Here is a 122,173-nt window from a genome sequence, read left to right as displayed (position 1 = left end):
GCTACGGATCCATTATGTGTCAATCTAGCCTTACTATGGGCATTCTATGCTAGTCCCATTAAAAGCAATATTTTATTTTTAACGATATTTAATACTTTAAGACTCTTATGATTGCACATGACAGGATCCAGTCCTATTTTTTACACTAATCAGCTTTTTACACAGGGCAACATGTGGCCAATAGCAATAATTTAAAAGGCTGCATAAAAGATCCAATCAGCCTACAAACTAGCTCATTTACACGGGTCGATTTTTAGGAATTCTCATTTCTCCAATGATCTTCCACTCTAAAGGGACCTTATGCCTTATAGACTGAAAATGTGCTTGTATACCAGCAGGGCCGGCCTTAGGGTAGATGGCGCCCTGTGCAAAACTTTCTTTCGGCGCCCCCCCCGATACCCCATAATAGTGACATAGACTAAATCCCACAGCCTCCCACCCCTCCAGACAACCCCCACAATCAAACCACAAATGTAGTGGGAGGCTGAAGGATTTAGATATGGTAGACTAAATCCTACTACAATGAGCGCCACCTCTAAAGCAAAGCCCTCTAAACCACCCGACCCCCAATAAAGGTACTTACCAGCACACATGAGGACAGGTGCCTCCGCGGCGGTCCATGGCTTTCCTGATTGGCGCTCCTGCAGACAATTGTACACAGGGGCGTAGCTAGTTTTTCAGTCTAGGGAGGGGCGAGCGAGTCTGAGTGGGCCCCCAACCGATTATGTTACCCATAGGGAACATAAGCAGGTTACCATGCCTATCTATCTATCTATCTATCTATCTATCTATCTAGTTGGGTGACCTCCATCATACTGACTACAAGATGCTGTGAAATCTGGGTGACCTCCATTATACTGAGTACAATATGCTGGGAAAGCTGGGTGACCTCCATCATACTGAGTACAAAATGCCAGGAAAGCTGGGTGACCACCATCATACTGACTACTATACAAGATGCTGGAAAGCTGGGTGACCGCCATTATACTGACTACTATACAAGATGCTGGGAAAGCTGAGTAACCCCATCATACTGACTACTATACAGGATGCTGGGAAAGCTGGGAGACCCCCCATATACTGACTACTATACAAGATGCTAGGAAAGCTGGGTGACCGCCGTTATACTGACTACTATACATGATGCTAGGAAAGCTGGGTGACCTCCATTATACTGACTACAAGATGCTGGGAAAGCTGTGTGACCTCCATTATACTGACATACAGGATGCTAGGAAAGCTGGGTGACCTCCATTACACTGACATACAGGATGCTAGGAAAGCTGGGTGACCTCCATTACACTGACATACAGGATGCTGGGAAAGCTGTGTGACCTCCATTATACTGACATACAGGATGCTGGGAAAGCTGGGTGACCTCCATTACACTGACATACAGGATGCTGGAAAAGCTGCGTGACTGCCATAATACTGACTACGATAAATCATTGCCAATCACAAATGCTATATAATTTTACTAGCCCAGGAAAGACTCCTTCCAGCGAGCAGCATATGGCAGTAGTATCAGTGCTGAGCAGTGGCGTAGCCACCGTGGTCGCGGGGGTCGCCGCCGCGACCGGGCCCGCCACAAGGGGGGCCCGCGGGGCCCCCCGATCAATCACTCTTGTGACCGCAAGCATTGTTTTGCTTGCGGTCACAAGAGTCTGGCTCCGTCTTTCCCCGACTGCTGCGCGGCTGCCGGGGGTGTCGCGTCTTACCCCCGGCAGCGCGCGCATCCCAGAACTCCCTGCGCGCATTGGGCCCTGACTTCCGGTTTCCGGCGCGCAGGGAGTTCTGGGATGCGCGCGCTGCCGGGGATAAAACGCGACACCCCCGGCAGCCGCGCAGCAGCCGGGGACAGACCAGGAGGAGTGAGAATCAACGTGGGAGCGCGATGTCAGGTGAGTTAAGTTTTGTTTTTTTTATCAGCCTGTACGGGTGGGGGGAAAGGAGGGGGCCATCTATGAGGGTGGGGGGAAAGGAGGGGGCCATCTATGAGGGTGGGGGGAAAGGAGGGGGCCATCTATGAGGGTGGGGGGAAAGGAGGGGGCCATCTATGAGGGAGGGGGGCATCTATGAGGGTGGGGGGAAAGAGGGGGCCATCTATGAGGGTGGGGGGAAAGGAGGGGGCCATCTATGAGGGTGGGGGGAAAGAGGGGGCCATCTATGAGGGTGGGGGGAAAGAGGGGGTCATCTATGAGGGTGGGGGGAAAGAGGGGGCCATTTATGAGGGTGGGGGGGGGAAAGAGGGGGCCATTTATGAGGGTGGGGGGGAAAGAGGGGGCCATCTATGAGGGTGGGGGGGAAAGAGGGGGCCATCTATGAGGGTGGGGGGGAAGGAGGGGGGCATCTATGAGGGTGGGGGGGAAGGAGGGGGGCATCTATGAGGGTGGGGGGGAAGGAGGGGGGCATCTATGAGGGTGGGGGGGAAGGAGGGGGGCATCTGAGGGTGGGGGGAAGAGGGGGCCATTTATGAGGGTGGGGGGAAAGAGGGGGGCCATCTATGAGGGTGGGGGGAAGGAGGGGGCCATCTATGAGGGTGGGGGGAAGGAGGGGGCCATCTATGAGGGTGGGTGGAAAGAGGAGCAATCTATGAGGGTGGGTGGAAAGAGGGGCCATCTATGAGGGTGGGGGGAAAGAGGGGGGCCATCTATGAGGGTGGGGGGGGGAGGGGACCATCTATAAGGGAGGGAGGAAGGGGACCATCTATAAAGGGGGGGAAAGGGGACCATCTATAAGGGAGGGGGGGGGGAAGGGGACCATCTATAAGGGAGGGGGGGAAGGGGACCATCTATAAGGGAGGGAGGAAGGGGACCATCTATAAAGGGGGGGAAAGGGGACCATCTATAAGGGAGGGGGGGAAAGGGGACCATCTATAAGGGAGGGGGGGAAGGGGACCATCTATAAGGGAGGGGGGGAAGGGGACCATCTATAAGGGAGGGGGGGGAAAGGGACCATCTATAAAGGGGGGGAAAGGGGACCATCTATAAGGGAGGGGGGGAAGGGGACCATCTATAAGGGAGGGGGGGAAGGGGACCATCTATAAGGGAGGGGGGGGGAAGGGGACCATCTATAAGGGAGGGGGGGGGAAGGGGACCATCTATAAGGGAGGGGGGGGGAAGGGGACCATCTATAAGGGAGGGTGGGGGGAGAGGGGGCCATCTATAAGGGAGGGTGGGGGGAGAGGGGACCATCCATAAGGGAGGGTGAGGAGAGAGGGGGCCATCTATAAGGGAGGGGGTAGAGGGGGCCATCTATAAGGGAGGGGGTAGAGGGGGCCATCTATAAGGGAGGGGGCCATCTATTTGGGGGGGCAACATAGGGGGAGAGGGAATACACAGAGGGGGGCATATATTATTAGGAGGTCACAGAGTCAGGGCTACCCACTAAATGAGGGTGTAAAGGGGACAGTACAGATGTGCAGTGTGTATATAGATGAGGATGGTGTCAGTGTGAGGAGCCTAATATGTCTGTCTGGCAGATTCTGTGGATTCGTGGCTCGGAGAAGTTCTCATAATGGCCCAGGACGGATGGAGAAGAAGATGAAAAGGAAATAACTCCGATCAGAAAAGACGTCTCCTGTGAGTCACCTGATATAACTGCACAGTAATGTATATGGTGTATAGAGCCTGTGTAGAGCTGGGGCCACCTCTATATGACTGGATGAGGTGATTTAGTATACTGGATTTGGTCAGTAACAATATGGTGGTGATGGTAGTGGTTGTGGTGTGGCGGTAATGTTTCCTCCCTATATACTGGTATTACTGGTAATATTGGTCTCAGTATACAGGATTTGGTCGGTAACAGTATGGCGGTAATAGGTAATATCTGTCTTGGTGTGTGTGTGTGTATATATATATATATATATATATATATATATATACATACATACAGTGGTACCTTGGTTTAAGAGTAACTTCGTTTAAGAGCGTTTTGGTTTAAGAGCTCACAGTTTTTCAAAATTGTGACTTGGTTTAAGAACATTGCTTTGGTTTAAGAACTTCCTGTATTGGGTGGGAGCGCGAGTGGAGAAGGGGCATGGCCTGCATAGCGGGGTCTACAGCACTGTACTCTAAACACCTTCCAAATCATAGCAGATCCCCTTCAGGCTGGGGCTTACATCAGGGGACAGGACTGTGGGGGGGGGGTAATCTCTCCATAGCTGTAACCCCTCTCTCCCCGGACAGAGAGTGCTGCATGTATGTGCCCACATCTGCCCTGCTCATTCCTTCATGCTCCCTGCAGTCTCTGTCAGCCCTTGTGTTTCCCATCCTCTCCATTACTGTACAGTACAGAATAATAAATATATTTGGGGTGCGGAACCAATTGTCTGCATTTACATGATTTCTTATAGGAAAATTTGCTTTGGTTTAAGAGTGGATTTGGATTACAAGCACGGTCCTGGAACGAATTATGCTCATAATCCAAGGCACCACTGTGTGTGTATATATATATATATACACACACACACAATAGCATCACTTGGTCGTGAAAGGAGGGGGGGGGGGGGCCCAAGTTGGCCTCTCGCACCAGGGCCCAGGAGACATTAGCTACGCCCCTGGTGCTGAGCACAGGCTGCTGCTGCTGGCTCTGGTTCATAGCATGGACATTGGTCTGTCCCAGCACACTGAGGGATGTGGCTGCTGCTGTCCCTAGGTTATTCTCACTTTAGGCCCACTCCCTCCTTTATCTCCCTCTCCTAACCTGATGCTTCTCAGCAGGATAATGAAGATTCTGCACCCAGTGTCCCACTCGCGGTCGGCGCCGGGGGCGGGGCTTGCATACAGGGGGCGGAGCTTACCGGACATACTAGGAACAGTAATTTACCGGGTCCCCAGTAAACTCGGTGGGCCGGAGCGCGTCCCTACTGGCTGCACATCTAACAGACATAGGAATCTCTAAGCTAGATGTGCTGAGTGCCTGCAGGAGAGCCCCAAAGCAACCAGCATGGGAGGAGGGGAGGTGGCCAGCTAGAGGGGGCGCTTCCGCAGACAGCACATGTAACTTAGAGATTCCCATGTCGAAGTTATATGTGCAGCTCTCTGTCTGCCAGAGCGCCCCCTAGCTGGCCAGGAGTGATGCGCCCTGTGCAATTGCACAGGTCGCACACCCCAAAGGCCGGCCCTGTATACCAGTTCACTTGGCACCAGATATACTGGCCAAGATTAAACTCACATTGTCTTGTTTTACCCACAGCAGCCAATCATTATACCAGTACTTGTTAGGGTGCGTTCACACCTACAGGATCTGCAGCAGATTTGATGCTGTGTTCAGTTATTTAAATGAAATCTGCTGCAGAAAATCAGCTGCAGATCCTGTAGGTGTGAACGCACCATACTGGGTTCACACACTGTATACTTCAGGCAGTATTTGGTCCTCAAGTCAGGTCCTCATAGCAACCAAAACCAGGAGTGGATTGAAAACACAGAAAGGCTCTGTTCACACAATGCTGAAATTGAGTGGATGGCCGTCATATAACGGTAAATAACTGCCATCATTTCAATATAACAGCCGTTGTTTTAAAATAACAGCAAAAATTTGCCATTAAATGACGGCCATCCACTCAATTACAACATTATGTGAACAGATCCTTTCTGTGTTTTCAATCCACTCCTGGTTTTGGTTGCTATACAGCCTCACAAATACAGCCTCAAATATACATAGTGTGAACCCAGCCTAAGGTATAAAGCCTGAGCTGTAATTGGTTGTTATTAGAAATGAGCGAACCTCGAGCATGCTCGAGTCGTTTCGAACCCAAACTTTTGGCATTTGATTAGCGGTGGCTGCTGAACTTGGATAAAGCCCTATGGCTATGTGGAAAACATGGATATAGTCATTGGCTGTATCTATGTTTTCCAGACAACCTTAGAGCTTTATCCATGTTCAGCAGCCCCAGCTAATCAAATGGCGAACGTTCGGGTTCGGATCGACTTGAACCCGAACCCAGTTCGCTCATCTCTAGTTGTTATGGTAAAAACCAGACAGTGTTAGTTTTATGCAACTTTGTAAATTTGGGCCAGTATCTCTCTTGGCTTTTCTTTATTCTGCAAAAGAAGAGCCCGTGGAGCCTCATTACAGAGTCTGGAAACACAGGACTAGCCAGATATCTCTTCAGTTAGGACCCCATCGTTTAGCATTTGATTAGCGGTGGCTGCTGAAGTTGGATAAAGCTCTAAGGTTGTCTGGAAAACATGGATACAGCCAATGACTATATCCATATTTTCCACATAGCCTTAGGGCTTTATCCAACTTCAGCAGCCACCGCTAATCAAATGCCGAAAGTTTGGGTTCGGATGGACTCGAGCATGCTCGAGGTTCGCTCATCTCTAGTTAGGACCCAGCCAAGGGAGGGATATCTGGCTAGTCCTGTGTTTCCAGACTCTTAAAGGGGTTATCAAGTGCTACAAAAACATGGCCACCTTCTTCCAGAGACAGCCCCACTCTTGTCTCCAGCTTGGGCAGGGTTTTGCTGCTTAATTCCATTGAAGTGAATGGAGCTTAATTGCAAACCGCACCTGAACTGGAGACAAGAGTCGTGTTGTCTCTGAAAGAAAGTGGCCATGTTTTTGTAGCACTGGATAACCCCTTTAAATGAGGCTCCACGGGCTCTTCTTTTGCATATTCATGTTTCCCAGGGAGCAATGCACCTAGGATTTCACTGCGCTTTAACCAGCAGCCGGCAGTGTTATCTTTGGCTGGTCTCCCTGAGATCAGTGATCTGTTTCTTTTTTAGCTTTTTTTTTATTCATAAGGAAAATCAGCAGATGACTTCAGCATAGTGAATGCAAACATTGCAATGCTGCTCCATTTCCATGAATAGAAAGTTTTAGGGTATATGCACACCACGTAAATGTCACGGATAACATTGCTCACCTCTGCTCAGGACATGTCAATTCTTTGGGCAGACAGCGGAATCCACCTTACCATAGAATGGAGTCTATGGGGTGGGCAAAGAGCCAAGCAGGAGGGCGAGGACAAGCGTCAGAATCAGCACGGAGTTATCCGCGACATTTACTCTGTGCATATACCTTTAGAAATTACAGCTTGTTGAGACTTGCTCCTCCGTTTAGTTCTCTTCAGCAGCTCTATAGGGAATAAACGGAGCAGCGGCATGCATGCGCAGCCTGTAGCGCTATTCAGCAGGGATTTTGGGATCCCTGCTCTCTATATCATGGTGGGCCTCCTGTGCATACTGTAGATAGACATAACTACCTCAGATGGGAATACCCCTTTAAAGAGGAAGGCCCAAGAAAATGAAAAACAGTAAACATGGGGTGTGGGAAAATGATAAACAAGTAAACTTACCCCTCCTCGTGCCTCCATTGCGCCGCTCCCGTGTCCCAAGGACGGCCGCCAGCTGTCATCTTCAGCTGAAAATCGGGTACTTGGGTCTTCCAGCTGCAGTGTCACGGCCCACCCCAGGCAATCACTCAGTCTGGTACACCAGTGGCTGTGAAGGGGACCCCGGAGCACCTCCTGCACCCCCAGCCGGTCTGTATTTTCACTTTCGTGGGACTTCCCCTTTAAGTCTCTGTAAGGGTCCATTTACACAGAAAGATTATCTGACAGATTATCTGCCAAAGATTTGAAGCCAAAGCCAGGAATGGATTTGAAAAGAGGAGAAATCTCAGGCTTTCCTTTATAACCTGTTCTCTGTTTATTGTCTGTTTCTGGTTTTGGCTTCAAATCTTTGTCAGATAATCTGTCAGATAATCTTTCTGTGTAAATGGACCCTAATGCTACGTTTACACAGAGCGATAATTCGCCCGATCGTACAAAACGATATATCGTACAGAAAATTTGTTTTGCGATCGCTTAAGCCTATCTCACACAAAGGTAAAATCAGTGAACGACTGTTTACACGGAACGAACGGCGAATTTTTTGCGAACGACGATTTAAGAACATGTTCAAAGATCAAAATGAACGATTTCTCGCTCGTCGTTCAATCGTAAGCTGCGTTTACACGTACGATTATCGTTTGAATTCGATCGTTATCGTGCAAATTTGCAGGATAATCGTTCCGTGTAAACATAGCTTTAGGCTGCATTCCCACGTTCCGTGATCCTGACGGATCACGGACATGGAATGCATGTACCGGAGTCCCCCCGCGCCCGGACAGCATCTGTAATTAGATGCTGGGAGTGGGGGAGACTGTATTCATAAGCGCCGCGCTGTATTAACAGCACCGAGCGGCTGATTCATTACAGCGTGGCGCTTATGAATACAGTCTCCCCCGCTCCCAGCATCTAATTACAGATGCTGTCCGGGCGCGGGGGGACTTTGGTACATGCATTCCACGTCCGTGATCCGTTAGGATCACGGAACGTGGGAATGCAGCCTTACACAGAGTGATTATGTGCCAAATTAGGCAGATATCTCCGGGTGTAATAGAAACATTGAATGCTCGACAGCAAACACTCGGCTGATTGCAGTCTTTTAACATGTCAAAAAATCATCAGGAAATGGCGCGGCAGATGGCTGTGAAGGCTAGATCCACACATACTGTATCCACAACGGATTTCATGCTTCGAGTTCACAGCGAAATCCGCTCTGGATACCTTCCCTGTCATTTTCAATGTGATCACATACTTGCAGCGGGATTGTCATCATGTTTTTTCTATGCTTCAATAAAATTATATATGTTTGTGACATTATAAAGGTGTGCTGATATAGTGCTTTCTTTTCTGTTTTCTTTGTATTAAGCTCAAGATTCTAGGCTTGTTTCACTCATGACTGAGAGTACTAGAATCAGCTCACAATAGTATCTATGACAGGGAAGGGCAGGGGGTGCGGCCAACATGCACAGGTGGAGCAGCACCTACGTAGTGCCTCGCCTCTATAGCCTGGAAGTATTCACAGATAAGGTATATGTCAGCAACAGGCCCACACCGGAGAGGATGCACTGTAACCAAGTCTACATGCTGTCCCCTCACAAGGCTTGACAGGTCAAGGAGGAGGGGAGCATGGACAGGGAGGGAAATCTCACAGCGAAGAGATATCATGAACCTGGGCTCTGGAACCTGGATTATCTAATCACCTGCTTCGCTGAGGAGAAGATCTGCGTGTCGTTCGGGCTCTGGCTGCTGTCCTCCTTGTTCTGGTTCGCCTCCTTCTCCCTGTAATGTCACCTGTTTTGTATTTGTTTACTTTGGCTGTTTCTCCTTCAGCCATTTGTTATATGATAACTTTTCAGGGTCAATAGAGTGAAATTTTGGGAAGAAAAGGGTTAAGTTATCTGCATAGTCTGGTGAATGAAGTCATTCTTGCTGCACATATTTGAGCAAACCCTTCTCCTTTGTGTGGTTGTATATATTTCCTCAGAAATGTTCCGTATGTATGTTCAATGAGAACTCTGCTGAAGGAAAAAGCATTTCCCAGCATAATGCACCTCTCATTTTTAAGGCCCTTTAGAACATGAAAGTAGCAATGTGACCTCCTTTTTTTTTTTTTTTTTTTTTTTTTTTTTTTTTTTTTTTTACTGTTTTGTGTTCCTCTATATTAGGCTGTGTTCACACATGTTGCATTTTTATTGCGTTACTTTTGCAATGTGTGAAAACAGCCTAAGAGCAATATGGTTGAGTCTCCAGGCATGGCCGTAGCTTTAGACCTGTTCCCAATTCAATCCAAAAAGTCTTTGTACAGCTTCTTGAATGTGCATTTTATAGTTTGTCTGACCATGAGCCATGCTGCGTTTATTCTGTGAAGCATGGTCCACATTTCACAGACTGAGAATTACAAGAGGAGAAGCTTAATAGTAATGGACTGCACATCAAAAGATAACATAAGTTCAAATAGATTTTATTTTGCATAACCACTTAAAGTGAATCTACCAGCAGGCCTGGGCTGAAGCAATGGAGACGGACCGACCCACCCCCATTGAGAGAAAACCCCCGCTCCTCTTTGATACAACTCCATTGTTTCTAATGGAGAAGCATCATAGCGGGACGGGGGGTTCCTCCCACTGAGGGTGGGTCGGCCCGCCTCCATTGCTTCAGGCCGGGCCTGATGGTACATTCCCTTTAATTTAAAAACACTAAAAGATATATAACATGCACAGAGCCTGATAAGGTTCAATGTGCACCACAAACCCCCAACAATACAGCTAAGAGCTACCCATGGATAGCCTACAACCAGAATAACAGTGCTTCTGCAATAATAAAGTGCCCTAGTGTTATAACAATATAAAGAAAATCATAGAAAAATGTATGTAATAATATGATCCTGAGACCCCTGTTAACATAGATTTTTCATTCGCTGCAAGTACCTAAGGCCCCTTCCCACTTACCCCAGGTAACAAGGTAATATATTACCTTACCATTCTCCTGCTTGCTTTCTCAGGCTGTCGGTGCGCTGCCCCTCTGGGCAGCTTTGAGATAAGTTGGAAGGGGCTTGAAATATTCGCACCAGAATGTAAAATCTGCTGCAAGTGAGTAAACCCATAGAAAATGACAGTACTGGGAATCGCTGTGGAATTTGCAGCGTGAAATCCGCTATGATCCGGTACGTGTGAAGGCACCCTTTATGTGCACCTGCTATTCTAGAGAACTGTATAAGACACCACTCCAGAATATACGTCTTTTAATGACTTTCATAAAAATGTGTATCCGGTGTTCATCGTGATGTAATAAAGTGGAAGGAAAGTACCTCTCTGTAGGTCAAGGTTTATGAGTTCTTTGGTTCATCCTTTGTCAGTTAATACATTTAGGGTAGCTTCACACGTACCATAGCACAGCAGATTTAATGGTGTAGAACTTCAGGAGGTATGATCTAAAACTCGAACTGCAAATTGTGCAAATTCACAGAGAGAAATCCGCTGCGGATACGTTGTGTGTGTTTGTACCCTTACGGTAACTTCACACATAGCGTATTGCAGTGGATTTGATGGTGCGGATCTGCAGCAGATTTGATCTAAATAACTTAACACAGCATCAAATCCGCAGCAGATCCTGTGCGTGTGAACGCACCCTTATGTTGGTTTCACACATGGCAGTTTTTTTATTTTTTAAACTTTTTGTGCCAGAACCAGAAGTGGATCCAACAGGAAAGAGAAGTACAAGTCCTCCCTTTATATTTCCCTTCCCATTTGAATCCACTTTTGCTTTGGCACAAAAACGACTATGGCAGTTTTCCTGAAAAACTGTCATGTGTAAAACCAGCATCATATCCACAAGTCAAAAATGGATATATCTCAAAAGACTGTTGAATATATCCTGATGGCTCTATAATAAGCAATGACTATGAAGAACCCCCTCTGACAAAAATACTTCCTCCTCTATTTATCAGGCATTTTCCCCTTGAACCCCTCAAAATCAGCTTAGCAACAATTTTTATTTTCTGGTTACAACTTGTAACTAGCTCAGAGATCAGATTGTAAGTCTATAAAGAGAGAAAAAGAAGATGGGAAGAGGAGCGTAATGTGAGAAACAATCTACAACCTTAGATGGAGCACATTTGACATATCTGTATAAAACTTTTCTCTTCTTCTTTCTGGGCTAAAATTAATTGGTGGCAAGTGTCGCCTAGGCAAGGCCTCGCAGCAGTTAGGCCTACTTCCCAGCCAGGAGATGTTTTTTTTTTCCCTTTGACAGTACATTACAGTGCTACTGTATTACTATCACACAGCTTTCCTACATCTTGTGTTTGGGCAGTTGTACTAGTACTAAGGAGGCAGACTTAGGGGCTTAAAGCGACTCTGAACCCACAATCTGCCCCCTCAAAACCGCTTGTACCATCGGATAGCTGCTTTTAATCCAAGATATGCCCTGGGGTCCGTTCGCCAGGTGATGCAGTTATTGTCCTAAAAAACAACTTTTAAACTTGCAGCCCTTTGTCAAATTGGCGTGGCCTACAGTGTCTATGCCCTAGGCTTGCACTGCCTCTCCTTCCCTCCTCCCCGCCCTCTTCACCATAAGGAATGCCCCAGGCAGGATTTCTCCTATTCACCAGTGTGAACACTGCAAATGTGTTGGATTGTTAAGGCACCTGTGCACTGTTCAGACAGGGGAAGAATAGGAGAAATGCTGCCCAGGGGCGTTTCTAATGGTGAAGAGGGTGGGGAGGAGGGACAGACAGGCGGTGCAAGCCTAGGGCATAGACACTCTAGGCCACGCCAATTTGACATGGGGCTGCAAGATTAAAAGTAGTTTTTTAGGACAATAACTGCATCACCTGCCGAACGGACCCCATGTCAAATCTTGGATTAAAAGCAGCTATCCAAAGGTACAAGCTGCTTGGAGGGGGGGGGACAGATTGTGGGTACAGGGTCGCTTTAAAGAAGAAGGTCCAGTGGGGTAAAAAAAATCGGTTTGTGCAGGGGATGTGTGTGTGTGTGTGTGTGTGTGTGGGAGATAATAAAGAACATATCTCATGCCCACGCAGTGCTCCAGAGCCTCCACTGGCATACTCCACATCTCCCTTCAACCTCATGATCTGGTTGATGAATGCCCCGCTCAGCCAGTCAGTGACTGAGGTTGGACACTGTTGTTCTTACTGATTGGCTGATCCATCAGGTATTCCCCCACCCTTGGGACTACATTGATACCCAAGGGAAAATGACTTCTGGTGGGGGTCCTGGAGCCTCTGTCACAGCACTTTGCAGGCTTGGAGAGAGGTAAGTAGTGATTGTTTATTATGTTCCCTCGCCAGACTTCTTTAAAGTAGGCTCCCAACTTGCATCTGGCACCCCGCAATCTTGTCAACTGTATAACCACCTAGATGCCAGCTGCAGACTTGATTCCTAATATTATTAAAACATTACAATAGAAGGTACATGAACTTAGCCCTTGCACATGAACTGAAAATAAAATTAGTATACATTATTGTGGTTTGTGAAATTATGAGAGCTGTGAAATCTCGTGCAGCAAGGAGACAGGTAATGTATACAGACAGCAGGAGGCGGCTGAATTACATACTTTCAGACTGCTGCGAGTATGTAGTAACAGGGGCCTACCAGGAACTTACCTCGTAGCAGATCTCGCTGCAAAACTCGCAGCGAGATTTCCGCTGCGAGTCGTCCTGTGTGAACGGCGCCTTAGAATAATAGGCCTGGGCTCTTTTCACATCTGTGTTAGTCTCTCTTGCAGATTTCATATTTCATTGGAAAAATAATATTGCATACAGTGGATGTTTTCACACAGAGCAAATTTAGGAAAATTCTGAAACTTTTGCATTTACCAGAGTGTGTCTCACTGAAATTAAAATGTGTTTTACAGAAACAACCTCATTCAGATAAATGAAACTTATCTATGAAGACATTACTGCAACTAATGTGCCACACGTGATTTCATCCACTGTGTTGCCTCCCAGATTTTTTTATTTATTGCGTTTTGTACAGTGAGAATATTTTCTCCTCTTTTTATTTCCAAAGCTCAGTACATGTGGCTACTGTAAGTACCCATTTCATTAATAATAACATTTTACAAATTAAATTTTTGTAGGCATTTCTATTTGAGGTGCAGGCATAAGTCAAGCTATGAAGGATCTGTATTCTGGAGCATATATGGGTTCTTTGGTTCTATGTGTAACACTATTGGTGCCCTGTTATCAAAACAGCTTACCATCCAGGTATGTATAACAATACATTTGCTGTACTGCGTGTAACAACAAACGTGTTCTGTTGTATAATAAATTTGTAAAAACAACCACAATCTAAATGAGCTAATAACATACAAATAGAGATGAGCGAACCGGGTTCGGGTTCGAGTTGATCCGAACCCGATCGTTCGGCATTTGATTAGCTGGTTCTGCTGAACTTGGATAAAGCTCTAAGGTTGTCTGGAAAACATGGATACAGCCAATGACTATATCAATGTTTTCCACATAGCCTTAGGGTTTTATCCAACTTCAGCAGCCACCGCTAATCAAATGCCGAACGATCGAGTTCGGATGGACTCGAGCATGCTCAAGGTTCGCTCATCTCTACATACAAACAGTTGTACTGTTCATGTATTTTACTGAGCACATTGACTTAATATCAACAGTCAGGGCCAGCTCCAGGTTTTTGTGGGCCCTTGGGCGACAGAGTCTTTGCGAGGCCCCTTTGAGGAGCAAATCATGTAGATATAGGCGAGTAAAGATTTGCAGCAGAAGAAACACGCGGCTGCATATCTATATTTTTCTCCTCCTGTATCTCCTGATCTCTGCGGATGTCAGCACTTTGGAGGTTAACTATCAACCAGAAGCCCCAGCTCTTCATGTTATATACACTTAGCAGGAGCTGTATACAGGAGAGAACTAGAAGCCCCAGCATGTTCTTGTTGTGTATATCCTAGCAGGAGCTGTATACAGAAGAACTAGAGGTATCAGCATGTTCATGTGTTATATATCACTGCAGGAGCTGTATTCAGAAAATAACTAGAAGACCCAGCACATACAGAGCACTATTAATTTCCAGAGCCTACCGTTGTGCCCTCCATCAGGTATCTGACCACATGACTAGTCAGGGCCGGACTGGGACTTAAAATCAGCCCTGGCACTCAAACCTCAGCAGCCCACATACCATATTCCCCAATATATTATAGATAGCAGTGTACTATACATGCTGTAGCGAATTCTGCTTTAATTCTCCATGTTTCTAACTACTTACTTAAATGTGAACCCCATCATCAACGCATAAAAATAAAACATAATCTGCTGTGGATTTAATGTTGCATATTTATGTATTTCAGCAGCATCAAATCTGCAATGGATTATGTATGAACATGCCCTTAAAGGGAATCTGTGAGGTCCATACCAAGTACAGAAAGGTGTGGGGGAGATACAGTATAAGTGACAGGACCTTTCGTCCAGTGTAAACTTTTATAATTCTCCATTTCATTACCAGAGAGAGTGACAGAGGCGGAGCCGAGCCACAGCTGCACCTCTGACTGACATACATGGCTGGGCTGCGGCTGTCACTGTGACACTTCAGCTGGTAATAAAAAGAAGGATTATAAATAGGGATGGTCCGAACCCGAACCCTCGGTAATGATTCCCGCTGTCTGCCCGCTCCGTGCAGCGGGCGGATCCAGCGGGAGGAACGCCTGGAAAAATAGGATACAGCCATATCCATAGGCTGTATCCCGTTTTTCCAGGCGGTCTTCCCGCTGGATCCGCCCGCTGCACGGAGCGGGCAGACAGCGGGAATCCGATGCCGAGCGTTCGGGTTCATCCGAACCCAAACCTCGGAGGGTTCGGACCATCCCTAATTATAAATAAAGTAATTAGAGTGCAATTACATCCACCTATTCACAGGAGGCGTCCTCTCTGCATGAATTGCAAGTGATGTTTTTGCTGAAGTTGGTTACTTTTCTTGCTCAGCTATCATGAAGACTTCTCTGGCCGTGACTCCTCTCAGCAGGATCTACCGGCCAAACATTTTAGGTTCCCCGCTCCAGCATCATCCACATCTATATACAAACTCCCCAAGAGTATTGTTTTACACAGTAATCTTGCTCCCTCTGTGCATCCATATAAGTAGTTAGGCCCAGTTTGTGCCATTAAATAGGAGTCCCCACTTTGTAACATCCCCATATAAAATTACCCCCCCCACACACTTTGTAACATCCCCATACAAAGGCCCCCCTTGTACCATCCCTGTATTAAAACGACTCTATACCCACAATCTGTCCCCCCCAAACCGCTTGCACCGTTAGCTGCTTGTAATCCAAGATCTGTCCTGCGGTCCGTTCGGCAGGTGATGCAGTTACTGTCCTAAAAAACAACTTTTAAACTTGCAGCCCTGTGCCCAACGGCTGTGGCTTGGAGTATCTGTGCCCTACCTTTGCACCACTCCTCCGTCCCTCCTCCCCACCCTCTTCATCATTAGCAATGCCCCTATAACATTTTCTCCTGTCTGAACATTGCACAGCTGCCTTAACGATCCAGACCATGTGCCGTGCTGACACAGGTAATGAATAGGAGAATACCTGCCTGAAGAATTCCTAATGATGAGGGGGGGAGGATGGACAGGGAGGTTGTGCCAGCCTTATGCATTTATAATCTAGGCCACAGCCGTTGGACACAGGGCTGCAAGTTTAAAAGTTGTTTTTTAGAACAATAACTGCATCACCTGCCGAACGGACCCCAGGGCAGATCTTGGATTAAAAGCAACTATCTAACAGTACAAGTGGTTTGGGGGCAGGGGGGCTCAGATTGTGGGTACAGAGTCGCTTTAAGGTCCACCTGTAACATCCCCATATAAAATAGTCCCCCCTTTGTAACACCCCCACATAGAATAGTTCCTCCCTTTGTAATAGCCTGATATAAAATAGCTCCCCCTGCCTTGTAAAATTCCCATATAAAAAAAGTCCCCCCATTTTGTAATATGACCATATAGAATAGCCCCCCCCCCCCCCCATATAGAATAGCCTCCCTTCCATATAGAATAGTCTAGCCCTACTGCCAGTTGCAGAACATCAAGTTTCACTGCAGACTATTGAGCAGCGATATTGCAGCACCTGAATCTTTACACAGAGAGAGTGATGTAGGCTGGAGGGGCTGCTCAGAGATTCAGCCAATCCTCCTGTGACAGGATGATGCATTGTCATGGAAGAGAGGGAGTAGCAGCCTGGTTGCTGATAATTCTGTTATAACACAAAAACTTTTTACCACTCATGGTTAGTGATTGGGTGAAGCCATTTATTGTCAAACTACTGTGTTTTCTCTTTTTAAATCATAATGACAACCAAAAGCATCCAAATGACCCTGATCAAAGTTTACATACCCCAATTCCTAATACCGTGTATTGCCACCTCTAATATTAGTGATAGCTTGGAGTCTTTTGTCGTAGTTGTGGATGACAAAGTGGACGATGTTACAGTTCCTGTAAATTCCTGGACTGTCCTGTATGAACTACAAGTAATGCAAAGTTCAGTTCGGCACGCCGGATGTATGCCGGTGGTGCCCGTAGATGGGAAAAAGTCCCACGAAATGAAAATCAATTTTCTCGGCACTCACCAATATGCTGAATAAGTCGTGTTTATTGTATCTTCATAACACAAATTTGGTACAGGACGCGTTTCTGCGTAATGCCTTTATCAACTGTCTTAACATAGTCCATACTAACTGATATATAATGTGAAGACGCCTTGCTGTTTCTATCTTACATATATATCAGTTAGTATGGACTATGTTAGACAGTTGATAAAGGCATTACGCCGAAACGCGCCCTGTACCGAATTTGTGTTATGAAGATACAATAAACATGACTTATTCAGCATATTGGTGAGTGCCGAGAATATTGATTTTCATTTTGTATGAACTACAGGCTTGAAATTTCCTCAGAGTGGCTCAATGATATTGAGGTCAGGAGACTGAGATGGCCACTCCAGAACCTTTACTTTGTTCTGCTATCGCGAAGGCCAGGTAAACTTGTGTTTTGGATTGTTATGTTGGAATGTCTAAGTACATCCCATGCGCACCTTACAGGCTGATGAGTGCAAATTTCCCTTCAGTATTTGCTGATAATGTGCTGCATTCATCTTTCCTTCAACTTTGATCAATTTTCCTGTGCCATTGTAGCTCACACATCCCCCAAAACACCAGTGATCCACCTCCGTGCTTTCCAGTAGGAATGATGTTCTTTCATTAGAGGCCTTGTTGACACCTCTCCAAATTACCTTGTTCCAGAAATGTTGAGGCTTTTCTCTGTTTTTGGTTGTCATTATGATTTAAAAAGAGAATAAACAGTAGTATGACAATAAATAACTTCACCCAACCACTAACCATGAGTGGGAAAAAAGTTGTTGTGTTATTATTCATATTCTATGAAAAAAGGACAAGAAAGCAAAAATTTTGGTGGGGTGTGTAAACTTTTAAAGAGCATGTACCATCAGGTACATCATCTTTAATCTGACCCAGGGATAGAACGGCGCTGTACACGGGAACCGGGCCACGGTTCAAAAAACGGACCTCGGCACCGGCTTCCCCATGACAGCGCCGTTCTATCCCTGGGTCAGATTAAAGAGGATGTACCTGATGGTACATCCTCTTTAAGCACAACTGTATAATATCAGTGCATTTGACTCCCATGTTATACCTGCTATAGCGCAAAAACATTGAGGAGTCCTGTGGGCCCATCCTTCCTTGTGATTTACTTGATGACTGCTGTTTTGCCAAACACTGACCACCATAACAAACTGTGATTGTTATCCAAACCTTCACTGTTATATGACACTGTGCAAATGAGGTAGTCAATCTATTATCTCTGTTCATTGTCTGATAGAAAAACACTAAAGAATAGTTTATTGAAAATTATGGAGGTTGCAACTGTCCAAAAATACAATGTAACCTGTCTTAGGTTTGACCAAGACCACCTGTATGTTTCACAGTGCTAGAAAGAAAAGAAAACTGCACATGAAAAAAATATATATATCCCAACTATGAAGTATGGTTAAGGGTGCAATTTTGCTGCCTTAGGGCTTAGGTACCTTTTAGACTGGAAACACACATGGCAGTTTTTTGGGGGAAAACTGCCATTGCAGTTTTTGTGCCAAAGCCAGAGGTAGATTCAAATGGGATGGAATGGTCCAAAATTGCTCCTTAACTTTGTACAGATCTTATTTATAGGGGATGAACAGCTTATGAATTGTAAGGGTTCACTGACTTTTTCTTTTTGCACCTTTATTTATGGCAGTGTGTGTTGTGATATGGATAGCAATGAGACCACATTTTATTAGTAATCAATGCATACAAGTCAAGGTAATTTAAATTTTTGCAACTGTATGTTTACTTGTCAAAAATACATAACTAAGCAACAAAAAGTGAATAATAATAACCTGCAACTAGCAAAATAAATTACCTGTTTGATTTCTAGACATCAGTTCTAGTAGATTGATTAGGTATGTCTGTCTCCCTTGATCTACGGTATTAATGCAGGTACCAGTAGGTGGTGACTGCATTGATTTTCTTGTCTGTTAATGTACAATGACTGTGGATTGGATATTTTAGACAAGATAACCATATACACCAGGAGCCCTCAACTGGCGGACCACAGAGGCCAGCTGCCCGGACCCCTGCTGTGCTCTGCGCAGTAACTATGAGCGCTCGTAACCAGTGCTCATAGTTACTGTGCAGCAGTGCTGACAGCCATTGGCTCCCTCCCTGTCAGTAACTTTTGGCTGCAGCGGTCACAAGAGGCCGCTCTCTCTCTGGTGCCCGAGTGATGTCACTGGAGCGCCTGCTCCAGGACAAGGGGAGAGCGGCCTCTTGTGACCGCTGCAGTGCGTCCACAAGAGTGGAAGAAAACAGGAGATGCCCGGACCCACGTAAGTATAAGTGTTTTTTTTTTATGTTATATGCTATATGAGAGGGGGAGCACAGGGGGGCTATATACTACTACTGGGGAGCACAAAGTGGGGGTCTATATACTACTGGGGGAGCGCACAGGGGGGCTATATGGGAGGGGGAGCATACAGGGGGTCTATATACTACTGGGGAGCGCACAGGAGGGCTATATGCTACTGGGGGAGCGCACTGGGGGGGCTATATGCTACTGCGGAGAGCGCACGGGGGGCTATATGCTACTGCGGAGAGCGCACGGGGGGCCATATACTACTGGGGGAGCGCACAGGGGGGCCATATACTACTGGGGGAGCGCACAGGGGGGCTATATACTACTGGGGGAGCGCACAGGGGGGCTATATACTACTGGGGGAGCGCACAGGGGGGCTATATACTACTGGGGGAGCGCACAGGGGGGCTATATACTACTGGGGGAGCGCACAGGGGGGCTATATACTACTGGGGGAGCGCACAGGGGGGCTATATACTACTGGGGGAGCGCACAGGGGGGCTATATACTACTGGGGGAGCGCACAGGGGGGCTATATACTACTGGGGGAGCGCACAGGGGGGCTATATACTACTGGGGGAGCGCACAGGGGGGCTATATACTACTGGGGGAGCGCACAGGGGGGCTATATACTACTGGGGGAGCGCACAGGGGGGCTATATACTACTGGGGGAGCGCACAGGGGGACTGTATAAGGGCTCGTGACAGAGAAAAAATGACAGTTTCCCCACTAATAAGCATCAATTCTGTATGTAAATAGTTTAACAACATTTGTTAAAAGTTAAGAAAACAACTCGTTTACTACTGATGTTCAGCTCGGACCTTCACCTGACAATCGACCCCGGTAAGTGGACCATCACTTAAAGTTGTTGAGTACCCCTGATATACACTAATATAAGAAATAACCTGTTGATTAAAAGGAGAATACTTCATCATTAGTGTCCCTTTAAGAGCACAGCAACTAGTTGAGTACAAACAGTTTAGAGTGTGGAGCCAAATACCGGATTCAGACATGTCTGTACTTAGATGTATTTTTGAAACAACCTATCATCTGATGGTAAAACCCTATGTATTATAAATGTATTTATAGGTTTTGTTGTTACGCAGTTACAGCAAGTTGTGATGTGTTTTCTTTTCTCCCTTTTATAACAGATCATCACTGGTGCATATATGGCATTGTCTGATGTTACACATTTTGTGTTGACTTTATTCCCAGCATGTAACTCCAGCTACAGAATACGACTAAGTAAGTAATATTTAAACATTTTTCAAGGCTTCATCCAATTTTGGGTACAGCATTACATTTTTTTTTCCTTAAAAATTTAGAGAACAACACACAATTTCCTAAATGCCAAGGTCATTGTGTAGTAATATTAAATATAAAATATTTACATATAAATAATCATTTGAATTTATCATTTAAATTACTGCAAAGAGAGCTAGTGTTATCATACAATATAATTTTTAATGATTAGTGTAAAATCTGGCTAAATCGCCTAAAAACTCTCAACTATGCCAATCCACATACGGGTGTAAGATGGTTACTTACAGTATAAAGTCTTCAGGATATAGGCAGCGCTCCACCAGACACACAGGAGCTATGGGGAGAAAATAATCCCACAATGATTACTCACTTTACCTCAAAAACTAAAAGGCACTTGATTCAGAGGAGCAAAAATTGCTTTATCCCTCTCCCCAACACAAGGCCTGATAAACAGAAATAGCTGACTGACTGTGGTGTTAGGGATCAATGTAGATTACATTATTTCTGAAATAATCTAGCATTCATACGTTGTTCTCTTACTTTAATCAGCAGTGTATATTTGACTTTTGCTGTCATCACCAAAGCCAGCACAGAAAATAAAGCATGTTCGTTGTGAATAGTATAGGAGAAATGTATCTGCATGCATAAACCTTCAGTTGTACAGATTGTAATATATGTAGCATTCAGTCTTAAAGGCAACCTGATGCTGAATAATTGAGTATCTACATTTTACATTTTTGGCCTGACAGAAACCACAATAGGTTTCCATATCAGTGTAGACCAGTGATTTTCAACCTTTTTTGAGCCGCGGCACACTTTTTATACTTAAAAAATCCCGGGGCACACCACCAACCAAAATGGCACAAAATGACACTAAAACAGTACATATTATACATATAGTTAATAATATAGATTCTAAATGTATTTATACTCACTCAGTGTGAAACCTGGGCCTGTTTTCTTCTCCCCCTGTGCTTCTCTCCTGTGCTTCTCTCCACCATACTTCTCCCCCCTACTTCTCTCCACCATACTTCCCGCCCCCCCCTACTTCTCTCCTGTGCTTCTCTCCACCATACTTCTCCCCCCTGCTTCTCTCCTGTGCTTCTCTCCCCCATGCTTCTCTCCTGTGCTTCTCACCCCTGCTTCTCTCCACCATACTTCTCCCCTCTGCTTCTCTCCTGTGCTACTCTCCTCCATACTTCTCCCCCCTGCTTCTCTCCTGTACTTCTCTCCCCCCTGCTTCTCTCCTGTACTTCTCTCCCCCCTGCTTCTCTCCTGTACTTCTCTCCCCCCTGCTTCTCTCCTGTACTTCTCTCCCCCCTGCTTCTCTCCTGTACTTCTCTCCCCCCTGCTTCTCTCCTGTGCTTCACTCCCCCATGCTTCTCTCCTGTGCTTCTCTCCCCCATGCTTCTCTCCTGTACTTCTCTCCCCCATGCTTCTCTCCTGTACTTCTCTCCCCCCTGCTTCTCTCCTGTACTTCTCTCCCCCCTGCTTCTCTCCTGTGCTTCTCTCCCCCTTGCTTCTCTCCTGTGCTTCTCTCCCCCCTGCTTCTCTCCTGTGCTTCTCTCCCCCCTGCTTCTCTCCTGTGCTTCTCTCCCCCATGCTTCTCTCCTGTACTTCTCACCCCTGCTTCTCTCCACCATACTTCTCCCCTCTGCTTCTCCCCCCTGCTTCTCTCCTGTACTTCTCTCCCCCCTGCTTCTCTCCTGTACTTCTCTCCCCCCTGCTTCTCTCCTGTACTTCTCTCCCCCCTGCTTCTCTCCTGTGCTTCTCTCCCCCCTGCTTCTCTCCTGTGCTTCTCTCCCCCCTGCTTCTCTCCTGTGCTTCTCTCCCCCATGCTTCTCTCCTGTACTTCTCTCCTGTACTTCTCTCCCCCATGCTTCTCTCCTGTACTTCTCTCCCCCATGCTTCTCTCCTGTGCTTCTCTCCCCCATGCTTCTCTCCTGTGCTTCTCTCCCCCATGCTTCTCTCCTGTGCTTCTCTCCCCCATGCTTCTCTCCTGTGCTTCTCTCCCCCATGCTTCTCTCCTGTGCTTCTCTCCACCATGCTTCTCTCCTGTGCTTCTCTCCCCCTGCTTCTCTCCTGTGCTTCTCTCCCCCTTGCTTCTCTCCTGTGCTTCTCTCCCCCCTGCTTCTCTCCTGTGCTTCTCTCCCCCCTGCTTCTCTCCTGTGCTTCTCTCCCCCCTGCTTCTCTCCTGTGCTTCTCTCCCCCCTGCTTCTCTCCTGTGCTTCTCTCCCCCCTGCTTCTCTCCTGTGCTTCTCTCCCCCCTGCTTCTCTCCTGTGCTTCTCTCCCCCCTGCTTCTCTCCTGTGCTTCTCTCCCCCCTGCTTCTCTCCTGTGCTTCTCTCCCCCCTGCTTCTCTCCTGTGCTTCTCTCCCCCCTGCTTCTCTCCTGTGCTTCTCTCCTGTACTTCTCTCCCCCCTGCTTCTCTCCTGTGCTTCTCTCCCCCTTGCTTCTCTCCTGTGCTTCTCTCCTGTGCTTCTGTCCTGTGCTTCTCTCCCCTGTGCTTCTCTCCCCCGTGCTTCTCTCCTGTGCTTCTCTCCCCCCTGCTTCTCTCCCCCCTGCTTCTCTCCCCCCTGCTTCTCTCCTGTGCTTCTCTCCCCCCTGCTTCTCTCCTGTGCTTCTCTCCCCCTTGCTTCTCTCCTGTGCTTCTCTCCCCCTTGCTTCTCTCCTGTGCTTCTCTCCCCCCTGCTTCTCTCCTGTGCTTCTCTCCACCATACTTTTCTACTTCTCCCCCCTGCTTCTCTCCAGTGCTTCTCTCCCCCATGCTTCTCTTCCCCCCCCCCCCCCCCTTCCTCCTCACCTCCTCCGAGATGGTCGCCGCTGCTGTCTGCCTCACCTACTGGCCTCCCGTAAGGCCCGGACGTGCTCCTCCAATCAGCGGAGACCGAGAGCGTGGTGGGCTGCGGCGGGCTGTGATTGGATGCGTGCATCGCGGCCCCCCGCAGCGCACCACGCAACCACCCACATTATAATCCGCCACTGATCGCTGCGCATTGCCGGGGAACAAAACACAGGAGCACCATAGTTTGGGGAACTTTCCCCGCGGCACACCCGAACATATGTTGCGGCACACTGGTTGAAAATCACTGGTGTAGACTATCCCCAGTGAGCAGCTACATCACATGTCAAGATGCCCAATGATTCATGAGTGAGGAATCTGCTCAGTGATATCATTTTACTGTCAGGGAAACCTGTAGATTATACAATCAGGCCATACACGCTCTGTGCAGAGATTCAATTACTCAACCTCATACCATTTAGACTTTAAAGCGGACAATTGTGCTGATACACCCGCTAGCAGTGGATAATAGATTAGTTGAAATGCTTCCCTTCCATTTGTTCATATGCGTGTCCTGCAACTTTACGTGCTGTAAATTCATTGTTTATTCCAGCACACAAGGCAGAGAGAGAGCTGTAAATTGGGCATGGGGTCTCTCTGCCTGTCAGCATGCTCGGTGGGGGTGTATGACAGGCAAAGAGGCTTTTAATGGTAGGAAAGCATTTAAACTGATCTATTATGTGCCGCTAGTTGGTTTATCAGCATGATCCTGCTGATTGTATAGCTTTATTTTCTGTGGATCACTCCACCCCTTTACCATATCTTAGCCACAGCCCTTCACTAAAATTATAGGCATAGGCTCTGTATAGGTGCAATGATCAGTGGTCCAAGATATTCATAATCAGCCCCTCCCCCTGCCCACTGCCCCTTTTTGATTGATAGCTTTCTGCCGAATGTTTGCATAGGTAGTAGACTGTAAATCAGCTCTGCAGCAGTGCATATGGCTCTAGCCTTAAAGGAAACCTGTCACCCCCCATGCCGGGGTGACAGGCTCCCGACCCCCCGTTAGAGCCCCCTATACTTACCTCACAGGAGAGTCCGATGCCCATAGAGAATGACGGAGCATCGGACTCCCCATTCATTCTCTATGAGCATCTGACTCTCCTGTGAGCGCGCGCGCCAAGCTTATGGAGCTGAAATCTCAGTCACCCGACCGACTCAGGAAGCTGGACCCGGCGCGATGAGGTAAGTATAGGGGGCTCTAACAGGGGGGTCGGGAGCCTGTCACTTTGGCACGGGGGGTGACAGGTCCTCTTTAAGTAACAGTTCAGGAATTGCTGTACCTCTGTGGTGTGAGCTCCCGGTGATGTTGTGTTGGAGGCTTTGCCAGTCACTTTCTAGATGGTACTGTGTGATGCCACTAGCGTGGTGGTTGGCCGAGGTACAACCCGACCTTGAGGTGTTATCTCGTGACGCCTGTGCCGGGTAGGCACACAGGTGTGTTTGCACTACTGCTTTTATTCTAGAAGGCTGGTTGTATCTTTTTCCCCTGTGGTCAGTGTCCTGCCGGGCTGCTACTGGGTTCCTTGGGATAGTGTAGTCACGGATGGCCAGAGCAGTGTAGTGTCCCTTCCAGACTATCGGAACCGCCACCCACAGAAAGGGGAAGTGTCCCAAGTTTGCGGTGTATGCTGTGTCAGTGTAGGATGAAGAATCACAGAGTCTCTTTACCATAAATAAACTTGTTTTTACTTGAAAGGTACTTGTGTGTAGCAAGTTATACAGTTTTGCTTTGACAGTATACATTTCCCTTGATAAAGCACTTGAAAATACTCTTGACAATACTTGAAGACAAACACTTGACAATATAGCAACCAGATCTGCAATAGGAATTTAGTGGCAGGTGTTGATGGATACAAAGAATCAAGAGTAGCAGAGAAAAGGATGCCGTGAGAGTCTCAACCCAAGTAGTACTGTGCTCTGCCGGGATGTTGGAAGATGAGATAGAAGAATACTTAGAAGAAGAAGAGAATACCTGTGCCCGTGTATTGACCTTTGGGTCTTCGCACCACCTTATGCCCACTGGATTTGGCCAAACCATCCTAGAGGGTGACACAGGCCCCAGACCTTGTTACCTGGGATGAGCGGAATGCTGAGGGTTTTCTGCTGAAAACCACGCTGCGAGATAGAGTTCATAGGCCTTAGCAACTTTGCTCTATCTGGATAAGTTCCTAGCTTACTGCTGTCTTTGGATACTGTCCTGCTCTGTGCCTCTTCTAGTCCACGGTGTGGATTGAGGTTGTTTCTAAATTGTGCATAGTGTTGTGTAGCATTACTGAATAGAAACTGTTAGCTGTAGAGAGCTGTCGAGCTTGCGTCCTTTCTCTACAATGTACAACACAAAAGAGCTATGCACCTCCTCTACCCATGTGACTTCCTTCCTCAGCGTGTCTAAAGTGCGCTGTGAGTGGGTGAAGAGTTCAACAGAAAAAGTAAAGAGAGAGATGATAGGAGAAAAGAGATGAGTGAATAGTATTCGATCGAATAGCCATTCGATCGAATACTGCAGTATTCGAAAGATTCGAGTTTGATCGAATATGTGATTGAGTATTCGAATCTAAATTAACTTTATTAAAACAGCCAAACAATTATTTAGCTGTTTTAATAAAGTTTACTGCTCCCTGGGAAAGCAGGGAAGCAATATTACAGGGATAGGTGTTGCCAGGGTTAGCGATCCCCGGCAATAATGTCGATTCCTGTAATAGTTAACTTAAAAAAAAGTTTTGTTTTAAAGTTATTTTCATTGTTCAATAGCTTAATTAAACAAATCCATGCTTTTGCAATTAAATATACTGTTATTAAAAATTAAAAAAAAAAAAAAAAAAAAATTATATATATATATATATATATATATATATATATATATATATATATAAATTTTTATTTTTTTTTTTACAGTATTTTTAATTGCAAAAGTATGTATTTGTTTTAATTATTAATTAAAACAACTTTATTAGCACGAAAATGTGTTTTATTAATTAAATATTAACTACTACAGGAAGCTCTATTGCCGGCAAAACCTATTGCCAGTAATACAGCTGACTGTAATCATTAATTCTTTACTTTAATTAAAACAGCAAATGTTTCTTCTAATGATGCAATTTTTTTTTTATCACAATAGCAACATTACAAGAAGCATTTAGATTTATATATCCGCTCAGCTGGAGAGTGAGAAGAAAGCTCCCCTCCGCCCTGCACTACACCATCCCAGCAAGAAAGGGGGTCACTTAACCCCTTCCTTGCTGGTATGGGTGCAGTCTGACATTAGTCTGGCCCCCAAGGGGTTAAGTGGGGACCCTTACTTAACCCCCTGGGGGCCAGATTGTTCAGCATGGCACCCAAAGGGTTAAGGGGGATGCAATGCATCCTCCTTTAACCCCTTCGGTGCCACACTGTAAGCAGCGATCTTTAAAGATGCTGCATACTGTAAGGTGCACAACACCGCTCACAATGATGGGTGTTGTGCTCCTGTTTGTGTGTTTTTTGTGTGTTTCTCCCTTTTTGTTTTTCAGATATCGGTATCCTGTGGATTACAGCAGATTCGATGGACTACGTCGATGACCAACGGTTGTTGGGAGTTTTTTTTTTTTTAAATAAAATGGTCAACAAGGGGTCTGTTTTTTTTTTTTTTATTTGAATAAAAAATATATTTTTCACTTGTGTCTTGTTTTTTTTTTTTTCTTTACTATATAGACTTAGTAGTGGAAGCCGTCTAGACAAAATCCATTACTAAGTGAGGGCTTAGTGTTAGCCGCTATAAAATGGTTAACACTAACCCCCCCCACCAGGGGTATTGGGAAGAGCCGGGTACCAGTGGTCCTGGACGGAGCGTCAAAATTGGCGCTCCTGGACTGGGCGGCAGCAGGCTGGTAATATTAAGGCTGGGGAGGGCCAAAAACAATGGCCCTTCCCACCCTGGTGTTACAAGGTTGCTGTTGCTTGGTTTTTAACCCGGCTAGTTATGAAAATAGGGGGAACCCTATGAGGTTTTTTTAAATTATTATTTATTTATTTAAAAAAAAACGTGTAGGGTTCCCCCTATTTTCATAACCAGCCGGATTAAAAACCAAGCAACAGCAGCCTAGTAACTCCAGGGTGGGAAGGGCCATTGTTTTTGGCCCTCCCCAGCCTTAATATTACCAGCCTGCTGCCGCCCAGTCCAGGAGCGCCAATTTTGACTTTCTGGGACCACTGGCACCCGGCTCTTCCCAGTACCCCTGGTGGCATTGGGTACTTGGGTAATAATGGGGGGGTGGGTTAGTGTTAGCCATTTTATACCGGCTACCACTAAGCCCTGAATTAGAAATGGATTCCGTCTATTAGACGGCTTCCACTACTAAGTCTATAGAGTACAGAAATAAAGACACGACACAGTGAAAAATATTTTTTATTCAAATAAAAACATCCCCAGCTCCCTTGTTGACCATTTAATTTATTTTTAAAAAATCCCAACAACCGCTGATCGACGTAGTCCATCGAATCCGCCGTAATCCACAAGATACCGATATCTGAAAAACATAAAGGTACAAACACACAAAAAAACACACAAACAGGAGCACAACACCCTTTATTGTGAGCGGTGTTGTGCACCTTACAGTAAGCAGCATCTTTACAGATCGCTGCTTACATTGTGGCACCCAAGGGGTTAAAGGAGGATGCATTGCATCCCCCTTAACCCTTTGGGTGCCATACTGAACAATCTGGCCCCCAGGGGGTTAAGTAAGGGTCCCCACTTAACCCCTTGGGGCCAGACTGATGTCAGACTGCACCCATACCAGCAAGGAAGGGGTTAGGTGACCCCTCCTTCCTTGCTGGGATAGTGTAGTGCAGGGGGGGGAGCTTTCTTCTCACCATCCGATGTCTTCTATCTTCTCTCTATCTTCTCTCTTCTTCATTCCTTCTATCTTCTCTCTTCGCCGGTCCACGGCACACTGAGCTTAGTGTGACGGGACCGGCTCTGGCTGAGCAAACATATAAAATCAGCTGAGCGGACATATAAATCTATATGTTTCTTCTAATGTTGCTATTGTGATAAAAAAAAATAGCATCATTAGAAGAAACATTTGCTGTTTTAATTAACCCCTTAGTGACCGCCGCACATATTTTAATGGCGGTTACTAATGGGCTTTATTTCGATGCGTACGCCTTTTAACAGCGGACGCATCGGAATAAATTACCGCCTGGCGGCAGCAGCAGTACTGGTGGTCAGTGGTCAGGTGCACCAAACACAACACAGCCCCCCCCCCCAATAATAAAAATGCATTACATTCCCCATACACTATAAAAAATTACTTAAAAGTGATCAAAAACACAAATCCTATACATATTTGGTATGGTTACGTCCGTAACGACACAATATATAAAACTATATCAATAATTATACCGCACGGCACACGCTGTAAAAAAAATAAAATAAAAAAAACATACCAGAATAGCTGTATTTTATCAATCCACTTTAGAAAATACGTTGTTAAAGAGATCAAAAAGTCATATACATATAAAACTTGGTATCAATAGAAACTACAGATCTTCCCGCAAAAAAACGCCCAAAACCAGTGCTGTCACGCAAAAGATAAGAACGCTATGGATCTTGCAATGTGGCAACAGTTTTTTGGGTTTTTGCTAGGAAGATAGTTTCTATTGCGCCAAAGCGGTAATAGTTAAAAAAAACCTATACAAATGTAGTATTGGTGTAACCGTAGTGACCCAGAGAATACATGTATTATGTTATTAGTGACCGCCGATATGGATTTTTACGGCGATCACTAATGGGCTCTATTCTGCTGCCATCAGCTCTTTATGGCGATGGCACAGAATAGTGCAGCAGCGCCGGTAATGCCCGCAGCCCCTTCCTTTCAGCTACCGGAGGTAGCTGAGGGGTTGGGGCAGAGTGTGGGCTCAGTCCCGGCCAGTCCCCTCACCGGCGATCGCCGTTATTACCAGTATAACGGCTGCCACCGGTAATGGACATCGCCAGCGCATCTGAACGCTTTCATCTCTTCTCACCGTCAATCCACGGTGAGAGGAGATGAAAACATGTCTCCCCCCGTCCCCAGAATTAACCCTAGTGACCTGGTCACTGACCCTCCCTAAGCGGCCATCTGATCCAAGATGGCCACCGCCATCACTGTCAACAGACTGTTCACAGTGATGGATTCCTAAAAATGATCAAAGCTCCATTCTCTCCACCACCGGAGGTGGCAGAGAGCATGGGGCAATGATTTATACCGCTGATCGCTTGTTCCGAATGGTGGCGGCACCCGGATTACCTGTAACCCCCCCAGACAGCCCGTACCCATCGCAGACTGCCCGTAACCCCCCCCCCAGACTGCCCGCAACCATCGCAGACTGCCCGCAACCATCGCAGACTGCCACAGATTGCCCGTAGCCACCCCAGATTGGCACAGACTGCTTGTAACCACCCCAGATTGCCCATAACCAAACCAGATTGCCTGTCGCAACCTCAGATAGCCAGTAAACACCCACATATTGCCTGTAACTAAAATGACACTCCTTCTCTTCTGAGCTCTGTTGTGTGCGCATACAGTAGTTTATGCCCACATATGGGGTACCATTGTACTCAGGAGAAGCTCCGTTGCAAATGTTTGGGTGTCTTTTCTCCCCTGTTCCTAGTGAAATTGAAAAATTTCAAACTAAACAAACTTGTTATTGGAAAAATTAATTTTTTTTCTTTTTTACGGTCTAGTTTTGAATACTTTCCTCCAATACCTGTGGGGTCAAAATGCTCACCACACCCAAAGATAAATTCTTTGAGGGGTGCACTTTCCTAAATGGGGTGACTTTTGCGGGGGTTCTATTCTGCAGACATTACAGGGGCACTGCGAACGCACCTGGCGCTCAGAAACTTCTTCAGAAAAATCATGCACTGAAAATGCTAATTGGCGCTCCCTTCTTTCTGAGGCCTGCTGTGTGCCCATACAGTGGTTTACGCCCACATATGGAGTACCGTTGTACTCAGGAGAACCTGCGTTACAAAACTTGGGATGCATTTTCTCTCATGCCTATTATGAAAGTGAGATACTTTAATCTTAACAAATATATTATTGGAAAATTTCTATTTTCCATTTTTTTTCTGGCCTAATTGTGAATACTTTCCTCCAGCCCCTGTAGGGTTAAAATGCTCATTATACCCCTAGATTAAGTCTTTAAGGTGTCTAGTTTCCAAAATGGGGTCACTTATGGGGGTTTCCAGTATACAAGCCTCCTAAATCAACTTAAGGGTACAAACCCACTTGACGTATTTGCTGCGTGAATCAGTCTTAAAAATAAGCAGGCAAAACGCAGGTTGGCTTTATACAATTGTTCTGTGTTAAAATACGCAATTGCGTATTTTTGAAGCATGAAGCTACATGCGTTTTTCGCACAGGTTGTTAACAACTGATGCTTTGCTAACAACAAGCTTCATGCTTCAAAAATACGCAATTGCGCATTTTAACGCAGAACAATCGCCTGCTTATTTTTAAGACTGATTCACGCAGCAAATACGTCAAGTGGGTTTGTACCCTAAAGGGGTTATCCAGCGCTACAAAAACATGGCCACTTTTCCCCCTACTGTTGTCTCCAGTTCAGGTGTGGTTTGCAATTAAGCTCCATTTACTTCAATGGAAATGAGTTTCAAAACCCCACCCAAACTGGAGACAACAGTAGGGGGAAAATGGCCATGTTTTTGTAGCACTGGATAACCCCTTTAAAAAAAAGAACTGGTCCCTAAAAAAAAATCAGTTTTGGAAATTTCATTAAAATTTGATGATTTGCTGATACATTTCTAAGCCCCGTAACACCCTAAAAAAGTGAAATATGTTTACGAAATGAAGCCAGAATAAAGAGGACATATTGATAATGTGACTTAAGAACTAATTTTTGTCATGTGATTTTCTTTTTTTAGGAGCAAAGAATTTCAAAGTTCGAAAAGTGCAAATTTTTTCACATTTTTCATGATATTTTGATGTTTTTTTACAAAAAACACACAAGACAGTGACCAAATTTTGCCACTAACATAAAGTACCATATGTTACAAAAAAAACAATCTCAGAATCGCTAGCATATGTTAAAGCATCACTGAGCTATAAGAGCATAAAGTCAGATTTTGAAAAATGAGCCTGGTCATTAAGGCTCAAATAGGCGTGGTCCCTAAGGGGTTAAAGTATTATTACATTCAGCTGTATTATCGGCAATAGGTTTTGCCGGCAATAGAGCTTCCTGTAGTAGTTAATATTTAATTAATAAAACACATTTTCGTTCTAGTAAAGTTATTTTCATTGTTCAATAGCTTAATTAAAATGAATACATACTTTTGCACGTAAATATACTATAAATAAATATACAATATTATTACATTTTTTATTAACATATTTAATTGTAAAAGCATGAATTTGTTTTAATTAAGCTATTGAACAACGAAAATAACTTTTTTAGAACAAAACTTTGTTTTATTAATTAAATATTAACTATTACAGAATTTAGCATTATTGCCGGGGATTGCTAACCCCGGTAATACAGTGCCCTGTAATGCTGATTCCCTGCTTTCCCATAATACAGCAACATCTAGTGGCGAAACTCTATCATTACCTTAATCACCACCTTTACACTGTAACTACAGGCTTTTTCAAAGGGTGTAACCAATAGCAACACCCGTGGTGGAACACCACACCTCCATCGGTCCAGTAGAGAATAAATGGAGCAGTAGCATGGCATGTTTGATTGACTGTAGTTTTAGTCACATGGGGGAGACAAGGGACTCCTTGTGATCAGTGGGCCTAATACGGTGTACTGGTAATAAGTTTAAATCTTGAAAATAAACCGTTTTGCGGATAAACTGCTGTTTAGCCAGGAGACCATTCTACCATTATCGGCTTTGGCTGCATTATGGCTGCATTATTACTGCAGTGTATGAGAACAGGTTTTTGGTGCTTGGCACAACTGGAGATTTTCTTTATCACCTTTTTTGTTTGTTTGTTTTTGTTATGCAGGAAAACAGAGCTCCAGAAGAAAATACAAGCCTTTCATGTCTGCTCTGTCACTCTCAATGCTTTTAAGTTTGGGCTATTATTATTCCTTAGTAGAAAATGACCTTCCTTCTTTTGAAATGCCTCATGCTTCACGTAGAAGGTTACTTGGGACAATGTTACAGGTAACTGGTAATCCTATTTTAGGTTGTATACATCAAAAATGAAATCTACAGAGCTAAAGAAAAGGCTAATAAAGACACGTCACTGCGCTGCTTCATTACAGTGCAGCACAGATTTAAAGACTTTCCCTGCTGGGAAAAGAGTCCACTACAGGGGTTCCATGTCATACGGAATATGGGAATAGGCCTTTTGGCTTCATTCACACGTCAGTATACTATATTTTGTGTACGCATTTCTGCGTCCACAATCTGCTAAAAACCATCTACAGTGCACATCCATAGCGTCTGTGCGTTCTTTTTTTTTGTTTGTTTGTTTGTTTGTTTTTGCACATCACCAGAAATTGTACTATGTGTTTAGTTAGTAAAGTTAAACTAATTGTATTGTAATCCGAATTTGTTTGCAGATTTGCAGGCGTTTTGTGGCTCGCAGAAACTCTTACAGAGTTCTATAAGGGGAAACGTGTTGCAAAACATGCCGGAAAGTGCCGCAATTGCGGTCCATTCTACAACCTGTCTTAAATTAGGCCTAATTGCAAAAACCAAGGTCATTTTATAGCCTCTGTTTCCATTATGCATGTAGACCCCTAAGGTAGCACTGCTCTTCATCAGTATTTGATAAGAATAATTATAGGCTGTATGCACAAACTGTCCTGATGCCAGCAATGTTTTTGTGTGTTTCTCCTTTTTCCATGATAGCTCTGGGTACAGCTTAGATGATAAAATATATTTTTGAAGTAGTGTTTCTTATTGCGATGTTCCTCATTTGCACTTTGTACAAAACGTCCCCAGCTGTGTCAAATAGAACTAGCAAGTCATGTTATTCCAGCAAACCATTTACACCTTTATACTGCCTATGGAAATGTCAGATGGGTTAAAAACTAACTGCAAGACACTAAGTGCTAATGTCAGCATTTCAGAGTCCGTTATTTAACCCTCATAGTGTAGTTTTAGTTTTTTATCTTGTGTGTGCGATCAAGCAGAAAATAAAACAGCACAACTTTACTCAAATAGCCCATTCTCGTAGCTGGGACTTTAGTAGCATAATATCATATTAGAATTAAAATTATATATATATAGCGTTTTTCATTTCTTAATTAAATCATGCCGTGTGAATCAGCACAGAGGTCTGCCATAATTTAACCAGCAAACCAACAAAAACAAATTGCATGGAGGCCAGGGTGACCACGAGTCCTCAGAACTAGAGTGAGGATATTTTGTTTTTTATGTTTATACCAACCTTGGAGGGGGGCACTTGCAGAGACTGTGTTTTCATGGCTTATATGACTGGCTCTAATGTTATTGATCACATGCCTTTGCTAGTGTTTTATACTCTATAGCAGCTGTAACAATATGATTGACGCCACTTTGCCCTCACACCCCTGTACATCTAACAATTAGTGATAAGGGAACACTTTAGTTCAGCCAAACACAATAATAATAATAATAATAATAATAATAATAGTGAATAAATTTCAAGGCCTTGTACTGAATTATTTGTTGTCATGTTCTAGGAGAATACAGATGTTGTGGGCTTCACACTTGGAATTATTGCTGTTCTTGTCTCCTGGACAGTAAGAGTGCCTACCATCTCGAAAGTGGTAAGTTGCCTGCAGGAAATGTGACCACCTGTTAGATGCCAGTTGATGGGTATAGGGCACAAATTTCTGTTTTGACATTATTCCTTTTTTTTAAATGTAGTATTTACTTTTAATCAATGACTTATTTACCTTAAAAGCAGTCTTTCTACATTTACAGTACATGATCTCAGTTTTATCCTGGAAATAGTTTGTCTGAAAATGTCACTGTATCAAATCCTGAACATCATGTAATTGAGTACTCTACACTGTGGTGTACATACATCACAGTTCATATTACATACCCATCTTCCCTTCCTTTAGGGTAGGTTTAGTTGATATTCAGGTTTTTCCAGGAAGCATTTGGGTAAAAGCCACAGTATGTATGTATGTATGTATGTATGTATGTATGTAAAACATTTCTGCTCTAGGGTATGCATGGACATTTCCATGTATTTCCATCTGGTGCAGTGCTGGCATATGTTATGTGTATCCAGAACCTAGAATGGATACTGAGGAGAGGTTAAGGAAGGACAAAGGAGTCCAATGTAAAAGAAATACTTGAGTTAGTTTTTATGCCCATAGAATGCAAACTAGCCAACACTATTACTGCAGTGCTATCTATTTAATTTTAGCTCTGCCGCATCAATAAGTTTAATTACTGTAGCTGGGTCATTGACCACCACTCAGACCACCAGAAAATTGCCCCCTTGTGTCTCCATATAGTATATGAGGTCTTCTCTTTGCATCCAAGTAGTTATGACCCTCTGTACCTCAATATAGTAGTTGGGTCCTCTCTGTGCATCCATGTAGGTAGCCTCCCCCAGTTAGTAGCTTACCCAATATAGCTATCCCTCACATAGGTAACCCACCTAGTAATTAGCCCCCGTCCCAGTAAATTGTATTCCACATGTAGGTAGACCCCATCCTCTGTATGTGATTCCCCCCTTCCTCCATACATAATCGCCACTCTTACCCTGTAGGTAAGCCCTCTCCCCGCCCTTAGGCAGCCCCTCCATTGTAAATGTGCTTCTCCTTGCTTGTTTTCTCAATGCATTTGTGCCTTTGGCTTCATAAATAAACTTCACTAAGAATTTCTATGATTGTATGCTGTTGGATTACTTCTTTGCTGATGTCTCAATGCCTCTACTTAGGATTAAGGCCAGACTGACTACATCTGTACACTAACTACAGCAACTTGAACTATATGTATTTTCTTTTCTTTTTCAAATCGTCCAATCAAGACAGCGCCAAAAGGAGACTGGACACTTGATCCTAATGAGAACAGGGAGCAAAGAAAGGTTAAATGTAATAGTTTAGAGCTAGATTCCTGTTTGATTAGGAAGAAACTAAACTCTGGTCTGAGGCTCCAAAAATAGATGCCTTGCTTTTCGAGGATGACTTACAGTTAAAAGGTCCGATGGATGGGAAAATGGAAGGACTTTTGAGGAAAACTTGGGATGCTACAGCGGCCTCTCTTAACCCTAACATTGCTGCCACAGATATAGCTATGACTCTCTTTTTATGGCTAAAACAACTTGAGAGGTATTTGGAAAATAAAACTTCCATGGAAGAAATTTTAGATCTATTCCTATGTTAAAGGACAAGTGCCATGAAAATTTTTTTTCCCAGTAATTGAAGCACATTACAAAGTTATATAACTGTGTAATGTGCTTCAATCACCTATCTGCCTCCCTTCCCTGTCTTTTCCCCCCTCCACCCCCCACCAGGAAGTGCACTAAACTCACACAGACCTGATTATTGTCGTCACCGTCACCAAGCTTTTCTCTTAGCTCCTTCTCCTGTCACACTAGCCTCCCCCCTCCCCTGCCTTGTCAGGTGACAGGCTTGCTCAGCTCCCATTGGCTGAACAACTGCAAGCCATCACTTGTCACATCTCACTTGCTTATCTTCCCTCAGACTGACTTCAGCACATAGGCAGCTCCCCCCTCCCCTCATACCCTCTCTCCTGCTGCCGTGGACTCAGTGAAGGAGTCTTGTCACTAGAGAAGATAAGCTGAGCAAGCAGAGTCACCTGAGGGGAGGGGGAGGCTGGTGTAACAGGACCTAGAGCAGCCCTCCTGCTGATGACTCATAAGAAGGAGTTGCCTAGTGATGGTGACGACAGTAATCAGGTCTGTGTGAGTCAGGACACTTCCTGCTGGGGGGTGGAGGGGGGAAAAGACAGGGAAGGGAGGCAGATAGGTGATTGAAGCATATTACAGAGTTATATACCTTTTGTAATGTGCTTCAATTACTGGGAAAAAGCTTTTCATGGCACTTGTCCTTTAAAATGGCTACTGCTTTCTTAGTAGATGTTTCTGCTGAATCTTCAGTAAGAAGAGCCCTTTGGTTAAAAAAACTGGCAGGGTGATACAGTATGTAAGAATAAACTGTATTCTATTCCTCTTCAAGGCAACCTCATCTTTGGTTCTGTCTCAGATACAATTCTGAAGCAAGCTGCAGACAAGAAAGAGATTTCCAGAGAAGAATATCAAAGGTAAAAAGATTTTTCGTCCCTTCGAGGCCTAGAGGGTATAAGGGTAAAGGCGAGTTGGGTAGATCAAGCTATCCCAAGGGAGGAAAAGGGGGAAAGTTCTTACTCAATCCCTATTCCTCAGACAAAAAAAACAATGACACCATTATGGTGGGAAGGAGGTTGACCCATTTTTACCATCTTTGAGCAGCTATCACCAAAAATCCCTTTATTTTAAACACCCTAAAAAGGCTGGTGAAAGTTCTGGGGACGTCTCTGGACACAGATAACCTTCCTTCCCCAAGAGAATATATCATTGTTCAGAAAATTTTACCAAAAGAAGACACCATCCATACGAGAGGCAATGTCAGTGTTGGGATCCATGACTGCCTGCATTCTAGCCATATCCTGGTCCCAGAGTCATTCATGCACCCTTTAAACCAGGATTTTGAAGATCCGGGATCACTCACAGCTGTCCCTAGACAAGAAGATGTCTCTTTCTTGGCAGGTGAAAGAAACTTTGAGTTGGTAGATGAAAGAAAAACACCTGAACAAAGGCATTCACTGTTACCCACCGCAGGTTGTCATCCTCACTACAGATGCCAGTTTCTAGGGGTGGGGCACCCTCTACGGCAGTGCTTCTCAAACGTTTTCTGCTGGAGCCTCACCCAACAGATTAAGGCAATGCCTGGGCCTCACCAGACTAACCAAGAGGGTTCCTGGGCCTCACTATCTGTGATGAAAATGCATTTAAAAGCTGGAAATAATGCTAGTGCTACATTTCACCCATCTCCCAAGCTCTATATACTAATGAAGCAAGTACAAAATAAATGAATAATGTTGCTAATGGTGATTTTTGCAAATAGCAAAATGACTGTGCAGATCATAGTTACATTTGTGAAAACTGGCTCCCCAGCTGGGCCTCACCAACAACTAGGGGACACCTCACTGGTGAGGCCTGCCACACAGGTTGAGAAGCACTGCTTTACAGCAACCAGTATCTACAAGGATTATTCAAATTTGCGAGAGTTAAATGCAGTTTTCGAAGCTTTGAATACAGCAGCTTTAAACACCAATTTCCCCAGCTTTGAATGCAGCAGGAACCTACTTTCATCAAAACAAGTAAAGATCCATTCAGACAATGCAACAACAGTGGCCTTTATCAATCATCAAGGAGGAATCTTCTACAGTGTCTGGCAGCAAAAACATTCTTGAGGGCAGAGGAAAATCTGGAGTCACCTGAGAAGTGTGGACAACGTGGTAGCAGACGATCTGACTTGTTTAGACTTGAGCTGATGATCAATCCACCCTGGGATCTAGATCCTGGAGTCTAGGGTCTAGATTCAGATGTATTCCTGGAACTAGCAGAAAGATGGGTACAGGTGGATCTCTTTGCCAGCAAAAAAAACAAACAAAAAAAAAACAGTAAGGTAACCCAGTTTTTCTTGATGGATCCTAGGGACAGACCAGATGAGATACACATCACAATCTATCATATGCACTTCTTCCACCATTTCTTATAGTGAAAGCCCTCCAGAAGGTCCAGACACTGTGCATCTTAAACACCTATGTATAGGAGGATCAGTTCTTCTGCCTCAGAAGAACAATCTTCTTACTCAGGGTCCTCTGAATTGCCCAGATCAACAACAGCTCCATCTAGCTGCATGGCTTCTGAGAAGTCTTACCTACTGTAAAAAAAAAGCATCTCACCTCAGGTAATTGACACTATGTTACAGAGTAAAAAAGAAAGATGTCACTGCCTCAATCCACCTGAAATATTTTAAAAAGTATTTTAATTGGTGCAAGGATAGTCCTCCAGACCCTTTAAACTCCAATAATCCACAGATATTGGACTTCTTGCAAAAAAGACTGGATAAGGGTCTGGACCTTAGTACCCTAAAGGTTCAAACTGGGGCATTATGGTGTTTCTTTGATTCACTGATTGCAGAGCATAGATGGGTGAGGAGGTTCTTCAAAGTGGTTGCTAGAATGAAGGCTAACATAGCGGTTGCTAGAATGAAACCTAACATATACAATATCACCCCACCATGGGACTTAAACCTTATGCTCTTAGCTCTGATAGAAGTTCTGTTTGAACCTTTGGATGAATTATCAATGAAATTTCTTGCTCTCAAAACAACATTTCTGATCACAGTTACCACTGCAAGACAAGTTTGTGAACTTCAGGCTCTATTAATTGAGGAACCATACCTGGCTGTCTTGAAAGACTATGTCTTGAAAGGCTATGTGCACACTGAGCAATTCTAGCGGAATTCTGCCCGTGTAAATGCAACATTGCTCTCTCCATAGAGAACAATGGGATTTCCGACTGCCCGTGCACACAGAGTAAATTTCCGTCTGGAATTCCGTGCAGAATCCGCATTCCGCCCAAAGAATGTACATGTCAATTCTTTGGGCGGATTCCGCTAGAGGAATCCTATAGAAGTCAATGGGGTTTGAATTCTGCTGGTAATTCCGCTTGCATTCCGCTTGATTTCCGCTCAAATTCCGCTCAAATTCTGCCAGAGCAGAATAGGCGAGGAATTTCAAGCAGAAATCTTTCAGCTACAATTCCTCGAGAATTGCTCAGTGTGCACATACCCTAAGGTAGCATCCAACTTCCATAGGTCACAAGATTGTGCTCCCAACATTTTACATCAATTCTAGGAACAAGAAGAAACCCTTTTCCATATGCTAAATGTTCGCAGAAAAGTGCTGACTTCTGCATTCCTTGGTCACTTGTAGGTAAGATACCAACCTGTTACTTCAGTTTCAGAGACAAAATAAGGGCAAAAAAAGCTTTTAAATCTTCCATGGCTACGTGGGTAAAATTTGCCATCAGTCTAAGCTATAAAGCTTCAGGTAAAGTCCCCAAAGGTCTTAAAGCCCACCCAACTAGACCCATGTCTGTCTTCTGGGTGGAAAAGTCTTTGGCCTCTTTAGAGCAGATCTGTAAAGCAGCCACCTGGATGCCACTGAACATGACATCCTCTTAGGATCCGGCATTCTGGTGGAAAGTGCTACAAGCTGTTGTCCCTCCATAAAATGAATAATCTAGTATGTTTCCAGGTGGTGCTGTCATAATTGGATGATTTGAAAAGTCAGAATTATGACTTACCAATAATTCGGTTTTCATGAGTCCATCATGACAGCACCCAGGGGCTGCTGGGAGGGGCCACTTTTTAACCTGTCTGTGCTTCCTGTTCCCATAAGGATCAAGGGTTCAATCTCCAAGTGGTGCTGTCATGATGGACTTTTTGGTATTGTTGAACCTTTTTGATATTATGTTCCTGTGACATGACAAACGTTTGACAGGGCAGCTTAAGGTTTTGTTTAAAAAAGGAAAAAAAAATAAAGTTTTGCCAAGTTGCTCACATCTTGCATCTTGCAGTGATGTGATCCGGATGTGTTTATAACATTTAGGTATGTATAATCTGGTTTCTAACCTAAATTTTTTCTCTGAAAAATTCCACTTTTAACCCCTTAAGGTCAAAGCCTATTTTCGTTTTTGCGCTTTTGCTTATTCCATTTTAAGTTTAAAAGTCCATAGCGCTTGCATTTTTTCACCTAGAGACGTATATGAGCGCTTATTTTTTGCGAAACCAATTGTACTTTGCAATGACAGGCATTATTTTTCCATAACATATGCTGCGAAACCGGAAAAAAATCATTTGCGCTGTCAAATTGAAAAAAAAACGAATTTGTTTTGATTTCGGGGACTTTTGCATTTACGCCGTCCGTCCTATGGTAAAACTGACTTGTTATGCATGTTCCTCAAGTCGTTAAGATTACTATGATATGTAACATGTATAACTTATATTGTATCGGATGGCCTGTAAAAAATTCAAACCATTGTTAACAAATATACGTTCCTTAAAATCGCTCCATTCCCAGGCTTATAGCGCTTTTATCCTTTGGTCTATGGGGCTGTGTGAGGTGTCAGTTTTTGCACCATGATGTGTTCTTTCTATCGGTACCTTGATTGCGCATATACGACTTTTTGATCATTTTTTATTAAATTTTTTTCTGGATTTGATGCGACCAAAAATGCGCAATTATGCACTTTGGAATTTTTTTGCGCTGACGCCGTTTACCGTGCGAGATCAGGAATGTGATTAATTAATAGCTCGGGCGATTACGCGCGCGGCGATACTAAATATGTTTATTTATTAATTTATATTTATAAAATGGGAAAAGGGGGGTGATTTGGACTTTTATTAGGGGAGGGGATTTTTTTATTAATAAAAACACTTTTTTACTTTTTTTTTTTACTGTAACTAGAAGTCCCCCTGGGGGACTTGTATATAGACAGCACTGATCTCTCATAGAGATCAATGCTGTGTATATACACAGCAAAGATCGATTAGATCGGTCATAGATTACTATGGCCTGCTGCAGGCCATAGCAATCTATTGCCGAGCCGGGATCAGCGTCATTCCGACGCTGAGGCCCGGCACGGGCAGAAGAACGGATCCGTCCCACTAGACACCAGGGACGTGAGGTCTGAAGCCTCTAATTGCAGCTGTCAGGTTTGACAGCTGCACTTAGAGGCTTAATTAGCGGGCGCGGCAACGGGACCCGCGCCGGCTAATAGAGGCACTGCCCGGCTGCACGTGTCAGCCGGGATCAGCGCCGTTCAGAGCGGGGTCCCGGCGGGACCCCGCTCTGAACACCCTGAGCGGCACCATGACGTATCAGATACTACATGGGTCGCTAAGGGGTTAAAGCGACTCTGTACCCACAATCTGCCCCCCCCCCCAAACCGATTGTACCTTCGGATAGCTGCTTTTAATCCAAGATCTGTCCTGTGGTCCGTTTGGCAGGTGATGCAGTTGTTATAGAAAACAACTTTTATACTGGCAGCCCGTGCCCTTCAGGAGTGGCCTGGATTGTGTATGCATTAGGCTGGAACAACCTCTCTGTCCCTCCTCCCCACCCTCCTCATCATTAGGAATGCTCCAGGCAGATTGCCTCCTATTTCCCACCTGTGGCAGCCCGGCACATGGGCTGGATTGTTAAGACACCTGCGCAAATGTTCAGGATGGAGAAAATGTTCCAGTGGCATTCCTAATGATAAAGAGGGTGGGAAGGAGGGACGGAGGGGTGGTGCAAAGTTAGGGCACAGATATTATAAGCCACGCCCGTAGGGCACGGGGCTGTAGGTTTAAAAGTTGTTTTTTAAGACAATAACTGCATCACCTGCCAAACGGACCACAGGACAGATCTAGAATTAAAAGCAGCTATCCGAAGGTACAAGTGGTTTTAGGAAGGTCAGATTGTGGGTACAGAGTCGTTTAAACATAATAATGTTTGCACAGATTATATAACATACTAAGCCTGCCTGTACTCTGTATATTATATTCATGTTTTGTCTGCAGTGCAAGGGGCTGATGTTCCCAGACCTTTATGTATGGGCTTTGCTGTCCTCTGCCTTGGCCAGTTTGATGTATGCAGCTGCCATCATGTCACATGATCACCGTCCAGAATATTTTATCAGAGCAATCCCGTGGTTCCTTATATCAATGGGCTCTGCTGCCCTGGATATTACTGTATCCTTTACACTGGCCTGAATGTGATACTAAATTTGGAAGATGTTGTTAAGCTTTTAGAGTGTTGATGGTTCATATAAAGCACACCAATGGAGGTTGGTTTTTAGCTGCATGCAGCAATTCTAAACTTTTATATATCATACATCTCAGAGTCGACTGAACCCACCTAGTATAGACTGTATGTCAGCCTTAGAGCAAGCGCTTCATCTAGGAGTCCAGTAAAAACCGCACACCTGTACTGACCTTGACACTGTAATATCTGCAGTTAATATTTCTTTGTGTAATAAAAAATAAACTAGTTCAACAGATGGGGATTGTATTGGATACAACACTGGATGAAGAAAGCTGTGAGCTACTGGCAGGAGAGGAACACCGGGCACAAGAGGCGCATTTTATTCACACTTTTACTGCTGATGTACAGGTTGGTTATTAATGAAAAGTATTTTAGTGGAAAGTTATTGTAGTGACCCAGTACAGGACCCTAAGTCCTGTCTCATATGAATAAGGTAACTCTCTTGGGCTCACACAAGTGGGATGAGATGTCCGCTGTAACTAGTGTTTTTCCTACTAGTTATTGCTACTGTGTTTCTGTGTAACTTATTCTATGCACGGCTGAAGTCTTCTAGGGGTCCCTGTTATGCGTCATGTGTTGCCTTTTGGACCTCTCACAAATGCAGATGCTTTCCCTCCTCCCTGTTATGCGTCATGTGTTGCCTTTTGGACCTCTCACAAATGCAGGTGCTTTCCCTCCTTTCTGTAGCTTATCTCCTTCACTTTCTTTTTGGCACACACACATAGCCCCACCAATCACAGACAGGGTTCCGTAGACCCCTGTAGTTAGGACTTAGTTCCTGGTGGGAGGAGTTAGTCTTTAGTTTGTACTCAAAACAGACAAGTCTCTCAAACCACAGTATCTTCTTATGAGCTTTTCCAAAGGGAGAGAAGCCAAACAAGGAACACCTTACCCACGCTGTGAACCTCTCTTAAAAATGCAGAGCAGTTAACTTCAGCATCATAGGAACTGACCACAGTGGAACAAAGGTACTAAGAAAAGTCTATGTATTTTACTGCGCAGCGCAAGACAACTGGGAAGGCTTGGGAGTCTGCTCAACCCAGATAAGGCCTGGGGCTTGCATTACCTACCTAGGATGGCTATCTCGCAACTAGGGGACATAAGATGGTCAAGACTAGAGTACTATCCTTGAATAGGAGTATTCTCTTCTTCTACCTCTACTGTTCCAGCAGAGTACACTTCTACCTTGGGCAGGGCCCCTCTGGCAACTCCTCTACTCAAGCACCTGGTCTCTACCTAAACTACTAGCACCTGAGTTATTACAAGACTGTAACTACTGTATTGCACTGGCCTATATGGTTGCTTCCAGTATTCTTTTGTATTGCACTACGGTTATCTGTAAACCGTAGTTTGTTACAGTAAACTGTTCTACTTTCCTAAAGCACTGGACTCTGGCTTATCTCTTCCACACCCGCACAAACATCTCTACACTTGGGTTAACTCTCTTTTTTTGTGCTGGTGAGGTGCTAAACTGTCTGGGGTGGGTCCTATACCACTACTGTGACCAGTGCCCAAGTGACCCTAGACCCACTCAGCTACCACACCAAAACCAATACTCCCTGTGCCTCACCGCTTTATGACCAATCAAAATTGTTCAGAAATTCTAAATATTAGATTCAAATTGTTGGCTATTACTACTATCCCTACACAACTGCACATCACCTGCTTGGTCCAGCATTTTTCCTATTGTGCTGGTTTTGATGCAGCTACTACTACCCGTACTGCTGCTATTACTCTACAGCCATCTATCTGTTGTGCCCATCATGTCACATATTCTACTAGTGGATAGAAACCAAGGAGACCTCAGCGAATCATACCTGACTTTTCAGGGCAAACAAGACACTGTCATAGTTGCCAACAGTCCTGGTTTTGACAGTCCCGGCAAAACCATGTGCAAGTGTGGGAGCAGGAGCAACCAGGACCCTCTCTGTAACTTCACAGGAAGGCTGGGCAGCTTCATGAGATGACAGCAGGCACAATGAGCAGGTGAGGAGCAAACACAGTATCTCTACTTGCTTTCATCTCATGCTGCCCAGCTGTTTGTATCATTACAGCAATGCTCTCCATCCCAGGGTATATTAGAGAATCCCTTCCCCCAAAACTGTAGGGATGCCCCCCCCCCCAGCGCATCAGAGATATTTCTCTCCCCCAGTATTGTATATACAGTACTGTATATGCCCCTGCCCTCCAGCATTGTATAAACTCCTTCCCTGTTGCATTATATACATTCCCAGCACTGTAGACATCCTTTCTTTCCTCCTTATTATGTACCTACAGTTAATAAAGTAAAAAATGTTAATGCCCCCAGTCTAATGAAACTGCCATACTGTCACTCCACACTCTAGTGTAACTGCCATGCACTGTCACATGAATACTTAGTACACGCATATAATATACAGTAACCCTAAACTGTTCTGTGGTATACCACTGTGAGGTAGATGTTATCAGTGGTATTATACAGCTCAGCCAAAGGTGGTAGTGTCATGATGCCAGTGCTAGTCCAGCACACAGGTGTGATGGTGATACCTGCTTTGTAGAGGATGGCTGGCTCTATCCCTCTAAAATGATTGGTGACCTGCCAGGCTGTGATGGGTCCCTTGGGCTCCTGTCACGGTAGTCCTAATTGGCAATTGACCCACCTGGACTATCGGTACCGCCACCCACAAAAAGGGGAAAAAATGACCCAAGGAGTGTAGCGGGTGTGCATAGGTGCTGGTGCAATGGAAGCGAAGTGAGCGACTGAGCCTTAGTGAAATAAATAGAACAACTTTACTGGATAGTCTCTGGACAATATAAACATTTTGACAGTTGATAGACAATCTTGATACAGACTTTAGTGCTTCAGTAGATCTGTGCTGGGAGATACTTGTAAATGCTGAATATAGTGGAAGTAGATATAGCGGTGTTTGTAGAGCTTTAGAGTAGAGCGGAGCAACGTAGATGAGAGCAGTATGTCAAGGGAGTCCCAACCCAAAGTAGTACTATGCTCTGCCGGAACTTGAGAGACGAATACTTAAGAGATACTTGAGAGGGAGAAGTTTACTTGTGCCTGTGTTTAGACTGCCACCTGACCACCTTCTGCCCTACAGTGTTGAGCTACCCGTCCCAATAGGGGGACACAAGCCCTAGTCATGGTTACCTGAACGAAGCTAAGTGTCTGCGGTTCTCCAGTGTCACCTGCACTGTGAGATAGGATACGTAGACCCTCTTGTTGCTTTGTCCTATCCAGGCTAGTTCCTCTGTAGATACAATATACTTTGTAGAGTGGTTCTCAGTGTGGGCTGAGATGATCCCCGACTTTTCTCCCTCTATAGTGTATAGCACTGCATGGTAGATAAAGGTAGGCTGAGTGTCTTTGGCTGTCTCATACACGTGTGTGTCTCTTACAAACTCACTAGACCACACTGCACTGACTTTCTGTCTACATGGGGTTAACTAGCTATAGGAGAGAGTATCTCCTATAGGTCAGCACAGACCACATGGTACAATAGCAACAGTAACCCTTTGCTTACTACAGCTGTGCAATGCATAAAAAAAGCTTAAAAGCAACACTGACACCTAGTGGTGAAACTATAGAAGGCTACCTTCATCACAACTGAACTGAAGAGAGAACTTTACGACAGGAGCCTAGGGCACTTAACAGTGGGATACCGCACCACTCCTCTACAAAAGATGAGGCTCTGCAGCTGCTGCAGAACATCATCATCATACACCTCAGCTGCTGTAGAACAACCTAATAGACCTCAGCTGCTGCAGAACCTCATAATACAGCAAATTCTCCTCTGTGTGTGCAGTGGATCCAGCTAGTCTCAAGCCTCCATGTCAGAACTAATATTCACCATACACAAAGGAGAACTGCTAGCAATGCAGCCTTAGGGCTTTATCCAAGTTCAGCAGCCACCACTAATCAAATGCTGAACGCTCGGGTTCGGATGGACTCGAGCATGCTCGAGGTTCGCTCATCTCTAGTTAAGATATAGGCCCAGATTTATCAGCTCTCTTTCAGTGTCTGCGCTCTTGTATCATTGTGGCCCTTCAGGAACTACTTGCTCAGCCAGTCAGTGACTGTAGCTGTGTCCTGCCTAACTCACTGATTGGCTGAGCAGGCATTTTGGACTGTGACATCACAGAATCGGGAGCCAGGTCAAGGGACCATGAGCTGTGACGCAGCACTATGGGGGCAGGTAAATAGGACTTCTTTATTATGATCCCACCATGCCCTGTCCTTCCTGGATTTTTCACTGTTGCTTAGAATACTCCTTTAATTTCTGCGTCTCTCTCTAATATACACACAGCCTGCTGCAACCATAGCATGCACACACAGCCTGCTGCAGCCATAGCATACACACACAGCTTGCTGCAACCATAGCATGCACACACAAATAGTATTTGGTCCCTTTGTGCAACATTATAGTCCCCCATAGCAGATAAACCCCTCCCATGCAGTCCTCCCAGAATATGACCCCTCCCCCATGCAGTAACCCACAGTAGATGGCCCCCCTGCGCAGTCCCCAATAGTAGATTTCCCCATATGCAGTCCCCCATAGTAGATGTCCCCCATAGTAGATACCCCCATATGTAGTCCCCCATAGCAGATGCCTCCCATATGCAGTCCCCCATAGCAGATGCCCCCCATATGCAGTCCCCCATAGTAGATTTCCCCCACAGTAGATGACCCCCACAAATGTCTCCCATAGTAGATTTCCCCCATAGATGTCGCCCATAGATGTCGCCCACAGCAGATGTACCCAATAGATGTCCCCCGACCCCCATAGTGCATAACGCCCCCCGCCTGCCCGCCCCGGCTCTAAAAAGAAAACTCACCTGCCACTCTGCTCTCTCTTCCGGCACAGGCAGCGTCTGTGACAGACGCTGCCTACGTCGGAAGTTCCGGACCCTGCGCCCGATCGTGTGTGTTTTAAAGAGGCCGGCCCCTTGTGAGTCGACGGGTAAGGAGGAGCAAGGGATTGGCCCCGGGAGGTCACTGGCCTTTATGGCATTTGCCAGAAGTGCCCTATGGCCAGTCCTGCCCTGACTGCAACTATAGCATTCGCGCACACACACAGCCTGCTGCAGCCATAATACACTGAAAAAAAACCAGACACGATCTTCTCTCAGAGAGAAAACACCACATTGACTGCAGTATATTACTGCTACACTGCATATGTCTTCTCCTCCTTCTCTATATTACAAAGGATATCGTCATTTACACAGCTGCTCATATACAATCATCCAGCATCCAGGAAGGGAACAGCACAGATCTCCCCCCACACAATGGACTCTTCCAGCTCAGAAACAAACTGCCAAATAGTAATTGACAAAATTTCCCGACCAGGTTATCTAGTAGAGCCAGTGTTTTGTTACTAGTATATATGGAGGAAAGGTCCTTAGATTGATAGAACATAAAATATATTGATGAGTAAAATTTATAAAATTCCTTTGAAAACAATTATAAAATTGTACAAGATTTTTTTTTTATTTTTAGAGCTGGAGTCTGAGTTGCCTTATGTCAACAGTGTAACCTGTTTTCACCTAGAACCCAAGCTGGACCCCGCTGAATGTGGTTCCTAATAGATGGATAAACAGCAAGGCATCACTTGGACGTTATGTGAGGCTCAGTGTAGAGAAAGTGCAAGAGGTAATCACTTTTTTTTTTTGTAGCAAACATTATTTACAGTAGCCATTAATGTTTCCTGAACAACTTCTGAAGGACAAAAATTCTCTTCAACATTCAGAATGACATTGGAGCAGTGAGACTACCTGGGGATGGACAGACTAACCCTGGGCACAATAACCATAAGGAACCACCCTGTTATCTTGACCTGTCTGTGTATCCTCCTCCTCATATCACACACTACACAAGTTCCCCTTCTGGCTCTTCTGATGCATCTTCTAATGCTACAGACCTGGAGGTATGTGGTGTATTTTCTTTATTCATGACATTTTCAGTCGCATGCAGGAAATAACATGGCTTTCTTCTATGCTTTTGTGAAGGTTTGCACAAATAATTTTTAGTTTTATGAACCAAAATGTGTTCTGCCACAACCGCATTTTATTGTGGTCAATGGATTTATGCTTTGTTGCTGAATTATTGTGCACATTTTTTCACATAAGTCTGTTCTCTTACTTTATGACTTTTTAGGTGGGGTGTAATAGTTTGTGCTTTTTGATTTAGGGTTCCTTCACACCTACCGTAAATCCGCAGCAGATTTAACTAAGTGAATGAACACAGCATTAAATACGCACTGTCAAATCCGCTGCGGATCCGCAGCAGATTTGTAAGTGCGGATTTGATGCTGTGTTCATTCATTTAGTTAAATCTGCTGCGATACGGTAGGTGTGAAGGCACCCTTAAAGGGGTTATCCAGTGCTACAAAAACATGGTCACTTTTCCCCCTCTCTTGTTTCCAGTTCAGATGTGGATTGCAATTAAGCTCCATTTACTTCAATGGAACTGAGTTCCAAACCCCACCCAATCTGGAGACAAGAGAGGAGGAAAAGTGGCCATGTTTTTGTAGCGCTGGATAACCCCTTTAATGAATTCTACTAAAGGTAATCTACCACTAGATAGGCCCTTTTTATTAGAGGTGTACGTAGATGCCAAAGCCAGAAACAGACTATAAACAGAGAACAGGTCATAAAGAAAAGACTGAGATTTCTCCTCTTTTCAAATCCATTCCTGGCTTCAAAAATCTGACAGATTACTCTCTCTGTGTAAAGGCATAGGGCATAACTGTACTACATATCACAGCAGATTTCGCTGCAAGATTTGCAGCGTGAAATCTGCTGCAAATGCAGTACATGTGAACAGGGCCGTCTTTCCCATTGGGCAGGGTAGGCGGCTGCCCGGAGGCCTATGGCTCATGGGGGCCCCAGTGGCAGTCGCCTACCCTGCAGAAAGGGAAAGACCAGGGGCGGGCTGGGCGGGGGGGGGGGGCGTGTGCCCCCTGGGCCGGTCTTCCTCACCATTGAGTGGGCCGCGACCCGCGGCCGACCCTTTGCAGTAGTTGAGACTGAGAGAATAGCGCGGCCGTCCGCCGCGCTATTCCCTCAGTCTCTTCTGAGCCGCCTAATCCCCCCCAGGAGCCGCAGATGTGCAGAGCGCAGGCACGTCTGCAGGCACCTACATCAGGTCCCCAGCGGCTGACGTCATTTCCCTGACGCGCCGCTGAGGACCTGAGAGCGGAGAGAGAAGCCGCCGAGCAGGGAGAAGCTGCTGCAGACTGAAGATCCGGCCCAAGGAGAGGTGAGTTGCATTTTTTTATTTTTATTTTTAAAACCCCTTCACATGTGGCCACGCGGGGGGGGGGGCAGTCGGGGCGGGGGTTTGAGATGCACACGGAGGGCTATTTTATATTTTTATATGGGATGATGCACAGGGGGTGGGGTATTCTTTAAGGGAGGATGCACACGGGGGGCTATTCGATAAGGGGGGAATGCACAGAGGGGGCTATTCTATAAGGGGGGATGCACAGGGGGGGCTATTCTATAAGGGGGGATGCACAGGGGGGCTATTTTACATAGGGGGATGCACAGGGGGGCTATTCTATAAGGGGAGATATTCAGGGGGGCTATATTATATAGGGGGTGCATGGGGGGGGCTATTCTATAAGGGGGGTATACTATATGGGGGGATGCACGGGGGGGCTATTCTATAAGGGGTGGATGCACAGGGGGGGCTATTCTACATAGGGGGATGCACAGGGGGGCTATTCTACATAGGGGGATGCACAGGGGGGGCTATTCTATAAGGGGGGATGCACAGGGGGGGCTATTCTACATAGGGGGATGCACAGGGGGGGCTATTCTATATGGGGGGATGCACAGGGGGGCTATTCTATAAGGGGGGATGCACGGGGGGGCTATTCTACATAGGGGGATGCACAGGGGGGCTATTTTATAAGGGGAGATATACAGGGGGGGCTATTCTACAAAGGGGGGTGCATGGGGGCTATTCTATAAGGGGAGTATTCTATATGGGGGGGATGCACAGGGGGGCTATTCTATAAAGGGGGATGAACAGGGGGGGCTATTCTATAAGGGGAGATATACAGGGGGGCTATTCTACATAGGGGGTACATAGGGGGCTATTCTATAAGGGGGTATTCTATATAAGGGGGATGCACAGGGGGGCTATTCTACATAGGGGGTGCATGGGGGGGCTATTCTACATAGGGGGATGCACAGGGGGGGCTATTCTATAAGAGGAGGATGCACAGGGGGGGCTATTCTTCATAGAGGGAAGCACAGGGGGGGCTATGCTATATGGTGGGATGCAGGGGGGTATTCTATTTCTTTTTCCCCACATGGGGCTGCACAGCACAAGGTTAGGGGGGAGGGATGTGGGGACTTGATCTTGGGTGGGGGGGCCCAGTCCACAGCTGTGCCCAGGGGCCCATAGTTTTGTTAAGACGGCCCTGCATGTGAATGCAACCTAATGTGGCTGCTATTGTACCTGGTGAATGATGAGTGTGTGGAGAAGTCCAGTTCTGCAGCTACTGTATATGGTCGATCATGTTTTTGTGTATGCCAAATAAAACATTCATTTCAACCCTGTGAACATCCCCTCATGATTCTAACGTTTAAAACGATCTTTATTTTAGAGAATCTTCTTTTTTCTAAGTAGCCCCCTGGTTTTCACACTTAAGACACCTAAACAGTGGGGATCCCGCTGCTGAGACCCCACTGATTGAAGCACATGCCTAAATGATGTGTCCCTGATTGAAAACATAGAAAGGCTATGTTCACACACTGTTGAAATTGAGTGGATGGCAAAAATTTGCCCTTATTTTAAAACAATGGCCGTTATGTGCTATTAAATGGTGGCCATTGACTCAATTTCAACAGTGTGTGAACATATCACTCAAAAAAGAAAAATTAACCACTCAATCATAATTATGCCTCATAATATTATAGGCGTATACCTTTCTTAGTTTGGGTTCCCAGGAGCTTGTGGAGTGTGAATAGGCAAATGCAAAAATAAAGTTCTTGTCTTGAAGCACTCAATCCCATAAAATCGCAATCAAGTAAAAATACAGTCCACATATAGAGCATGTAAATACAGAGCTTTATAAATAAATAATAATAATAAAACTGTACAGATGTACACACATGATGCTCTATATGTGGACTGTATTTGTCGTGGATTAATAAAGGATTGTGATTTTATGGGAGTGAGTGCTTCAAGCAGTAGCGAAAATAGGTGGGGGCAGGGGGGCAGTCGCTCCCGGGCCCACACTGGCAGGGGCCCACTGAGGTCTCAGACGCTTAATGCTGTCTGCAAAAGCTATTTCTTTTTCAGACAGCCTTATCACCTGTGTAATGGGCCCTTAAGACGGTAACAGCACCTGGCAATAGGGGGCCCCCTCAGCCGTCAGATGCCGTGCCCAGCCAGGGCTGGATCTTCTCCCTGTTCTCTTCCTTCTCCACGCTGCTTCCTGCTCTGATGCTGGCCCTCCCCCTCCTCTCCCTCACAGTCCTACAGAGCGTGTTATGAAGGGGAGGGAGGACAGCAACTGGAGGGATCCTGTCGTCTATGGCTGGCAAGGACTGATAAGAAGTCCAGCAGCAGCTCTGACACTGTAAGTGATCATAATCTGTGTCTGTTATGGTGCCGGGAGTTGTCAGGTACAAGGACTGTGTGAGAGGACACACACACAAGCTGTATAAAATATATATATATATATATATATATATATATATATATATATATATATATATATGAGCTCCTCCTAGTCATTTGGACACTGCTGTGTGTGTGTGTGTGTGTGTGTGTGTATGTATGCGTGTGTGTGTGTATGTATGTGTATATATATATATATATATATATATATATATATATATATATATACACACACTCACTCACCGGCCACTTTATTAGGTACACCTGTCCAACTGCACGTTACCACTTAATTTCTAACCAGCCAATCACATGGCGGCATATATATATATATATATATATATATATATATATATATATATATACACACACACACACGTGGTTTCTCCTGGTCAATTGATCACTGCCATGTATATGTGTGTGTGTGTATGTGTATATGTATATATATATATATATATATATATATATATAATGTTGTTGTGGGCAGGAACCGGGGCAGCTGCTAGCTAGATGGTTGTCACGGTTTAGGCACGAGGGGTCACAGCTGGAAACCGGGCTCCTGACCGAGCGGAGACTAGGCATGTGATTCTTCGTTGTCCTTAGTCAGGGCACCAATAATTACACCAATACCAAGGTTCAGAAACAGTAGTTGCATATTTATTGTAACGGTGGTAACTAGTAGTAACAGTCTCTCTGGATGCAACTGGGTATAAGGCAGACTTGAATAAGGCAATGGGTAATGGGTGATGCTGCAATAGGCTGTGATGATAGTGTACTGACTGATGGGAGTAGTAGTGATACTGAGGATAAGATGCTGGGCGGAATGGAAGTGAGATGAATACTTGCTGTTGATGATTAGAGAAGATGATGAGAGGAATGACTGAAGAATGGCACCCAGATCTTGAGAATAGATGAGAATCTTGAGAACTTGAGAATAGAACACAGCCAGGTACACTTCTGGTAATGCTGCAGCAGATACCGCAGGGTTGCGGCCTTGTGACACAGGAACGATCAGAAATTAGTCAGATGGCGCTAATATAAATGGGCTGTACCTCCCCAGATCAAACACAAAGGAAGCACAAACAGTTCAATCGGGATCGATTGGATTTTAAAGAGAATCGTGCTTACAGCTTCCTATCTAAACCGGCACCGAGGGAAACAGAAGGAGAATACACCTCCACTGAGACAGAGGCATCAGACTCAGAAAGCAGAGGACGAGGGGAAAGAGGCAGGGGGAGAGGCATAGGGAGGAAACCATATAGAGGTAGAAGAGGGAGAGGTGGCAATCCCAATTCAGAGCAACCTTTTTTAGACAGACCCTATGTCCCCTACCCCCTCAGGAATCGCCTGAATTAGTACCCTTGAGCCAGGACCTCCAGATTGTCAATCTCTCTACAAAGGTCCTATCGGCGGAGGAGATGTGTGTCCTTAGCAAAGGATTGGGATTTGTCCCTACGAATACCTTTCGGGAATTCCAATGGGTTAAGGACCTGCATCTCTTTGTCCGCAAGCTAAGATGGCATAAATTCCATGCACTTCAGGCTAAAAGAAAGAGCATGGAATTAGGGATTCCTAGAGACATTATGGAGGGGGCCAATATTTTGGTTGAACTGATGGATGATGATGGCATTGAGTCAGGCATGGGACCATTTACTAATCTCAAGTGTAAGAGTGACCGGATGCCACCTTTAGGTGATATCTCTTGCATAGATGTGTTCCTAGACTTGGTCCTGAAAGATATGGAAGCCATTAAATCAAACCATCACATGAATTACACCAAAAACGAAATGAAGGCCATTTGCGGACTAGAAAGGGATACATCCATTGTGATTAAACAGTCTGATAAGGGCGGAAACGTGGTCGTGATGGGGTGTGAGCAGTATAAAGAGATGTGCCTTAGCCTGTTGAAAGAGGAAACCAACTACAAGTGTCTCAATGCATGTCCTATGACCGACTATAGGCGTGAGTTGTACTCACTTGTACAAGAAGCATTAGCAGATGGCATTATCAGTAAAAGTGAAGCAGAATTTTTGATACCCAAACACCCTGTCATGGCCACGTTTTACGCCTTACCTAAAATCCATAAAGGATTAACTCCCCTGAAAGGGAGACCAATTGTCTCGGGAGTAAACAGTCTGACCCAAAATATTGGAGTGTATATCGACAAAATATTGCAACCGTTTGTAATGTCCCTGCCGTCATACACGAGGGATACAACTGACCTCCTCAAGAGATTGGAGGGAGTGTCGCTGGACGAACAGTCTTATCTCGCCAGCATAGATGTGGAGGCGTTGTATACCTCGATAGACCATGACCTGGGCATTGCAGCGATCGAGTTTTTCCTACGGAGTAGGGGACGCCAATTTGAACGTCACAATAAATTCATTGTTGATCTTTTGCGATTTACTCTTACTAGGAATATCTTCACCTTTAATCGGCGCTTCTTCCACCAGCTCAGGGGAGTGGCCATGGGGAGCCCTTGTGCCCCCACGGTCGCAAATCTCTTCCTGGGTTGGTGGGAGGAGGCCAAGGTGTTTGTTGAGGACAATGTCGACTACACGGAGAAGGTGGGCCTCTGGTCCAGATTCATTGATGACGTTTTCGTCATATGGAATGGACCAGAGGCCCTGTTTGTGGACTTTATCAAGAGTCTTAATAACAACAGTGTGGGTTTACACTTTACACACGAAATACATAGGGATCGTCTGCCTTTCCTAGATGTCCTTATTTCGCGTGATAGTGATGGCAATTTGATGACCACAGTATATCGGAAGCCTACGTCCACGAACTCACTCCTCCATTGGCAGAGTAGCCATCCGAGACCCCTGAAATTGGGAATACCAAAGGGGCAATATTTACGCATGAGGCGGAACTGCTCCACGGAGGAGGAGTTTGAGGCCCAGGCTAGAGACCTACGGGTTAGGTTCCTATCGAGGGGCTACCCAGATGATGTCCTAAAAAAAGCGTACCGTGATGCCAAAAATAAGGCAAGAGCAGCCTTGTTAGTACCCCAGCAAAAACAAGGGGACACCATGACCACTCGGGTCTTAGGGACATATGATTCGGGTGCGACTCAGATACGTGAGATCCTCAATAAGCACTGGGACATCCTGCGGATGGACCCAGATTTACAAGGTAAAATAGGTGAAAGACCAGAAATCACATTCAGGAGAGGGAGAAGTTTAAGAGATCGACTAATTAAAAGTCACTTTATGCCCCCCGTGAACAGAACCTGGCTTGATCGACCCCTAGTGGGCTGTTTTCGATGTAGCGGCTGCGTGGCATGCAGCCACATAGAAACAGGTAGAGAATTTAGGAGCAACATAACAGGTACGAAATATGACATCAGGAGCTTCATTACCTGTAGAAGCAAAGGGGTGATATATAAAGCGACATGTAGCTGCGGTAAGGAGTACGTGGGTAAAACGATCCGCGAATTCCGTCGCAGGATCGGAGAACATCTATGTGATATAAGACGTGAGATGGACAAACCCTTGGCGAGGCACATCAATACTGAGCATGGGGGAGATGTGAGTGGCCTTAAATTCATGGGCATAGATTTGGTGCAACCCCCAGTACGGGGGGGTAACTGGGACAAGAGAGTCCTTCAGCGAGAAACTGAATGGATATTCAGGTTAAAAACCACAGCACCGAATGGGATGAATGAACAGCTCAGCTTCTCATGTTTTTTGTAAATATAATGCCTGCCACTGTCATTCAAATCGGTAGTTTCTTTTACGGATAATTTCCTGTTTGCACTTTATGTTTGGATAGCCTTTGGCTTCTATCTTACCTCTAGATGGGGCGTTTTGCATATCCTTAAGTAATTTTGCATGATGTAAAGATAATGTATAGATCTCCGCATTTCTGTAGCCAGTTCTGAGATACCCTGCTGTAAACCCAAAGGGCTTATACGGTTCACCAGACGGCGCTTGATTTGTTTACAGAGGTCGTCTAGGTGACGCCGCAGCGCACCGTGAGAAATACGTGATGACGTCATGACGGGCAATGACGCATCACGTCGGACGGTCCGGCAGCGCGGTTTGAAGTTATTTAATCCCTGTGTATCGGCGCAGGAACAGGTAGCCACTGCTTCCAGAGTATCCTGGCTTGATATTTCGCCAGGAAGGGGGTCGCCTGCCACTGCAGGGACCAACCACACGCATCCCGATAGGCCCGGACACCATACCGGAGCCTAATTGTCAGTTCATTATATTTTGTTATTTAGATTTATTTTTTGGTTTTCCCTGTGTGCCTCGCTTCCTTGATAACCCCAGTACACCTGGCAGAAACGCGTCGGAAGGTGGGGGACCTGCACGCTAGGAAGGGAAAATTAGGGTCTTCTTGACAAAGGGGTAGCTCGGGGTAGGGGTCGCCCTTTTTAGGGCGAGTGCCCCGCTATTCCCTGTGCGAGCAGGGATAGTACGGCCTATATTTCATCCAGGGCATAGTAGGGCCAGTGGGTCTCCAACACCTGTACGCTGGACTCTCTCTACCTCCGCAAGCTACGTAACAGTAACAACGCTTGATTAAGACATCAGATGGGTGAGACAATACCATTTACTATTTATTTATTAAACCCCTGATGATTGTTGTTTTGTGACTATTTGCAGTGACGTTACCAGTTAGGGTGGAATTTAGGCCACCATTTGTACATTATCTGTTTGTGTTGTGTCATGTGGGGATCAAGTTTTAATAGAAATCAGTAAAGGTTATTTTTTAAGTGTATACCCCTTCTAGTTTTGTGCTTGTGACACAGGAGCAGCAGCATCACACAACCTATCCCCCTGAAGGTGGGAGACAAGAGACCAGGCAGAAAGGAAGTCACATGGTATTCCCCAGCCAAAGCTCGATGGCCATTGGAGTTACCATGGAAGCAGGGGCAGTCACGTGACATTTAGCCATTGCATCATCACACCATTAGGCATATAGGACTAAATATACATGAGAAGTACCATACTTGAACACTGGGGGGGCGACATAATACCCCTAGGCACTGATAACTGAATATGCCTACAAGAAATGAATGGAATAGCAGACCTGAATACTGAGAGGGGTGACACAATGCACACAGCTTGCAGTGCACCATAGCTTTCCAGAACAGAACTGGCTATGATAAAGGTACAGAGACAAAGTGACATAGATACTCTGTTCTGGGACACTGCACATATATATACACACATATACTCACCGGCCACTTTATTAGGTACACCTGTCCAACTGCACGTTACCACTTAATTTCTAGTCAGCCAATCACATGGCGGCAACTCAGTGCATTTAGGCATGTAGACATGGTCAAGACAATCTCCTGCAGTTGAAACAGAGCATCAGTATGGGGAAGAAAGGTGATTTGAGTGCCTTTGAATGTGGCATGGTTGTTGGTGCCAGAAGGGCTGGTCTGAGTATTTCAGAAACTGCTGATCTACTGGGATTTTCACGCACAACCATCTCTAGGGTTTACAGAGAATGGTCCGAAAAAGAAAAAACATCCAGTGAGCGGCAGTTCTGTGGGCGGAAATGCCTTGTTGATGCCAGAGGTCAGAGGAGAATGGGCAGACTGGTTCGAGCTGATAGAAAGGCAACAGAGACTCAAATAGCCAACCGTTACAACCAAGGTAGGCAGAAGAGCATCTCTGAACGCACAGTACGGCCAACTTTGAGGCATATGGGCTACAGCAGCAGAAGACCACACCAGGTGCCACTCCATTCAGCTAAGAACAGGAAACTGAGGCTACAATTTGCACAAGCTCATCGAAATTGGACAGAAGATTGGCAAAACGTTGCCTGGTCTGATGAGTCTCGATTTCTGCTGCGACATTCGGATGGTAGGGTCAGAATTTGGCGTCAACAACATGAAAGCATGGATCCATCCTGCCTTGTATCAACGGTTCAGGCTGGTGGTGGTGGGGTCATGGTGTGGGGAATATTTTCTTGGCACTCTTTGGGCCCCTTAGTACCAATTGAGCATCGTTGCAACGCCACAGCCTACCTGAGTATTGTTGCTGACCATGTCCATCCCTTTATGACCACAATGTACCCAACATCTGATGGCTACTTTCAGCAGGATAATGCGCCATGTAATAAAGCTAGAATCCTCTCAGACTGGTTTCTTGAACATGACAATGAGTTCACTGTACTCAAATGGCCTCCACAGTCACCACATCTCAATCCAATAGAGCATCTTTGGGATGTGGTGGAACGGGAGATTCGCATCATGGATGTGCAGCCGACAAATCTGTGGCAACTGTGTGATGCCATCATGTCAATATGGACCAAAATCTCTGAGGAATGCTTCCAGCACCTTGTTGTATCTATGCCACGAAGAATTGAGGCAGTTCTGAAGGCAAAAGGGGGTCCAACCCGTTACTAGCATGGTGTACCTAATAAAGTGGCCGGTGAGTGTATGTGTGTGTGTGTATATATATAATATATATATATATATATATATATATATATATATATATATATATATATATACACATATACATTACATACATTTATACATACAGCAGTGTCCAGCAGGAGCCATATATATGTATATACACTAGTGTCCAAGTGACCAGCAGGAGCTACATATTGTATATACAGCAGTGACCAGCGGAAGCCATTTATATGTATACACTGTATATATACAGCAGTGTGACACCCTTGCCGTAGTCAGTATAATGGAGGTCAACCAGCTTTCTGGCATCCTGTAGTCAGTATGATGGAGGTCACCCAGCTTTCTGGCATCCTGTAGTCAGTATGATGGAGGTCACCCAGCTTTCTGGCATCCTGTAGTCAGTATGATGGCGGTCACCCAGCTTTCTGGCATCCTGTAGTCAGTATGATGGAGGTCACCCAGCTTTCCCAGCATCCTTTAGTCAGTATAATGGAGGTCACCCAGCTTTCTGGCATCCTTTAGTCAGTATAATGGAGGTGACCCAGCTTTCTGGCATCCTGTAGTCAGTATAATGGCGGTCACCCAGCTTTCTGGCATCCTGTAGTCAGTATAATGGAGGTCACCCAGCTTTCCCAGCATCTAGTACTTAGTATAATGGAGGTCACTCAGCTTTCCCAGCATCTAGTACTTAGTATAATGGAGGTCACCCAGCTTTCCCACCATCTAGTACTTAGTATAATGGAGGTCACCCAGCTTTCCCACCATCTAGTATTCAGTATGATGTGCGTGTGTGTGTGCGTGTGCTATATTGCACATGGGTCTGTACTAAACAGAGGAGGGGGGCAGGGGGACAGATAAGATAGATAGATAGGAAATGGATGTCTAGCAGCTCATCAAATATCTTGGATTGTACATACATGTATGATCACAACCAACTCACCCATTTTAATGTCTAAAAGCGTATTACCTATACCACTATTATTTAGGCAAAGATAATCTGGTTAAAAGGGTTCTCCAGAATTAATTAAAAAAAAAATAGTTGCTTTCTTCCAAAACAGCGCCACCCCTGCTCTTAGGTTGTGTGTTGTATTACAACTTGGCTCTATTCACTTCAGTCGAATACAACACACAAACTGAGGACAAGAGTGGTGCTGTCTGTGGAAGAAAGCAGCTATATTTTTCTAATCTTAAGCACTTTTAATTTTTTTGTGCTTCTATATGTGAAATGTAGAAGCCTCTTACACTGCTCTTTATCCTTATTCACTATGGGTAATGTTGAAGAATATAGCCTTTATTTTAAAATCCTTGTCACCTGCTGAGGTTCCCTATGGGTAAGGTTGGTTGGGGGGCCACTCAGACTCACTTACCCCCCCTAGGCTGAACCCCTGGCTTCAAGACAAGAACTTTTTGGGTTTTAGTGTGTGTAAACATAGCTTTTCTGTGTTTTCAATCCACTCCTGGGTTTGTTTACAAATTCCTAAAAAAACGGCTACTGATGTTTAATCAATGTAAATCTCTTTATTATCAAAAATATCAATAAAATCACAACATGGAGTAAAAATCATGCACACAAGAGGTACTGTCTAAACAGATGATAAGATGGATACAACAATGTATCCCTAAATGTAAAGGTATCCACTACTGTGTGAATCCTGCCTACAGCATGATATTGGCTTTGATGCTCTGTATTGCACTAGACTGTCCATTGCTATTGCACTAAACCCAGGTGAAAGGAAGTATGTAAACAGTAATGAGAAAGTTCTCCAACAATAAATACACTGACTGGGACAAAAAAACAGTACCTGATATAACTGTGTGCTGCCACCTCTAACGCACGTTTCGCGTACCGCTTGTTCACAGAGGAGTTGTTGGCATGCTGTAGGCAGGATTCACACAGTAGTGGATACCTTTACATTTAGGGATACATTGTTGTATCCATCTTATCATCTGTTTAGACAGTACCTCTTGTGTGCATGATTTTTACTCCATGTTGTGATTTTATTGATATTTTTGATAATAAAGAGATTTACATTGATTAAACATCAGTAGCCGTTTTTTTAGGAATTTGTTGATAGAGACCCAGGCAGGTCTGGTGGTCGTTGTAGGATATCCTGGTTTTGTTTGCAAAATACTGAGCAAAAATACTGTGTGGGAACATAGCCTTGGAGCATAAGGATCTTAACAACTTTGACCATGATACAATTGTGATGGCTAGACATCTGGGTAAGAGAACCTACCAAAGTGCAAGGATTGTGGGATGTTCCCATTATTCAGTGGTAAATACATTTTAAAAGTGGTACAAACAAAAAACAAAGTAATTGTACCTGTTCCTCGAATATACTATATAGATTGTGCAATAGACTGTTGAAAAAGCCCTACACTATGGCTGTATAACCAGTACTAACCTCCGGATACACGTTCTATCCAGGTTGAGGTTTGTCAGGTAATCCACTGCCTGTATCCCCTCTGGGATAGTGTAAAAAGAAGCTAGCAATCCTCACTCCAGATGGTTGTGTGGTGATTGTTGAAGAGAGTTGCAGTCTGTTTGCTCCAAATGAAATATCCTCTTCACAAGGGACGCACTCCAGCCGGTCTTTTGCTGGGTAGTGTGACGTCACAAACTACTGAAGCTGATGGGAGACAAAACACCTCGACATGTTTCGGAGGATCCGCCCTCCTTTCTCAAGAGTATCTGCCTCCTGGTATCCTTGCTCTTAAGTAGGCTTGCCCAAGCATAGAGATTTACATAAATGCAAATAATTCAATTTCGCCATTCAGACCAGCTGGTTAAATTGTGTTTAGGTTGAAAATATATTTGTTTTCTGCTCTAGACATTTGTTTGATGTAGTCTCCTCCCCTCCAGTTTTTTCTTATTATTTCTATACCACATTTTAAAAGTGGTCATAGGAAAGAAATATGGTGAATTGGCAACAGGGTCATCATGGGTGGTAAATGGCAGGTGGCTGAACAATAATCCCATGCCTAGCGTATGTTAGCAAAGAGGCACAAATTTTGGGGTAAACCAGCTTAAGAACTAGTGTGGATTTCAGAGACTGCCATATGGCAGCCTCAGTTTCGCTCAGCAGGGATTTAAAGAAGTATTCCATTCATTTTTTAATATGTTGCTGCCCTGGTAGAGAACATAACAAACATGCTATTATTACCTCTGTGCTCCCCAGTGTCCTCCCATGGTATGTTGTGGTCCCACCCCTTCTTCCAAGACAGACTCATCTTGGCAGTCACTGGCCACAGCACTGTCCTATTTCCAGTCAGTGATTGGCTGAGCAGGCTGCCACTGCCAAGAGTCCATCTCTAAAGTGGAGTGGGATCTTTTAGCTCGGGACCTGAACATGCCATAAGAGGACAGTGGGGTAGCACGGAGAGGTAAGAATAGCATGTCCGGGCAAAATTTTTATTAAAGTGTTTTTTTCAGAGACTTTCTTTGTTGGTACAGGGCAGGGCTTAGTCACGTGGCACAATTCTTACATGCTGATACACACAATATCCTCTCCCTGTCAGACCTTATAACCAATTCCCATACATAAACATAACCTCCTTCCCTTACCTACAAGCTCACAGCTATATATCTAAAATACTAACGGAGATACACCCTACAGAATGGTCCATGTATGTTAAGAGAGCTATAACACACCCTCCCACTATGCGGAGTCACACCTCCTTCTATTATAAATTCATACACACCCCTTTAGATTATGCTAAGTCCTCAGCCGCCCTGACCAAATGGTCACATGATATCCCGGAACTGACAACCCCCGTCCTTCTTAATGCACACATAAGGGGCACTAGGTATCTGCCTTCCAGCCGATACTTGGAAATGCAACTGCAAATTTTCCATAGGTCCTACTTGTCACCAATTAGGGGACACAAAATGGGTATCTATCCATCGGACAACTGCTTTAGATGCCGGGAGGGAGGGGTGGGCATACTTCATTGTTTGTGGGAATGCCCTGTGATTCGCTCATTTTTTAACCCAGTTCAGACATTCGCCACTACTCATTTGGTCAATTATATCCCAATGGGCCCAATATGGGCGATATTTGATTACATAGGCAACCATGACTTTCCTTGCTCTGTGGGCGGCCGAAAACTCTTATATATGCTCTCTGCTGCAGGCGTGAAAACTATATTGCACTCTTGGAATCACCCGTCTGCCCCCCCCCCCCCCCCATTTAAACTGTTTCTAGAGAAACTTTCCTTTTTTTATGGCAATTGACTGGGTGCAGGCTTCGAAGAGGAAGGAAACTCGTGTAGAACGCTTTTTTGACTGTTGGGAGAATTATATTGCCCTATTACCTTTGCCGATACAACGTTCCATTAAGGAATGCTTTTGCCTAACCACTTGGTATCAGAAGAGGTTATTGCCCGGGGACCCTCCTATTGACTCGGGAGTATCCCATGCACCTGACCTGGAGGTCGGATCTGGACTTCCTATGAGAGCTTCAGTTGTTCTGTTTGTTAGGTTTGTGTATGTGTTTTAAATACACACTTTATCTCTTCATTTACTTGTATATTAACAGGTATCCTCTCACGTCCTAGATGACGCACAATGTACTGATTGTATTTTATATACCTGTATACGCCAACCGAGAACGTTACTCGTTTGCTGTTACTTGTTCCTCGTGTTTTTATAAAATTAATAAAAACATTTAAATATAAAGTATTGTTTTGCCCCCCAAAAGTTATACAAATCCTCAATATACACTTATTATGGGAAATGCACATATAGGGGGACATATATGAAAAGGCGTAAATCCCTTTTTAGGCGCAGATGGGGAAGATCGGCGTAAAAATATTCTCAAATGGTATTTTTTAAAATATTTTTTTCCGCATCTGCACCACCTTCACCAGTGGGGCGGAGAGGGGGCGTTACGGGGGTGGGCAGCACACAGAGGGGGCGCGGCCACTGCGTGCACCGCATTTATCAATTTTTCCGTGGAAAAATTATACTGAAACCTACGCCAGACGGGCTCTGTGCAATCTGGATTTATGTAGAGGTAATGCGCCTCTACATAAATCGTCTGAGCTCCGGAACTGTGGGGACATTTGTAAGCCTGGCGTAAAAGAAACGCCGGACTTCATAAATGTCCCCCATAGTGTTTTCTCCCTGCACTTACTACTGCATCAAGGCTTCACTTTCTGGATAAAATGGTGATGTCACAACCCAACTCCCAGAGCTGTGCAGGCTGTGGCTGCTGGAGAGGATGATGGCAGGGGGATGCTCAGTGTCCCCCCCCCCCCCCCAGTGCCCAGTGTCCCTCAGTGTTCCCCTGCCATCATCCTCTTCAGCAGCCACAGCCCGCACAGCTCTGGGACCGGTCGTGACATCACCATTTTATCCAGGAAGTGAAGCCTTGATGCAGTAGTAAGTGCAGGATAAAAAAGCACTTTAAAAGCATTTCATGTAATAAGTGTATATTGGTGATTTGGTAAAAATGTTCGTCTGATGAAAATATCCCTTTTAGTAAGACCAGTGTGCCGATACACCGGTCTTAATAAATCCCAAGTTGCAGCTTGTGTATGGGGCTATATTGGCACAGACTGGTCTGAGTGCCCATAATGAATCCTTTCCACCTCTGAAAAACCCTACAGTGGTATTTGTGCATCAGAATGGGACCACAAAGCAATGGAAAGAGATGGCTTGATTTGTTGAAGGTTTTCTTTTACGCCATGTGTATGGGGGAGGGATGGCAACAGGATGACTTATGGGAACAAGAAAAGCCAGCAGAGGCAGTATACTACTCTGGGCAATGTCCTGAGTCCAAGCATTCATGTGGATGTTTTTCTGACCTGTAACACCAACCTAAATATTGTACAGACGCAGTACACCTCTTTATTATCTAATGGCAGTGGTTCTTTTCAGCAGGAACATGTGCCCAGAACACTAACAGATCACTTGCTGCCTAAATTATCCTATCTCCTGACAATTGCCATCCCTAATGTTATGGCTAATGTGTGTGTATGTGTGTGTGTGTGTGTGTAATATCCATACATACCACTAGAGTTCACCATTTAATCTACATTTTATCTTTTTCAAAATCTTAGAATTGCATTTGAAAGCGTTAGACCCTATTCACATGTCTGCAATTGCTGACAGAAAATAGGATTAATGTATTTCAATGGCCCCATTCACACATCCATAGTTTTGTACAGGACTGTGGTCCGTACCGCAAAAAAAAAAAAAAAAAAAAAAGACTGGCCCTAGCACTAACTGAAACTCGTTTATTGACACCAATACAACGCTTCATTCTGCAAATTACTAGATTCTGCAGTGACCACGCTTTTTCATTTTTGTGGATCAGCAAAAAATACAGATGCAATACGGATTCAATACAGATGGAAATTTGTGGATTGCTAATGAAAAATAGCAGACTCAAATTTGCGGAGCGAAAAATATACTGACACAGTAGCACTCTTCTCTCCCTGGCTATCAATTAGCTTTCTCTTTTGCCTCATTATAGTCTGGGGGATTCATTAGCCGGCTAGAGAGTGGAGTGCATCTTTAACTTAAAGATAATAGGGGATCTGACTGCTGGGGTTCCCTGCAGTCTTGATAAGAGACCCTGAGATCCCAGATGAATAGAGTGGGCTGCTCGTGCATGCAACACCTCTGTTCATTCTCTATGGAGCTACATAAAAGAAACAAATGCAGCCCTTTTCAGCAGGGATTTTGGGGTTCTCAAGACTGCAAAAGACCCCAACCCCCCCCCCTCCCCCCGACATAGTTAGGCCCTATTTAGATAGGGCTCTTGGGAATAGCCCTTTTAGTTGGGTTTTAGTGAAAGAACCTGGTTATTACATCTTGAGATTTTTTTTTGTTACAGGCAGGACGTCGCTCATAATTATTTTATGGTGTTAATAACCATAACCATTAATTTGTATGGTCCATAGCACTGCATGGTTTGAGGAGAATGTAAGCCATTCACAATTCTTAAAAAGGTTTCCCTCACTGAAGTGAAGTCATATTAGCCTCCAGTGGATTTTTCCAGCAATTTTTTTATGCTTATTACATACCTTCTTTGTCAGCCATTTTTTTGTAACTAGCTTATTGCTGATGATCAACAAATTAAGCTTAAAGAGCGAGACAGTTCTTATCGGTGCAGATGTCCATTAGAAACCCTAATAAACATATATAACACCATGGTGACGGCACTCCGCTGTCTTTTTTCTGCACCCAGAGGGTGCAGAAGTGCTGTCACCATGTGCACCTCTGATAGGGGGAAAGGAACACAGAGAAGTTCACTCTGCAAGCTATGCTGTTTATGTATTTCCAGAAGCTATGTGAATAGCACAGCTCACAGGGCTACGCCTTTTGAGCAACTCGCATTAAAAGGAGGACTCCAGGCACAATACTTTTTTTCAATATGGCCAGGGAGGGGTTGGATAAAAACTAAAACATCCACTTACCTCTCTGGCTCCAGCGCTGATGCCAAAGTCCGCTGCTCCTGTCCCTGGCTGCTTCCCGGAGTTGAGAAGAGTCCTAGGAAGTGATGTGGCAGTCCTGCTCAGCCATTTAGTGGCTGCAGTGGTGTTCCACCTCTGCTGCTGAATGACCGAGCCTGCCTGACAAAAGTGTCCTGCCCGGAGTTCTCCTTAAAATTCAATGGGTCTTATACAAATTGCGTATATCCCCACCTTCTGCTGTTTTCAGCTTCATGACCCCCTTCAGCAGCTGTAAACAGGCCAGAGAGGGCCAGGAAACCATCTGTAACTGCAAGGGCATTCGGTGGATGCTCTTATAGTTGAATAAGGTCCTTTTAGAAGGGGCACTTCTGACAACTAGCCTGATAGACGCCCACCTGGCTCCCTCCGCAGCCTGTAGGTGGTCTGTTTTATGGAGTAGCTGAAGATTGTAGGTGGTGGAGCCAGGACCGTGGGACGTGAACTATAAAATATAACTTTTATTCATACATTAAAAGCGATGCTCCATGATAGGACCTACGCATTTCACGCCAATGTGCTTAATCATGGTCTAATGGACAAAATTAAAATCAACGAATAAAAGCAGGAGACCAACCAATAGATGTGTGACACGTCCCATCTCGCGAGAATGGAGCAAAACACAGCGGTGCAATTTAACCCTGTAATAGGAGTGCTAAATGTAGAGCGATAAGGCGCTTTGCACACTGGAGTATGATCCAAAAAACGCAAACAGAATTACCAAAATGTGTGTAACCATGGTTATAATGAAAACAATAATTAAATAGTGTTACAAGAAGCTAACTATTACTCTGCACCAATAGGCTTAGGAAATCAGGAAAAAGAAAAAAGAAGAAAAAACACACTCTAATCATAAATTATGAATAATGAAAAAGCAAATCATTTTTAAAGTTAAGACCTTTGGGATATCTTGTATCTAAACAATAAATCATCTCTGCTTCCTTATGCAATGTAGGATAAAATAGAAAAAACAACAGAAGCGCTCAGAGACTGATATTATAGAATACAGTGGGATCTTTGCAAAGAGCGGTATATTCCACTTACTTCACCGTGGGGGAAAGATCCGGACCATTGATCTGACCCCCTCCAGGACGCCTGTCAGTATGCGTGCATCAATGGGCAGGTAGCCGTCATGGGTTCCAAAATAGTTTAATTACAGAAATGGATGGCAACGCGTTTCGGTGGGTATAAGATCCACCTTTTTCAAGCCAACAGAATCTACCACAAATCTATTATTTATAGCAACCATAATTACTTACATACATGATCAAACAGGAGCTGTGTGGATCTCGCGCCGGACCGGAAGCGACGCGACGCACGGCAAAACCGGAAACGCCATGCGTTCCACGATGCGCTCCACGTCAGATGACGAGACCGGAAGTGTCCTGCGGTCTCGTCATCTGACGTGGAGCGCATCGTGGAACGCATGGCGTTTCCGGTTTTGCCGTGCGTCGCGTCGCTTCCGGTCCGGCGCGAGATCCACACAGCTCCTGTTTGATCATGTATGTAAGTAATTATGGTTGCTATAAATAATAGATTTGTGGTAGATTCTGTTGGCTTGAAAAAGGTGGATCTTATACCCACCGAAACGCGTTGCCATCCATTTCTGTAATTAAACTATTTTGGAACCCATGACGGCTACCTGCCCATTGATGCACGCATACTGACAGGCGTCCTGGAGGGGGTCAGATCAATGGTCCGGATCTTTCCCCCACGGTGAAGTAAGTGGAATATACCGCTCTTTGCAAAGATCCCACTGTATTCTATAATATCAGTCTCTGAGCGCTTCTGTTGTTTTTTCTATTTTATCCTACCTTGTTATACCGGAGTGGCATCACCCCGGGCTTTTAACGTAGCGCCCTCCATATTTGGATGTTTCGGTTGAGACGGAGATTGATACCTTTTAACGCACGATCTTGGATTTTGGTGGAGTGGGTAGGGATTATTCCATACCCACATACACCGGGTGAGTGCTATTGTGATTGTTGAACCCTTTATATTGGATGAGCGCTATCCACTACCACTATACTCCTTATGCAATGTGTACTTTGGCCAATCCCCTCCTCTAGATGGTCTGTGGACCTTGACAATACCATATACATTAAAACTGCTGGTATTGCCATCGTGGACTTCTATAAAGTGTCTCGCTGCACCAGAGGCTCTTACCCCATGTTTTCTGCGTATACTCGATAAGTGCTCGCTGATTCGTTGTTTGAATTTTCTAATTGTACAACCCACGTATGTGTCGCCGGGGAGATAGCATGGGTATATAACATGCTCGGGGATAAGATGTCGCCTAGAGTTCTCCCTCTGCGTGGGACGCATCTATAGCCTTGGTCAAGTACCTCGGCCAGTATGCTGTCCTGTCTTAGTATGGGTAAATTTTTATGAAGGATCTGGACAATCTTGTCATATTCCAGAGAGAAGGCAGTGGAAAAAGTTATAGGATTTGAAGGTGCCGTTTGGCAATTATTATTGTCTGCCAAGCCGACCAACAGAGAATCACGATTCGGTTAGCCTGCGGGCTCTGTTGATGGTGTGTTTGGTATAATTTTTTTCCCCCTTTTTATAAAATTTAAATATTATTTGATAAGCACATTTTTTCTTTTTTTCTTCTTTTTTGGACCTTCCTGCTAAATTGCCTATGCAAAATGAGCCAAACCTCACAACCTAGTGAATCGCTTACACCACCACCAAACATTCAGTCCGATCCTGGTGATTTCAATCTCAATGATGAAGTGAAGGAGCGCAAACGCAAATTGCAACAAGTATTTGACCTTACAAACACTCTCAACCCCGAATGCAAGGACTTATTTACACAATGGAAAAAATTGCGCTCCCAGGAATTGCGCTTGTGGTGGGATTCAACCACCCTTAAAACCTATGTGGAGCAACAAATGATACCGAGGGGTTTACGTATCTATAAAAATCCCACCACTAACCTCTCGGATGATTTTCAAACAGAATGGACAGAGGCTATCACAAATTTTTCATTCAAATTGATCGGAATAATTACAAAACATGAAGCTTTGAAACTGGATGAATTAAAAACTGAATTGAGTACTACCAAACAAAAATTGTCAACCTATGCGGGAACAGCAGAATACGAGACTTTAAATAAACAAACTTTACAGAAAATACAGTCTCTAGAAGAGTATATTATCAGTACAAAAAAGAGAAAGTTCCAACGTGACAATGATGATTACAGTCTCAATCAAGTGTACACCTGGAAACAAAATAGACGTGCACTAACTAAATCTATACTTAAAAAATCTAGCAATGAATCGCATCAAAATAATACGCATGTCAGTTTCTCTTCAGGTGAATTTGACTCCACTGATTAATCAGATAATGAGTCTGGAATGGACAATATGAGGGACCCCAATCGATCCACACAAAGTAAACTTAATGAACCAACTCGTGATAACACCAAAACCAACCAACACAGTAATTATCAACAGGGTGCACGAGGAGGTGGTGGAGGTAGACCAAAAAAACACTCAACATAATACAAATAACAAACAGTCAAAAAACGCATATGACGTGCGGGGCGAAAACACAAACGTCACTCAACGTTACCCCGCACGGGACAGACGAAAGAGGGTGTATTAGGCAATAACGAGGACCCCAACATTGACACTAACGAACAATCGGCCACAGAAATTGCCTCAATCCCAGAAGACACTTCCAAGACTTCCACCTCAGAGAGTCAAGCACCACATAGTCCATCCAATCTTGTGACTCACAAAACCCAGTCTGAATTTGCTTCTAACAACATAATCAACCTGTCAACCTTTCCTCTAAATAAGGATCATATTAGTATCCTCACAAAAGGCTTGACATTCGTGCCATCCAGTCACTTTGACATGTTTAAAACAATAATGGACATTACCCGATTTGCTAGGTTGTTAACCCTTAAAAGACATTTTTACAACTCCTGTAATGACTCCTCTATTATTTTACAAAACGAACCGGAATCCAGGACTAATGAATTTGTGAATCTTTTTTATTCCAGGATCAAGTTGATCTATTACAACTTATGGATCTAAATCTTGAAAGCAGAACGGAACAGCCAGAAATTATACATAGCGTATCTGCCAATACTACTAATCCACTGTTTTATCCTCACAAGTCCAGAGTGGAAGCATTGGATAATTTCCAATATGCTATGGAGAGGGATCTCAAGAAACTCCTAAAGGAACAAAGTACTGTCTCTACACACAATAATACAACACGACAAGAAAGGTTTGCCATAAAATCATTGCAATCCAATAAGGAATTAATTATAAAGATGGCCGACAAAGGCGGAAAAATCATTATCATGGATCGAACCATGTATTGTAACAGTGCTTATGCTATCTTAAATGATAGCCTAACATACCGCAGATTATTGTCCGATCCTACGGACGCCTTCAGATCCAGCTTATCTGATGTGGTTAAAGAAGGTATCACCTTGGGGATAATAGAGGAAAAACATTTGTCATACTTTGTACCCCAGTACCCAACCATTTCTTTTATGGCCTTCCAAAAATTCATAAGGGAGTAAGCCCCCCACCACTTGCGTCCTATCATATCGGGGGTTGGCTCCCTTAATGAAAGGATCTGTGAATGGCTAGACAGACTTCTTCAGCCTTTGGTCACCAGGGTGCCTGGGTACCTTAAGGACTCAGGAACTGTACTTAACGCATTTAGAGATTTTGAATGGTCCCCCTCTTTTTCTTGGCTTAGCTGTGATGTTGCGGCCTTGTACCCGTCTATTCCTCATGATCTTGCTATTACAGCATTAGCCCACCATCTTTATAGGTATAGTGATTATAGTAACGAACTACGTGAATATATTATTGATCTAACTAAATATCTTTTGACCCATAATTACTTTACCTTTAACAATGAATTCTTTTTACAGATAGGAGGAGCTCCGATGGGGGCTAGATTCTCTCCCACCTTGGCAGGATTATACATGGCATGGTGGGAGGAATCTGTCATCTTTACCCCCACTAATCCCTACCTCAAATGCGTACAATGGTACGGTCGTTTCATAGACTTGCTTCTGGTATGGTCTGGCAGTGAAGGGCAAGCAAATGAATTTGTGCAATATATTAATAACAATAACTGTAATCTTGCTTTCACTTACCAGTTCAACAACACGAGTATTTCATTTCTGGACATCAATTTGGTTGTGTCCATCTCCACTAAAACTGTCACTACATCTGTTTATCGCAAGGACACGGCTGGCAATACCACCTTACACGCGTCCAGCGAACATCCCCTGCATACTATACGCTCCATTCCGGTGGGGGAATTTACACGCATTAAGCGCATATGCTCAGATAATACACAGTGTGCAGAAGCAACTAAGAGGTTAACACAGAGGGGTTATACCAAACACACCATCAACAGAGCCCGCAGGCTAACCGATAGGAAAAATCGTGATTCTCTGTGGGTCGGCTCGGCAGACAATAATAATTGCCAAACGGTACCTTCAAATCCTATAACTTTTTCCACTGCCTTCTCTCTGGAATATGACAAGATTGTCCAGATCCTTAATAAAAAATTTACCCATACTAAGACAGGACAGCATACTGGCCGAGGTACTTGACCAAGGCTATAGACGCGTCCCACGCAGAGGGAGAACTCTAGGCGACATCTTATCCCCGAGTATGTTATATACCCATGCTATCTCCCCTGCGACACATACTGTGGGCTGTTTCAAATGTGGCATGAACCGATGCCCCATCTGTAAATTCGTAACACAGAAAAAAGAATTTACAAACAGCACACTAGACAAAAGTTAACAAATTCTTGACTTTATCAATTGCAATAGTACTACATTGTCTATGTCAGAGAGTGCGTCTCATGCAACCTCAAATACGTGGGTTGTACGATTAGAAAATTCAAACAACGAATCAGCGAGCACTTATCGAGTATACGCAGAAAATATGGGGTAAGAGCCTCGGGCATAGCGAGACACTTTATAGAAGTCCACGATGGCAATACCAGCAGTTTTAATGTATATGGTATTGTCAAGGTCCACAGATCATCTAGAGGAGGGGATTGGCCAAAGTACACATTGCATAAGGAAGCAGAGATGATTTATTGTTTAGATACAATATATCCCAAAGGTCTTAACTTTAAAAATGATTTGCTTTTTCATTATTCATAATTTATGATTAGAGTGTGTTTTTTCTTCTTTTTTCTTTTTCCTGATTTCCTAAGCCTATTGTGTGCAGAATAATAGCTTCTTGTAACACTAATTATTGTTTTCATTATAACCATGGTTACACACATTTTGGTAATTCTGTTTGCGTTTTTTGGATCATACTCCAGTGTGCAAAGCGCCTTATCGCTCTACATTTAGCACTCCTATTACAGGGTTAAATTGCACCGCTGTGTTTTGCTCCATTCTCGCGAGATGGGACGTGTCACACATCTATTGGTTGGTCTCCTGCTTTTATTCGTTGATTTTAATTTTGTCCATTAGACCATGATTAAGCACATTGGCGTGAAATGCGTAGGTCCTATCATGGAGCATCGCTTTTAATGTATGAATAAAAGTTATATTTTATAGTTCACGTCCCACGGTGCTGGCTCCACCACCTACAATCTTCAGCTACTCCTTGCATCGAGGCGCCTAGCCCACGCCCAGGAGCTTGTGCACCTTTATCAACCATTTGACTGCTGCAGTGAAAACACAACCCAGGGTGAGCTGTATTTCTCTCTTTTGTATTATCTTTTTGCGGTCTGTTTCATGGTTGGTTCTTAGAAGCAACCATGTGTCCACTTCGACAGTCACTGGTTATACTATATAATGTGAAAAGTCATCATAGTAAGGATTATTTCCCTTTAGATTCCGATAAGATTGGAATATGCACCATTCATTGCTGAAGAGGGAGAAGAGCATAAAGTATCCAAGTGAAACATTTGTCTATATAATTCATGTGTTAGCCCTTTATTATGCAAAGCCAAAAATACCCTATTAATTGTGTCTGTATTACTTCTTTCTTTTTAGTGGGATTTTGAAGATTTAGATCAAAATTGGAGTAAGGATTCTGACCTTCTGAGTATCCAACCTAATGATAGCTCCGTTTTGAAAGCCATCAGCGTCAGTCCTGAACAACGGTTCCCATCCACCATCAAATTTTGAAAGCCTTGAGTTCACTACAACCTCTAAGAACACACAATCCCCTAACCTGAGGAAATAGAACGGAGGTGAAAAACAGAAAATTGTTTGTTGACATTGTATATCGGAAAAAGAATATTTGACTCCAGTCACACAATCAGTTTTTTACTTTTTGATCTTTGCATCAGGTGCATTAGCATAATGTTCCAAATTCTCATTGTTACATAAAGTTTTTTTCATAAGAAAGCAATCACATTTATATATTTTTTTCTCTGAGCAGTTTTCAAAATTTTGGCAGTTTCCATTCAATTATCTTAATTTTGGACTGTAAATCCTATTAATATAAGATGTTGCTTTATCGGAGTCTGATGTCTTCAGTTTCTTCTGTTTCGGTCTATTAATTAAAAATGAACCCAGTCTCTCAATGGGTTCTATATGTGGTCTATCACCCTGTATTATAGGACAACCCACTCAGCCAGTTCATCAGCTGGGTTGGCCATTTCCCCCCGAGTCGTGACGTCATCACAACTCAGGGGAAAAGTACTTCCGGCAGGGGTCCCGAGGCTGGTCCCGCCATTAACTGTGGGCACTGGGAGAGGAAAGTGGGTACTCGTTATCACATTTCTCCCTGCTGGATTTTTAAAAAGGCCAAACTTCTCCTTTAACCCCTTCTAACTGCAGCTAGTTTGGGTCTTAATGACCAGGCTAATTTTTCAAAATCTGACCTGTCTCACTTTATGTTCTTATAGCTCAGTAATGCTTTAACGTATGCTAGCGATTCTGAGATGGATTTAGATGGATTTTTTAAATGGATTTAGAAGTCTGGTATCCTGAAAAGCCCCATAATGAGCATTTTAACCCTACAGGCGCTGAAGGAAAGTATTCACAATTAGGCAGTAAAAAAATGGAAAATTAAAATTTTCCAATAATATATACGTTTAGATTAAAGTTTCTTATTTTCAAAAGGAACATGAGAGAAAAAGCACCCCAAAATTTGTAACGCAGGTTCTCTTGAGTACAACGGTACCCCATATGTGGGCGTAAACCACTGTATGGGCACACAGCCGGGCTCAGAAGGAAGGGAGGGCCAATTAGCTTTTCCAATGCAGATTTTGCTGAAGAAGTTTCTGAGCGCCAGGTGCGTTTGCAGTGCCCCTGTAGTGTCAGCAGAGAGAAAAAACCCCATAAGTCACCCCATTTTGGAAAGTGCACCCCTCGAAGAATTCATTTTGGTGTGTGGTGACCATTTTGACCACACAGGAATTACAAAAAGTATTCAAAAGAAGACAGTAAAAATGAAAAACTCGAATTCTTCCAATAATATGTTCGTTTAGTTTGAAATTTCTCAATTTCACGAAGGAAAAGAGAAAAAAAGTACCACAAAATTTGTAACGCAGGTTCTCCTGAGTGAAAAGGTACCTCATATGTGGGCATAGACCACTGCATGGGCACACAGGAGGGCTCAGAAGGAAAGGAGCGCCAATTAGCTTTTTCAATGCAGATTTTGCTGCAGAAGTTTCCGAGCGCCAGGTGCGTTTGCAGTGCCCCTGTAGTGCCAGCAGAGTATAATCTCCCAATAAGTCACTCCATTTTGGAAAGTACACCCCTCAGAGAATTTATTTTGGGGTGTGGTGAGCATTTGGACCCCACAGGTATTAGAGGAAAGTATTCAAAAGTAGACAGTAAAAATGAAAAACTCGAATTTTTCCAATAATATGTTCTTTTAGTTTGAAATTTCTCAATTTCACGAGGAACAGGAGAGAAATGTCACCCCAATATATGTAACGCAGGTTCTCCTGAGTAGAACGGTACCCTATATGTGGGCATAAACCACTGCATGGGCACACAGCCGGGCTCAGAAGGGAAGGAGCGCCAATTAGCATTTTCAGTGCAGATTTTTCTGAAGAAGTTTCTGAGCGCCAGGTGTGTTTGCAGTGCCCCTGTAGTGTCAGCAGAATAGATTCTCCCCAAAAGTCACCCCATTTTGGAAAGTGCACCCCTCAAAGAATTCATCTTTGGGTATGGTGACCATTTTTACCCCACAGGTATTAGAGGAAAGTATTCAAAATTGGCCAGTAAAAATGAAAAACTCGAATTTTTCCAATAATATGTTGGTTTAGTTTGAAATTTCTCAATTTGACAAGGAACAGGAGAGAAAACATACCCCTTAATCTGTAAGGCAGGTTCTTTTGAGTAAAACGGTACCTCATATGTGGGCATAAACCACTGTATGGGCACACAGCAGGGCTCAGAAGGGAAGGAGTGCCAATTTACTGGAGCAAAACCGCAGCTGGTAATGGTTATTAGAATAGCGCAGTTACTAAAATAAAATTTAAAAAAATGAGATTACAGGTAATGTGGGGTGGTTACGGACAGTCTGGGGTGGTTATGGGCAACCTGAGGTGGTTACAGGTAATCTGGGGTGGTTACGGACAACATGCGGTGGTCACGGGCAACCTGCTGTGGTTACGGCAACCTGGGGTGGTTACAGGCAACGTGGGGTGGTTACGGGCAACGTGGGGTGGTTACGGGCAATGTGGGGTGGTTACGGATAAACTGAAGTGCTTATAGGTAATCTCGGGTGGGTACCTGTAATCTGGCATGGTTACCGCAATCTGGAGGGGGTCATTGGCAATTTGGGGTGGTCAGAGGCAAAGTGCGGTGGTGAGAGGCGACGTGGCGTGGTCAGAGGCGACGTGGCGTGGTCAGAGGCAAAGTGCGGTGGTCACTGGCAACCTGCTGTGGTTACGGCAACTTAAGGGGGTTACAGGCAACGTGGGGTGGTTACGGGCAATGTGGGCTGGTTACGGGCAACCTGCTGTGCTTACAGACAATCTGGGGTGGTTATGGGCAATGTGGGGTGGTTACGGGCAACCTGCAGTGCTTACAGACAATCTGGGGTGGATACGGACAACGTGGGGTGTTTACGGGCAACCTGCAGTGCTTACAGACAATCTGGGGTGGTTACATATAAACTGAAGTTCTTATAGGCAATCTGGGGTGGGTACCTGTAATCTAGAGCAAATCGGTGATGCACTCCTCTCGCTAGTAGGTGCTCAGTGGGTTGTGGTTCTTCAACCATGTATCCAACAAATAGTAGAAATCCACGGCACTCAATGTTATGCAGAAGTGAAAAAGTTTATTTTACAGTGAAAAAAGAATAATGTATACTCCGACCAATATGAGATACTATGCAATAGAGATCATAATAGTGAGGCAAGCTTTCGGCCCTTCCCGGACCTTCTTCAGGCTAAAGGATCTCGTGTGCAGTGTGTAGCTGGGATCTGGCTGGGATCCCAGCTACACACTGCACACGAGATCCTTTAGCCTGAAGAAGGTCCGGGAAGGGCCGAAAGCTTGCCTCACTATTATGATCTCTATTGCATAGTATCTCATATTGGTCGGAGTATACATTATTCTTTTTTCACTGTAAAATAAACTTTTTCACTTCTGCATAACATTGAGTGCCGTGGATTTCTACTATTTGTTGGGTACCTGTAATCTGGCATGGGCACCGCAATCTGGAGGGGGTTATTGGCAATTTAGGGTGGTCAGAGGCGACATGGCGTGGTCAGAGGAGACGTGGCGTGGTTAGAAGCGACGTGTGGTGGTCAGAGGCAACGTGCGGTGGTCAGAGGCATCGTGGCGTGGTCAGAGGCAACGTGCGGTGGTTACGTGCAATCTGGGGGGTTCCATGTAATCTGGCGTGATTACGGGCAACCTGGGGGGGTTATGTGCAACCTGGAAGGGTTACAGACAATCTGGGGTTGTAAATGATAAACTGAAGTGCTTATAGGTAATCTGGGGTGGGTACATGTAATTTAGGGTGGTTACGGGCAATCTGGAGGGGGTCACTGGCAATTTGGGGTGGTTACGGGCAACGTGCGGTGGTTACGGGCAACGTGCGGTTGTTACAGGCAACGTGCAGTGGTTACGGGTAATCTGGGAGAGGTTAGGGGTAATTTGGGAGTAAACTGCAATTATTACTATAATGAAAAGTGTGTTTTATTTTTTTGTATGTTTGTCACTTTTTGTACTTTATACATTCATTTTCACTGTATTACTGATTACTGTGATATTTTCTATCACAGTAATCATAGTTCAGTGATAGAGACCAAATTGGTCTCTGTCACTTTAAATTTTCAGAGTTGGCTGGTTGTGGAGCGCATGCGCATTTCATAACCAGCCAGGACGCCGAGGAGGAAGGAGCTCCAGGATCAGGTAACGTATATGGGGAAGGGGGGCTGACTGAGGGACGGGGGGTGACTGGGGGGGGTGGGGGGCGACTTTGGGAGGACGGACACATCACTTTTTATCCCCTGTCACCAATCATTTATGGTGACAGGGGATAAAAAGTGCCGGGATGCACGTGGCACAAGCGATCAGCGGTATATAGTATATACCGCTGATCGCTTGTACCGGGACCCCACAGGGGGGTCCCCGATCACTGCCCCATGCTCTCCGCTACCTCCGGTGGCGGAGAGCATGGGGCTTTCATTCATTTTAACTTTTCCATCGCTGTGAACAGACATTAGTCTGTTCACAGCAATGGCGGCGGCCATCTTGGAAATGATGGCCGCCGGGGGAGGGGGGTTAGTGATCGCCCTACTAGGGGGGGCTGATCTGAGGTCTGGGGGACACTTATTTCATCTCCCCCCACCGTGGATTCACGGCGGGGCGAGATGAAAGGCGGCGGCACCGGTAATCCCTTTTACCGACGGCCGCCGCTATAACGTTAATAGCGGCGATCGTCGTATGGGGGGGCAGGACGGACCCCACACACTGCCCCAACCCCTCAGCTACCTCCGGTAGCTGGGGGGGATGGGGTGGGGGCCGTCCCGGCCCCGCTATCCTAGTCTCTGCCATCGCCGTAAAAAGCTAATGGCAGCAGAATAAGGACCCTTAGTGACCGCCGTAAAAAGCCGTATCGGCGTTCACTAAGGGGTTAAGTTTAGAGGGGTTGACTGTGGTTGTTCAGTGCTTTTGGTCAGTATTTTGCAATCAAAACCAGGAGTGGATGAAAAACACAGAAAGGCTATGTTCACACATTGTTGAAATTTAGTGGATGGCCCTCTAATGGCAAATAACAGCCATTATTTCAAAACAACAGCCGGTGTTATAAAATAACAGCAATTATTTGTCACTAAATGGGGGCCATCCACTCAATTTCAACAACGTGAATTTGGCTTTTCTGTGTTTTCAATCCACTCCTGGTTTTGGTTGCAAAATACTGAGCAAAAATACTGTGTGGGAACATAACCTAAAAGATTATTTGAAGAAGTGGGCTTTCATGTTGATTTTGAAAGCCTAGATAGTAGAGTTTAAATGCTCAATAACATAAAGATATGGGTTACACATTGGGATAATTGTGGAAAATTGTGTATCACATAAATGATGAAACAGCCAAGAGGAGAGCAGAACAGAGGGTTTATAAATGTGTCTGACCAGAAATGTGTGGGATAATATTACGACATTAGGACAGAACTGTATGGAAAATAGAGGACTGCCTTGTATGTCATTGTCAGAATTTTTGAATTCACTGGGAAATGGGCATAGAGCGAAGGGACTGGCAGAAAGGAGTGGTGGTGAAGAAACAACTTAGTATAACTGGGAAGCTGGTTTTAGAAAGGAGTATTGTGAAAAAAAGTTATGCGTTATTGTATGTAGTTTTGTGCACAAATATTTTCAATTTATCTGAATATGTGTAGAATTCATCAAAGTTTAATGTTATAATATGTGATTAGGTGCTTTTGTTACAGAGCTCTAGATCTCCAGCGTTCATGGCCGGATTAAAGGGGGGGCACAAGGGGCACGTGCCCCTGGGCCTCCACCACTAGGGGGCCCCCACCAGCTGAAACCCGGAAGGGGAGTTCCGGAGCTATTTTATTTTTTTTTAAACCCCTCCGCCGCCCCAGCGCCAACGTCCACACCCGGGCGGTTTGGGGGGGCGATGGGTCGTCCGGGGGATCAGGCAGGTACAGAGGCAGGCTGAAAAGGTCTCCCCCATGCAGGGCCGGCGTGAGCTTCCGGTACAGACAGGCCGGAAGCTCACAGTGCAGCCCCGCGATGCCCGAACCTCTCTCCTGTTTGGCAGCGGCGTGATGACGTCACACGCACGCTGCTGAGCAGGCAAGAAGTTCGGGCATCGCAGGGCTGCACTGTAAGCTTCTGGCCTGTCTGTACCGGGAGCTCACGCCGGCCCTGCATGGGGGAGACCTTTCCAGCCTGCCTCTGTACCTGCCTGATCCCCCGGCTGGTCCCCCTGCCAGCCGGCTAATCCCCCGGACCCCTGGCTGGTCCCCCTGCCACCCAGCTGATCCCTCAGCTCCCCGACCGCTCCCTCTTCCCTCCCTGCCTGTCACCTCAGCTGCCCCCACCCATCCTCTCCCCCTGCCACCCCAGCTTACCCCGATCTTCTCCCCCAGCCCCCCGATCTTCTGCCCCTGCAACCCCAGCCGCCCTCCCATCTTCTCCCCCTGCAACCCCAGCCGCCCCCCATCTTCTCCCCCTGCAACCCCAGCCGCCCTCCCATCTTCTCCTCCTGCAACCCCAGCCGCCCTCCCATCTTCTCCCCCTGCAACCCCAGCCGCCCTCCTATCTTCTCCCCCTGCAACCCCAGCCGCCCCCCATCTTCTCCCCCTGCAACCCCAGCCGCCCCCCATCTTCACCCCCCTCCTCCCCTCTGACCTCACTGAGGAGAGGATAGCGCGCCGACAGGACCTCAAGTGGTAGGAAACCTGATTTCTCCAGCTGCAGCAGGGAGGTGACGTCACAGAGCCTGCTGGACGATCTGTCACAGCGGCTGCCAGGCTAAAGGAACCAGGAGAGAAGAGAGAAGACCCATCCCCCGCCCAGATCAGGTGAGTGTAAGTGAATGGGGTATATTTACTATGGAGGACATTACAGCAGGGGTATATACTATGGAGGGCATTACAGCAGGGGTATATATACCATGGGGGACATTACAGCAGGGGTATATACTATGGAAGACATTACAGCAGGGGTATATATACTATGGAGGACATTACAGCATGGGGTATATACTATGTATGGGGACATTACAGCAGGGGGCATATACTGTACTATGTATGGGGTCACATATCAGAGCAGGGGGCATATACTATGGGGGCACATTCGAGAAGGTGGTATATACTATGGGGGCACATTCGAGAAGGTGGTATATACTATGGGGGCACATTAGAGCAGGGGGTATATACTATGTATGGGGAAACATCAGAGCAGGGGGCATATACTATGTAAGGGGACATTACAGCAGGGGGCATATACTATGGGGGCACATATCAGAGCAGGGGGTATATACTATGTATGGAGACACATATCAGAACAGGGGTATATACTATGTATGGGGACACATATCAGAGCATGGGCCATATACTATGGAGGCACATTAGAGCAGGGGGTATATACTATGGGGGCACATTACAGCAGGGGGCACAGCAGGGCTGGACATTATTACTATATGGTGGCACAGCAGGGGGCAATATTACTATAGGTGGGCACAACATGAGGACTTTATTACTATATGGAGGCACAACAGGAGATATTATTACTATATGTGGGCACAGGGGACATTGTTACTATATGGGAGCACAGCAGAGGATCCTACATACAGTCATACCTACATTCAGTGAGTCACTGAATTACATGTTTTTTCTTTGTTTTTTTGTAGAAAACTATTTGGTAGGGAACCCTGAAGTGAAAAGGGAAATATTGCTCTTTGCCATAATACACACGCTGCTTTTTAATAGCAGAGTTTTACTGTATCAGCTGAAATTGTGGCAAAACTGCATGAGATAATAATTCTGTAGTCTGTGTGCAGCATATGGTATATACTGTATATAGTCTGTGTGCAGTGTATGATATATAGCCTGTGTGCAGTGTATGGTATATACTGTATATAGTCTGTGTGCAGCATATAGTATATACTGTATATAGTCTGTGTGCAGCATATGGTATATACTGTATATAGTCTGTGTGCAGCATATGGTATATACTGTATACAGTCTGTGTGCAGCATGTGGTATATACTGTATATAGTCTGTGTGCAGCATGTGGTATGTACTGTATATAGCCTGTGTGCAACATATGGTATATACTGTATATAGTCTGTGTGCAGCATATGGTATGTACTGTATATAGTCTGTGTGCAGCATATGGTATATACTGTATATAGTCTGTGTGCAGCATATGGTATATACTGTATATAGCCTGCGTGCAGCATATAGTATATACTGTATATAGCCTATGTGCAGCATATGGTATATACTGTATATAGTCTGTGTGCAGCATGTGGTATATACTGTATATAGCCTGTGTGCAGCATGTGGTATATACTGTATATAGCCTGTGTGCAGCATATGGTATATACTGTATATAGTCTGTGTGCAGCATATGGTATATACTGTATATAGTCTGTGTGCAGCATATGGTATATACTGTATATAGTCTGTGTGCAGCATATAGTATATACTGTATATAGTTTGTGTGCAGCATATAGTATGTACTGTATATAGTCTGTGTGCAACATGTGGTATAAACTGTATATAGTCTGTGTGCAGCATGTGGTATATACTGTATATAGTCTGTGTGCAGCATGTGGTATATACTGTATATAGCCTGTGTGCAGCATATGGTATATACTGTATATAGCCTGTGTGCAGCATATGGTATATACTGTATATAGCCTGTGTGCAGCATATGGTATGTACTGTATATAGTCTGTGTGCAGCATATAGTATATACTGTATATAGTTTGTGTGCAGCATGTGGTATGTACTGTATATAGCCTGTGTGCAGCATATGGTATATACTGTATATAGTCTGTGTGCAGCATATGGTATGTACTGTATATAGTCTGTGTGCAGCATATGGTATATACTGTATATAGTCTGTGTGCAGCATATGGTATGTACTGTATATAGTCTGTGTGCAGCATATGGTATATACTGTATATAGTCTGTGTGCAGCATGTGGTATATACTGTATATAGTCTGTGCAGCATGTGGTATATACTGTATATAGTCTGTGTGCAGCATATGACATATAGCCTGTGTGCAGCATATGGTATATACTGTATATAGTCTGTGTGCAGCATATGATATACAGTATAGCCTGAGAGCAGTGGATGATATATAGCCTGTGTGCAGCATATAATATATAGCCTGAGAGCAGTGTATGGTATATAGCCTGTGTGCAGCATATGGTGTATATCTTATGTATGTCATATGCTGCACACAGGCTATATATGCCATATCATGGGCTGCACACAGCTGTGTATTTTAATCCTTAGGGTACGTTCACATGTACCATATCCGCTATATATTCTACACAGCCTTTAAGTACTTTCTGGTTGCTCCTTACTGCTTCAGCTAGTGTACATGGTTGGGAACTGCAGATGGAACTTAGACTTGCAAGTCCAGGTTCCTTCAGCGATTCACATCTGCATATGCTGCTGTGGGGGCTAACACAGGGGGCAAGAGAGCACAGAAAGTACTGAAGTGCTGTGTTCTTGCATTGCATTATTACCATAAACACAAAGTGGGAACACACCCCGAGTGGGAATACACCCCTCCCCATCCTGTCTCTAGGGCCTGGCATCTTCCTCTGGACTGCAGCCTCTAGTGACCATCACATGCAAAACAGAGGAGGATGCTGAGCCACACAGCCAGGAGTGAGGAGGGGTAAGTGCTAAGTCTGCTACAGTAAGTAGCCACCTGTATAGATCGCTGTATGGGATATATTTGGAAAAAAAAATGGGGGGGGCCCCCAACTAAATTTTTGCCCAGGGCCTCCACCAACCTTAATCCGGCCCTGCCAGTGTTACTTGCGTTTACTCATGTAAGTGACCCTGTGTAATCAGGGAGTATTGTAGTTATCCATTCTGTTCTTACTGCCAGGATCCAGGTAACCTCTGAACAATGTGACCTAACTGTGTTTTCCTTTAAGGTATGCAAGCATCATAGCCTTATTCAAGAACCTTTGTAACGGCTTCTTTATAATCTGCTTACCAAGAACCTCTCTGCCAATGATCAACTGCATTCTTTATCACCTGGCATCACAGTCTTCTGAAATCCTGCTCATAAAAGTTGCAAATAATTTACCCAAGTGCATCCAAGGCCATTTGCTTCACGTTCATGCTTTTCTGTTTTAGTGTGATTTCTTACAGACATGACATACGTATTGATGGTTTTAGCTATATTCCATTATCGACTTAACACCATAGATTGCCAGTTTGACAAATGATGGGGCTTTAAAACCATTAAGCTCATGCATTCTGTTGCTAACCGTATATTGTTGCTAATAACAATAACTGGTAGGCAAATATCTGTTAGATACACAAGCCTGTCCATTTTATTCATGTCTGTAAGTTATTGAATGTGTGTGTGTTTATATATATGTGTGTGTGTGTGTGTGTGTATATATATATATATATATATATATATATATATATATATATATATATGTGTATGTATGTGTGTGTGTGTGTGTATATATATATATATATATATATATATATATATATATATATATATATATATATAATATTGTTGTTGTTTTTTTATGTAAAAACAGATTGCTGTCTGCTCACTAACCATCCCACAGTGGTTAGGTGTCCACTGCTCTACACTGCTTGGTCTTTGTCCCCAAAGAACCCCTCCCCCAAAATAACAATTGAACATACACAGCTGCTCTCTGGACAACCCTGATGTATCACAGAGCAATAAAATACCTAAATGTTAGACCAGGAAATCCATCAAGCAAGATGCATCAATAATTTATTTGACAAAACCATGTCACACCCCTAATGATTAAAAATTTATCACAAACTCCCATACTGCACTATTAAATAAGACAAGAACTAATATAATAGACATAATGTCCTACTGCAAATTTCCTTCTGAAGACAGATACAGAACATGAGGTCCTCTTGGTATGCTGGCTATCAAAGGTACCTACAAGAAATCTTCATGTGGATGGTTAATGTTTTAGCAGGTGATGTGGATATTCCTAGCAACACTCCCTTTGGTCAATTGCTATCAAAATTAGGATGGAGAGACATGTGGAGACTTTCCTGCAACAATAGAATTTACATGTTACACCTCTGCCCATCATGCTCTCTCATTTGTATAGATTATGCAATGGGAAATACAAAAGTGTGCATACTCCTCACTTCCATGACACATTTGCAACATGCTGTCTCTGGCCATTCTCCCATACTGGTAGAAATTAATGTACAACCCCTTGTCCCAAGTAGATGGATAAGTAAGATCCACCCCTTTCGGTTAACACTGTTTAAAGGGGTACTCCAGCATGAGAATATTGTATTTTAATTAAATTATGACCTCAAGATATATAACTTTCAAATATAATGTTATTACCAATAGTCCTCGCTTTAGTGGCTTTTCTTGCTTTTCACCACTGACAGGAAATGGAAGGACTACAAAACTTGTATTGACCCACAGCTTCCCTCCTCCATGTCAATGCATAATCTCTGATGTCACAAAAGGCTTGACTGGATCTCTCACCCCCCCTAAATGATTCACTAATTTAAAATCTCTAACAAGCCTCTCTAGCCTACAATTGAGCAGGCAAGGAGTGATAGAAGCAGCTTCTGCCACTTCACTGATTGTGCAGTAGTCTTGTCAGGAATATGCAGTAGCCTGGTGTGAACTGGGCCTGGTTTTTGCTTTTGTGTGACACACCCGATTGCTTCTCAGCTTTCGGCAATGCAAAAGTTACACTGAACTGGGCTAGTCTTTATTGCCACAGCTGAGCAAGTCTGTTTGATTGACGTTTTTCTCTGCCTGTCTGGAACCTGGAGGATTAAAGTGCCGGTCCAATGGGGATCCGGACCAGGCTCTGATCCTCATAAAAGAAAGCTGAGCCAGTCTCTCAGCGCTGGCTAATAAAGTTCATACCCTGATCCCAGCTCCCCCTGTCTATTCCTTCTGCTCGATTTACCTGTTATCTGACCTCCCGTCTGACCTTTGACTATCCGCCTGTTTACTGATTTTGTACTGCGTTGCCCGTTTGGTTTGGACTTGGGCTTGTTTGACTCTCCCTTCATGTTTGTTCGTCTGTCTTCTTTGGTGTTCACCTATACTAGAGCAGGGACCGCCTTCGTGCTTGTCCCTGAAACACCCGACTGCTTCTCAGCTTCCGGCAATGCAAGAGTTACACTGAACTCTGCTAGCTTTTATTGCAGCAGCTGAGCAAGTCTGTTTGACGTTTTTCTCTGCCGGTCTGGATCCTGGAGCATCAGAGCGCTGGTCTAATGGCCGGGCTCTTGATCCTCATAAAAGAAAGCTGAGGACTTCCAGGTTCCAATTCCGGGCCGGGCTGAGCGGCCGACTGAAATACATGTTAGTGGCCTACCCGACTCCTGACACCCTTGAAGAGAGTATGACCTCGGCCATTTGGGTGGATCGACAGTTGAGGGAACGACAGAGATAGGGTTTCCCCATACCTGACTAGAACCTCTTTGTCTCCAACCTCCTTCCCTAAACCTTCCCCTCCTGTTTCACCCCCTAGGGAGGAACCAATGCAAGGGGAAGCCACAGATGCCAAGGAGAAGGAACAAGCTACTGTTACCTATTTCTCTGGTGTTGGGGAATAGATGCATTTCTCGGTATGCTCAGGTTGATTTTGGGTCTTCTGCAAATTTCATTAACCCTGTGTTTTGGTCTGGTTTAGAGGTATTTCCCCTGCGGCTCAGGTCTCCAGTAAACGTCACTGGAGCAGACTCTGACCCCTTTGCCTAAGGGGATGTACGGTACAACACCTTCCGCCTTGAAGTAAAGGTGGGGTCTGTTCATGTTGAGACCCTTGATTTTCTTTTTATGCATAATCTGTCTACTGATGTTATCCTGGGGTTGCCCTGGCTGCAAACACATAACTCTGTGTTCCTAAGTATCCTAAGGGATGCATATTTAACTTATCCTGCCCAGAGAGGGAGGCCATGCGGGAGTACATAAAGGAGAGTCGACGCAAAGGTCACATTCGCCCCTCCTCCTCTCCTTTGGGGCAGGAATCTTTTTCTGTGTGGAAAAAAGATGGTGGGCTTCAGCCTTGTATTGAATATTGTTAATTGAACAAAATTACTGTAAAAAATAAACATCCTCTACCCCTTATTCCTGATTTATTTAATCAAATTGTGGGAGCTAAGTGGTTTTCTAAAATTGATTTGCGGAAACCATACAATTTAATAAGGATTAAGGAGGGTGATGAATGGAAGAATGCCTTCAATACCCCTGAAGGGCATTTCGAATACATCATTATGCCCTTTGGGTTATGCAATGCCCTGGCAGTCTTCACTTTGTATGTTATATATTCCGTGAGTACCTTGGTCGTTTCTTTGTTGTGTATCTTGATGACATTTTGATTTTTTTTTCCCGCGACTGGGCTTCTCATATTTTGCATTTCCGCACTGTCATGGAACTTTTAAAAGCTAGCCAGTTGTGTGCCAAGCTGTCTAAATGCCAATTTGGAATTCAGGAGGTCTCATTCTTGGGATAACATCAAACTCGTGTAGTATGGACCCTCTTAAGGTCCAAGCTCTTGAGAACTGGGAGCGACCCAATAACCTTAAGGCTCTGCAGAGGTTCTTGGGTTTTGCCAATTACTATCGGAAATTTATTAAGGGCTTCTCGCTCATAGCCAAACCTCTCACTGATTTAACCAAAAAGGGGGAGGATTTGGTAAATTGGACCTCTGACTCTAAATTTGCATTTGACAGGCTCAACCGGTGCTTCTCAGAGGCTCCAGTGCTGATACAGCCGCATTTGGAGCAGCCTTTCAAGGTGGACGCATCCGAGGTGGAGGTAGGAGCTGTTCTATCTCAAGGGTCTGCAGCTCTTACCAACCTCCAACCCGTTGCATTCTTCTCGAGGAAGTTCTCCAAGGCAGAGTGCAACTACGACATAGACAATAGACAGTTGTTGGCTATAAAAATGGCTTTTGATGTGTGGATTAAAACATTAGGTGATGGTTCTTACTGATCATAAGAATCTCATGTATTTAGATCAAGCAAAATGTCTCACACCACGCCAAGCCAGATGGGCCTTGTTTTTTACTAGGTTCAATTTTGAGATACCCTACCGGCCTCAGGGCCTGTCTTACCCATTGGGCATGGTAGGCGGCTGCCCGGGGGCCCTTGCGTCCTAGGGGACCCCTGCCCGCTGTGACAGGACGCAAGGGTCCCCGGGCAGCCGCCTCCCATGCCCAATGGGTAAGACGGCCCTGCGCGCCCCCCCTTCCCCTTCTCTTGCGACCGCAAGCACTTTCTTGCTTGCGGTCGCAAGAGGAAATCCGGCCCCGGCTGATGCGTCGCTCCCCGGGGGATTCTCCGGGAGCGCACGCATCAGGAACCTCAGTGCGCGTCGCTGGGGCTTCCTGTACCGGAAGTCCCGGCCTGGGCGCACACTGAGCTTCCGGATGTGTGCGCTCCCGGAGAATCCCCCAGGGAGCGACGCATCAGCCGGGGGCAGAAGAGGAGAGGAAGCAGCGACGGGGGAGCGCTGGTAGGTGAGTTGGGTGTTTGTTTGTTTTTATCTGCTTTGCAGGGGGGAGCCATCTATAAGGGGGGAATACGGGGAAGCCATCTATAGGGGGGGATACAGGGGGAGCCATCTATAGGGGGGGATACAGGGGGGAGCCATCTATAGGGGGGATACAGGGGGGAGCCATATATGGGGAGGATACAGGGGGGAGCCATCTATAGGGGGGGGATACAGGGGGGAGCCATCTATAGGGGGGATACAGGGGGGAGCCATCTATGGGGAGGATACAGGGGGGAGCCATCTATAGGGGGGGATACAGGGGGGAGCCATCTATAGGGGGGATACTGGGGGAGCCATCTATGGGGGGGATACAGGGGAGCCATCTATGGGGGGGATACAGGGGGGAGCCATCTATACGAGGGGGGGATACAGGGGGGAGCCATCTATAAGGGGGGAAACAGGGGGGAGCCATCTATAAGGGGGGAATACGGGGGAGCCATCTATACGGGGGGGATACAGGGGGGAGCCATCTATACGGGGGGATACAGGGGGGAGCCATCTATACGGGGGGGATACAGGGGGGAGCCATCTATAAGGGGGTAATACAGGCCCATGGGGTTATTGATAGATGTGCCACCTTATCCCTTTGTTTAAACTACCAAATGCTTGTACTTTGGCTACATTGTTTATTAATCACATTTTGCGCTCGCATGGTATTCCCGAAAAATTAGTTTTGGAGAGAATTCTGTGGTCGATGGTTATCTCCTTGTCTTTCTCGTCTGCCTTCCACCCACAGACGAATGGGCAGACTGAGAGGATCAAACAGACTGTAGAACAGTTTTGTGGCTGATGCCAAAGACAAATGGAGGGACTTTATATCTCTAGTTGAATTCGCCCTAAACAATCATGAGCAGTGCTCGCTTAAGATGTCACCATTCTTTTGCAATTATGGTTTAAACCTTAGGCATTCCTCTACTCACCAGAGCTTGGTCACAGCCCAAGAACAAGTCCAAAAGCAGGCTTATAAAAGACGCATACCTGGTGTTAGGCTGGGGAGACACGGACAACAGTGAGCCCTGAACTTGCCCCAAACAATGTCCCTGCTTACTTGCCACGCACGGCCCTAAATGGCCAGGGACACGGAGTCGATCCCTACGCTGAGTAGGTGAACACACAGAACGTAGACAGACAAATAAACAAAATGGAGGATAATCAGCTAGCCAAATCAAACCTGAAAGAGAGTGGATAGTCGGAGGTCATGCAAAAGGTCAGAAAACTGGCAGAGCAATAGCAAGGGTATAAGGACAGTAGAACACTGGGAAAGGAGCAGGGGAGCTAGGACTAGTAACAACTAATAGCCAGCAGGGAAGTGAGCTACTGACTGCTTTTTATCCAGCATCAGAGCCTAGGTCCAGCAGCTGATTGGAGCAGCCCTGATTCCAGCGCCAAGTTCAGCTGAACAGACCTAGCAGTGCAGTAACTCCTGCACCGCCAGAAGTCTGACAGGCAAGGCAGTTGTGGCTGGAAAGTAAGACACAATTCAGACAACATTCAGTGCAAACAACAGACAAACTCAGCGCCTCATCGGCTGCCCGACACGGACCGAGGAGCGCAAAGTCACATTCCTAACACCTGGCCATCAGTACTTGTTGAAAAGTTGAAAAGGTCTCTACAAAGAACCTAAGGTTAAGGGTACAGTCTGGCAAACCGGCACCCAAATATATTGGTCCTTATACTATTGTTGAGGTAATTAACCCAGCTACTTTTAGATTGAAATTGCCTGCTTCATTCCGAATCCATAATGTATTCCACAAAGCACTCCTAAAAAAAATACATTCCTCCGGTGTCTCCATCAATTCCTCCTGCTCAATTAGTCATCCAGGGTGAGCTGGAATATGAGGTGGAGAAAATACTTAATTCTCGTTGGGTACAGGGTTCCATACAGTACCTGGTCTACTGGAAAAGTTTCAGACCAGAGGAACATTTGTGGGTTTCTTGTAAGGATATGCATGCCCTACGTCTGTTTTAACAATATCATGCACGCAATCCGTCTAAGCCGGGTCTGTTCAATAAGGGCCCTGAGGCCCCTCATAAGAGGGGAGGTACTGTCAGGAATGTGCAGTAGCCTGGTGTGAACTGGGCCTGGTTTTTGCTTGTGTGTGTCACATACCCGATTGCTTCTCAGCTTCCGGAAATGCAAAAGTTACACTGAACTCTGCTAGCCTTTATTGCCGTAGCTGAGCAAGTCTGTTTGACATTTTTCTTTGCCTGTCTGGAATCTGGAGGATCAGAGCGCCTGTCCAATGGGGATCCGGATCGGGCTCTTGATCCTCATAAAAGAAAGCTGAGCCAGTCTCTCAGCGCTGGCTAATAAAGTTCATACCCTGATCCCAGCTCCCCCTGTCTATTCCTGCGATCCCCCATACCTAATCCTTCTGCTCGATTTACCTGTTATCTGACCTCCCGTCTGACCTTTGACTATCCGCCTGTTTACTGATTTTGTACTGCGTTGCCCGTTTGGTTTGGACTTGGGCTTGTTTGACTCTCCCTTTATGTTTGTTCGTCTGTCTCGTACTGTGTTCACCTATACTGGAGCAGGGACCGCTTTCGTGGTTGTCTGCGGTTACCTCGGGCCGTATGAGGCAAGTAGGTAGGGACAGTGGGTGGGCTGAGTTGTAGGGCTCACTGTCGTGTCTTGTCCCTACCTCCCCTGTCCTGACAAGTCTGCAGTTAAACTCAAGCTATGTTCACACCTGTTGGAGGTTTATTGCAGTACTGCAGCGTCTTCACAAAAATGATACAATAATGCAATTAAATGATGCTAAACTGCACAGAGGATCAGAGCAGGCACTGCCAATCCCACCTGGACAAAAAAACAAGGCATAAACAGTATATTCCATGTAGATATCGGATAATATCGGATAAAGTCCTTATTGTGGGGCTCAAGTTCAAAGATAAAAGATGCTTGATCATAATACGTGCGTGGAAATGAAAAGAAAAAAAAATGCACAAATTAAATTAAAAAATTTCTTTATTTCGCTATCGGTGTTACAGGGAGTAACAGTGCTCCGTTGGGTGCAGGTCTGCAGGTTGCAGGTCTGCAATTAAATAATTCAGTAACACAATAAACTGCAATGTGTGAACACAGCCTAGATGTTCTGCAACAGCTTTGGACAGGGAATGTGCAGGGTGGAGGACTGTGATGAAAAGCTAAAGAAAAGCAATGCATTCTGGAACTTGTAGTACTGAGCAACTGCTCAACCAGTGTACAACCACAAAATGCAGAACTAAGACCCCAAAAACAAATGGATTTTTGGTAGTTTCAGAACTGGGGCTACAGTTAAGCAATGCTTTATGCTTCTGCAACAGATTTATTTACCTCTAGTTGGAGTATCCCTTTAAACTATTAGAAATGTTGTGGTAAAATTAGGACAAAATGTTATTTAGATAATAAATGCCAATGTTTTTGATATGTATGGCAACCTTTTTTTTGCAGGGCTAAATGAAAGTATTACCTTGGCAATATTATCCTTATTGTCTCTTTTGTTTGCTGTACTGTCTTGTGTGTGCTCAAACAAGCTAGATCAATCTAGTATTTTCTAAAAATTGTGTGGTTAGTAGAGCAGCTTCCTCTTCACATTTACTGTTTTGTGTATAGTGTCTTTTCAACCTTCTGTGCCTAAGGGAAAATTCAGTGGCCATCAAGATACATCGCAATTTAAATGTAACATGAATTCTGAGTGTAGGTCTGTAGTAATTGCTACATGGAGACTGCCACCATAATTTGTAGATTCTGGTATTCAAATTGCATGTGTTATTTTTTTATCAAATTCATATATATATTTTAAACTTTTTACCACTATAGCACAACAATAGAAAAAAAAAGCTTTCTATGGAAAAAAAGAATTTGTCACCACATTTCAAGACCTCTAAATATTTTTACAAATCTTGATAGAGGCCATTGCTAGTGTGTGTGTGTGTGAGTAGGGACCATGTTTACCAAATATGTGTCATGTATCTTGTGTAACCAGGCAGATTTGGTAAGCTGGCACAAAACATGTAATAAGGAAAGGAAAGAAAATCTTTTACAGTCTTGGCTTTTTTTAATCCGCCGAAGTCTTGAAATAGTACAGTGAGAGGCGTCACATTGCTGGAATTAGTGTAGAGATTTGCAGCCTCAGTATAAAGTCTAACTTGAACAATGAGTGTCTGTAAAGATAATCTTTTGAGTTATGAACTGAACTCTACAATATGACACTGTTGGTGATTTCAGTTGTGAACAGCTAAAAAGCTTTTCAGTGACACAATGGAATTCTTTCCAGAAGGTGGTGGAAAAACATGTTATAGCATTGTTGTTTAACCCCTTAAGGTCAAGCTTATTTTCGTTTTTGCACTTTAGATTTTTCCACTTTATGTTTAAAAGTCCATAGCGCTTGCATTTTTTCACCTAGAGACGTATATGAGCGCTTATTTTTTGCAAAACCAATTGTACTTTGCAATGACAGGCATTATTTTTCCATAACATATGCTGCGAAACTGGAAAAAATCATTGGCGCTGTCAAATTGAAAAAAAAAAGGAATTTGTTTTGATTTCGGGGAGTTTTGCATTTACGCCGTTCGCCCTATGGTAAAACTGGTTATCCATGTTACGATTACAACGATATGTAACATGTATAACTTTTATATTATCTGATGGCTTGTAAATAATTCAAACCATTGTTAACAGATATATGTTCCTTAAAATCGCTCTATTCCCATTCTTACAGTGCTTTTATCCTTTGGTCTATGGGTCTGTGTGAGGTGTCATTTTTTGCGCAATGATGCGTTCTTTCTATCGGTACCTTAATTGCTCATATACGACTTTTTGATCACTTTTTATTACATTTTTTCTGGATTTGATGCAACCAAAAATGCGCAATTTTGCACTTTGGAATTTTTTGGCGCTTACGCTGTCAGGTTTGACAGCTGCACTTAGAGGCTTAATTAGCCGGCGCGGCAACGGGACCCGCGCCGGCTAATAGAGGCGCTCCCCGGCTGCACATGTCAGCCGGGATCAGCGCCGCTCTGAACACCCCCCGCGGCACCATGACGTATCAGATACGTCATGGGTCGCTAAGGGGTTAATAGAAACACAAGTTCAGTGTGTGTGTGTGTGTGTGTGTGTGTGTGTGTGTGTGTGTGTGAGAGAGAGTAGGTTACTTATGTCCATTACATTTTTTTCACTTGGCCAACAGTTCTTGTATAAAGTGTGCGGTTGATTTTTGTATAGCACAATCGTGTCAGCCATCTTTGAGCTGCTATACAATATAGAAATAAAAAAAGGTTCCACACTGCATTCTTAGGCCTCTTTCACGTGTCAATGTCATTTTTTACTGATCAGGAGGTCTCAAAAAGCTTCAGGAAAGCATCAGGATTTCCTGACAGTAATCCATCTTTACCTTCAGGAAAACCATCAGGAATTGCCTTTAGGATTTCCTGATCAGGAAAAAAATAGTGTTTAGTATGCCAACATACATTCCCACATGTACCCACATGGCCCCTTGTGTACCGTGCCACCATCTCCCTCTCATGTACCATGCCACCGTCTCCCCCGTGTGTCCTGTGTCATCCTCTAGTAGTCTGTTGCAAAACCACAACTTCCATTATGTGATGTAATCCTGCATATTATCACATGCTATGCTGGGAGATGTTGTTCTACAGCTCGCACTATACGCCATGCTGGGAGATGTAATTTTAAAGCACACCCTATATGCTATGTTGGGAGAGGTAGTTTAACAGCTTACCATATATGCCTTGGTGGGAGATGTAGTTCTACAGCTTACCCTATACGCCATGTTGGGAGATGTGGTTCTACAAGTCAGTCTGGGAGATGTAGTTCTACAGCTCACGCTATACGCCATGCAGGTTGATTTAGTTCTATTGTGCCACTGCCTCCCCCTCCTATACTGTCATCCTCTAATCTGTGGCAGAACTACAACTCCCATTATGAACTTCCAATATGGCATGATGGGGGGTTGTAGTTCTGCAACCTGGATCGCCACAAGCTGCAAAACTACATCTCCCATCAAGGACTACTGGCAGGACATGGTGGGGGTTGTAGTTCTATGGGGGTAATCTCACCTCTCCTTTTTTTTTTTTTTTTTTGCTCTGGCCTCCTCTGGTCAGGTCTGGCTGTCTGGGGGAGATCCTTGCTGAGGTCCATAGTGGGTTTATGGGGATCACAGCTGAGATGGAGGACCGCAGAGTGCTGGGACTGTGGCATTCTTGAGAATCTACATGGGACAGCAGCCTATACCTCTTTCCCATTGAAATGCTACATGTTCGTGGTGAAATGGCTGGTGGCCTAATGTGCGTTTGGCCAACTATTTATTAAAAAATAAACACAGTTTAAGGGTTTGTTCACACTTACACAGTGGAAAATTCACAGGGGATTTTCTTACTTATTGACTTCAATAGGTCTACAGCAAATCTACACATCCTCCACCATAGCAGATTTGCTGTGGACCCACTGAAGTCAATGGGTACGATAATCTGCTTGGATTTTCCACAGTGTGATGGCCACAACAGATTATGCACATGTCACTGAGTAAGGGTTTGGAGTCCTGAACATGCATTGGACTGCACAATAAATAGTTTTTTAAATTGATCCTACTTACCTAGTATCTTTATTGGCGAAGAGTTCATCTGAACAACAGTGTAGTGGCCCGGTATTCCTGGATTGCATACACACCTGTGACAGAGTGGGCATTCAGCTTTTGGCAAGGCAATCCTGGCTGGGGAAAGTGTGGCTATTAGGGATGGTCCGAACAGAGTTCGGATCGGGTTCGTAAGAACCCGAACCCTCGGTAATGATTCCCGCTGTGTGCCCGCTCTGTGCAGCGGGCGGATCCAGAGGGAGGACCGCCTGGAAAAATGGGATACAGCCATAGCCATAGGCAGGGCCGGGACAAAGGGTAGGCCAGGGTAGGCGATGGCCTAGGGCGCCATCTAGTGGTAAATTACAGGGGGGCGCAATTGCAGTCTCTCTGAAAAATAATTTTTTTTTTACTACAGGCTCCTGTATTCTGCCTCCTGGTGGCTGCCGAGCGCTGCCCCTGCGCGCTCACATACCATCAGCGCCCTCATATCCCCCTCACCTGCAGCAGCATCAGCCCTGAAGCTGCTGCAGGCTCCAGCCCTGCGCTTCTGACAGCAACCCCCGTGGATCTCATATGCCGACGGGCGGGACGGGCTCCGGCCGCTAGCAACGCCCTAAAGTAGGTGAGTGCAGCTGAGTAGTGAGGCAAGCTGCCTCATGATCAGGATGGGGGGGGGGCAGTATGTGTCACAGGCAGGAGCACACAGACAGCGTCCTGCAGCGTCTGGGAATGATCCCTGGCTGCTGCTATTAGGGTCACACAGAGGCTACAGGACCTGGGCTCCGGTGTGTGCTGGACCCCCTCCCCCCTGCACCATGTGATTTCCCTGCCTCTTCCTGGTGAGACTAGTGTGGCAGTCGGGACGATGGAGGAGACGGCTGCTGTGAGAGGACCAGAGCCTGCTGCTTCTGCTGCCATGGACCAGGACTACTACCCCCAGCATGCTGCTAGATGGAGTAAGTATACTGTACATGTAGTGTGTAATGTGTATGAATGTAGGTATATGATGCATGAATGTAGTGTGTGTTACCTGTCCTGTGTATAGTGTATGGACTACTAGATGGTTTGGATTTGTATGTGTTTTCATGGATGTGTGTGTATATATATATATATATATATATATATATATATATATATATATATATATATATATATATTAGTGTATGTGTGTGTGTGTATCAGCACTGCTGACTCCCCTGTCCAGCAGAAGTGTAGCAGTGAATGTACTGTACATAGGAGCTGCAGCCACTCTCTGGCCTCATCAGTCCTATGTAATTGCTGCAGTTGATCAGTGATTGGCTGCAGCTCCCATGTATAGTTTATGATGATGTCACTATTTATTGAGAAAAAAATAAGGTAGTATTGAGTCCTTAGGTGGCCACTGTATGGCAGTAATATTGGTCTGTATATAGTGTATATATAGTCATTATGTGGTGGTCACTATGGCGGTAATATTGTTCTGTATATGGTATATATAGAGTCATTATGTTGCAGTCCCTGTATGGCGGTAATATTGGTCTGTATATAGCGTGTATATAAAGTCATTATGCGGCAGTCACTGTATGGCGGTAATATTGGTCTGTATACAGTGTATATAGATTCATTATGTGGCTGTCACTGTATGGCAGTACTATTGGTCTGTATATAGTGTATATAGGGTCATTATGTGGCTGTCACTGTATGGCAGTAATATTGGTCTGTATATAGTGTATATAGGGTCATTATGTGGCTGTCACTGTATGGCAGTAATATTGGTCTGTATATAGGGTCATTATGTGGCTGTCACTGTATGGCAGTAATATTGGTCTGTATATAGTGTATATAGGGTCATTATGTGGCTGTCACTGTATGGCAGTAATATTGGTCTGTATATAGGGTCATTATGTGGCTGTCACTGTATGGCAGTAATATTGGTCTGTATATAGTGTGTATATACAGTAGAGTCATTATCTGGTGGTCAGTCTATGGCGGTAATATTGGTCTGTATATAGTGTGTATAGTGTCCTTATGCAGTGGTCAGTCTATGGCGGTAATATTGGTCAGTATATAGTGTATAGAGTCATTACCATTATAGAGTGACCGCCACATAATGACTCTCTATGTACATTATATACAGACCAATATTACCGCCATACACTGACAACCACATAATGGCTCTATATATACACTATATACAGACTAATATTACCGCATAGAGTGACCACTGTATAATGACTCTATATATACACTATATACAGACCAATATTACCGCCATAGACTGACCGCTGCATAATGACTCTATATACACTATATACAGACTAATATTACCGCATATAGTGGCTGCCACAAAATATATGTCTGTATAAAATGTATATAAAGTCATGTGGCGGTCACTCTATGGCGGTAATATTAGTCTGTGTATAATACATATAGAGTCATTATGCAGTGGTCAGTCTATGGTGGTAATATTGGTCTGTATATGGTGTGTATATATAGAGTCATTATGTGGTGGTTACTCTATGGGGGTAATATTGTTCTGTATATGGTGTATAAATAGTCATTATGTGGCGGTCATGGTGTGGTGCTAATATTGGCCTGTATATAGTGTCATTATGTGGTGGTCTCTCTATGGCGGTAATATTGGCCTATATATAGTTTGTTTTCTTAACGGTATGGAGGTAATATTTGGTCCTGATATAGCGATTTTTTTATTTTTTTTCCCCTTAAACAATGATCCTTTTATATTAAATGTGTTTAAGGGTATAAACCCACACACCGTATATGCAGCAGATATGCAACAAAAACGCAGAGGATTTGTTGGTACAGATTTGATGCTGTGTTCAGTTATTTAGATCTAATCTGCTGCGAGTTTGCTGCGAGTTTGCTGCGTATCGCAGCAGCAAATACGCTGCATATACGGTGTGTGGGTTTATACCCTAAAAGTGTGTATACATGTCTTTTTTATGCAGATATATAAGTGTTTTTTTTTTTTTTTTTTTCGGGGGGGGGGGGGGGGGGGCGCCATTTGCCTTCTCTGCCTAGGGCACCAAAACTCCTTGTCCCGGCCCTGGCCATAGGCTGTATCCCATTTTTCCAGGCGGTCCTCCCGCTGGATCCTGCCGCGGCGGGATCCTACCTCGGCGGGTTCGGACCATCCCTAGTGGCCATACTCCCCTCTAAGACGTGAGTACTTGGATGTTTTTGAGTTTTGGCTATCTCTGAATATCTGGTGAAGAATAGGGTTCAATTCCTATATTTCTCCTTTTTCTTTTGCACAGGTGCTGTATGGGCACAGAGATATTCTCTCCTCCAATATCAGGAAGGCAAAATTTCTGAGATGTTCATAGAATACAGAAGAAATCAGGCGATACCTTTTATAGGCTAACTGAGTATATTTGATTTCGAGTTTTCGAGAGTCTAGCTCCCTTAGTCAGACATGATGTTATACAAAACTGAAAAAAATCAGACTTATATATACACTAGACCAGTGATGGGCAACATTTCGAGCTTTGTGCGTCAGCATTCGAGGAAAAAAGAGTATAACTCGAATGGTGTGTCGCTTCGAGAAAAAAACACCATAATTTTGCGTTATTTGTAGTTTAAATAACAACAATACATATTTGTAATATACAACTGTACTTAATATGCTAAAAAATAATTATTGTGTGAAGTAAACTAAAAACCGCACACACACACACTACCCCACCTGACCCCCATCCCTTCTCATACACTACCTAACCTGACCCCCATCCCCACCTACATTACCCAACCTGACCTTCTTACCCGCATACAGACTACCAAACTTGACCCCATCCCTCCTCCCCTTCCCACACACACAATACTCCACCTAGCCCCATCCCTCCCCACTCATACTCACAATACCCCACCTGACCCATCCCCCGACCCCCATCCCTCCCCACACACACTTACAATCCTGCTTCGGTCCAGGATGCGGGCTGTGGCACCAGGAGATGATGCTGGAGGTAGAAGCAAGATGGAGCTCGAGCGCGGCACTGCTCCGGCCGGCCGTATGTAGCTATTGTGCCAGGTGACGTCACAGTAGCTGCGTACGGGCGGTACGCAGGATGGGGAATACCTGGGGTCGTGCCGCACTGTAAAGACGCTGGACTGCCTTGTAGCTTGCATGCGGCCGCATACTTTTCTGTATGCAGTGGCATGGTGGCCGCGTGTCAGTGACTATGGCTACACGTGTCAGTGCTGACATGCATGTCATAGGTTCGCCATCAGGGCACTAGACAGAGCTCATCAAAGGATTTTAGAAACTTTAAAAATAAAATGCAATACACACAGGGTCTGCTATTTATAACAGTCAATAAATTAAAGCTTGTGAGGTGTGACAAGAGGATGGTAAGCTCTTGTTGCCATCTGTTTTTTGTTAGATTAATGGCCTAAGAGCAATTAATGGCCTCCATAGCCAGAACAGGTCACACATAGGCCGACCTAAAGCTGGCATGAATATTGAGACCATGTTGCAAAGTTTTAAATTTGAGCATTAGTTTATATTCCCATTGCTTTCTTTCTCTTTGTGTCTTAAAATGTCCCATTAAGACCGTAACCCGCAGTTCTTCAACTGTATGTCCCTCTCCGGAGAAATGTGCAGCCACGGGGAGATCTGTCTGTCCGTTGTTAATATTAAGCGAGAAGTCCGGCAAAATTTTTTATTAAAGTATTGTTTTGCCTCCCAAAAGTTATACAAATCACCAATATATACTTATTTGGGGAAATACTTATAAAGTGATTTTTTTCCCTGCACTTACTACTGCATCAAGGCTTCACTTCCTGGATAACATGGTGATGTCACGACCCGACGCCCAGAGCTGTGTGAGCTGTGGCTGCTGGAGGGGATGATGGCAGGGGGACACTGAGGGACACAGTGGGGACACTGAGCATCCCTCTGCCATCATCCTCTCCAGCAGCTACAGCCCGCACAGCTCTGGGAGTCGGGTCGTGACATCAATATTTTATCCAGGAAGTGAAGCCTTAAAGCAGTAGTAACTGCAGGGAAAAAAGCACTTTGTGTATTTACCGTAATAAGTTTATATTGGTGATTTGTATAACTTTTGGGGGGCAATACAATACTTAACCCTTTAAGGACCGTGCTAACTTTCGTTTTTGCGTTTTCGTTTTTTCCTCCATGTGCTTAAAAGGCCATAGCACTTGCATTTTACACCTACAGACCCACATGAGCCCTTATTTTTTGCGTCACTAATTGTACTTCGCAATGACAGGCTGAATTTTTCCATAAAATATGCTGCAAAACTAGAAAAAAATTATATGTGCAGTGAAATTGAAAAAAAAAACGCAATTATTTTTCTTTGGGGGGGGGGGGGGGCTTCATTTTTACGCCATGTGTCCTATGGAAAAACTTAGTTGTTATATATGTTCCTCAAGTCATTACGATTAAAACAATATATAACATGTATAACTTTTATTGTATTTGATGGCCTGTAAAAAATTAAAACCATTGTTAACAAATATACGTTCCTTAAAATCGCTCTATTCCCAGGCTTATAGCGCTTTTATCCTTTGGCCTATGGGGCTGAGTGAGGTGTCATTTTTTGCGCCATGATGTTTACTTTCTATCGGTACCTTGATTGCGCATATGTGACTTTTTGATCGCTTTTTATTACAATTTTTCTGGATTTGATGCAACCGAAAATGCGCAATTTTGCACTTTGGGATTTTTTTGCGCTTACGCCATTTACCGTGCGAGATCAGTAATGTGATTAATTAATAGTTCGGGCGATTACGCACGCGGCGATACCAAACATGTTTGTTTATTTATTTATTTATTTTTATTTGTCAAATGGGAAAAGGGGGGTGATTCAGACTTTTATTAGGGGAGGGGATTTTTTTATTAATAAAAACACTTTTTTTACTTTCACTTACAGTAATATGAAGCCCCCTGGGGGACTTCTATATACACAGAACTGATCTCCCATTGAGATCAATCCTGTGTATATAATAGAGCAATGATCCATCAGATCATGGCTCTATTATAATGGTCTGCTGCAGACCATCTGAATAGATTGCCGAGCCGGGATCAGCGTTGGAGCGACACTGAGCCCCGGCCGGCTCAGTACAACGGATCTCCCCGCCGCGATCGCATCGTGGGGGGGAGATCCCCCACTAGACACCAGGGAGAGGGGCCACATTCACTGTTCAAATGCAGCTGTCAGCTTTGACAGCGGCATTTGAATGGTTAATTAGCCGGCCGCGACGGCTAATACACGCGGTCCCTGGTTGCACTTAGCAACCGGGGACCGCGCGCTGCAGAGAGGGCTCACGCCGGGAGCCCTCTCTGTTTACTCTTAACGTCCGCATGACGGGTATACCCGTCATGCGTCGTTAAGAGGTTAAATAAAAAATTTTGCCGGACTTCTCCTTTAAAGCGGTGTGAGGCCTGTAGTGGGGCATCGCACACACATGATCAGATACACCACATTGGAAGATCTTCAAGAAAATGTTCCCTTAATTCTGTGTACCTCCTGTGACTGTGGAACTGGTACACTGTCAGAGATATGGATGTGTGTGCAGGTCTTGCACCGGTTTAGTAGGCAGGGTGAGGTGCCATTATCTGTCGGGGCCTTAGGAGCACTGCGGACAATGATTTGTCTCAGGTTTGGTGGTTGCCGAAATGAAAGCAGTGGGGGGACTGGGAATATTTCTTTTAGTCTGCTGTCCTTGTGTAGCACAGATTGGAGTTCCCTAACAATCTTTCGTAGGATCTCCAGCTGTGGATTGTAGGTGACAACTAGGGGCACTCGTGTTTCATCATGGGCCTCCTTCTATGTGAGTAGAATGTCCCTGTTGATGGCTGCTGCTTGGCTGATGTGTTTGTCCGTCATGTTTAGTTTGTAGCCCAATTGGAGGAATTCAGTCCTAAGATTGGGGAAATGTGTGTCCAGGTCTGCTTTTTCTGTGCAGATACGATTGTACCGAATAGCCTGGCTGTATATAATTGTTTTGTATGTTTGGGATGGAAGCTGTCGCTTCTCAGGTAAGCAGTTCGATCTGACGGTTTGTGTTATATTGATGTAAGTATCCGGTGATCTTTAATACGGATGGGAATGGCTTAATTTGAGGTTGATGGTGGGGTAAAAGTTGTTGAAGTCTTCATGAAATTTAAGCAGGGCCTCCTCACCTGTTGTGTGATTGGTTTTATTGGGAGGTCTTGTTTCTCCAGGTGTTTTCTACATGCTGCAACTTCATCCTTGTGGGGGATGTTAGTGTACAAGGATTCCACATCCATGGTGGCCAATATGGTGTCGTCAGGTAGTGGGCCTAAGGCTTTTAGTTTGTTTATAAGGTCAGTAGTGTCCTGGATGTAGCTGGAAGTGTCTCTGACCAGGGGTTTTAGGATATTTTCCACCCAACCAGAGATGTTTTCTGTCAATTGGCAATGTTCCAATGCCTGAAATTATGGGTCTCCCTGCCTCCTTTGAGGATCCTGGGGAGCATGTAGAAGCAGCCTGGCCTTGGATCTTCTGGAATGAGCAGTTTAATTTGTTCCTGGATGTTAATGGGAAACTTCTTGATCATGTCCTTGAGTTGTTTTTTTTGTAGGCCTACTTGGGGTCACTTTCAAGTTTAGAGTAATGGATGGGGTTGGATAGTTGCTGGTTTGCTTCCTGGATATAGTCAGTGGTGGTCATGATGACTACCGTGCCCCCTTTGTCAGCAGGTTTTATTATTATGTGATTTGATAGGGTAAGGTTATTTACTTGTTTCTTTCTTTTCTCCAGAATTTCAGATTTTACTTTGTTTCTGAAGCAGTCAATGTATTTATCAAGTGTTGAATCGGTTCCAGGCAGTGGAATCCATGTAGAATTCTTTGTGGGTTTCCTTATCGGCTTTTCTATCCCAGGATCTGTGTTGCAGGGAGGGTCTTTTTCATGAAAGTGTTCAACATCATGTCTGACGAAGGGAGCAAGACTCTCTAAAGCTTACAATTAAATATACTCAGCCTCTAAAAGGTATCCCCTGATTTTTTCTCTATTCTACTGATTTCTATGGCTAAAACGGTACAACAATACTCTGAGGTGTTCGTAGACATAGAGAACTATTAATGAGGAAAAAGATAAAAGAATGAATACTATGTCAATGGAGGTTATTACAGTGATCTGCGGATCAGTCTGTTGTCCTGTGGTACATACAGTGTGTGCTCACTGTCAGTAGACTAATGTTATTGAGAAAAGCTTTTTCTTCTGTCGAGTCTTTAAATATGCCTTTTAATAAAAAGCATTTCACATACAGTGACCAGTACCTTGGTTTAAGACTAACTTGGATTAAGAGCGTTGCTTTGGTTTAAGAGCTCTTAGTAGTGGGAGGGAGGGGGAGTGGGGGAGGGGCATGGTCTGCATAGCGTGGTCTACAGCACTGTACTCTGACCCAGGAAGTCTCCCTCACCTTCCAAAACATAGCAGATCCACTTCAGGCTGGGGCTTGCATCAAGGGACAGGACTGTGGGGGTAATCTCATCATAGCTGTAACCCTCTCTCTCCCTGAACAGTGAGTGCTGCTATACTGTGCCCACATATGACCTGCTCATTCCTTCATGCTCCCTGCAGGGTCTGTCAGCCGTTGTGTTTCCCATCCTCTCTATTTCTGCTATAATGTGCAAGCGCTCACACTCAGCTACACACACTACTGCTATAAAGTACCTGCACTCACGTTCAGCAATTCCCACTGCTGTATAGAAAAGTTTCTGTCACTGTCCTCCTGCACAGCTCTTCCTGATTGGTCCATGCTGAACACACGCCCCTTCCCCATTGCTGTCATGTGACCACACAGACCTCTGACAGCAGCCCTGCTCTATTCTAGCCTGTTGTACTACACTACTGCATTATGGGGATCTGCAGTTCCATCCTGTATCTTTAAACGGCTGTTTTTTCATTCTTATGCACCTAGTATACATTATACTCCACATGCCAGACCCAATTATGCTTGTAATCCAAGGCACCGCTGTAATTTATTTGTGTCAATGATGAATCTTAACCACAGAAACATGTTCAGTACACGAAGGGTCCCATTACACGGGCCAATGATGGCCTGAACAATATTATAAATGAGCGCTGATCTGTTAGCGATGTCCGTGCAGCTGTTGTCCAAACAGTTAATACTTTACTTGTCAACACTCCCGGTCTTCTCCTGCACTCTGTATGTGTCCCTTCACCCCGTGCTGCAGCTTCAGAGTGGCCTGTCTGAGCTGACAAGCCGCTCAGCCAATCACTGGCCACGGTGGTCCCGGCCAGTGATTTCCTAAGCGGCCTGTCAGCTCAGACAGGCCGCTCTGAAGCTGCAGTGCCAGGACACATACAGAGCGCAGGAGAAGACCAGGAGCATGGACTGGTAAAGTATTAACTTTTTGGGCAATCGTCAGCTGTCGGACGCACATCTATTACAAGTAGTGATGTGTGGTCGGCGGCCGGTGATTTTAGGTCTGGACCTAAAGTAACAATCTGCTGTGATCTTTTCTCCGGCTGATCATTGTCTCGGGCCAATTCAACGGATTATCGCTGCGGTAATAGGATCCTAAGGAATAACTTCTTTAATGCATTGTAGTAATTCTCAAGAAGCATAAGATGAATTGCCTACATTAACTTGAAATCTGGAAAACGAGACAATAGAGAGACTGGAGTACACAATAGAAGGAAATTCTTTGGCTGTATTGCCTTTTCCCATTAAGATAAGATAGTGGAGAGACTTCATTTATTTTCACACAGTATTACACCACAATGAGAATGTCTGCTCTGACTAATATGCTTAAGTAGACCTCAATCAGAGTTCAAAGTCAATGACCATCTATAAAGAGGACAATGGAGGGAATCTGGGAGTGAAGAAAGATTACAATTTACCACCAATGTTTCTGTATACAGCTAAACATATCACTGTTTAAAATGTTTTTAACTGAACAGATAGTAAGCTGCATAACCATTTAGTTACATTGCTATGTGTAGCATCATATCTGCTGCAGGTCCTGTACGGGTGGATGTATTTTAAGAATGTTACTTAATCAATGAATATTGGTGACACCAAAGATTGTAATAAAGGCTAGGGGCCCTTGGATGAGATATTCACATCATTTTATGCCTCTGCAATAGAATAGTGAAGAAATCAGGCGATACCTTTTAGAGGCTAACAGTATATTTGAGTGTGAGCTTTCAGGAGTTTAGCTCCCTTCGTCAGACATGATGTTATACAAAACTGAAAAATTCAGACATATACACACTAGACAGAGCTCATCAAAGGATTTTAGAAAATAACAAAATGCTATATTAAATTGTAATTCAAAGCCAGGATAGGTCACACATAGGCAGACATGAAGCTGGTATGAATATTGAGACCATGTTGCACAGTTTTAAATTTTACCATTAGTTTTTATTCCCATTCTTTTCTTTCTCTTTGTGTCTTGAAATGTCCCATTAAAGCTGGGTTCACACACTGTATACTTCAGGCAGTATTTGGTCCTCAAGTCAGGTCCTCATAGCAACCAAAACCAGGAGTGGATTGAAAACACAGAAAGGCTCTGTTCACACAATGTTGAAATTGAGTGGATGGCCGTCATATAACGGTAAATAACTGCCATCATTTCAATATAACAGCCGTTGTTTTAAAATAACAGCAAAAATTTGCCATTAAATGACGGCCATCCACTCAATTACAACATTATGTGAACATAGCCTTTCTGTGTTTTCAATCCACTCCTGGTTTTGGTTGCTATACAGCCTCACAAATACAGCCTCAAATATACATAGTGTGAACCCAGCCTAAGACTGTAACCCGTAGGTCTTTAACTGTACGGTCCTCTCTGGAGAACTGTGCGGCCACTGGGAGATCTGTCCTGCTGTTATTAATATTAAATTGGTTCAAGTTCATTCGTTCACTAAGTCTCTGTCCTGTTTCCCCCACATAGAGGCCTGTAGTGAGACATTGCACACACATAATCAGATACACTACATTGGAAGTAGAGATGAGCGAACTTTTCAAAAGTTCGGTTCGGTTCGATCTGGCGAACTTTCGTGAAGTTCGGATTGGTCCGAACCGAAAATGAACCTTGCTCTAACTGCTGAATAATTGCAGCTACAATAGTGGGAGTGTGATAGGGTATAGTTTCGTTTAGTTGCAGTTGATATTACAATGAAAAAAGTGTGGGGGAAAAAGTGCAAAAATAATGAGAAAAAAATAATACTAATAGGAATAAAATTAATAAAATATAGTGAATAAAAGTGCCAAAATAGTGACAAAAAATATTGAAAAAAAAAGTTTACAAGGAGGATGCGGCAGCACTTGATTGCACCCAGGCCAGTATTGTTGAGAAGAGACAAGTTGAGCAGCAGGAGGAGGCAGCAGTTGATTGATTCCAGTCCAGTATTATTGAGGAGAGGCTACTTGAGGAGGAGGCAGCAGTTGATCGATTCCAGGCTAGTATTATCAAGGAGAGGCTACTTGAGAAGGAGGCAGCAGTTAATTGATTCCAGGCCAGTATAATTAAAAACAGACTACTTGAGCTGCAGTAGGAGGAGGCAGCAGTTGATTGATTTTAGGCCAGTATAATTAAAAACAGACTACTTGAAGAGCAGGAGGAGGCAGCAGTTGATTGATTCCAGGCCAGTATTATTAATTTAGGCACGATTCATCTTCACAAAAGTCAGCATCTCAACACTGTGGCAAGAGAGCCTCGTTCTTTGCGGTGTTACGATGTTACCCACTGCACTGATTACCCTCTCTAACGCCACACTACTAGCTGGGCAGGACAGCAGAGACAAGGAAAATTCTGCCAGTTGAGGCCAAATCTCCAGTTTCTCTGCCAGCAGAGCAGTTGATTGATTCAAGGCCAGTATTATCAAAGAGAGGCTACTTGAGGAGGAGGCAGCAGTTGATCGATTCAAGGCCAGTATTTTCGAGGAGAGGCTACTTGAGGAGGAGGCAGCAGTTGATTGATTCCAGGCCAGTATTATCGAGGAGAGGCTACTTGAGGAGGATGAGGCAGCAGTTGATTGATTCCAGGCCAGTATTTTCGAGGAGAGGCTACTTGAGGAGGAGGCAGCAGTTGATTGATTCCAGGCCAGTATTATCGAGGAGAGGCTACTTGAGGAGGAGGCAGCAGTTGATTGATTCAAGGCCAGTATTATCGAGGAGTGGCTACTTGAGGAGGATGAGGCAGCAGTTGATTGATTCCAGGCCAGTATTATCGAGGAGAGGCTAATTGAGGAGGATGAGGCAGCAGTTGATTGATTCAAGGCTAGTATTATCGAGGAGAGGCTACTTGAGGAGGAGGCAGCAGTTGATTGATTGGGGGAAAATAAAAAAGAAGCTACTGCCCGCAAGGCACAAACTTTCAGTGACAATCTTGTGGGTTGGCGGCACCCAGCAAAGTAGCAATGTACAGGTAATCACAAAACACCTTTTTTTTTTGTGTTTTTTTGTACTTTTTTTAAACTTTTTTTTTAATGAACTTTTTAAAGAACTTTTGTGGTTGCAGCCAGCTATACGGGGTTGACAGCACCCAGCAAAGCAGCAATGTACAGGTTATCACAAACGAACAAACAACCTTTTTTTTTATAACTTTTTTAGGGTTTTTTTAACAACTTTGTGGGTTGCAGCTATACGGGGTTGACAGCACCCAGCAAAGCAGCAATGTACAGGTTAGCACAAACGAACAAACAACATTTTTTTTTAACTTTTTTAGGGGTTTTTTTAACAACTTTTTGGGTTTCAGCTATACAGGGTTGACAGCACCCAGTAAAGCAGCAATGTACAGGTAATCACAAAACACCTTTTTTTTATTTTTACTTTTTTGTGTTTTTTGTACTTTTTTAAAACATTTTTTAATGAACTTTTTAAAGAACTTTTGTGGTTGCAGCCAGCTATACGGGGTTGACAGCACCCAGCAAAGCAGCAATGTACAGGGTATCACAAACAAACTAACTTTTTTTTTTTAATGAACTTTTTTGGTTGCAGTTATACGGGGTTGACTGCACCCACCACAGCAGCAACAACTAGCGTCTCCTCTCAGTCACAGAACGGTAGCTGTTTCTAAATCTTCTCACTTTTCTCTGTCTTTTTTTTTTATATCCATATCTCTGCCTGGATATCACAAGTTTTTTACTTCCTATCTCTGCCCCACTCTCCCTCTCTCTACCTCCCTGTAGCTATCTACTTGTTTGCCTATCTATGTATGTGCTTTCCCTCCCTAACTAGCACGGAGCTCCTCTCTCTGTGCAGTCTAGACACACAATGAGAGAGCATGGACGCTCAGGCACTTTCTGTTCCTGTAGTGACGTCACACACCTTGATATTCACATAATAACAGGATAAAAGGGATTATAGGAGTAATAATTCCTTATATCCTCTTCCATTCTGTGAAAACAATAAAGTTTTGCGACGCCGTTGCGATTTTGACGAACTTCGTAACAAACTTTTTGAAAGTTCGGTTCGGTACCGAACCAAACTTTTTGCAAAGTTCGTAACGAATCTGGCTCGTAACTGTTCGGTTCGCTTATCCCTAATTGGAAGACATCTAAGAAAATGTTTCCTTGATTTTGTGTATCTCCTGTCGGACTGGTACACTTTCAGTGATATAGATGTGTAGGCAGGGTGAGGTGTTGTTTTCTGTTGGGGCCCTCAGAGCACCGCAGAAAATAATTTTGTTGCAGGTTTGGTGGTTAGTTAAAAGAAAATCCATTTGTTTTGGGGGTTTTTATTCTGTATTGTGTGGCTGTACTTCCTGGTTGTGCAGTTGTACACAATACTACAGGTTCCAGAATTCAATGCTTTCCCTCAGCTGTTCATCACAGTCCCCCACCCTGCCCATTCCTCACCCAAATCTGTTGCAGAACGTCTGGGCTCTGTTCACACATTGCAGTTTCATTGGGGCTGTCATTTCATTTTGTTCCCAACCAAACGACACACTGTATTCTCTACCTGTAACACAGATATTGGAATAAAGTAAAGAACTTTTTTAATTTCCACGCACTTTTTATGATCAAGCATATTTTTATGTTGAGCCTCACAATAAGGACTTCTTCGGATATTATCTTTCATAGGATATACTGTTTATTCCTTGTTTTTTTGTCCAGGTGAAATTGGCAGTGCCAGCTCTGATCCTCTGTGCCGTTTAGCATCATTTAAGTTAGGTTACTGCATTATTTTTGTGCAGATGCTGCAGTACTTCAATGAGACTCCAACAAGTGTGAACATTGCCCTAATTTCACTGCAGACTTTTGCACATATAGTGAAGTTGCAGCAGCTGCTTCTCGCTGTTCAGAGATGGTGAATCACTCAGGGGATTGGGTGATCCAGCCAAGCCTCCTGTGAAATCCCATCCTGACCCCTGTCTGCATCATCAGCCTGATCTCAGCAAACACACACAATGTGAGACAGAGGCATGGAATCTTTGTTTCCTAAGGGGGGTGAGCACAGGGAGCAAGAGACGTGGATTGGCTCAGAGGCCAGTTTTCGTCACTTCCTGGATGTCAATCAGCTACCAATATGGCAGAACTGCACAGATATGGTAATATATTATATAGACACATTTATATAATTTTTTACGTACTTTTCATAGAAAACAAGCTTTGCTTATCTGGAGTGCCCCTTTTAATGGGACATTTCAAGAGACAAAAAGAAAGAAAGGAATGGGAATATAAACTAATGCTAAAATTTTGCAACAAGGTTTCAATATTCATACCAGCTTCATGTTGGCCTGTGTCTGACCTGTTCTGGCTATAAAGGCCATTTTTTTTTAATTTTTTTTTTTTTTTTATAACAAACAGCTAACAGCCAGAGCTCAGCACCCTCTTGTCACTTCTCACAAGGTTTAGTACATGGGCCTCCAAACTGCGTCCCTCCAGCTGTTGCAAAGCTACAACTCCCATCATGCCCGGACAGCTAAAGCTTTGGATTTGGCTGTCCAGGCATGATAGGAAATGTAGTTTTGCAACAGCTGGAGGGCCGCAGTTTGGAGACCCATGGTTTAGTGTATTGACCTGTTGTAAATTGCAGACCCTTCTCTTGCATTGTGTTATTCCTAAAGTTTCTAAAATCCTTTCATGATCTCTATCTAGTGTGTATATAAGTCTGTGAAATTTTCAGTTTTTTATAACATTATGTCTGGACTCCTGAAAGCTTACAATTAAATATACTCAGTTAGTCTCTAAAAGGTATCACCTGATATCCTCACTATTCTACTGCTTTCTATGGCTAATACGGTACAATATTACTATGCCTCTGCATGAAAGTATCAACATCATACACCTTCCCACCCCTTTCACACTGGTATCTATATTACCCCTCAATCCTTTTCCTCCCCAGCTTATGGCAGCATTGTCCCCACATACCTCTTCCACACAGGCCACAGAATTGTCCCTCTAATCACCCCTTTTGCAACAACAGTAGCATTATCCCCCAAAACATTCTCCATCACTAATAGCAACACTCCCCAAATTCTCACCCCTCTCAGTCTGGCAGCAACATGTACAGGTCACAGGGCCTCTCCCTTTTCACTAATCACTTTACTCTTCTACTCCAGCTCAACCTCTGTGACCCAGCTATGTTTCTTTACAGGGCTGAGGCCTCACACAGTCTCACATTGATTTCTGATAAGGCTGCAGTGGTCAGGAGCCAGCCGTCATGTCCAGCTCTTGGTAGTGCCCTGGTAACCCCAACTACGTCCCTGGTAAGCAGCCCGGCCTGTTGCAGGAAACGCGCAGACAGCATCCATGACGGCCCGTCCGGTTGCTAGGGGCGTTGCGTCAGCATCCTCAGATCTTGCTGTGGCTTCACCGCACCCGGCCGAATGGCACAGGTGCGCGCTATTGTAATCAACTGACTGGCGGCCTGCACCGCCAGTCAGCTTTGTATGTGTAGTTGGAGCTGGAGTCTCAGCCCCAATCATGCTCTGGGGCTGGGACTCCAGCCTCCATAAGTATACTCCCCCTATGTGTCCTCCCTTTTCTGCATTAGAGCCTCCTTGTGAGAGTGACTAAGCTAGCGTTTATCCTGATTGAATTTCCTGGTTTCTTGATTCTGGTTTTTGGCTTCTCGACTTTCCCTTTGACTTACGACTGTATCGCTGTCTGACCCTTATTTTTTTGTGTTTGTTTGTCTTGTTCGTGTTTTGTGTTTACACTGGTTCAGGACAGGTCGTCCAGTTATCCACTGCCATTTAGGGCAGTTGCCATAAGCAGGCAGGGACAGCAGACCAAGTGTCAGTGCTAGGGTCTCACCTGTCTTGTGTCCTTCAGTCCCATACCTGAAAGTGGTGTCAGAGAATCTTCAAATCTCTTTGCCTGACTGCCTATTGAAAATACCCACTTAAATAATTTGTAGTATTTTCGTCGCAAAATATGATAGACTATGCATGTCCATTTAGTCATTTTTCTATTTGCTCCAATGCATGTAAATAAAACAAAAAAAAGCAAATTTGTACACAATCTTGATGAAAAATATCCCATGCAGATATATGTGGATCAGCTTGATACAGCCTTTGCTTTGTGCTTACATAACTTTCAGCTCTTGGGCTCAATGCTAAATCATCAGGACCCAGGAACTATGATTTTGCTATAGATTGCCAATAAACCAGTTTACTTTGATCCTGCAGTCATCTATTCCTCACCTCAGGCTGCTTTTTGTCACGCTCTGCTTCAGCACTGTAGTTGCATCTATGGTAAGTTAGGCTAAAGGACCCAATAAACTTTCAATAACTGATCTTTTGGCGAGCATTTCTTTGTTCTCTATATGGAGGGGAGGGGTAAGCAAAATCCCTGAACAACCAACCAACCACCAACATCACCTGTCAGTGTTCGTTTGAGAGAGCCCCATACACCTCAGCTGTGAGTGGCAGGTTCGGACGACTAGAGTGTAAGGTGTATGGGGACCAATAGTGTTATCGCTATATACTGTAACATACTATGTATTCATGATGAAACTTTTGAGCAGTATATTCTCACCGAAATAAAATCTTGTACAGCCATGTCCGTACAATATGGTTTACATTGAAGGTACACTTAGCTAAGGGCATGCAGCTTCATATATAATGCAATAAACATTTAACACAATATAGAATAGGGTCAAAAGCATAATGAAACTTAAACCTCTCCAAGTACATCTATATACATTAGGAAGGGTTGGCTTTATTTATTATTTAAAAAAAAAAAAAACTTTTAAAAAATGCAATAGGTGTTCTGTGTAGCTGCTTAAGTTGTATGTCAGTGCACAGACATTATCTTATATACTCTCTGTTCTTTATGGCAGCAGTTTGTCATACATTTGTTATTCTTTTAGCATCTGTTGGGGACCATATAGGCCTTATAAAAACTAACAGATGGATGGATTGGCTGGGTCTTCCAAAGAAAGGGCACTTAGCGGTGGCTCAAATAGGAAAGTCCAGGATGCAGGCTCCTCTCTATGGCATCCTTATTTCTGGTCTGTCATTGTTTTTTTTTTTTTTTTTTTTATCTGTACTTCAACCTTGTTCCTGACCCCTTTCCTCCTGGTTCATTGAATAGTGGTTGCTCAGATATGACAGGCACACTGTCAAAGTCGTATGCTGACATATCTGTGCACAGACAGGCAAGGGCCTCATTTACTTCTATGGCTGAAATGTACTCCGCTAGTGACCACATTCAAGTAATTTCCCACATATACATGAATTTTTAGTTAGACTTAAAAGTGTGGTGTGCTGCACATGCACTAGCCAAATATATTCGGGACATAGAAATAAATGGAGTCTTTGTACAGTTACAGAGGCACAACAAATCTGTGGCTCAGAAGCCACAATCATGGTGCCAACCCTGCCTAAGAATAATACCAAATTCAGATGTGTTTTTAAAATCACTACAATCACTGCATACACTCTTTAATACACCCGTCCTAGTGTCCTATTAATAATCATTATAGTTGCCTTCACATGATGCAGTCAGACTAGATTTCCATACTAGCTGCCAAGCAGCTTTGCACAGCACTGTTCCATTACCATTGCAGGCTTCAGCTTCTGCCTGGTGGAGCACAATATCTGAAATTCTGCAACAGATTCAGCATGTAGCTCCATAACTGGCCAACCACTGAATTTTTCATTTATGCCTGCAGAGACACTTTAAGCATTGTAGTACTATCTTAGCAACTATAGCAGTTGTGTTTCTTGCATTTTATATGATTTAATCCTTATCCTTGGTAGCACAGTATTGTGTGTAAATATAAACTATTTAAAGATATGAATTCAAGGAAAACCCTGGGGCAGTCCTACTAAGTTCTATCACAGATTTATCACTGACCTTGTTCACTGGAAATTGCCCAGTGTCATCAGTCAAGTTTTATTTTAAACAATATATTGACCTTGTAATAGCTATTAGAAAGTTATTTAACCTTCTTAAAGATTTCAATTGTTAAACACTCAACCCCTTAGATGCTCACTTGCAACATGGAGGAAGCCCTGGACTGACATTGGTGTTAATTTTCTGGAGTCAAAACAGGTCTAAATACAGTGCTTTTTGGGAAAATCTATAAATTGGACTTTCCCATGGTTGACCTGTCAACATTGCAACAGTAAAATATGTCAAGGCATTATACAAATCTTAGCCCATCCTATACAACAACATTGTTACAACACAATGAGTTTGTTTACATAGACTGTAATGGGTGTACCCACATTAAAAAAACATACCGACCAACAGTATTCCAGAATGGTAACAGAACAGTAGAAGAGAACATAAGGTTCAACTTAATTTGATCTGCCACCTTTTGTGTGCATTTCTTTTCCTATTTTAGGCTAGATTCACACAAAGTCTTTTTATGACCGTTTGGCGGCCGTCTTTGTGGATGTCTGTCATTTTGAGGTCAAATAATGTCCGTTGTTTTAAAATAACATCCGTAATTTTAAACTAATGGATGTTATTTGCCCTTAAAATGACGGACGTCCACAAAGATGTCCGTTGAACGGACAAAAAAAGACGTTGTGTGAACCTAGCCTAAGGGTGAAAACACACAAGGTTCACACAAGGTTTCCTTCATTAATTAATATTGGAAAGTCATGTGATGCAATTACAGGCTATGTTCACACGCTGTAATACAATGGGCGTTGTTTAACAGGGGCCGTTGTATTACAGCGCAGGGAACAGTCAGCATGTAGCATGTTCCTATGGCTGATACTGCAGTATCGGCCATAGGAATATCATGTTTTTACTATTTTTTTACTTTAGGTGTGCCTGCAATTGAATTAACCATTGACCAGTTTAAAGTACGGCCGGAAGCTGGACTTTACACTGTGTACACGGACTATTTTCTACAGCCACTGTTCATCAAACTGCAGTCGTAGAAAATCAGTCATGTCATTTATTTTCTGTGGCCGCAGTGAACAACGGCCAAAGTGTATACAGTGTAAAAAAGTGAAAGCTGCCAATGGACAGGAAACCAGGGGTGACAGTTTTTGTCTTTCAGGCTAGGTTTCCACACAATATTGTTACTCAGCATTTTGCAACCAAAACCATGAATGGATTGAAAATACAAAAAGACTATGTTCACATACTGTTGATATTGAACGGATAGCCGTCATTTAATGGCAAATAATTGATATTATTTGGCATTAAATGGCGGCCATCCACTCAAATTCAAGTGTGTGAACATTTCTGCGTTTTCAATTCACTCCTGGTTTTGGTTATAAAATACTGACCAAAATACTGAGCAAAAATACTGTGTGGGAACATAGCCTAATAGTCTAAATTGTGCATGGGGTTTACTAAAGTCTCTCGGACATATAATGGTTGTTAGAAAATGTCTGGCAAGTAAACAGAAGTGTGTCAATTTTTTTTTTTTACAGAACCATATGAGGAGCCTTTTTGTTGTTGTTGCGATAACAGACATGGTGGAGGAGTCTCCCAGGACTGCTCTTAACAGGTCATCCCCCTGTACCCTCTCTTTCATTCTCCTCTTTTTTAGGTGAAACCATATGACTCTTCCGGTCACTTTCCAGGAGTCGCAGTCATCTATCCCCCTCCAATGACCACGTTTCTACCTGGCTTCTTTACTTTCTATCTTCTGACATTCCTGCCGTCATTATGGGTGTTTTTAACATTCCTGTTGACAAGCCACTGACAAGCCTCCCTTGGCCTCTCTCTTGGCTTCCTAACTCTCCAACCCATAAGGGTGGAAATACCCTGCACCTGGTTTTCTCTAGACTATGCCCAGTTTCTTGCCTTACTAAAACTCCCATCGAGCTCTTGGACCACTGGCTGCCAAATACTATTACGACAACCTCAAAATGGCACCCCCACACACCAAACAGCCTAACACAGACCGCCACAACCCTGGCACACATCTAGAGCTTGATTTCTTTGACAGTGCTTTAGGTGTACCGAACGTCTGTGAAGGAAATCTAAAACTCTAGCAGACCTCCTATATTATAAGTTCGTGCTTAGAAGCTACTACTCTGCTCTTCACTCTACTGAACAATCCTACTTCACCAATCTCATCTCTTCTCTATCCCATAAACCAAAATGCCTCTTTGATGCAATCAACTATCTCCTCAAACCCAAAGTTCAGACACCCATTACTAGCCTCTGCGCTGAAAACCTAGCATCCTACTTCAAGGACAAGATGCATACCATTCGTCAGAAGATCATCTCCCGATCCCCAGGTAGTCTTGATCCTATTCCCTCTCACAATTTCTCCTCATCCCTCTCAGCCTTTCAACCAGTGACAGAGGAAGAAGTCTCCAGAATCCTCCTTAATCCACTACCTGCCCTGGTGACCCTATTCCCTAACACTTTGTCCAGACTCTCTCTCCTGATCGCACCTAACTAAAATCTTTAACCTCTCCCTTTCCTCTGGCATCTTTCCCTCAACTTTCAAACACTCTTGTCATCACTCTATTACTGAAAAAACCCTCTCTAGACCCCTCCTGTACAGCCAACTATCGACCTGTCTCTAATCTGACTTTTATCTCTAAACTCTTAGGGCCCTATTCCAAGGGACGATTATCGTTCGGATAATCGTTAAATCGTTTGGAACTAAGCGATAATCGTTCTGTTGAACAGCAGTTAACAATTAAATGACAAACGAGCGGCGAACGCAATAGCGATGACAAGGCGACCGCAAAAACGATCATCGTTCGGTGAAATTGGGTGAACGATTTCAGGTTGTTCACAATAGCGGTCGTTTGAGATTGTTTATCATTAACGATTATCCGAACAATAATCATCACGTGGAATAGGGCCCTTAGAGTGCCTGGTCTATTCCCGCCTAATCTGCTACCTCTCTGAAAACTCTCTTCTTAAACCCGTTCAGTCTGGTTTCCGTCCTCTCCAATCTTCAGAAACTGCCCTTACTATAGTCTCCAATTATCTCCTCACTACCAAATCTTAAGGGGACCACTCTTAATGAATTCTCCTGGATCTCTCTGCAGCTTTAGACCCCCGGACGAAGGCTACGAAACGCGCATCGGGGTGGTGGCGTCCTGGAGGATACACACTATATTTCACTGCAAAAGGTATCTGACTGGCTGGATCTCTAGATGTGGTGGGGCAATAATATTAGATGAAGGGTGGATAAGAAATTTACTAACTGGCTGTAGGTTAACTCTATGAATTGAATGCACTAGCACTTTATTTTTAATATATTTATTATAGTGTCCTACTGCATGATATTTTTAGAATATATCCCCCTGTTATTTGATGTAGGTTGTTGGTCAGGGATTCCAGCACATGTGATTTGGTCACAATCGAAACACCTCCAGGATAGTCGCCGTTCTTTTTAATGTTTGGTTTGTCTCTCTTTTTTATATGAATTGTTTTAATATATATTCAATAAAGATATAAAAGTTTTTTGCTACGAAAAATCAGCATCTGTTCTTTTTTTTGGTTGTAACTTTTGACACTGTAGACCACCAGCAACTCCTCTCCATCCTACATTCTATTGGCCTCAAGGACTCTGCTTTTTAATGGTTTTCTTGCTACCTCTCTGACGGCTCCTTCAATGTGTCATTTGCTGGCCCCACCTCATATTCTCTACCCCTTACAGTTGGGGCTCCTCAGGGACCAGTCGTCGGCCCTCTCCTTTTTCTCAATTTACCCTTTATCCACTGGGCAAATCATCAGCAAGTTTGGTTTTTAGTACCATCTCTATGCTGATGTTACTCAGCTCTATACCTCCTCCCGTGATATCACCCCCGCTCTCCTACAGAACACCAGTAACTGTCTGTCGTCTCTAACGTTATGTCCTCCCTATTCCTTAAACTCTTGTTGTAAAAAAAAAAGTCTTGCTACAACTTAGCTGCTTGTATTTCCTCTCTCTGCTAACCACCCTCCACCTGACATTTCCATTTCTGTATGTGGTGCCACCATAACCCCTAGACAACAAGCCTGCTACCTTGGGGTCATATTTGACTCTGATCTGTCCTTCACTCCCCATATTCAGTCCCTTTCACGTTCCTGTCACCTGCATCTAAAAAACTCTAAAATCTGTCCCTTACTTACTGTTGAATCGGCTAAAACACTCACTGTCGCTCTGATTCATTCCCGTCTAGACTACTGCAATTCCATACTAATCGGCCTTCCTTCCTCTCAACTCTCCAGTCCATTCTTAATGCAGCAGCCTGGCTCATCTCCCTGTCCAACCGCTATACTGATGCCTCCTCCCTGTGCCAGTCACTACATTGACTCCCTATTAAACACAGGATACAATATAAACCTGTCAGCGCCAGGTATGGCAAAAGGCAGTGAGACAGTGAGCACTAGCTGAAACCACCCACTGTCCCTGCCTACTTGCCACAGACAGCCCTAGGACGCTGCGGACAACCACAATGGCATTCCCTACACTGATAAAGTGTAACACAGAACAGTGACAGACAAAACAAACACAATGGGCCAGAGAAGACACCAGGTCAGTAACATTGAGCGGCAAAAGTACAAAATCAAGATCCAAAAGAGTAGTCAAAGTCAGGCGGTAAGTCAGGAAACAAAGCCAAATGTCAGAAATACACAGACAATAGCAGAGGTAAAAGCTGTAGCAGAGTATAACTCAATAGCCAGCATCTAACTACTGTAATGTCAGGCTTTTATAATAAATCCTTATTGGACCGGCCGCCTGAATCTACCTGTGCAAGTAAACCCTGGCTGGCAGAGGCATCTGTCAGTCAAGAGAACACAATACTTAGCAGCTGAAGGAACCCATGGAACAATTATCGGCCATATTCGATTAGCTGACATCGTTCATGTCGGCTGATCGTTGCGTCGTTTGTCTTTCAAACATGTTGAAAGACAAACGACTCTCACAGCAACAATATGCCGCCGGCGGAGCGGCGGCAGCAGACCCCTGTTGTATGCTATGGGCTGGCCGGGTGATCTAGCGGTCACCCGGGCAGCCCCCCCGCAGCTCCCCGCACCCCCCCCCCCCCCCGGACTCACCAGCTCGCTGGGAATCAGGAGCAAACGAGCGCTAATAGGGTGGGGCTTTACAAAAGTTAAAGTAAGTTTTGTCTCTAACTCTCTCCTGTGTTTTTTTTTGTCATGTGACGATGTCAATATGCCTATGTGTGCTATATAAGTATGTTTGTTACAATGCTGTGATGTCAGACACTTGAGAAAGGGATCGGTGCGATTCGGAAATGTGTTGCGTTTTTAGTACTTTATTTTGTCCTGCTCTTTTACCTGGACCTGCGCCCGTTGGACCCGGTTGTGGAGTGGAGGATTCTATTGCTGTTACTATCCCCTTTGTGGTTGCCTGGGAGTGGCTGTGGTGCATCTGCCTGCTGTGGTCGAGTGTTGTGCCTTGTATTTGCACAACAACATCAGGTGAGCATCTACATTTTCTCTTTTTCCTGATGACCTTCTGTCTGATTTCTACACTATGGAGCGCTGTTCATTTTTATATTGCTAGATCCCTGTTCAAACCAGGTTCAGGAATCAGCGACTTCTCCGCAGCACTGACAAAACCCCTGCTGCTCACCCACAAAGCTATCCACAATGCTGCACCTCTCTACATCTTCTCCTTCATTTCTGTCTAATATCCTACCCATTCTTTACGCTCCGTTAATGACCTTCACCTAACATCCTCCTTAATCCCCACCTCTCACCCCTGTCTCCAGGATTTTTAATTTTTTTTTACCCAAGCTGTACCAGTTTTATGGAATGCATTACCCAAGTCAGTCAGACTTATCTCCAATAGCCAAAGCTTCAAACATATCCTCAAAATAAATCGAGCAGGCTTATCGGGTTCCCTAATTTGATCAAAGAATTGACCGATGACTGCTGCTCTCTCTACACTGAGCAACCGAGGACCTTGGCCAATAGTCAACACAAAGCGACCTCCATTGCCAGCTATTTTATCTGTTTAAATGCTGCTGTTAATTCTGGCAGCAGCATTTAGGACCTGTTCATACTACGGAATCGGAGTAAAGCAGGCGGAAATTCTTTGAGCAGGGAACGGCGGAGAACGGAGACACGCAACATATTACATTGAGACACTAAGGCAGGCGGGATTCCGTGTGGAGTCTGCAGCAGGGGTTCCACTTGGAATTTCTGCCTGTTTTAGTGTAAATATACCATTCAAGAGACTGGCCCTGATTTCAGATAAGTATAGCTTTGTTTAAAAGCGCAATAACTTAAAAAAAAAAGAAAAAAGTAAGTAAATAGCAAACATGTTTTATATCACATCTACTGTTGATGTAGATTTTGAAAGTTATAAAGTACACTTTACAGGGTTAAACTAGTGTATTACATTTTTTTATATTTTGCATGGTAAAAAAGTTCACACTGTTTACAAAGTTCAAAGTGCTCACTGATTCTCCCTGCTTTCAAGATGAGATTTCTCATCATGACCAACCTTCTTAGCCAATCATTGATCTAGACAGGACAATACTGCGACCAGTGATTGCCTAGGCAGGCAGGCCCTGCTCCCGAGTCTTGGGAGCAGGGATGAGCAGTAAGCAGCAGGGGACAAAAAGTCCCTGGAATGGGAGCTGCAGGGGAAGGATATAAATCTCCTGGAATACACCTTTTAGTAAAGCAGTTACACGGAAAGGCTCTGTTCACACAAGGTTGAAATTGAGTGGATGGCCGCCATTTAATGGCAAATATTTGCTGTTATTTTAAAACAACGGCTGTTATATTGAAATAATGGCAGTTATTTACTGTTATATGGCAGCCATCCACTCAATTTCAACATTGTGTGAACAGATCCTTTCTGTGTTTTTAATCCACTCCTGGTTTTGGTTGCAATATGAGGACCACAATACTGACTGAAATATACGTAGTGTGAACCCAGCCTAATAAGTGACTAGAAAAAAGCCTTCACATATATGTTTTTAAATGTAATGAATATAATGTTATGTTAAGGCAGTGCAAAACCTACACTCAGCAGACATTCCAAGAGCCAAACATAATACAGCAGACTTCATAATCTCACTCCAAAGGCTGGTGAGCGACAGAACAGCATGCTTCTTAGTGACAGCCATAACACTGTTAACAGGATTTACTATGGCAGGAAGAGGCATTAAACTATGTGCCGCTGAAAAAGCTGCTCAGCATTTTTAGGCTTTATTAAATACATAACATTACTGCTGTATATTAGTGTGACAATACATTCAGTGGAATGAATTAGGAACGCATGTATGTCAGTGTCATGAATGTCAGTGCAACAATTTCATATTTTATAGCGCTAAGGGAAAAAAATAGTGTAACATAATATAATAAAACACTAATGAAAAGATAGCGTCTTCTCCCAGCTCTATCTCCTGATAACGGCAGGTACACTTTAAAGTATATGTGCACCTCAACAACTTTATTGGTGGGCCATATTGGCTTTTCCCCACTCTTTCCAGGGACAGATAAAACTAGAGCTAGCCATAGACTTGAAAAGCTGTCCCAATAATACAATGAGCTTTACAAATTTTTACCAAAATTTTAAGTTGGAAAATGGGAATGCAATAAATTAACACTTTTTTTTCTAAATCTGTGCATTGCCTTCCCTGGAATAATGGTAGTAAAAGAAATGCTCTGATTGTAGCATTTACCACTAACAAGCATGGACAGAGCAGAGCACTGACTGGAACCAACTGTTTTAGGACAATAGACAACACAATTTATAATGATTGCAAAATCAATAAGTTAATGGTAATCATTACTACATTAGGATTTTTTACCAGCATGACAGAAATTCCCTGTAATGCATGGCAGAATTCCCAAGTACTGAAGAAACCCTAATGTTAAATATTAGATGTAATTTTCCTACCAGTGTTCCGAAGGTGTTTTCTACCAGCTATCCAAAGGTGCAAGCGGTTTGGGGGGGTCAGATTGTGGGTACAGAGTTGCTTTAAGGAGTACTCTGGCATCAGAAAGTTACACCAATACACAAATCCATATAACTTTCAACACCAGCTGATTTGAAAAAATAAAAATAAAAAAATATCTCTGGAGTACCCCTTCAACCACTTAAAGGGGTAGTGCGGCGCTAAAAAATTATTCACAGAATAACACACATTACAAAGTTATACAACTTTGTAATGTATGTTATGTCTGTGAATCGCCCCCTTCCCGTGTCCCACCACCCCCGCCCGTGTACCCGGAAGTGTGTGGTGCATTATACATTACCTGAACCGTGTCGAGGACCGTCCGCCATTTTGTGCCAAACGTCATCTTTTTTTCCTTATGCGTGACTGGATGAAACATTGTACTTTTGTGAGCCAAGTTGTATTTTTGATATAAACCACTTTGGGGTACATATATTGTACTTAATGCGTTTAAAAAAAAAAGAATTTCCAATAAAAAATGGAAAAAAATTTTTTTTTTCCATGCAGTAAAAATAGCATCCTATGTTTATTCTGAGGTTTTTATATTTAAGTATTTTATTTAAGTATGCATTATAATAAAACATGACTTGAGCTGCTGCATTACAAGAGCCATAACTATATTATGTTTCCTTTAACATAGCTATGTGATGCCTTGTCTTTTGTGGGAGGCACTGTAGATTTTATTGGTCCTATTTTGGGGTACATTCTAATTAATAAAAGGAAAACGCAGCAGATTCATGCAGAGAAATTTGCTGATAGCCCTCGGTAGCCCCTCCTCTTCACTGCTCCTCTGATGCTTGTAAGTCCTGCTGTTTTTGCGAACGTTGATCCTACAGAAATCTGTAAATTTGTAGATGCACTGGGGGCTCTCCTCGGCCCCTCAGAGCACAATTCGCCCTGCCTGTTGCCTCCTACATTCATGTCTACTACTTATGCATATTCAAGTTAACATAAGCAGGCCAGTCTTAAAGTGTAACTCTCATGTAAAAAGCGATTAAAAAAAACCTCTAATAGTTTTTTAGGCAAAAAAGTCTCTTTCTGTACTCAGAAAGCAGTTTCCCAGCCCCCCCCCTCACTTCTTCTCTGTTCATTATCAGGCAAATCCGTCTTCATTATAGAGAAGCAAGTGTAGACTGGTTCTGCTGTCTCCATTATATCCCTATGGATGGGGGAGGGGCCGAGGGAGATAAGTGAGCAGGAAGAAGAGACATGAAGTTCAGCTGTTTGTAGACTGTCTGGGCATCTAAAACCAGGATTTAGAGGTCAGAAAGGTCAGTGCTTCTCTAGAACCTTGCTGAGAGAAGATTGCCAGGCATAAAAGTAGGAGGCAATGGGCAGGGCGAACAAACCAAGGAAAGCCTCCAGTGCTCCTAACGTACTTATTTACATATTTGTTTAGCATTCCGTACTCTGCACACACCCTATCATCATTTTCAAATACGGGGAAATAAAGTATTATTAGTCACTAAAGACGTATGTAATAAAATGAAGGTTTAGCCCTAGCCAAGGAAAACTTCAGATGGTCTACACGTGTTTCTACAGAGGAATCCACTTTAAGCAAAATTATCTGCAGAATAATAAACACTACCAGACTAGAGAGGACTAAAAGTAGGTGAGGGATGAAAAGGAAGCCCTGGACATCTATTTCCTATAATAAGGGGCCTTGCAAAAAATAACCTCCACATGTCATGTTAAGGTTTTTTCATTTGATCTTCCCTAAAATATTACATAGACATAAAGGTGATGGAATTGAAAAGAAAGAATAGAAATTTGACAATATAATATTGTTGCTTTCTTTTTCATGCTTTTGTATGCAGTTTTGCAGCGATTTTATGGCTAAATCCAGGACCGGACTGGGACTGAAACCCGACTCTGGCATTTTAGAGCACACAGGCCCACATGCTGTGGGGTACACAGGCCCACATGCTGCAGAGATAGGTGTCCGGGATTTCTGGGAACGCCC

The 122,173-nt window shown here is 44.2% G+C and overlaps 1 protein-coding gene across 6 annotated transcripts; it reads left to right on the top strand.

Moving 5' to 3' along the window:
- Positions 1-8,847: 8,847 nt before the first annotated feature.
- TMEM44 (transmembrane protein 44) lies at positions 8,848-73,098 on the top strand. 6 transcript variants are annotated; one of them, XM_069975066.1, is made up of 11 exons: positions 8,848-9,119; positions 13,438-13,564; positions 20,424-20,517; positions 32,367-32,527; positions 34,036-34,122; positions 41,953-42,123; positions 42,389-42,544; positions 47,733-47,834; positions 47,932-48,108; positions 48,608-48,748; positions 72,665-72,750. In XM_069975066.1, the coding sequence occupies exons 1-10, from the start codon at positions 8,965-8,967 to the stop codon at positions 48,722-48,724; spliced, it is 1,347 nt and encodes a 448-aa protein (XP_069831167.1). In that variant the 5' UTR covers positions 8,848-8,964; the 3' UTR covers positions 48,725-48,748; positions 72,665-72,750. The 6 variants fall into 6 exon arrangements, with proteins under 6 accessions (XP_069831167.1, XP_069831166.1, XP_069831165.1 ...); XM_069975068.1 differs by lacking the exon at positions 48,608-48,748 and adding an exon at positions 14,334-14,418 and having other exon boundaries at positions 9,016-9,101; positions 72,665-73,098; XM_069975067.1 differs by lacking the exon at positions 48,608-48,748 and adding an exon at positions 14,334-14,418 and having other exon boundaries at positions 9,033-9,119; positions 72,665-73,098.
- The last annotated feature ends 49,075 nt before the right edge of the window (positions 73,099-122,173 follow it).

Source organism: Dendropsophus ebraccatus, chromosome 6, assembly GCF_027789765.1.
Source record: "Dendropsophus ebraccatus isolate aDenEbr1 chromosome 6, aDenEbr1.pat, whole genome shotgun sequence".
In the NCBI taxonomy this organism is placed as follows: domain Eukaryota; kingdom Metazoa; phylum Chordata; class Amphibia; order Anura; family Hylidae; genus Dendropsophus; species Dendropsophus ebraccatus.
Note: the sequence above shows the minus strand (reverse complement) of the source record. Positions and strands in the feature narration are given on the sequence as shown.

Coding starts and splice junctions, on each gene's coding strand:
- TMEM44 (XM_069975064.1), top strand. CDS start 8,965: ATGGACAGGGAGGGAAATCTCACAGCGAAGAGATATCATGAACCTGGG. Junction 34,123..41,952: donor TGCCTACCATCTCGAAAGTG/GTAAGTTGCCTG, acceptor TTTTGTCTGCAG/TGCAAGGGGCTGATGTTCCC. Junction 42,545..47,732: donor CTTTTACTGCTGATGTACAG/GTTGGTTATTAA, acceptor GTTTTCACCTAG/AACCCAAGCTGGACCCCGCT.